The sequence below is a fragment of the Aythya marila genome, assembly GCF_965140915.1.
Source record: "Aythya marila genome assembly, chromosome: 1".
NCBI classification, from domain to species: domain Eukaryota; kingdom Metazoa; phylum Chordata; class Aves; order Anseriformes; family Anatidae; genus Aythya; species Aythya marila.
In genome coordinates, this window is record NC_139042.1 from 96,521,052 (window position 1) to 96,663,835 (window position 142,784).

At 41.9% G+C, this 142,784-nt stretch overlaps 5 protein-coding genes across 8 annotated transcripts; 1 reads left to right on the forward strand and 4 right to left on the reverse strand.

Moving 5' to 3' along the window:
- Positions 1-1,346: 1,346 nt before the first annotated feature.
- On the forward strand, positions 1,347-12,976 carry TMEM50B (transmembrane protein 50B). 3 transcript variants are annotated; one of them, XM_082777010.1, is made up of 7 exons: positions 1,347-1,401; positions 5,390-5,565; positions 6,214-6,326; positions 7,299-7,366; positions 8,515-8,607; positions 9,266-9,323; positions 11,406-12,976. In XM_082777010.1, exons 2-7 carry the CDS (start codon positions 5,467-5,469, stop codon positions 11,449-11,451), a joined length of 477 nt encoding a protein of 158 aa, XP_082633136.1. In that variant the 5' UTR covers positions 1,347-1,401; positions 5,390-5,466; the 3' UTR covers positions 11,452-12,976. The 3 variants fall into 3 exon arrangements, with proteins under 3 accessions (XP_082633136.1, XP_082633135.1, XP_082633137.1); XM_082777009.1 differs by lacking the exon at positions 1,347-1,401 and adding an exon at positions 1,481-1,866; XM_082777011.1 differs by lacking the exon at positions 1,347-1,401 and adding an exon at positions 2,128-2,147.
- A 1,711-nt stretch (positions 12,977-14,687) lies between these two features.
- IFNGR2 (interferon gamma receptor 2) lies at positions 14,688-26,072 on the reverse strand. The gene is made up of 7 exons (XM_082776885.1): positions 25,856-26,072; positions 22,507-22,633; positions 21,883-22,058; positions 19,939-20,084; positions 18,414-18,567; positions 17,469-17,623; positions 14,688-15,326 (listed from the first exon to the last, which is right to left on the reverse strand). Exons 1-7 carry the CDS (start codon positions 25,938-25,940, stop codon positions 15,153-15,155), a joined length of 1,017 nt encoding a protein of 338 aa, XP_082633011.1. The 5' UTR covers positions 25,941-26,072; the 3' UTR covers positions 14,688-15,152.
- Positions 26,073-41,187: 15,115 nt separating this feature from the next.
- On the reverse strand, positions 41,188-63,632 carry IFNAR1 (interferon alpha and beta receptor subunit 1). Of its 2 annotated transcripts, none has more exons than XM_082760998.1 (11): positions 63,497-63,632; positions 55,562-55,682; positions 53,898-54,088; positions 53,153-53,307; positions 52,093-52,234; positions 51,019-51,133; positions 49,996-50,198; positions 48,664-48,818; positions 47,722-47,875; positions 45,405-45,559; positions 41,188-42,757 (listed from the first exon to the last, which is right to left on the reverse strand). In XM_082760998.1, exons 1-11 carry the CDS (start codon positions 63,579-63,581, stop codon positions 42,533-42,535), a joined length of 1,701 nt encoding a protein of 566 aa, XP_082617124.1. In that variant the 5' UTR covers positions 63,582-63,632; the 3' UTR covers positions 41,188-42,532. The 2 variants fall into 2 exon arrangements, with proteins under 2 accessions (XP_082617124.1, XP_082617125.1); XM_082760999.1 differs by lacking the exon at positions 63,497-63,632 and adding an exon at positions 55,859-57,486.
- An 11,109-nt stretch (positions 63,633-74,741) lies between these two features.
- Positions 74,742-85,219, reverse strand: IL10RB (interleukin 10 receptor subunit beta). The gene is made up of 7 exons (XM_082768395.1): positions 84,642-85,219; positions 83,403-83,526; positions 81,969-82,138; positions 79,945-80,111; positions 78,451-78,601; positions 77,710-77,867; positions 74,742-75,475 (listed from the first exon to the last, which is right to left on the reverse strand). The coding sequence occupies exons 1-7, from the start codon at positions 84,688-84,690 to the stop codon at positions 75,263-75,265; spliced, it is 1,032 nt and encodes a 343-aa protein (XP_082624521.1). The 5' UTR covers positions 84,691-85,219; the 3' UTR covers positions 74,742-75,262.
- Positions 85,220-85,380: 161 nt separating this feature from the next.
- IFNAR2 (interferon alpha and beta receptor subunit 2) lies at positions 85,381-99,285 on the reverse strand. Its single transcript, XM_082768381.1, has 10 exons — positions 99,015-99,285; positions 98,694-98,844; positions 96,928-97,023; positions 93,768-93,815; positions 93,304-93,433; positions 92,967-93,127; positions 90,913-91,085; positions 89,494-89,656; positions 88,940-89,058; positions 85,381-87,209 (listed from the first exon to the last, which is right to left on the reverse strand). Exons 3-10 carry the CDS (start codon positions 96,968-96,970, stop codon positions 86,526-86,528), a joined length of 1,521 nt encoding a protein of 506 aa, XP_082624507.1. The 5' UTR covers positions 96,971-97,023; positions 98,694-98,844; positions 99,015-99,285; the 3' UTR covers positions 85,381-86,525.
- Between the last annotated feature and the right edge of the window lie 43,499 nt (positions 99,286-142,784).

Consider the following 142,784-nt stretch of genomic DNA (forward strand, 5'->3'; position numbering starts at 1 on the left):
ACCTGCACAGTTGTGCTGTGCCTGTTGGTCGGGTGTGAAGGCGTCCCATGGGTGCTGGCATGCCACGGAGGGGAAATTTCCAGCTCGGAGGCTCAGAAGTTAAAGCTAGATAGTGATCACAACCACCACCCTTTGGCAGATGTCTCGGCACCAACGGAGTCTGGATTCATGGGTTTGTGTTTGGGTGGGTGACGCTGCGTGTGCTCCTTCTGGTCGTCATGCTCTGCCTCTTCTAGGTGAGGTCCTCGTGTGCAGACAGAACATTATTTGGTGGTAGAATGGATCAGTTGAAGTATAATTACTAATAAATACACTTGCACATAATTTATTGGTAAATGCTATTGAAGTGTTTTAGAAAGTAGGATTAATCTCGGCTTCCTTTAAGGTATCTTTTCATAGGTATTCAGGTGGCAAAAGCAAAAAGTGCAGGCATCTGTTGTGTTAAAAGATCAGATTTTGATTCTCGTTATGTTCTACGGGAATGAGAACTGAATTGCTGTTTAAACTAATCTAGCGACAGATTAAGAAGAGTTAATTGCAAATCGAATTCATTGCATGAGTGTAAATGGAAACCCCGTTCCAATAAATCCAGCTCTGATGGAATCCGGTTTGGCTCACGATGGAGATGAGTATCAGCAGTTTAAATATTTAAGTTGCCATAATGGATGAGTCAGCGTGCTGGGTGATTTTTATGCTCCTTTTACAGCTCCTCGCTTTTAAATGGAGTGGATGCGACCCGACTCTCAGCACTTTCAGTCAGCCTCGTGCTGCTGTCGGGAAAAATTGCCAGGCACAAAATCTTCTTCATCACTGCTTAGTGATTAAAAAACATAGATTAAAACACTCCTCTAATTTTAATTTTTATTGGTCCCGGACGAGGGAAGGGGGGTATTTTTGCAGGGGGCCGTTTTTTCCCCGTTGCTCTGAGGTGACCGAGATGTTACGAGCCGCGGGGGGGGGTGCTTCTGGAACAAGTGCCGCCTGCAGACCAGAAAACCCCACGACGGCGGCCTTCAAAACTCATTTTTCTGCCTGACGCCGGATTGTTAACTTGAATTTGAGGTCTTAGTGCTGACTTCACGAGGAAATAAAGTGAATAAACTGCCGATTTCGGACACAAACGCGCGCTCCTCCCGGGCGGCAGCGCGCTGCTCCCCCTGAAGCACGGCGCTGAGGCGAGGGGGGAGGGGCCGCCCCCCCCCCGTCGCTCAGCCCCGCCCCCTCCGCTCTCCCGCGTGGGCCGCGGCACCGCCCAATGGCCGCCTCCCCTTCCTCAGCCCGCCCCCGGCGGCTCGCGGCGCCGGCTTCCCATTGGCTGGCGGCCGCGTCGCTCAGCGCCTTCCCCTCGCGCTCCCGCCCCGCCTCCGGCAGCGGGCGGAAGAGCCCGGCGCGGCGCGGCGGGTACGTGCGGCCGTTGGGCGGGGGGGGGGGCGGCCGTGAGGGGCCGGGGGCGGCCGGAGCCCTCCTTAGGGGGCCGCGGGCTCGCAGCGCGCCCCGCCGGCCCTCTGAGGGGCTGGGCGGCCGGTACCGGCCGTACCGGGGCGCCCTGAGGGGAAACTGAAAGCGAAACTGCGCGGGGCTGCCCGGGGGGTGCCCGTGGGAGGCCGGGGGGCGGCCGCAGGGTGCTCGGCCTGCCCCGGCCCTGCCCCGGGGCTGCGCTGTCCCCTCAGGGAGCGCGAGGCCCCGCGCTGTGGCACCGGGGGGCTCCTGGGCCCTGCTGTGCCGTGAGGCAGCCTCCTCGGGGCTCGCTTTCTGTGTTTCTTTCTGCGCTCCCCTGCCGCTGTGCTAACGTTTTGTCCAACGCCGTTGGCTGAGCGTGTTTCAGAGAGCGGCTGGCTCAACTTTCCGGGCTCAACTTTGCGTGTGGTACGTTGTCGCTCTGCTTCGTTCGCCTAAATAACTCCTAACCCTAGTTCTGCAACCTGCCAAGTGTTTCTATGGGTTATAACCGCCCTTGTCACGTTTCACTCACCAGCTCGTTCTTGCCAGTGTTCTCCTTGTGTTTCTGTTTATTGGACCTGAGAAACGCTTCTTGAGAGCCTGTCTGCCCGCAAGAGGAAAAGGGGAGGAGACAGATCATAGGAAGGGCACCAAAGGACAGCTAATGCAAGGGGCTCGCTTGTTTTCTTGCTGTGAAGTACGTGGAGGTAAAAGTTTAAACCCAGAGAGTGAGTTTTGTACCTTTACTCAGGTAAAAAAAAGTCCAGCCCCTGTCTTTGAGAACTTGAAACCATCCTTCTGAAAATTCATCAGGGTTCTGTCCATGCAGAAGGATATATTTGGGTTAAACCCTGTGTCTGTGCCACATTCACCTGTCATCTTCAGCCTTGCTGCTGTGATTTTGGTGGAGACTCAGCTTCGCAGTGCCGTGGGCCTTTTGTGGCTGAGGTGCAGCTTATAGTTTCCTTCCTTCCTTCCTTCCTTCCCTGCTGCTGGTGTTGAGAAGCGTACACCGCAGACTGAGCTGTGTAGCAGCTCGCTGTTTGCTCAGCCACTTGTGAGCGGGTGACCAACCTGTTGCACTCAGGCTGGCTCCGCACTCTCAGTCCCTTCCAGCACGTCTGCAGTGCTCTTTGCTTCCCCCTTGCCTCCGCCATGGGGAAGTTGTTGGCTGGACCTTGGGCCGGTTGAGTTGCCCCAGCACCCTGCTTCCTGACGTCTGTTGTTCCGAGAAGCCCGCAGCCCTTACTCATCGTTCCCTCTGTCGGGTGCACGGTCGGTCAGGGATGGCCACGTCCTCTTGCAGAGTGCCCACGCTGCTGCACGAGACTGGCATTCAGTAACTCAGGAAGAGGTGGCGTTATCACCAGCCGTGTATCTGCAAAGTCTGTACGCAGAGAATAGAATCGTAGGGAGCTATCAGAGAGAAATGCTTAATTATAGTTACTGTTAAGTGGGGCTCTCTTGAATTGCTAACATGAAAGACTCCACTGCAGGATTGTGGACAGCATCAGTTAATGTTTAGATCATACTATAAAAAGGTCAGTGGCGTTACCTCTTCTGCTCCCCATTGCTGCTGGCTGTACTCCTGCAGAAAGCTTTCTCTGTGAAATCGCGGCTTGTTTCTAGCACTAGACACATGTAGAAATCATTCTGGAGTTTGTCTGTATCCTGTTGCAGGTTCTCCATGCCGTGTATCTCCATGCTTGCCATTCCAGTGAAACAGGAAAATTGTGTAGTCGCTTACACATCTTTGCTGTGGAAAGGCTGCCAGCAGATAGTGGTTATCTCATCTAGTCACGCTATCTCCGGTGCTTCCCTTCTGAGCACAGAGAGAAGATTAAAGCAAAGTGCAGGTTTGGGAGCTGGTGTCAAGCACCAAAAATACAACATTGATAAAATAAGATGCTTTGGCAGAAGGCTGTCCTTAGAAAGTATTAAAAAATAAATAATAATAATAATAAAAACCCCTTTGTACTAGTCTCCCTAGCTCCACTAATTTTGTCGCTAATGCAGTTCTGAAAAGTCCATTTAATACCCAAGACAATTAGGTGTTGAGGAAGGTGTTGTCTCAGGCTTTTGAAGTGAGCAAAACACCTCTGTTTTGTCACCCAGTGTTTAAAAACCCTTAACATCGTTGCGCAAACCTGCCTTTATGATTATCTGTTTATGATTATCTGAAGTTTATCATCGCTGACTTTGTAAAGCTGAAGGGGTCTTAGGATAGATGCTAGCTGTATTTTCCGTGTGCAGGAGGATGGTTTCATGGTTTTAGCTGACAAAACAAACTCGCTAACCCCTTTAAGTCACAGAAGGCAATGATTGGTTTTGTTTCGTGTCAGCCTTTTCATCTGGAACATTTTGGTAGCGGTAAAAAGATTTTTTTCCTGCAGCTCTGTGAGAACGATCCAGGAAAAAACTGGGGGAAAATATGGCTTTGCTCTCTCCGAAAGTGACAGAAAGTGTAATGACAAGCAAGACAACACCGTTGTTAGTGCTTGTATCTGTTCAGTGGAGGAAAGAACAGTGTGGCGCATTTGTCTAGGTGTTCGCTCCTGCTTGTGGGCAGCCAGACCGCAGGGTGAGATCCGTGCAGCCCGCAGCGATGGGAGCTGTGAGCTGTACCCCACTGTGGGTGACCGACTGTGGGAGGAAGAGAGGATTACTGCGGGATGAGCTGGGGATTACTGCACAGCGAGGTAACGCTTCCCGGGACTGGCGAGGAACAAACGGAGTGAGTAGGGAACCCTTCGGAGAGGAGAAAAGAATTTAGGGCTGTGGCAACAGCTGTAAATCTGTGTTAGGACAGCACGGCAATTCTGTGTGACAGCTGCAGAAAGAACAGGAATTTGAGAATTGCTAGGGGAAAGGGTGATCTAGGAGAATAACTGTAGGGTTGGGCCCAGGTATTTGACAGGTGTAAGGTAACTTTGAGACTGGTTGATTATAATGCTTCAAGGTAGCATCATAACTGTGGATGGATTTCTAGAAGTAGGCTCAGGGGGACAGACAAGTTTTATGTTTATTCATAGGAGGTGCCCTTTGTTTGTAGGATGGGCAAACTTAAGCATGGCTGTGAGCCACTGCTGAGCAGAAAATAGTAAATATTGCAGCTTCTGACACTCAGACTACATCTGTTAACTGTCTCAGCATGAGAACAGCGGTAGGGTAGCGCAGAACCTGTTACAGCTGCTGTCTCACCACATCGTTTGAGGACTTCATCGTTTCAGTGGTTGCCTTATAACACTGCTCAACTTTGCTTTCTGTGTGTAAGTCTGACCGTGTTTATAATTCTCGTCTGCAAAGCACGATGTTCTTTGCTCTTAGTATTTAGTGGATTCACTGAGCTGATTTCTTTTCCCCTGTGGTAGAAAGGCACTGTATTATCTTTCTCGTTTGGAGACTGGGAGTATGTATCTTATCCAGCATTCCTTAGGCAGGCTCAAAGACCAAGTTTTGTTCTGCATATGAAGTCCTCTTGTGTGCGTCTTACTCTGTTCTAACTTCCAACGCAGGAGAGGGTTACGGTTTAAGGGTGAAACTTAGATTGAAATATTTGCTTTTTTTGCACCTGCTTTTTTACTTGCTTTTGTTTTTGTGTTTCTATACATTTAAATAAACAGCATATTCCACTGAATTTCTCCTCTGTTTCAGACAGGGTGCTTTGTGTGTGCAATGCTTACGTGTCTGGCTTGTGCAATGCTTAAGTGTTTGGCTTGTGTGCAGATTTTATTTTGTAATTCTGTTTGTGGGGTAGGTTGCTTCATTAAATGTAGCTCAATAAAGCACCCATAGAACATATGCAATATTTAATTCCTTCCAAAAACAAAACAAACAAACAAACAAAACAAAACAAAAACAAACCTATTTTGAAGATGCTTCTGACAGTTTATCAAACATCTCAAGATTTTGCTATTTAGCCTTAACTACATTGTTGGCTGTGTTTCAGGTACTTAGGACGCGGCTGTTGATGGAAGAATTCATGTAGAAGTCCAAGCTAAGCAAGGCAATCTAATCTTTGAGGACATGGCAGGGTTCTTAGATAATTTCCGGTGGCCAGAATGTGAGTGTATCGACTGGAGTGAAAGAAGAAACGCCGTTGCTTCAATAGTTGCAGGTGTATTGGTAAGTTATGAGCGTATGGGTACTTGCCCCTCCTTGACGGATCATAAATGGGTTAAGAAATTTGGAAATATGGCACACAGTTGCATGTTGTTTGTTTGTTTGTTTGTTTGTTTCAAATTTTGTGAAGTTTCACTTTTAACTGCACCCTAATGCGATATATTTCTTGGATGGTTTTTGATTAAGTGTAATTGTTAGCCAGCTTTTTTATGGATCACGTAAATTTGCATTTGTCTGACAACAATAGACCAGTTCTGCTACCTCTCCTTCAAAAAAAGATTGAAGTTCCTAGCATTTTTTTGGCATAACTAGATATGTTTGAATACTTAAAGGATATAAAGTATGGATAAGGTATGTTTAGAATCTCGATTCTTGTTCTTAAGGAAGTACAGGGAATTTAGCCGTACACTGAGATGTAATTTGAATAGAAAACATGACAGATTTTCAAATGCTTCTGTGAGAATATCCTTGATAAGGTATATGCAGAACTTGCTTGTCAGATTTAGAGTCTGATGTGAAGCTAGTAACTTTCTAGAGCTGTGTATATGTGGTAAAGGAAAACTAAACCAGTAGTATGCCTGTACGTTTGACATGTTTTGTGTGTCAGTCTCTACCCTTCTGGCCTCATAATACTGGTTATTTTATTTTAAGTTTTTCACAGGTTGGTGGATAATGATAGATGCTGCAGTAGTGTACCCTAAGCCAGAACAAATGAACCACGCGTTCCATACCTGTGGGGTGTTTTCAACACTAGCTTTTTTCATGTAAGTGTTTATAAAGGAAGTTCTTTATTTATAAAATAAATATGAGCTGTTAAACGCAGTTTTTACTAGCCCATGTGCATATGGTAACACCGGGAATCTCTTGGTTATGAATTACTTATGAGTAATCTTGTACCTTTTTGCATGGCAGTGTTACAGCCTTTTTTTTTTTTTTTTTTTTTTAATCTGTGGCCTTTGTGTCTGTTTGTTCATTGTTCCTCCTGTTTCCCCCCCCACCTGTTTAAGGTGAATTACTTTTCTTATGTGCTCTGGCTGAATGTAAGAAATCCGACCTCCCTTTATGCAAGTGGGTTCCGAGGTCAAAGTTCAGGTATTTCTGCCCAATTGCATCGCTGAATGTAAAACATTTGCATTTTTCCCTGCGTTTAATCAATTTCTACAGCTGTCTTTGTGGCCCAAAACATCTTCAAATGGGCAAGGGCAGTGGTATTATTGTTATGAAGATGTAAATGTGGCAAGCTTGAGGGAGAAGTAGTATTTTTTACAGAATCATTCAATAGTGGAGAGAATATAAGATGGTTTTGGATGTTCAAGGCCTTCTTAACACTTGATATTTGGAAATTTTGTTTATTTTTTTTCACAGCAATGTAACTTGTTTTAAGAAAATATATTGTCCTTATGGGACATGTCTCACTTGAATATTTGTGGTATTTGTTGCCAAGTAGAGCAATTTAAAAGCAACTTGTATCACAAGCAAGAGACTGCTGTGTTACTGGCTATTATTATTCCTGAGATTTAGGGTAAAGGTTCTGCAAGAATGTGATTTTCTTGAAATCCAGTTGGAGTCCTTCCCTTAGGAGAGGTGTAGTAATGTGTGGCTGCACAGAATGCCAGTAATTTTCCAGGAATTTGTTGCATCTTAAAAAAACAAAACCCTCCAAAGCACTAGCTTTTTACTTAAGATTTTAATTGATTTTGTAGTAATCTGAAATGTATACGCTTTGTTGTTCCTAGGATAAATGCTGTATCAAATGCTCAGGTGAGAGGAGACAGCTACAGTGACGGATGCTTAGGAAGAACAGGTAAATTAACTCTGAAGTCTTGCTGAATTGAAAGAATGATTATTGAGGGCTTTGTTGTTTTTAAGTGGTGGTTAAATAAATAATCAGAAGCTAAGGAGAGGAGAAAACTTCTGTGAAATTAATTTTTGTATAAAATTAACCCTTGAAGGTAAGTACTATCTTTGTTAAGGAGGTGAGCTTGGGAAAATTTGACTTCTGTATAGCTTGAGCACCTAAACTTCTCTGCGTGTCCTGTGCAGCTGTTCCCAGAAATAAATTTCTGCCTTGTGGCAAGCTATGGGGCTTGAGTTCAGTATGAACTTCTTATTTTAGAATGCATTGCAGACATTATTTTCTTTGTGTGTCACCCATTGTGTGGTTTCTCTGGACCTGCTGTCCTCTCTCTACGTTCATCCATAATTCCCTTACGGTGTGAAATCCAGCATCTGCGTTCGTGTGATTTGCAGAATGCAATCTGGTAGAATTTACTGATTTTGAGCTAGTGTTTGATGCTTTTCTGCATTTCATTCTTCAGTCTGTTTGAGTGAATCTTTGCATATAAATATTTTTCCTTTCCCGTGAGCGAGCAGGTTGGTTATTTTCAATGGCTTCCCCCTCCGTTTTGAGCAGGTAATGTGTCAGTGCAGGACCCCCATATTTCAATTCATATCCTGCCCTGACCTTTGCTTGAGGAGGAAGGCATGTCAGACAAAGGGACCTCTTGGGTCATTGAGTAAACCGGCAGATTTCAGCCCTCTGGAAATATTTTACTGAAGTAAGCACAGGAAGGGTTTGGTTTATTGATTTTTTTAAGTATTTTGTAATACTAAATTTGTAAATATTGTGTGTTTTTTATAGTTTTTGTATTGGAATGCCATCCTTACCTCAGAAAATCTATAGCTTTGGCAAAGTACCTTGTAATTAGCCCACTCACAAGTTACGTTAAACATTGTTACAGGTGTTCCCTACAGATGAGGAGAAATTTCTGGTAATTGTGTCTTCTGTACCAGAGGGCAAATTTTGGATTCTGTTGTCACTGATACTGGGTTTAACCCTTTCCATTTGGATCTTCAGCAGGACTGTGTCACACAATACAGTAGCAGCTTGGATCAGCTGTTGCAATGGATGGTACTCTGCGTGGTTCTCAGAGGTTTTACTGTTTCCTGCAGGTGCTCGTGTCTGGCTCTTCATTGGCTTTATGCTGATGTTTGGTTCGCTTATTGCTTCAATGTGGATTCTTTTTGGAGCATATGTTACACAGAGTAAGTTTCCTTCTTGGTTAGCTTTTTAGCAAAGAGATGGGCTTGGCTGCTTTTCTGGGATGATCATCAGATCTGACGCTTCAGTTTGGTAGCTATCTTGTGATGTAGTAGTTTGTTTAAGAGCTCTTTTTGACTTGTCTTTTTTTTTTTGCTGTATAATAAGAATGTGAAAATCTTTTGGACCCTTCACAGTCCCTTACTGTATGGATATGAGAGATGCTTGAGGGAGTTGAAGTGAGGAACTACCACTATGAACCATTTTAAACAATCCAGGTATAGAACGCTTGTGTATATAAAATATACACACTGGTAACTAATTGCGATTGTAATTCAAGAATTACTACCAAGTTGTATATAGGGGAAAAACAAACAAACAAACAAAACAAAAAAAAAACAACCACAGGCCCTTCATTGAAATCTAAAATCATTTTTAAAAATTACAGGTTGTCTTCTGGGGTTGAAGTTTATTTTACTTATGTAGAAAGTACTTTTGCTGTCAGCTGAAAGGCAGAAAATCCAGAGGAATGAAAGTGTGGTCTGTTCTTGCTAGAACAATGCCATCTAGTTTTGTAGCCAGAGAATAATACTGTGAATAGTGTTTTAGGTACTTCTTTCGGTACAAAAGAAGTTAATATTTCCTTTGTTACTTACTTTGCAGACACTAATGTTTACCCTGGACTAGCAGTGTTTTTCCAAAACGCATTGATATTTTTCAGGTAAGTTATCTGGGTGAGTTTCCCTCCTTTCAAAGGGGCATTGCACTCGCCTGCTTCCATATACACGGTTACCACAGGAAAATTAATTGTAACTGAGGCTGGCACCAGACTTGACCATCCACAATGTGGTGCGTGCTGCTCACTGTGCCGGGCTTCAGTATTTCAGTTCATTACCCAGCCTGACCTTTCCTTGAGGAAGATGGCATGTAAGAAACCTCTTGGGTCTCTTAGTAAGCTGAGACTGTAAAGAGAACTGAGGTGGCGTTAGTCGTTCTATAAACTGACCAAACTATTTCTTAAAACCTTTATTTTTAAACTCTGCTACCTGTCTCTACCACTTCCTCCAGTGCTTAGAAACACTGCCCTGTTTACTCCTCAGAGATGAAGAGAGTACTATTCAGAGAGGGTCTTCAATCCTCTTGTGCTCGTTAGTTCAGCTCTTTGTGATCTTACTGAATTTACAGCTCTAGAATGTGGATGACCAAGGATACAGATAGTATTCTGGGTGAGATGCTGTCAGTGTCTTTGGATAATGGCAATAATACTTTCATCTCTACTACAAATACCTTGGCATGTATCCTGACAGCAATAGGTGAGACATCCTATTGCCTTTTTCCTTACTGTTTCATAACAATGATTCGATGGTCTGATAACTGATACACTTAAATTTGTTTCTACTAGACGAACTTTCAGTTATGATGAGTGATGAAATTTTCTTCTATGACCATAATGGTGCGTTCTGTAATATTAAATCCGTTCATTTTATTTCTCTTAATGTCATTAAGTGCCTTATATGACACTTTGAAACTGTGTGCATCTATACCAGCTCTGTTTATATGTATAATGCACTCTCTAATATATGAATTTGATTAATTCAAGACAATAAAAGCATTAGTATAATTCTGAAGTTCAGTCACTGAAAAAGTTCCCAGAACGTCCTCTTTTGGAAGTTCTCACTCACTTAAATTACGATGCTAACAATTTTCCTTCTAGTACTGTATCAAATGCTTTGCAGTGATCTGAATCAGGTGGCTCTGCTGTGCTGCCTTGTTGGGCAAATCAGTTCTGTTCTCACAGAAAAGAGCAGTGCCTAAATCTCTTCCGCAATCTTGCACATAACTAAAGTGAGATGGATACCAGTGGGGATAGATTTTTGAGAACAGTTTCAATCCATTTGATACTGTCAATCTGATTTCAGTAGTTTGATAACTTACTTCTGAGGCTGTTTTTTGTTTCTGAAAGTGTCTTTCCCTAGTTTCTATTGTACTCCGTATCTCCATATACTATAGATTTCTTCTCTTTCATCTTTTAAAATTTGTTTCCTAGGTATAAATTGTGAGACAAACTACATTTAAAAAAAAAAAAAAATTTTTTAATCCCACTACTTATTTTAAGCAGTAACACTTGAGATTTTCATCTGCTGCTGTAGATTCCTTTCCTTGGACCAGATCAGGGTCAATCCGTGATGCTCTTCTCAATGTCCGTGCCCAAAGCTTTTGTTTTGATTGAAACACCCTCTTCTGTTACTGCTGGCTGATAATAGCTTTATTCCTTGAACTGTGTCTCCTTCAGGACTTTGCTTCAGCCCCGATTGTTATTCTGCTAGTTTTTTACTTATTTTAGTATGCTGTATTAATAGTTCTCTTCACTAGTTAATTGCCAAGGTGTCTAGCTTATTTTTTACTTCTTACTGTTGCCCTCTTTGTTGTTAGTATTTTTCATCTCCCCCATTATGATTCAGTATGGCAGTGCCCTGCTACCTAAGGGAAAAAGAAGTATAAGGAACAATAAGGAAATGCTGTTTGTTTTTGTTTAGACTTCTTTTGGTTCAGAACAATATGCAGTTGCATCCAGCCTTTTAAAAGGAATTGTACTGCAGGACTGGCTATTTTTAGTTGAGCAGTTGCTTCAGCTAGATCTCATGGTTTTAGTAATGCATAGTGAGTGAAATAGAAATAGAAGAAATAGATACAGACATGAAGAAATATTGCAGTGTAAACGGTGTAAGAGTGTATGCTTACTATTAAGATGACCTTTCCCACCGTATGTATAACCTGTTTTTTTTTTTTTTTTCCTCTTTAGTACACTGATCTACAAGTTTGGAAGAACAGAAGAGTTATGGGGATGAGAGCTCACGTCTAGCATTGTCTATTCCGTAGTTGCTATGTTGTACTCAGTATGTAGATACATCTACGTTTATTTGTTCTCGTTTTGCTTTCTAAATTGGACGAACTGAGACAAATTATGGTTTCTGTAATAAGCTCCCTCTTTTCATAGGACAGATTTGTGAATATGTACATATGACTGTATATATCTTAAAAAGGGATAGTCAGGCTTTCTTTCTGAAACCTTCAGGCTCATTTCTTCAAATACATGTTTCCATCAACTCTTAAGACTTGATCTTCCAAACCCTCACGTGTGAGAGACTTCGGTCAACCTACAAGTGAATAAGCAGGACAAAGCCTGTACCCTGTGAAAGGGGTTGTTATTTTTATGCGTACTTCAGCTATAGCTCATTTTTCAAGAGTAGACAGCAAGGGCTGCTGCTGAACCTGAAAGGGAGTAGTCAGCTCATGGAAGTGACCCAGCTAAGCCTGAATTTCGTGAGGGTAAATTCTCTTGTATGCTGAGATAAGGGTTGGTTTTTATATTTTTCTGAACAGTTATATAAAATTCTTAAGTAGCTATTTTTTTGTAAAAGGTTATGAATTTTTAAACGCGGCCCTATTTTAAGTAGGTTCTGCATGGCAAACCAGCTGTTCTTGACTGATTGCTGTAGCACAAATGAAATTTGGTAGCAGCATAGAATTATTTTCGTGCTGCTCAGTGTAATAGATAACAATTAGCATTTACTGTATTTACTGGAATTTAAAAACCCTGAAACTGATGCCAATCACACTTAAGGGATATAAATAATAAATGTGAGTCACACTAACATCTTTTAAAATTATGCTAGCATAGATTTTCTTCAGGGGATAGCTTTTTGCTGGTAAATGAACCGTTATCCTGCTGCCTATTACCTTAGGTGACAATAAAGGTGAGCGTTTCAAATGGGAATATACTGTATGTATTTATTGCTGACAATCTTTATGTCGAAATAATTGCCAGTGTTAGGGCTGCCACTTGCCCCAGTTAAAATATATCCCCTAAATCTCATGGGCACTTTATGGGAATGCATCCATTATTGCAATCCAGTTTCTTCTAGCTGGTGCACACAGACAGGGAGAACAGTGATGTTTTATAGCTTCGGACTGATCTGATATATTCATCTTGCTGTTGGTGACTTCCTTGTAAGTTCTCTGTGTTTTTAAAGCATTCGAATCTACATTGTGTCTAAGAGCTTTTATAACTTTCCATGTATCAAGATTGCTGACCAAATGGCATTAAACTTCAGAATGTAATTTATGTGCATGGTTACTGTATACTGTTAGTCATCTAATTGCTCCCTTGTGGGAATCTTTCCAGTGGACAGAATATGAAGCAAATAACTGCAGCTGAAATTGTGCTACTGGCTAGACTAACTTCTATCCTGATTTCATCATCCGGCAGTGAGTTACGAGATATTCACTGGTGTTCATCGTAGCTTTGTACAGAAGTTGTCTGTTTGGTTGTAATTCCAGAAAACTGCAATAAACTTTATCTTATGTTCTCCAGATAGCGAATTTCACAAGATAATTGTACAGAAGCAGGCCGTCACTGGCTCTAGTAGTGCTAACCTTTAAGCAAGTCTGACGCTTGCTTACACTTCATGATTAAAACCAAGGTTTTTGTTTTCAGTTCTGTCAGTTTTTTTGTTCAGTAGCCCAGGATATATATTTTTTTTTCCCCCCTAAGTGAGAAACAACTGCAGCCTGCCACAGTAACTTGCACAGGGCAACTTGAGGTAAGTGCTTAACTCCACAAGAACGTTTCCTTGTGCCTTAATGCAAGTTCCTAGTTAAGAAGGTTTTCTTAAGCATGCCAACAAGTGAAGAGCTTCTTTCTGAGGGTACCTCCATTTTCTACTAGCAGCTTGCTTTACTGCAACTAGTTCCTGAGTGTCTATCCCTTCTGATTTTAGGGAATTGGAATGGTCATGCTCTCTCTAGCTGCTGAGAGGTGAAAAGAGACAGCAGGGAAGAACTTTCTTCCCCTATCCTGAGCTATTGTGTAAGAATCATGCAGGCATTCATCAGACTAACTCCAGGTCCATGTTTACACTGCAGGTAGTTCAGCTGAGTCCACAACGAGCAGTGATTACTCAGTTTAGGTTTTCTGCCTTGACCAGGTGCAGTTGTGAAGCTACCCTTTGAGTTACCCCTAATAAAAGTCGTCCCCCCCCACACACACACTTTGGCCTATTCCTGTAAGAAATATTAAATAACCATCTCTAACAAAAGTTTAGTACGTAGTTTGTGTAGTAAAGTGTATTCAGCAAGTTGTGTTTTGTATTCACATAAGATGCCTTAATTGCCTTCTTATTTATGCCCTGCATTATGCATAGCGGTTGTTCCTCTGGGTCTTTATTTGCTCTCACCAGACTTGCAGCCAAGCCTCAGATAATCCCCTTGTTCTGGCCTGGTGTCTAATTACAAGGCATTAGGGTAGTTCTTCCAGGAAACAGACTGAGGAACCTTCTGCAAACTGTTGTTGGTTTTCGACACTCGTCTCTGTGTGTTCCCAGAAGGGGTGGGACAGCAGCCACCCAGATGCCTACAGCTGTGGCAGTGACTGGCTCTGTGAACAGCTCCTGTTAAATGTTAAGTATCCTCCAGAAGTCACTTGTAACCAACCAAGCAAATTTATTTTATTTCATTTTTCTAAAAACAAGTTGTATTAAGAAGTTGGATGTCTTTGGATGTCTTTTGTGGGATAAAAACAATCTTTTTTTTTAAGTATAGAAGTAGGTAATTTTGTCTCTGACCCTTATTAGACATCTCCTAAACCCCTGCAGGATTGTTATGTATGGCTTAAGTTGTGGTCCTGCTTCTGCTTTGAGGGCCTCAAAACAGAACCCTCAGTCACCCTGTGATACACAGGACTAGCCTGCTCATCAACAAAGTAATTTTTAGTGTCTAATCATTATTGATGCTTTTTTTTTAATAGATGCTGAGAAATGCATATTTTAAAGCTTGTTTCCCTGTGAAGGGTGTGATCGGCTCACAGCAGGAACTGATTAATACTTCCCAGAAACATTAAGGCACAGATCCAAGGGCGAGGAGTGAACTATCATCCCTTGTCTTTCTCGTAGCAGTTCTTTGCCCAGGTTGGTGATAAAGATGGTAAAGTAAGTCAAGGTTCCTTTTAGCCTGCCCTTTCTGCCTGGAGGGAAGCAGCAGTCACAGCAGACTTCCTGTATTTAGAATGACTCAGGAAAGCATGGGGGGGTGGATACAATATACTTTAAGTGGCAACACAGACTTCACAAATAAGAACAAGACAAAAACCCCAGTAGAAGTAATTCATGGTGCAATTACTCTCTCCCTAACACATTCCAGGTTAGGGTAGGGCCTATCCTAAAGTGCCATTACTTCTCAGTACTTTGCTTCAAGGGGGGGAGAAATGATGATACAGCCATAACCGTCTGTCTGAAAGCAATTTAGTGTTCACTTCCCTTCAGCTTCCACCTTTTCAGTCTCTTTGGCAGACAGAACGTTGTAGAACAGCAGGAAATGTTTTAAAAAAGGCTCAGGTTCCTTATTATTCTCAGGAAGCAAAAGTCTCGCTCAGGCTTTGCCTATGGCCACGTAGTCAGGGCTCCTTGTCTGTCCTGCACGGAGCTGCACAGCGCCCCTCGCGAGCAGGAGCCTCTGCAGCGACTGGGAACAGGCGTTCTCGCTGCGGTACCACTTAAGTTACTTCACTTTCACCGGAGCTGCTGTGTGAATGAGTGTCATCAGCCAAAGTGTCACCATACGCTTTGCTTCCTTCTTCAAAATACAAGACAGATAAAGAATCGGGCAGAGCTTCCTCGGTGTAGTTCTCCAATGCTTCTAAATGAGGCATGCTAGGGTCCCTCAAATACTGAAAAAAAAAAAAGAAACAACAGTTTAGGGATTTATCCACATTACAGGTAGCTGGAAGTTACAGAGACGGAGCAAGTGCTACCAGCTACAGGCAAGTTGTTGCAGACCAGAATTCAAAGGCAGCTGCTAACTGCGTGTTTTATTCTGGATTTCCTTTAGGCTATGTTGAATAAGAAGGAAGTCAAAACTGCATCATTTCCCAACAAAATAAGGCAAACAGCCATGTAAGCAAGTTAAAGTAGCCCCTTACCTCATCAATTTTGATAAACTTATCTGTGGCTAATATTCTTGTCAGTTTAAGCAAATTCCTACTAGTTAAGAACAAAGCACAAAAGAATAGATTTTTTAATTACACTGCTGGGGTCAACTGCAGGAACCTACCAACTAATGGCTCGTCTGAAGCACTGACAGGGCAAATGAGAGAAGATCCTGCTTTGTTCAGCGTGAAACAAGGCAGATCTGTACCTTTTATCATTACCAGAAAACTCTAGTGTCATTTCTCTCTTGCAGTTAATTTTGGAGGGAAGGGGGCAGAGGGGATGTCAAAGCAAAAAGTAAATCATCAGCTTTACAGTGAATTTATGTAATTTTTAATCATGGAAAGGTTAGGAAAAAAAATGGAGTCCAGTGAAAATATTTTGTTCCTCGTTACCCCCATAGACTCTCCCTATTACTAAATCGCTCTTGTGTTTTGAGAGGAAGTAGAGCCACCTACCACCTCACATACTGAGACAGCAGCCTGCTATTGGTTAAAAAATAACCTTCTCATTCTCAAAAGACTGATGTAGCGTATGGTATTACACAAAAGCTTGTTTCATACTGTAGGAGTTGCCATAATCTGGCTGAGACAGGACCACAGCTCAAATCACTGGACAAAATTAACCCTGGTTTCAATTTAGGGCACTGCTTTCTCTGTAATCATGGCAAGGATAATAAGCATCAGGATTATTTTTTCAGATGTATTAAAAATAAATTTCTTATATGGGAACCTCCTATACATATATTTTAACAAATTCAAGACATAAAGGAACCTTGATTTTGCCTTCCTATGTAAAGTAGTTTCTGTGGTAGAACTGCTCCCTGCAAGTCTGATGCTGAAAGCTTGGATACTTCCGTAAAATAAACGTGATTTTTCTGAAAGCCTGTAAAAGTGCATATGAAACTGCCCAAAAATAATTAGTATTCTGTACTAAAGGGAAGTGTTTTAAGAGGAGAAGCCCCAGGCTGGTTGATTCCTTTTAGAAATACACATTTAGGAAATTGCTTGCTTGTCATGCAAAAAGCTTTGCTTTGCATGGTGTGCAATATAGCTGTCTTCACAGAGCCCCCATCAAATGCAGGGAGGGAGAAAATGATTTGCTCTGCAGAAGTCCAGATTCATTTACCCATTTTTCTATAAAAATCTGTAAAAACAACTCTGCAATCAAAGAACAAACATTGTACAATGGACTGCTGTGGCACAGAGATACACACAAGCAAATACAAACACAGAAGAGCAAGAACTTTAAGCACAGTTCTTGATTTAAAAGAGTATTTCATATTTTAAAAAAAGGGGAAGATGATCAGGACTGAAACAACTTTGTTTAGTACCGAAATGCGTGAGCTGTAATGAGAAAGAAGTCCTGGGATATTTTTTTAGCTGAGTACTGCATAAAACTACAGAAAAAAAAAAAAGAAAAGCCAAGAACACTTCCTCAGGCAGCCTTTAGTCTTCAAGTCAGTCCTTGCTATTGAATTGATCAGTGTCCACTCCTGTATTTAATTTCTAATCAGAGACCTAGGTCTTACGTACGTTCTACAGCACACAAAAGCTTTCTGACTAAAGTGAGCAACTGATTCAGGTGAGGTGAATTAGGTCAGCAAAGAAAAGGGTGGACAAGGTGTAGACAAGGAAGAGAGCCTTAGTCCAGTTTTTTAACAGGATTACACCAGTACTTGTATCTTAGTACAGAAAAGAAAATAATGCAGATGAGTAGAAGAGGAACAAAGTGAGAGATCACACTAGATACTTAAATCAGCAATTGCTTATATCTGTTTCTGCTCTGCAACGACTAGCTTCGTTCATGCTTGCTCCAAGACCATCCCTGTCTTTTGCAGGAGGGGTTGGGAGGGGGAAGAGAAATAAAATGTCTACACGTACCTCTTCAATGTGTGATGGGATTTTTAAAGGTGGCTGACACAAATACTTGATTGTTTTGTGGTGTCTCGATAGAAAAAACAAACCGATTATCATGAGAATTAAAACAAGGCCAACCAACGTAAATGTTATTACAATATACACAGCTCTGGTCGTCTCTGAAAAAGAAAACAAGGTTGGTTCTTACTTGTACAACATCACACCTAAAGCAACACACAGCAAGCTGAAATTTAGCATCCCCGGCAATCAAGCTATGATTTCCCAGGTTAAGGTCACAGCCCCGCTATGGATACACTCCAAACACCTTATTAGCTTCTTCTGTGGTTCCAGAAATCACCAGCTTCCTCCCCTCACCCACGCAGCCCAAGGGACCAGAAACCCCATGAGCAGGTTTCACCTACACGTGTACCTGTGCTTTTAAAGCACGCTGAGGTTCTGCGAAGTCTGGATGTTGGACATCACACAGAAGGATACATGAGAGGGACAAATGCTGTTACCTTGCAGATGCCTCCTCTTTCCCTTGCCCGATTTTATATTTTGTACCCAAAAAATGTCGAAGAAAGATGGTCAAAGAGGAGGGGGATGTTCCTGTCCTGCAGGAGGCAGTGGCTGAGGGTGAGGATCTGCATGAGTAACACCATCTCCTTCATCAACAGTGTCCTCTAATGACCAAGTAGTTGTGTTTTCTTTTTACGTATATTTTATGTGGCCATAACAGCTTTTGTAAAAGAAAAGGACAAGGGGAAGAGTATAACAAAGACCCTCAACTAGGGACTGAAAAATTCCTCATTGATTTGCCATTAATAACAACTGTGAACTACCATCAGTGGTGCCCTCTTAACATACCTGCCAAATACGGGTACGTGACTGACCAACTTACACCAGCTAAGGCTCACGTCCTACACCCATCCCCATCAAATAAGAAAAGTAACGAAAGCAGCCTTGTACCATTCATTGGAGTTCTGTAACACTCCGGGATTCTCTGCAGTCCAGGGATCTGCTCATGTAAATACTTCACCAGTTCTATTTCAATCGTAAAACAATAAAGTGTCATTTGCTTCAGATTTTCGATTTTGAACAGTGCATTGCTCACCCACATCTCCTGTTTAAAAGATAAAAGAAAAATAGAGGTGTTACTATAAAAATTGGCCTTCAATGCAATTCTCCTCCCCATATTTAAGTTTATCATTCAAAAAACATTTTTTTTTTCATAATTCATCTTTCCTTCACATTTCAAGAGAATGAGGGAAATATATTTCAACTTTCCTACTTCACCATGTTTGAAATTTTATTATTTTTTAAATGAAATGAAGCCTGACCATGTAAAACCATCTACACGGGCATGAACAGCAAAGGCACGGAAACTGATGTGAAGTCTCGCTTTATCCACAAAATGCTGCTGGATGCTTTCACGCAGCTTCTGTGACACCTCCGGCAGTGAATATAACATAAGGAAGGGGGAAGGAAAAGCAAGCCATGAGAAACGTCTCCAGCACTGGAGGAAGCTGGCAGAAGTGCACTTCAGTGCAGAGCTTCAGCCACGTCAGCTCCTTCTAGTGCCATGAAAAACAGCTGATGGACAGCACAAAACCTCCAAGGCCAATCTTTTGTGGATTTTTAACCTACGAGGGGCTGGAAGAAGGACCTCAGTGAAGCCTAAATTATCATACGAGAGTTACATCTTATCTGAACATCAAACACAAAAGTATTTTATACATGTCAGAAAAAATACATGCTTGTGCAAGGGAGGAAGGAAGTGGAGGCGTTTCAGATTTGGCAAGGCCTTTGATGCACAAGGCTTGAAAAATGTTTTCTGCTTCTGCTTTTCAAGCATTAGACTTGAGAATGTCTTTTTTAAATTCTTCTTCCTTTATTTTTATTTAAAAGAAAAAAAAGGCAGCAGCACAGGCACGCAATGAAATATATCATACCCTCTTCAGTCTCAGTCTGAACAGGGACAGCTCATCCCACCTGTGTCCACCATGTTTCTCATAAATCTGTCTTTCTCTGCCCTAGGAGGAAAGGCAGCACCAGGCCAAGGCAGCCTGATACCGAAGCCACCAGCACAAGCAAGCCCAGCACAGGAAAGGAGCAAGTATTCGCTAGCTTTTTCCAAAATGCCTAAGTAAACTTTGGAATCTAAATGCCATTTTTAAGCCACCTTCGACACTTTGTGGACCTCTTATTTGAACAGCAATGCAGTTTAACCTGATTTCATACAGAGGAAACAAACAAAAAAAAAAAACACACAGATGTTTCCTGAAAGTTTTGTTAACACATTCAGTGCTATGCTAAATGACCAGAATAACTCATTTTCAAGCCACCAAGTGGCGGCCTTTGCTATTAGAGGAAAAAAAACCAAACAAACCACATTTGGTTTCTTCCTCCATTTCTGCCATTTTGCCAAGAGATGCTGACTTACCTCGTAGTCACAGAGGCATTAAGAACAAAATAAATTAGACGGAATTCTTACTTCTTTAGTAGCAGTCGTTGCGTTCTCCCAGTAGGACACTTTATACTGGACAGTACCTTCTTCAGATTCAAAAGGGGGTGAGACACTAATGAGCAGTGAGTCAGAGCTTACGATCACGCTGTTCACTTTAGGGGGCCCTATGGTAGCTGAAAACAAGCAGAGAGAGAGCAGTGAACCTCTGGGATGCTGAACAGCTCATCATAGCATGTCCAGCTTGACCTAGAGCCTCTTATACTCAGCAAATACAGCAGGTATCAGCAGCTTTCTCCTCAAGAAAGGGAACGTTTTCTCATCTACTTAATGCATTTAAGAAATCTTGTATTGCAAACGCAACGTAGAAAATACTTGAAAGCATAAGTGAAATTAGATAATACATTTTTTAGGTAACTTTCCCTGGAAATTAAGTAAATCTTCACTAGTATGGATCTGAATCTACCTTTAGTTAATGATGATACAGCTTTTTATTTGTTTTTCTTCAAATAGCCAGTTAAACCACATATTCCATGTTCTTTAAAAACACATTGTTTGGAGGGGTTAACAGGTTGGAAGTTGAGGTACTCTGGGTCTAAATCATGAAAATACTTTACAAAGCATTGTCATTCCTAAGACAAGAGGCTTGTGCAATCACAGACTACGTATGGTCACTAGTCATTTATCCTTTGTTTCTCCTTCATTAGTTAAGTTTATCAGCATTTGTAAAGCACTCTAGGATCTCAAAATAAAACACTAGTGCATATATTAAAATAATTGGCTGCTTGCAGACTAGAGGGGGGAAACTACTAATAAAAATGAATCCTTGCATGGAATTATTGCTTGTTTCACTTCGAAAAAACCATCAGAACCTGCTCTGTTCACTGTTACTTTGGAGAAGATTGGCCTCCATGATCTTTATATTGGTACAGACATTTCAGTTTCTTTCTACTTCCTGTTTCTGTAGAACTGCAAACGCCTCGGTGCGTGTTCTCACTAATTCCCTTTGCTGCTGTCTCAAGCGGGACCGATCCAAACGGTACAGGCACAGAACGGCCCCCAGTCTGGGTGTCTGGCAACTGATCCCACGGCTGGTCACACACCAACGATCAGATAACATCCCTCCTACCCCCCAAGGACCAGACACACAAGCATCTCCCCAGACTAAGCCACCCCTTTGTCCTGTATTCCCATCAGCCTTCCTAACTCCCCAGAGATACCACTCTCCCCCTACGCAAACAATCAGCTGTACTCTTCAGTCAGGACTCAGGCAGCTCCCCACCCCCGTGCTCTTCATTACCAGGGAAAGCATCAGGCTCTTCCCAATATGGAGCACCATTACTCATCACAGCCTACAGGAAAATGCAACCTAAAAGACTGTTCTGCACCTTCGTTAATATTTCGGAGGCTTTTTTAAACTCAACATTTATCTTCTCTGAATCCTGAAAGCAATCACAGCAAGGCAAGGCCTTTGTTCTTACAAAGAACAATGATATGCTTGTTCACACATTTGATAGGCTTTCAAGTGTGCCCTTGACCCTCCTGAACTGTAGCCATGGCAGCTGAGGCTTGTTAGAAAAGAGATCTGTTCAACAGAAACAGGTAGTTTGCACTGAGGCTGCCACAAATCCAGGGCGTGCATGTGTGCACGTGCCAGTGCTGAGTGAGAAAGTAAGAAGATGGAAAACTCTCTAACATAATGCAGGTCATAACTCTTGTAAAGCTTGGCCATGCAAGGAAACTCATCAGGTTTCTCTCTCAATACCTGCTGAAGGAATGCACTGCTAACACCACTGCAGAGGAACTGATGTGCATCAAATTCCTTGTCATGCACTGAGATTCTCTGAAGTCATTGCTAACTGAACACCTACAGTTCTCTCACTTAGCTCCTGTATATCACAGAGTGATAACATCCCAGAACAGATGACACAAGTCTCCTTTGAGAGACCTACTGAAATCATAAATGCCACTTACTGTCTCTCTCCGCCACAAAGGGATCCGCTTCCACCCAGTCAGAAGTCATTTGCCCCAGCTCAGACCTCACACGCAAAACAAACGTCCAGAGACGCTCATTCCGTGACAGGGGGAAACTGCACTCAGTCCGGGCGATGCGGGTGCAGTTCATCTCATCCCACTGGTTAAAGGCCCCCCTGCAACACAAACCAGAGGATGAATACAGAACGGTGCAACTAGCGGAGCTCTGAAATACACTCCCACACACCTGGAAGACTTTAGTAACAAAAGGATATGTAACGAAACTACTGCTTTCACAAGCGTTTATCCTACAGCCCTTTCAGCACCTGCACTTCTTCAGTATCAGAAGAACTACAATTAGTGAGGGAGAATGACATGGGAAACCACGCAGCTTTGCTGGGTGCTCTTCAGGTATCCAATCTTTACTCAATTTAGTGGAAATGTCAGAGGCTAAAAGATTCTCAGGCTTCAGAAGATGCTTTCAGATACACGTAAAACACCTGTAATAAACAACTCATTCGTTCATTCCTACGCTTATTCATTTTTAGCAGCTTTTTAAAAACTAAGGGTGTTGCTGGATTAGAGCAAAATCAGTTTGGTTGGTGTTTGGAACGATTTACTTACGTTTTAAAATGGACTGTATATAACACCACGCCTCTCTCTACTTTAACAGGAGACCACCTCAGCGTGTTATGGAAGTTATAGGAATAAACCTTCACATCCTTGGGTGCTGGTAAACGTGGAGAAGAGTCTAAAACATGAAAAGAAATAAAGATAATTACTAAAACATTCAAGTACACTTAACTAACTTTTCGTCTCCAAGTTCCATCACTGCATGTTACATTTTAGCTGCTTTGCAGGCAAAACCACTTCTTCTCATTCCATTTCTAAGTGCAGTGGTACATTTAAGTCCCTGGTATCCACGAAGCACTGAATTGCAACTGATTTGTTCCATACAGAATATAGCACAGGAAGCCTCAAGTCCAATACAAAAGAAATAACCCTACCCAACTCCCCCCGGAAACTATAATTTCAGGTCCACAGTCACTTGTCATCGCTATTTCAGTTCTCCCTCAACCCTACTGTGTTACCAACTCAGACCACATTTTTCTGGATCATCTGCCTCTTGCTAGCTTGGTTGAAAACGTCAAGGTTGCTTCAATGAAGCTTTCCAGCAAACTTTTCCAGTGGAAGAAGAAAATGTTTCTTCCCCAACTTAAATATTCATGATTACAGGTTAGGGTTATAGGGTTAGGGTTGCACCCATTCTATTTGGGAGCCTGAAGTGCTGCCAGTTTTGAAACAGGTGTCACACCACAGATAAGGACAGAAACCTCTGTTAGAGGTGCACCTTCCACTAGCAGGAACACATCCAGCCAAATTTGGTTGCGCTGTACGCTCCGGGGACTGATGTAAGACCTCAAGTGCTTTCAGGCAGCTTGTCAGGAAGTGAATGACACAGAAGTTGAAAGCAAATGGCGGTCCTCCAGCACAGGGAGTGGGCACCCCAATGCCACCCCAAGCAGGGAGGAGGAAGCAGCTGTCTGCTTGGCACTGCCAAAGGCCAGGCATGGAGCCGGGGCTGTAAAAAAGGCACATGGAGAGAGGCAATAGCTGGCCTATCTGCAAAGCCAAGCCACTGAAAGGCAAGGGGAGCGGTGATAAGGAGCTGGGAGAGCCCAAAGATGTCAAGATTACCCAGCACGTAGGCCAAGTTGAGGAAGAGATGAAAACACGGTTAGCAAGCGTCTTTTACAACCAGAAAAACCTCACTCCGTGAGTTTTTTTTCCAGAACTGCTGTGGCTCAGGTGGGAAGGGGCACGTGGGGTCTGCAGCCACCAGCCCAGGCAGCCCCGAAACCCCTCAGGAGGGAGATGAGCACCTTCATGGCCTGCCTTTCCTCGAGGGAAGAAGGCTCTCCTTCCACGCCTGGCTAATATCAGTCCACATAACGATCACCTACTCCACAAGGCACATTGAGCCTACAGGTCCAAAGCTCAAAGATGGCCATGACGTGGCACGATAGCCCAACGTGGTAAGGCTTCCTTTCATTGCTGTTGCTCTCCAGACAATATTCTCCTAAGATATAGTTCGTTTATTTATACACAAATATCTGAAGATCAAGCACTCATGGGAAATTCTGGCCCATCCTTCCGCAGGAATATTGGAATAGCTTTGAATTTTTATTTCCACATCTGATTTTGTCACTGCTGCTGACAGTGCTACCTTTGAGAAGAGGCCTAACACCAGCATCTTAACATCCTTCACACACAGGACAGAAACCATACAAATCTTCATAAAGTTGTGCATTAAGCCCCAAGTCCCAAATATGAAAAAAATGGTTACACTCTCCAAGTTTTAATTGGGTATTTTCCTAGTTTCTTAGCCGCATCTTTCGTGTAGCGCTCTTAAGTAAACACACATTACATGACATTGCAGAGGCACCGTTCAGCTTTGTAAGCTTGAGATTCTTTAAGGTTACAGTTAGAAATGCTACCTAAGCTATTAATCTTGTGTATTTTAACAGCTACTTGGAAACTTTCATTCAAGAAAAGTTTTCACTTTCTAGCCACAGAGATTCTGTCGCTGCTGGTCTGGCATGTGGCAAGGTATCTCACACCATCAGTAATCTGCACTGTCAGACATCCGATACAAGCTAATTTTACAAAATTCAAGAAGGTTGCCAGATCAAAATACAAGTATTAGAATTTTTCTCTCCCTCTAAAAAAAAAAAATAAAATAGAGTAATGAAGGATGAGGGCAGATGGTTCATTTTCTCTGCTATCAGGACTGCACCCTCATTACCTTACCTTAGATTAGCACTCAGAAATGTAAATTCCTGAACTCTTTAAGGATCATTAGTTTGTACTACCAAGGCAACAGAGCACACACTTCAGCAGAAAGCACCTACGTATGCAAGCGTCCTGGAAACACGCCCCAAACACAAGCCACCTCATCCAGGGATGGGCAGAAGCGCCCTGTCCTCCTTCCTCCCTGCCCCACAGAGCAGCTGCTTTCAAAGCACCTGCCAAACAAGCCTCAGCCTCTTTCCTCCTGATACCCACACTTCTCGACGCTTCAAGCCACAAGTCAAAACTTTCACATAGCCGAGCGTGAAGCCACAGGTTACGGCGAGTGAAACCAGGCCAGCCTGGCCTAGCTGCTGGTTTCACAGCCTCTGTGCCTGCTCCCGAGTGACTTCTGGACCCTGCATCAGCCTCGGGATGCACCATTTTGGCAAAGAAGGAAGTAGCTTTTTTTTTTTTTTTTCTTTTTCTGCTGGACTTCAGCTGTCGTAGCTTACTGAACTGGCTCCTCACGCTGCCAGAAAGGCAGCAAAGCCTGTAAAAAAATGACTAACAGGAGTGTATGGCCAAACGGGGATGGCCGGCAGCAGCTGGCCATTGCTTCTGGCGGGATTTCAAGGCACAGCTCCCCCTTCTCCACAGGGAGAAAGACGCCCCAGCAGGACGGGGAGGAGGCCCTGAGCTGGCCAAACACCACAGCAGCTCCCTGGGAAGCCATCAGCAAACAGGGGAGAGCAGCAGCGGGCGCGGAGGGGGCAGGGTAGCGGAGCAATGACCCCGCAGCACACACACAGCTCGGCCAGGGCTGACACAGCTGCTCCTGCCTGCTTGCGGGGATCCGTCCCAAAGGCAGAAGCGTGCTGGCTCCTCAGCTATATCGCTCAGGCTCTGCTTGGAGAGGGGAAGCCTCCCACGTTGGCTGAGCCCAAAACCACCCCTGAGACTTAGGGTCCCAGATAGGACTCGTGGGGTCCCAGATGGGGCTCGTAGGGTCCCAGATGGGGCTCGTGGGGTCCCGTGGCAGCCAGCACAGCGGTGCAGCACGGCGAGCAGCCCACCAAACGCCGCAGCGCTTGCACCAACCCTCCCCCGAGCCCACCCCGCGGCACCGCGGCGCCCCCCCGGAGCCCCCTCCCGGCCCGCCCCGGCGCCCTGCCCCACGCACCTTCACCCGCAGCCCGGGCCGGGCCGAGGAGGAGGAGGATGAGGAGAAGGAGGAAGAAGGAGAGGAGCAGCGCCCGCCACGGCATGGCCCGGCCCCGGGCTAGCGTCGCGCCGGCCCCGCTCGCCCCTCGGCGGCAGCGCGGCCCCGGAGGAGCGGGGCCGGCCGCGGAGAACCCGGGGGGAACCGGGGCTGAGCCGGGCCGCAGCCACCGCCCCGGCCCCGCTCCTCCTCCTCCTCCTCCTCCTCCTCCGCCCCCGGCGAGGCGGGTCCCGGCCGCGGCCACGCCTGGGGCGGCCCCGGGCTGGGTGCCTGCAGCCTGGGCTCCCTGCTGGCCTCCCTGCTTCCTCCCTGCCTTCCTTACATCCTCCCTCTCTCCCTTCTGTCCTCCCTCCCTCCCATCTTCCCTCCCTCCCTCCCTCCCTCCCTCCCATCCATCCATCCATCCATCCATCCATCCATCCATCCATCCATCCATCCATCCATCCATCCATCCATCCATCCATCCTCCCTCCCTCCCTCCCTCCCTTCCTTCCTTCCCTTCCTTCTTTCCTCCTTCCTTCCTTCTTCCCTCCCTCCCTCCCTCCCCTCTCTCCTCTCTCCCTCCCTCCCTTCATCCCTTCTTTCCTTCCTTCCCTCCTTCCTCCCTTTCCTCTCTCCCTCCTTCTCTCCTTCACCCAGCGCCCTCATGCCCGCCGCGGCGGCTCGCAGCCCCGACCACATGCGGTACGGGCGCCCTCAGAGCCCCGCGTGCCTGCCTACGGCGTGCGGTCGACGTGAGAAAATCTCGCACGAAGCGGTTAAAGTTCCTCGGCTTTCTCCGTCTCTTTCTGGCATAAACACTGACGCGTGGTTAAGTCTAACCGCAGGCCTTTAGCCGATGTTATTGATTACGGTGTCGCGACTCAAAAACCAGGAGGCAGCGGTCCCCCCAGACGGCTGCTATTCTACCAGAACCATGGTTATTTGTAAATCATTCACCAGGTAGGTAGGGATCCAGTGTCTTCAAGACCCTCAGCACTGCACTTCAGCTTAAAAGCACAAGAAAGTGGCGGAGCACTCCTTGCATCCCCTGAACAAAGCCAATATCCTCTCTTTTACACGTTTCAAAGAGGAAAAAATGTTTTGTTAGTGCCAGATTGAGAACTGTGACCAGCAGTTTGCCAACAGAGGAAACCACACAGAGTTAGGATGCTTGCAACTTCCTTCGTTCTCAGAAGGTATTGATAAAAGTGGCGTTTGGCTGCCTAAAGGCAGCGAGGTTGACACCACAGGCATCCTATTTCCAGCAAAAGGTAAATGGGCGAGAGCAGCAAGGCAGTAGATAAGGCTGAGCAGCTTTGGTTTCCAAGTAAGCTTGGATGAATCACTTCGTTCTTCGCATGTCAGTTCTTCCTCAGTCGAAAAAGATTCCTGCCTTTCCCTTTCTCATGCATGGCCTGCTCACAGTGCAAGTTTTCGAGGCAAAGGTCCTGCTGTTTCATGGTACAGTTGTAAAAGGGGCCAGAATCTCAGCTGAAGGCTTTTAACACCGACAGGAATGCTAATGGCTAGACACAAGTATAAACAGAGGAGGAGGAGAAGATGGGGGGACAAAAAAAAAAAAAAAAAAAAAAAAGATAAAAAGCCAAAAGCACTTTTCTGAACATGCCTGACCTGCTTTTGAACCCTTCTGGGAAGAGTGACTCACCTCTCAGTTGAGCGCTGCTGTTCTTCTGAAACCATCCGCTCCACAAGCTTCGCTTTTGGGATTTCCCCAGTGAGCAGCCCGTGCAAAGAAGCAGATCCTTTATTAATAATGTCTGAAGCCAGTGAAGGAATTTTGGTCACACAGCATTAGTGTGACTCACAGTGCGTTTCTGGGCGTGTGGAGCCAAGTGGGTAATTGGCCGCTTGTGGCTCCGAAACCTAAAGGGCAAAGTGGCTGGGCAGAGCATGTCCAGAAGGCACAGTAATTTTGGTGGCATGTCTAGGTCATGCATTAAAGAAATTTTGTTTCAGAGAGGAAGGTCGCATATATTGAAAAGCACTTCAAAATGTGAATTGTGAAGTGGGGTTTCCCTCCACCCTTGCACTGAAGACCTGTATTTACTGTAACTGTTGGAGGAATCCCATAACCAAGCGTGTGTTTTCCCTTTGCCAAACCAGACAGGCAACTTTACAAGCTTTGGACTTTGTTCCAGCTGATCTTTCTGCTACCTTGAACTTCCTTTTAAGTCAAAGCCCAAGGAAATTACTCTCTTACAGTCTAAATGGTTGTTAGGAGGGGCATCAAGATGACTGGTCAAGCTTCATGGAAGAAAGGTTAACAAAACGTGTGGTTTTCACCATCAGTGGTAGCTTAAGTAGAGCTGAACAGAGAGAGGAGCGAATTGAGAAGAAACATTGATTTAATGAAGATGGAGGAAAGAGAGAATTTGAATCAATGCAATGTCTGATTTTTTCAATGAGCTCCAGAAGAAAGAGAAAAAGAAAAAAAAAAGAGAGAGAGAGAAAATAAACACGAGAAATCTGTAGAACTTACAAGAGTTCAGAGATAATTACGTATGTTGCTTTCTTTTCTTTGATTTTAGAGAGCAAAAAACAAAGTTAGTACCATATCAGAAAGCAAGGTATAAATTCATTTTTCTTGCTCACTTCCTTTCCTCAACAAAGGTATCAACATGAGAAAGCGACAGTAGAAGGAAGTACACTCCAGAAGAGAAATAGCTCCGAAATATGCCTGCCAGTTACAAGCTCTTAAAAAAAAAAAAGTCACTGAGAAGTCTTATATGTAGAAAACAAAACAAAACACAATAATTATGGCACATAATGGCAATAAATTGACATAATAATTACTTATGAGAAGTACTTTGGGGTATATTTTACCAATGCAAACAATTTTCTACCTTAAAATCTCAGTCTTGCTGGTTGTTATGCATGGATGTTTGGGTCCACCCTTGTGAAGCTGAAACCAACGCACCAATGAAGATAGCTAAGCAATATCAAGGCAATTACTTTCCTGCAGCTAAATTACCAGCACAGAATCTTGAAAAAAATTGAATCCACAAATGATAAGAAATTTTGCAAAAAGTAACACGTTTCACCTTTACATTTGAAATACAGAGAGGAAATGCAGTGATTCTAAGATCCAGGGACACCTCATGCATCAGATAGTGAGTAGTAGTAGGTGGGCAGTTTTGAGACCACAGAAATATAAGAGGAAAATCAGCCACCTTCTCTGTATCCCTCCATTCACCCTCTTCTAAGCACATAATGCAAACAACCAGGGCTGACTCAGTCAGGAAACCAGGCAGAAAAAGAAAATTTTTTAAATCCCTTCTTGGAAGGGAAATGTAATTAAGTTGTTTGACTTTGTCCTGACATAAATATATATATAAATCTTGTAGGAAAACCGTGCTGGATGGTGGTCAGTTTGGATGTAAAGCTTCAGAGTCTCAGCCTGCAAAATCTACTTACTTGTGGGAGAAAGCTGGAATGATCTGGCCTCTCATCTGCAATCTGGGTCCTAAGGGTATTTAAGCATTTAAATGTGCATTTACAGTTCAGAAAAGAAAAGTATTTGTTCTTTTAGAAGTTCAGCTCCCAGTGGGAGTAACAAAAATATTGTGGTCCCCAGCATCTGACAGACTCAGCCTTCTGCAGCTCCCTTCTGTTCACAAGGGTTTGGTGACGGGAAGCATCACTGCACAACAAACAGCTAAAGGCATCTGGCTCTAGCACCTCATGCTCTTATTCCCAACCTGCAAAGGCACAGGTGTTGCCATCTAATACGGCCAACTTCAAAAGTTAAAAACAAATCATAAATTAAAAAAATCTCTTAATATCTTGATATTGGGGGTAACGATTGTATTGCGTTTTTGTTGGGTGTGATGGGATATTCAGACATCCCATTCTGTCTTTGGTTGTCTGAGAGAGCAAATGAGCATCGTATCTATTCACAAATGCATGGAAAGAGGTGATTTGGGGTGGTGCTGTGGAGCTGATAAGCATCTATTTATTCTCTCTCTCTTGTCCCTTGATGCAGCCGCCTAAGCCTTGGCCCCTCGTAAGTAGGGTCGAGATAAGGACCATGATGAGGTACGCACACGAGCACAGCTTTCCAAAGCCAGCAACTTAAGTAGCCTGAGTTCCCACCAACTCTTTTCTGAGCTTGATATTCTTCACCATCTCTCAGAAATCAGCCATTCTCAGTATGGTAGTTACATGCTAGTTTGGGAATTCCTTAGCTCAATACTGCCATTGAGAAAGGCTCTGCCTCTGACTGGAGGGAATTCCCACAGCAGCACGCAATCAGAAATGCCTGAAACGAGGCTTAAAGATCATTAAAGATCGTTAACGTGTTCAGTACACTTCTCTAAGCTCTTTTGAGATAATTTAAAATCAAAAATAGATCTAAGGCAGGCATATCACACCAGGAAGCCAGTTCTTGAGTCCCTTGGTTGTATTTTAGCCAGTTCTTGAGTTTTCATTGGAAAGTTGACTCTGTCATACTTTGTGTTTTGATTTTTATAGCACACGAAAGTGTTGGTTTTAATTAACATTCACTATCAGGCAAAAAGTAGGAAATATTTTTGTCTGTTTAGTACTTAATAAGATGTATTACAGTGCAAGTTTGGCCCTGCTAAACTCTCTGCAGGTTGTCTTCTCCCTCTCAGGGGCATAGCAGCAAGTTGGATGTACACGAGGCTCAGATTATACTGTTTGTGCTGGTGCAAAGGAAGAAGAAGAGATCAGGAAGAAAGGCAGAAACACCTCCTGCCCTTGATCTGGTTTGCATTTTCTGAATTAGACCATTATTTAGGATATCTACTGGTGAACTGAGCAACTAGAATAGACTTTCCTACAGCACAATGTATTTGAGCCCGTTCTGGCATGTGTACATGTATTTCAGGATGCTGTGGTGCTTAAATTAAAAAAAAAAAAAAAAGTTTTAGTGATTCATTTACAGTAACTCTCTGATGAAATAAAGCCTCCTAGAAACAGAGAGGAAGTATAATGAGTGATGGCATGCTTGCTTCAAGCAGCTTTCATAACCAGCAAAAACAGAGATGTGATTGTATAGACCAATAACGCGCGCTATGGATAAGCTCGTCTACCTGAGCGTTATTTCCAAGACACAGCATGTGTCTTGAAAATAACTGAATATCTGAAAAGCGAGCATTAATTTAAGATGCTTGGATGTGTTGTGGATGTTAAATAGTTGCAATAACAAAAAGGTCACGGTGGCAGGAGGACAAAAGACAACTTCCTCAAATACTGACATTTAGCTACAGCATTGCTTGGAAGATACTGGTTTTGGTGTGGGAATTTCCAAGGGTCAGGGGTGGGAGGTTAAAACAGATGAATGCTCTAGGTCATTCTTATCTGAGAAGGGGACTTGAGGAACATTAGCTGATGAAATATTAAGTATTATTTCAGGTACTGGAAGGCTTGCAGCAGCGGGAAATGACTTTAAAAGCACCTCTAGTAAACACGAGCATTCCACAATAGTGGTGTGTAAATAGCTCCCCTTTCTTCTTTGAGCTGACACCTAAGATAAGCATCCACTTTGTGGTAAGTGCAGGCAGCACCCATGTTAAAGTGACTGGGAGAGGATCCCTGGCTTCCCACCAGAAGAAAAGCCAGGCCAGCTGCCGGGCTGTTGCACTGTAAAGAGGCACCTATTTTGAATGAATGTTGCCAACACCTCTTGGGTTCTTGATGAACAAAATCCTAATTAGACTTTGGGGCTCTGTCTTGGCTCCCTCAAAACTTTTGTTTTAAGCAGCTTTCCACTGAGACATCCTGCTTCAGGCACAGAGTAGGAGGGTTGAGTACACCTCGTCTTGATGCTATGACACAGCACGCCTGAAGCGAGAGGGGGATCAAAAGGAGAGCTTTCACGTTTTTAGCCATTCAGAAGAAAACATATGGATTCACTCAGTCTGGATGATTATGTTCTGGCACCACCTTAAGATTCAGTTGAAATTTGATCTCAAGTAATTAGTTGTAAGGAAAAATAAAAAAAATAATAAAAATTATTTAAAAAAAAAGGAAGAAAAGGAATGTCTCCTGGCCGTCTCCCACCCAAATAACAGAATTAACCGTTACCAGGAAGGAAGATATCATAAATATATGAAGGTGGAAACAAGCTGCTCAAAACATTTCCTCCTGCAGGATAATTAAAGCCCTAAGTCTGCTGACCGCCATGGCATTGTTTTGCTTTCCTTATAGGATTTCAGTCATCTTTGGCCTTGTATTATGCAACAGGAAGCTGTCTGCTTTTGTCAGTTTATTTTTTATTTTTTCCTGCCAGTTTGCTGAGCCATGAGGGCTCTGACAAAAGTAGCTCTGGCACAAGAGAAAGGGTGAAACTGCATTCCTGAGAACTGTGACAGCCAGCAGGAAGGTAGGCTTAGGGTGCTGCAAAAATGCAACCCATGCTTAAATCCTGTTGAGAAAGTGAGTCATTCACAGGACGAGTCTAGGTAGGCCTAGCAAACAAAACAAAACAAAACAAAACAAAACAGAATAAAACAAAACACTCATAGTCGAATAGAGCTAAACAGAGTAGACAACGAAAAGTAAAAGAAGCTGCCAAAGGACTTTATGATTACTTCTTACAGAAAAATGAGAGCTTGTCCAGATTTCAAAATGCAACACAAAGTTCAGGGAAAAGAAACAAGGATTGGAGATAGGGATAACTGAACCTCTGTCTGTGGGCATCAACTGTTTTGCTTTGTAGGTTTCTCTGAAAAATGAGAATTGAATGATTGTGTTTATCTGAGCCTTCCTGCATCCAAGTTATGAGGTCCAAGCTAAGATGCAAGCAAAGAATTTGGTTTAGCAACTTGGCAGAAGATCTGGAAGCAAAGACAGAGACCCAGTTTTTCACTTGGAGCCCCTTATGAGATCTCGGTACCAAAATGATGTGGGCCTTACGGGGGCTGGCAGACATGTGGGAAGACAAAAGTCATCTGAAGTGCAGAGAGTTCAAGCCTCAGTCTCTCAGGGCGTATTCCCAAAGAGATGAGTCAGCTCTACAGCTGGCACACTGAGGAGTGGTAGTGGAGTGCAACAAAGTCCAGGACTTTCAGGATAACCTTGAGTTTGCCATATTCTGAGGCACGAAATACTTGTGAGCCGGTCATCCCATTCAGCTGTTCCTCCTTTGCCTGCACTGAGCACTTTCTGTGATCCCAGTTTTACCAATGACTCTGTGCATTCGTGGAAAAACAACGAGAGAGAATTGAATCTGAGTTAGGAACAGTTCAGGACCACTATAAAGCAAAGGTTCGTCTGATACAACACTTAAATGTGATGTCAAAATATGCAGCTTGCAGGCTGAGAGATGTGAATCAATCCCTTTACTGAAAGGGACATTACGGATGCTGGAACAACAATTTCAAAATATGTGGATAAAAGCATTTTGGTCCCTGAAATCTAAAATAAGCCTCTGTTTCAGGAAATAGCCAGGGAATAGTGACCATGATACCTCTTTCTCTGAAGGTGAATGGTCATGGAATTGGTCACTATCAGGCCGAGCAATAGTACTTGTGAAAATCTCCTCCACTGGGACATTGAATAAGGTCCCTGAAAAAGAAATAGGCAAGATATGTTTAGAAATACTAACACCTTAAGTTAGTTTTAGACAGCATAACTACCTACCTGTTTGTCTAATGTTTTAGTCTGCCAACTGTGATCAGAGGTTTACTGCAATAGCCTTTGGGGATGGTAACCTGGGGACTCTAGAGAGGAACAGGCGACAAAAGCCAGGAAAACTATATTGATTTGTGTTCTTTAGGCTACTCCCAAAAGTTCTCTGGAGTTGAGGGCTGCAATGCAAATATAGCTGATTTTTTTTTTGATTCATTAACAAAAGCTCTGCTTAAATCTCAGAAACCTTGGTCTGAGAAAGTTTTTGCAAATAAGAAGACACATAGTATGGGCAGAAAATGGTTCTCCTCATAGAGGTGTAGTCAAGATCTTAGAAGTTTTCTGGGAAAACCTTGGTTGAATGAAACACTTCTTTCCAAGTGCAATATGTTTTTGTTGTTATTGTTGTTGTTATTTTCTACAAACTGTAAACCCTCAGCACTTAAAAACAAAAATTTGTTGCCAAGAACACCTCTGAAGGACGGCTGGTATGGCAATTGACCCAGAAGGCAAGTTGAAGGCACTGGGGGAACCCAAATTTCTGCCAAAGATGCATCCAGACCTCTTGCACCTGATTTAGATTTTGTATAGCTTTTCTGCTATGTAAAGAGATCGCTCCTCTGCTTAGGGGAAGGGCACTGGATTATGCATAGGCGATAGCATTCTTTTATGGCCTTTGACACACAGATACATGGAGTGTTGCCAGAGCCTTTGATGACGTGTGAGGAGGCAGGAAATCACTGCGTAGATCAGCACAGCCCAGATCCCTGAGGACTGTCTCCTTTAATCACTGTAGGCAGAAGGATAACGGAGTAAAGGTGAGAGGACTATCAGAGATCTCAGGCTGCTTCTAGGATATGTGAATATTTTTATTTTATTTTTTTCTGACGAAAAATATTCTGTGGTGCTCTTTTCTAGGGAGAGCACCACAAACCCTTAGTCTTGCCTGTTAGTTTCTACCACTTGCACTCAGCCTTCAGCTGAAGAGCGAGGCTGGCAATACCAACATGTGCTCTGTGTTTTGTGTCAAAGCACTAAGGGTAATGGTGGTGGCTCTGCAGGAGAGGAGACCCTTCTGCTACCAGAAACATGCCTACAGGCAGCCGAGGTTTGAGATCAGTATAGCGCAGAAGAATCAGTCTGAAGACAAAGCGGGGGACAAGGGAAAACTGGTCTTACCAGAGAAGTGAATAAGTTTTTAGGAGGTCAACAAGGGCCTTACAAAAAGCAGAAAAAGTCCCAACAATGCAGTTTGCTAGGAAGGCAGGAGTAGAAGTTTGCTATGACTCAGCCAAGAAATTCAGAAGAACTGAGAGGGAGGGGCTGCTGCTCCTCTCATAAACACAGAGGGCAACCAGGGTAAAAAATAACCCAGCCAGGCTGGCTGCTTAATATGCAGGCTGCTCAGTGCGAATCTACATCTAGATGTGTGTACCTAGGTGTGCTTGAAGGAGAATTTAGATTGCATCCCCTTTACGGCATTACTACATTAATGCTAGTACAAGTTTAAAAAAATAAAAACCTGAAGTGTCCCAGTTCTGCAGACTGAGCTACAGGGACAAAATCTAGCAGTTTTCTGGGGTGTCATTCACAGGAGCAGGGCCTGTAAACTCAGAGGGGAAATTAACTCCAGAAAGATTTGCTAGAGGAAAACATGCTCAGGGTGAAGGCAGCTAGACTGATAGACATTTGCATATTCACATACCCCACACACACTTACTGAGTGAGAGGCTGATGATGTAAGAAAAATCTTTTTGAGCCTCACATTGAAATTTTTTTATTATTATTATTTTTAATTGAGGTAGCATCAGTCCCATAAGGGAAAGATATAAAACTGCGGACATCATCTGTGTTTTTCAGCTTTCCAGCTATGAACTTTCTTGTGTTTTACTTCAATGTGATGCTTTTTCCTCCTCCTTTCCTTTACAAAGCCTAGAAAGGTGCACAAGAACACAGAGCTGGGACCAGGCCTATTGACAGTGTGAATGGCTTGAGGGTACCACCTCCAATCCCACAAGGGTAGTTCACTGATCTTTTTTTTTCTGACAAGTTTTTGCATACATTTTATGTACAGTGTAAAAGATGCTTTGGCTTAAAAGTGCCAACAGACACCTTTCTTGGGATAGCAAGCAAGATTTTGGGCTAGGTCAAGGCTAGACCTTCTCCAAAACTGTGTATGTGACATACTATGTATATGATGTAGTATGTCTATGACATACTATGTATATGACAACCCCACTCAAACATTTACATGCTTGGGAGCTTAGTATATGTTTGTAATATACAAAATAAATTAATCACTGTCTCTGTGTAGAGGTATGTGGAAGGAGAGTGTCTGCTCCTTTAAGGTTATCTGGTCAAGGAGCTTTTTCGATGCAACGGGATAATGATAAAAGGAGGAATACATAAACAAGATACAGGTACAACAAAAGCAGCACTGGGAACCCAATCCTCTCATCCTACTGACTGATAAGGGCATATGAGTTTATTCCACCAAGGTTAGCTGATCTGCAGACCATGGGAAGACTAAGGGAAGGAGGAGGGAAACCAGAAGCAAAACACACAGACCCACACCTGATCACCGCAGTCTATCTTATCATCTTATCAGATCTTTTCTTAACTCTCTCTGTGCATATTCTCACCCTCTGTCTCTCTTTCACAGAGACATCTCTTGACACACAGCTGCACTGTTTAACAGGGACTGGCCCCTGGGCTCAGGCTGAATGCCAGAATCCAACGTTACAGGATTTGGCTTTTCATAGACTTCCACAGAACTGGATCGAGAAGTCTGGTTATTGACATGACTGCAATCCCCACTTTCCCTGGGGCCCAGCTAAACAAAATGAAACCAGCTTTATGAGGTGTGACCGCACGCAATAAAAAAACAGCCCCAACTATGGGTGCTTTCTAAACAAAGATGTAGAAGAGAAAAATCTAATGAGATGATGGATTTAAGAAAAAAAAAACAAAAACAAAACAAAACAAAACAAAACACTTAGCCACTTGTGTGGCTAAGGTTACCCTTTTATTTAATAGTGTACTTTTTCCACAAGCTCTTGGTGTTCATTTTACCTTTACTCAGTAGAAAAATGAGATCTGCTTTCTTTCAAATATTTAACTTGACAGGTTTAGGTGGTTTATATTTCAGAAATGGGTTCATTTGGACCTAATATTTTAAACCAATGTTTCAGTTCATTATTACATAGCTTCATGATTAGAAGCTTTAAGCACTCAAAACCTCTCCGTCCTCTTCTGCATGACAACACACAATGTAGGATCACAGCCTAAGGAAATCTCTACAGATATAACTTGATTTAGGAGGGTACAGATACAATTTTACAGCCATGAGAAAACACACAGTTGCCAAGGTACAATAATATCCCTAAGCAAATGACTAATAACGTCCATTGACCTTCCTGTCCCATGCTCTACAACTCAATAATTCACATTGCTGCAGGTAAAGCAACTGTAGAGCGGCATGCTTGGCTCCTGTAACTATGCCAAGGTTTGCTTAGCTTTTGATCATTAACTATATAACCAGCAAACGTATTTTAGAAACAGAGAACTCTGCCATTTCCTTGATTGAGGAGAAGGGTAAAAAAGACAAATTGACAAAGCTGCCAGTGAACCACATACAAAACCTAATACAGTATTACTGAGGATACAGAAATTTAATTTCCTTTGTCATACACCTTGTGGCACACTGTAAATCATTACACAAACACACCTGACAGCTTCTTTTGGAAATGAACCCTCGCTAATTTTGTGTGCGTGTGTTACTACAACATGTTACAGTGCTGAAAGTGACAGTGCTGGAGCAAAAGGGCTGAGCCATGTTTATAAGTATCAGCTAATATGCATATTTACCAGTCTAACCTGATTAAAATAGAAACAGGAATCCTGTGCTAGATTGAATGCATTTTGGACATTTGTTCCAAGAAAATTAACACCAAAATCCTCAGTGGATAGCCTCAAAGAAACAATGCTGAAGGAACTGCGGTGCCAGTGTACAAACTGGGAACACCAGTCTGCACAGCCACATAAAGCCCAAATAATTGACAAACAGCCACGTTTGTCATTATACATGAAATAATAATTTTAAATAATTTTAAATTTTATTAAAAATTAATTTTAAATATCAATATTTTAAAGTGCTTTAAATCAACACAGCTTTGCATCACTACACAGTCAGTTCTGTGTATATTTGAACTATGGCAAGGATATGAGGATAAGGTTCTTATTGCAGGAAAAGACTGGCTCGATGGTGTGGGACATTTTAATTTCAAGTTGTAATCAATCTGCTTTTAAAGCCCTATTTAATGAGTTGGGCGGAGGAGGGAATGTTTTTAACAAAACTGTCTGAATATTTCCCCTGCCTGTGTCCCATCTCAGACCTCAGGTGACAGTTTGCTGTTGTAAAACCAGCAGAGGGAGCTCAAAACATTAGGTACCAACATTGCTTAGAGCAAGGGAAGCCAGGAAAAAAAAAAAAAAAAAGTCTTGATTTCTTGCAGTTGGATAACAAAACCTGCCAAGTTTAGTAATTAAACAACGCTCGATGAAGGAAAGGGAATACATTTACAGGAACCTAAGCAAAGCTGCACGGACACCATTTTCTTTTTGAATATGTTTTCCACTTGCTGATTTGCAAGGTGCCAATTACATTTAATACTAATTACCAGATTACTTTCAGGACACCTGAAACTACACACACACGAAAAAGAAAATTAAATACAGAGCTTTTTTTTTTTTTTTTTTTCCTACTTTGTTGTCTCTGTACATGGCTAAGCAGAAATTTATTTGATTCTTAGCCATTCCCAGTCACAAGACCTAATGCATTGCTTATATGGTGGTAGCTTTCACTAGCATGATTTGACAATTACTAGCAGATGCTTTGATGGTCTTTGGGACCATCAATTCAACATCACAAAAAATAAGATGTCACAGTTTATGTTTCTACATTACAAAGAGTTTCCTAGTGTTAGTTGCCTCCTGTGCAAAGAAAACATGACAAAAGTTGCTGCTTGGTGGTATCAAGATCTTTTAGATCCTTTTGTGAAATCAAGACCCTTGGACAATATGAGTTTTTCTAGGTATTAAGTTGTTACAGAATACTTCCCAAGAAACTAAATAAAATCATCTGCCCTGACTGACATCTTTTTTTTTTTTTTTTAAATTAATTTTTTTTTTTTAATTTTAAATTTTTTTAAAAAAATTTAAATTTTTTAAAAAAAAAAATTAAAATGATTTTTTTTAAAAAAATCATCTTTCTTTGGATAGTTTCAAGGTGATACTTACCTTCTTCATCATTTTTGTTGCAGGATTCATCACAACAATTCCATTACCTTTCTTCTGTAGTCTACAGCATCTACATACATCTTCTGCCATGAAGATATTTAAATTACCAATTCTAAAATCCTTGTGGACTCAGAAACCTCTGTATAGGACTTTCCATGGACACTCCAAGCTGCTTGCCTCTGATGTGTATTCACAGTATCAGGCTGTCAGACGGGGTGAACAAGAAATACCAAAGTACTTTAACTTTGCAAGTGATGTACTGGACAAATGGACTGAAATTGAAAAGGTAGACAATCTTTTAAAAAAAAAAAACAATCTTTAAAACAATTTTAAGACAATCTTTAAAAAAAAAAAAAAAAGTGCAACAACAGTTTTAAGGGATCTGGCCCAACCCTCCTGACTCAAGTAGGACCGCAAGAAGCAGGTTACCCAGGACCACGTCCAGATGTGTTTTGAAGATCTCCAAGCAGGAAGACCCCACCAGCCCTCCAGGCAACCCGTGCCCCATCACCCGCACAGTAGAGAAGTGCTTCCTGATAACAGCCTCCTGTGCTTCAGTTTGTGCACCAGCCAAGTGCTAGTGGCATTACATAGGCAATTATCATTCAGTAATGATTCACAACGACAATCCAATATCCCCCCAAAATACCACTGAACTGACTGTACTGGCTATTTTTTTTCCTTACAACATCAACTTTATGATTCTGAAATTGGATCAAAAGAAAATCCTAATAACAAAAACCATTCCAAAAGCAGAAATCATGGGAAAGTCACTGCGACTGTGACTAAGTATGCAAAAAATCATTACCAGATGCTCGCTTCCTTTCCTTCCTTTCAAGTAAAAATCCCATGACAGGAAACTTCTGCTTCCCAAGCCTAAAAGCAGATTATATTCCACATATCCCACACACTATCAACCTTGGTTAAGTGCTTCTGGTCTGAAAACCACTATTTGCTTAACTTGCTTATGAGTTTTATGCTCAATACCGACAAATCCTACTCACAACATCCAGTTGAAGTAATCAGTTTTTAATATTTTATTTCTACTGAACAAATTCAGTGGGAATGGTCAAATAATTCCTCCTCAATTTCTTCCAAACCAAGTAATAAGTATTTGTTCTCTCTTTAGAGATATTTTGAACTAGGAGTAAGGAAAAGCACTTTGAGAAACTTATAAAGACTTCAGAAATTGAGAAAAAGATATTTAAACAAAGTTCCTTTATGCATTTCTAACAAACCAATCTTAGAAGGTAGACTGCAAAAGTTTTGTCAACTTATTTTTCTAGATACACTTCAAACATCTGAATGAGATTGCACCTTAAAAAGGAACTTATTTTTCCTGCATAAGCATTAGATACTGTACAAACAAAACGAGCATTTCCAGATTAAAGTTTTGTATTTACTGCATCTAGCAACAACATGAGGTTTTCTGTAACTCATCTTAGAAATAAACTTTTTTTTTTTTAAAAAAAGTATGTATGTATACATGCATACATTCATGCTCAGTTCATTTGGTTCTACAATCTGAAAAAAAGGTGGATTGCTTGCAAATGAGGTTTTCTGCCTATTCAGTAGCATTCACTGTAGGATTTCTTGCCACTAGTTGAAGCCTGACAGTGACAGCCTTCACGTTAAACAGCTGTTATCCAGAGTGCTGAAACTTGGAGGCAAACAATGCCTAGTGGCACTGAAAGCAGTTCACAACTATCAAAACAATGCTCTGCAGTTGGTTACTGAAATACATGTATCAGATAAAGCATTTTCCTTAGAGGAGCAGGGAGGAAAAGAAACAACCAAAAAATACTTCAGAAAAAAATGTTTAGAATAGCCTTACTTTTGAAAAATCCCCTAAAGGAAGGTATTTCCTCAAGCTCTAGTGGAGACATATATCACAATTAAGAAAAACAATCTGAAATTGGGGTTGTCCAGGGTGTGCGTGCGTGCGCAAATGTGGGAAGCCCAGCTACAATATAAAGCAGTAAGAGGAACAGCTGCATAAACAAGTTGCCTTCTCACAGTGGAACAGCAAACTTATTTCAAAGCAAAACTACCTTGAGTAGACTGCACAAATAGACAACTTCATACTGTCTTTCATCTAATATTTCACAACAATCCACGGACTGGAACTTTTTACCAAGCCCCTGATGACTGGGATGCTCACATGCTGTCAATTTAAACCCCGATTCAGAAAATGAATTAGCATTCCTTTCTGACTGGCCTAGTGCACGCAACATTCCCACCTAAGCTCTAATCAAGTTTACATATGATATTCTTCACATAGTACTTTTTAGGAAGGACAATAACTGGAGAGTCATGGGAATTTCTATGTGATGTAGCTGAAATCTCAATATTTTGAAAATATATGGAGCCAAGAAAAGCTTAAGAAAGTGTTTAAAGAAGTAAATGTGCAAAATTTATTATGTTCTTCCATGAACACAGTAACAAAGTTTATAAAATTAGGTCACATTTGAAAATAAACATTTGAACATCAACAATTACATGTTAGACAACAAGCAACATAAAAACAACTTACTCTAAATCAATTTCTTCGTAAGAAATTAACTATTTTAAAAATCAGTTCAAAAGAAAAGTGGCACACCAAAGTGAAACAACATTGCAGCATCTTTGTATTTTGTACAAGGAAATGTTTGTTGATACAATGAGACTGAATTGAAAAAAAAACTTTGAATGACAAGCATCCTCACTGTGCTGTTAGAAGACATGTCCTAAATTCAGCTTGGATAATTCTAATTACAGAAATAAGTTCCTTTGTTAAAGGAGATTCCCATTGGCAAATACAATTCAAATAGAAGTGTTTTACGCTTCTGGTTGTCTAACCATGAGAGAGAAGAAAAAAGAATATTCTTCTTAATGTGTCTTATCATTAAAGCATTTTTCAAAGTATTATTTAAAGTATTCATTAGTTTCTTCCTGCAGCATATATCTGGCTTGGACGCTTGTCATCCTAAATGCAGAACAATACAGTTTGACTATACATCTATTTACAAAGAGCTTCCACTGTGAAATTTCTCTTTCCAGTGGAGTAAGCCTCTTTCCTAACTCTTCTCCTCCCCAAACTTGCCCAGGTTACCAAGTGATGTAGGAGAAGAGCACCCTGATGCAGGGACACAGCTTAATGAACACAAAGGCAGGCATCGGAAGTATCTGATAGCCGTGGCCACGAAAGTTTACATGGATGCTCAGAGGAGCTGCCTCACTGAAACTGGTTTCTCTGCATCCTTTGCTCTGGACCTGCTGAACCAAAAACCACTGCCCCCAAAGGGCTGGAAGAGAACATCACACTTCTTACAATTGTATCTGGCATCAGTTTTCTTCTGCCTGTGTAAACACTAGGACTCAATACTGAAATTTAAGTATTCTTTCAAAGTACACACTGGCACTCAAAGCCTGCTTGTGGAACACAGCAGGCTTTCACTGAGGTTATTAGGTTCAAGAATATGAAGTGGACAGATTTGTTCCTCTTTATTCAGGTGGTATTCCTTTTATCACAGGATGAATATTCAGTCAAAATGGTGTAAGATAACAGAAGTCAAATGTGTTTTAACTTCAGTCAGCTTGCAGCAGAGAATGTGACTTTCCACTAACCCAGTGGAAATTTGGAAGCTTCAGCACAAATATCCCAAAGCCATACTGTCTTCATTAGTCCAAGACTTTCATAATAAAAAAAAGTTTAAGTGTTTATTACACTACTAGTCCTGCATTTCAATTTTACTTCCTTAAAAGTTATATTATTTCCTTTTCTAGCATTCCTTCTGACCCTTTGCTCCCTGAGGTATCATCATCATTAGAGTAATTCCCTGAATCTCGACTGCTCTGTTTAGAGTGTTTGTAGTCTTTGAAATCATTTTGATTTACTTCTTCTATGATGCTTTCAATGACATAACAACTTTCTATTGGCTCTTCCGCAGTGGGCAGATACGGGCTGCCAAAGAGCTGTCCTCCAAATCCCTGCAAAAAGAGAAGAGAGATGAATATTCATGCCTAACACCTAAATAATGACTCCATTTAACACCATAGTTGTACAAATCTAGTTTATCACATGCAATAGCATCATAAGATTTTCTACCTATTATACGCTGTTTCCCTAAGTTCACAAATGAAAAATGACAATGAAGTTTAGTTGCATTTACATAATCAAATACTAAAGAATGATTACAGTAAAAGAGTTGAGGTTAAGATGCTGTTCGCAGCTGTCAATCACCTATATAATTGCAATATTTCTTTGACTCTAGCCTTATGAGGAAATAAAGGAAAACCCTAATTCAGAACATTTTCAGAGATCATGTCATAGCATGTGGATGACAGATGTGTGTTCGCAAAGCCTACGAGTGATTATTAGTTATTAAGCAAAGTTTGAATGAAGAAAGAGAAAGCAAGCTGCAACAGCATGATACCAACCCCTTATACAGCTCTCAACAGCATGTTGCTGTCCTTCCTACGTGCCTTAACTCTAAAAAGCAGTTGTTTAAATCAAACCCATTAGAAAAGTTCTCAGTCAAATATACATCATATCAACCATGTTACCAGCATTCTACCAAACAGAAGAGCTAAAATGTTGCCTCACAAACTAATGAAATTCAGATTTGCCCTTGGAAATTATGAGACTGGTTTACAATTTTAACTTTTACTCAGAAAGCTCTGTACACTACATATCCTAAGAGCATCAGTGAGAAGGAGAAACACATTAGGAAGGCTACACACTGCTCAGGTCTACATTTTGGGAGACACTGAAGAAAGCACGGTGATGAGCAGCTCTTGCTGCATTTCAGAACATACCCGCATTGACACGATGCTCTGTTCATTCCAGAAGGGGATCACTGAATACTATGCCAAGCAAAGCCAGAAGTTGCACAACATCTGCCTTTGAGACTTGAATCATCTAGATTGCTAGGTCAGGGCATGGTAGAAGTGTTTGCAAAGATTGGACTTTCGTTTTCATGTCCTGAATTTTAAAGAGCAGGCAATAATGACTGTTCTTTGACCACATGGATTCTCAGACCATAAAAGTACGTGGAGGACATGTCAGAAAAGCAACGTGGCTTTCACAGAATACAAGAGGCTGGAAGGGCACTCCCAACTCTTTCCAGCTTCTTGAGACGGAGATGGTTTCTGTTTGTTTTAGTGACGTTTCATGCAATTCTCTTCCACAAACATGACCCATATAACCATTCTCATATCCACAAAGGCTGTCCACATAGGAGATCTGCAGATCCCCCTGCCTGAAGATACTTTTGTTTTGAACCTGGCTCCTACTAAATAACTTATTTACTGAGAGGGTTGTGAGGCATTGGAATGGGCTGCCCAGGGAAGTGGTGGAGTCACCATCCCTGGAGGTCTTTAAAAGATGTTGAACTTAGCGATATGGTTTAGTGGAGGACTTGTTAGTATTAGGTCAGAGGTTGGACTCGATGATCTTGAGGTCTCTTCCAACCTAGACAATTCTGTGATTCTGCGATAAATCTATTTGATGTCCTCTTTCTAATAATGAAAGAGCCAGAAAATTATTTATCAATCCCTATTCATAGAATCTTAGAACTGTTTGGGCTGGAAGGGACCTTTAAAAATCATCTAGTCCACCCTTCCTTTCATGGGCAGGGACACCTCCCACTGGATCAGGTTGTCCAAAGCCCCATCCAGCCTGGCCTTGAACACTTCGAGGGATGGGGCATCCACAGTTTCTCTGGGCAACCTGTGCCAGTGCTTCACTGCCCTCATCATAAAAATTTCTTCCCAGTGTAAATCTATCCCCTTTCAGTTTAAAACCACTGCCCCTTGTCCTGTCACTACAAACCTTGGTAAAAAGTTTTTCTCAACTCTCTCAGCCTCTCTTCACACTAGAGGTGCTCCAGCCTTCCCATCACTTTCAGGGCCCTCCTCTGGACCCACTCTCACAGGTCCACATCCTTGTGGTACTGAAGCTCCAGACCTGGGTGCAGCACTCCAGGTGGGGTCCCATGAGAGCAAAGCAGAGAGGATGAATCCCCTCCATCCACTGACTGGCCACACTTCTTTTTAAGCAGCCCAGGATTTTAAGCCTGGCTTTCTGGGCTGCAAGTGCAAATTGCCAGCTCATACCCAGTTTTTCCACCCAGCTGTATCCCCATGTCCTTAGCCCTGCTTTGCAGGGCTGCAGTCAATCAATTCCCCTCTTCAGGCTACTCATGCTTGCCTTCCAAGGAAGCCTTCAGAGAAACTACTGAGGTCTAATGCAACGATGGAGAAAGACAATCCAGAAGCAATAAAAATCAAGTGCTATGCAGCAAGAAAATAATAGCAAGCTCTTAATTGAAAGGAAGCAAGTAAGACACAGTACTCATTTTATGCCATGAACCAACAGGGAGAAGGCAAAAAAGGCTAGAGCCAGATAACATGGTGGGAAAACTATTCTGGTCTCAAATTGCAGGGCAAAAGTACATACACATACAGGATAAATACATGCACTGGAATAAAAAAAGTTAGCAACTCTTTTGTGCAAATAAACAATTAAAATGTTCACTAATTGAAACTTTTGAACTGAAACTTTTTCTATAACATTTTACACTTCTTTCTAAAAGTATGTCTGCTTAATTAATGAGAAAAATCAATCTTGTCTCACCTCTATGTTCAGAGGAGGCGTGCATGATGGAAAGAACACATACTTGATTTTATTATAGGCTTGATACAGGAAAAAAATGATCAGTACAGCCACAACCAAGACAGCAATCAGGGCAGTTACAAACGTTGCTAAAATGATCAGAGGTAACATTTTATCTAAAAAAGTGGATGTGAAAAAAAAGCAAAAACAAACATTCAGTCTAGGTATTCATAAACCACACAGATTAAAACAGATGACCCCCCTCCCCCAAATCTGCTGCAGTATTTATCATAAAATAGCACATTCCTTCACTGCTATACCCAGGCACGATGGTCATTAGGAAAACAATGTAATTCTATATCTCACATAATTTTATTAGAAGCACAACCTAAGAGATTTCAAACACAAGAACATGCACATTTGCATATAGGATCAGAACCAAGATCCGATTATTCCCTCCCTCTTTGACAACAGGACAGAAAGGCTGTGCAGACAGTTACCCTGAAGGACCTGATATATGTAAATCTATTACCACCCTATTGCCTGTGTGCAGGTTCTAGCCTCAAAGAATATAATATGTGACTGACAGAGATACGGGGGTAAGAATTCCCATAGCTCATGGAAAGAGAATGGGCAATTAAAACTGTGAAGTTGGCCCTCCTTTCCTTAGCCAGGAAATGACTAGACTGGCCAGACTTGTAGGGTCTTCAGGAGCACAAAAGCACTCCAATTGTTTCTTGGACAGGAAAGGAACTCCAACGCTAAGATTCAGATGACTACAGTCCAGCCAGTAGGGAGAAAAAGGATCCTCTACCAAGCAACTCATCTACATGTATTCCTCTTCGATGCTTACCTAGGAAGAAATCAATCCCAAGGACGTTCCAACTATTTTCTACACCAGTAGTCTAGACAGTAGCTCAGCACAAGTTTTTATGCTGTCAGTATAGAAAGGTGAGATGAATTGCACCTCAGTGCTCAAACACAGTCCTGTATTGCTGCGTCAGCCCAGGAACTATGGAAAGCCTTCTAACAGGCTAGGCTCAGTTCTAAGATTTAAGGTTAGGACCTCTGGGGATGAAGTATACAAAGGCAGAATCCATCTTTTGATAGCAGAATATTCTCGTCAAAGGAACCCTTTATCTGAATTGGTATAAGCTAGTCAGTGTGTAAATTAAAGAGTTTTGCAAGCTTCCTTCTCACTGTCTCTGTTCTAGTTGGCAACACACACTCTGGCTCAAACAAGCTGAAGGGAGCTTGAACACACTAAAATAGGAGATACCAGTAGGTGCTTTACAAATAAGCAAGAAGAGACAATCAGTTCTTTTCAATCTCTATTCCCTGTTAGTAAAAATGATCAAAGGAAAAAAGAATTCCACGCTGCAATATAAGAACATTGTGAAATACAGAGCATGATCTGTGAGACTGTCTCTCTCAGTAGAGAGTCTCGAATGTACTGCTTAGTGCTAAATAGAATACTAATAAAAGAAGGGGGAAGAGTAATACCTAACCAGCAAAATAGTCAAAGAATTTGCCTTGTGAAGCTTAAAAAATAAGATTTAATTCTTCTTAGGCTTGATAAAGACAAAAACCCAAGGACTACAAATACTAATAAAACACAGGAGCTTATGATGTGAGAAAGTAATAACACAATTATTAAACGTTCTTAGCTTTAAGTCAGTTTGGATATTTATTAATTTTTCTAGTGTTAAAGGCTCTTAATGGAAAATAACTGGCCAAATTAAATTCAACAGATTATCATACCCTAGTGTTTGGAGTGAGTGTAATCCATCTTCAAACCCTTTTTCATTTTGCACAAATGCTTTTATCTATGACAACTCAGTGTCTTCATCTATAATTTGTCCCCTCACACTTCAGCACAGGATTCTTTTTTATTCAATTAATTCATAGAATAATTAAGACAATTTCAAGAATAAAGTATTCTTGAAAAATGTAGTATTCAGTGATCTCCCTTCTAAACATATATAGGAAGTGACTGAAATTAAAGCTTGCCTATTAACAAGTCATTGTACTGGATGAAGTTTAATTTGCAGTCATTATAGTTATTAATGTGAGAATTTCTAAACTGAGGTATGTTGTGGAATACAAAATGCAATTTTGTTCAGGTCAGACCAGAAGCCACATTAGCATAGCTAATTGGAGAGAACACAGAGCAGCAGAGTGACAAACTGCTGATATGATCTCTGGTCAAATGGGTGCTAACTTGGTAAGGCCATTAAGTCACATTGCAAGTATTTCCTACTTAATGAGATCTGCAAAGGCTTACGAACTGTTAACAATTTTGATTCCACGGGCATAACAAGTCCCAAGCAATTCCTACCTCCAGGTGTTTTGATGCATTCCTCATTGCTGAAGGGACTGCTTTTGTTGTAAGCTTCTGAAAATGCTTTTACTTTTACACAGTACTGTGTTGAAGGTGTAAGATCAGAGATTGTCGCTATTGTCTGTTTTATCTCTTTCACTTTTATTTCCTCCTGAAAAAGAAAATTTGGAGGAGTAAGACACACAAACATTACAGGTGCCACTCAAATAGAACAGAGTTCTGGTTTCTGCTGAAGAAGTTGGACACCCTTTTGCATTTGGATTGAATAAAATAGAAGAAACTAAAAAACTCTAAAGCAAGAATAGTCAGCAAACATTTATTGACAAAAGCAAACTATTTTTACCAGACTGAAATTTTACAGCTTAGAAGTGATATGTTGTGTGCAAAATTTAAATTCTTCCAGCTGCAGTTTTTCCTGTCTTGTTCTGCAAGTCTACAGATACACGTTTACTGGTTATGGTAGCAATGTTTTGCTATAAGAAACATTTAAAGAATATAGAAAGATGTATTAAAACTGGAGCTAAAAGCATGCAAGACTTCATTGTTTTCTGATACGTATGGCAATAATACTGCAAATACAGTGGGAAAGGAATTTAAGGGACAGAAAGCTACATTAAGACAACACACAAGTCACATTGAAAGACACCTCTATTAAAAAAATGAGTCATCTGGCAGCTTTATAAAACTCTGTGTAATTCTACAGAATCATTGCACGTGCGGCTATGTGAATGAAGAAAATTATGAAAATCTCCTCAATTTGTAATGAAAATAGTCTTAGCTAATTTTTTATAGACTCTTTCAGAAAAATAAACTGTTTGTATGATTGATACACTGTACATGTACCTTTTCTGAAAATAAGCTTCTTGAGGAGAACTTAAACGTAGTATTTATATCATAACAAATTTCATATGCTGTTTTAAGTACTTAATGAGTTCATACCTCATTATCTGATGAATTCTTCCAATACACAATCTGGTAAGATAAGTAATAACGCTCCCTCATGACTTTGTTTTCATCTCCTCCTGGAGGAGAAATCTGGACATGCAGCAAAACATCACTGATGTCCACTCTTATACTAGGAGGGCCAATTTCATCTAAAGACACACAAAAAAAAAAGTCAAAACCAAGACATATACAAATAAACATACTGACTGAAATATTGCAATTTAAACCTGTGACTTTTTAAAAACCATGTATTTAAAAAACTGACTTGACTAACAACTATATTTAGAAGCAGGTCCTGTGAAATATTTCAGTTATTTTTTCTTTGAAAGTTCATATTTTGTTTTTGCAAGCTTCAGTGACATGAAATAAGCAGGCAATAGGATTCACTCCATGCCAATCAAAGCGAAACTACGGAATGCTTCTTAATTTGATCAGGATGTGGGCCCTCTTTTTCACTTATAGCCTCTTCCACTTACTTTGAGTTAAAATTGAGATGCTTTTAAGTGTTTGGTTTCATTTGTATAATTGTTACTTATTTAATTACAAAAAGCTTTGAGAAGGGTAACCTGACCTATGGAATAGCTACTGATTCTATCTTTAATATGGAGGGAAATGGAATATTACACTCGGCATGTCAAACATTTCTTCACCTCAATAATTGATAACTTTTTGTGAAGTCAAATATTTTAGTAAGCTCACATTTCTAGCAAAACATAAAATATGCAAAACAGATTACAAACACTAATTTCACATTGGAAAGCATTACATATTTTGACTTGGATGTCATAATGATTTAAGACACTGCTTTTTCATTAAGTTCTTCAGAGTTGAACCTCAGTTTTTGTGTAATCCTGTCCTCCTGAATTTTGTGCTGAAGCAGTAATAGAGAGCAAGGAGGAGATGAGGGCAGATGCACAAGGAAACAGAGGTGCTGCTTTCCAACCTTATCTGTCTTTGAGACCAATTCTCGGTATCTCAGAAAAATAACACCAATGGCAGAAGTCAGATAAGGAATATTTGCAGTATAATCTCACAAAATTATTAATGCAATAGACGAGATTATAAAATGCCATATAATGCTTTGAGTTTCAATTTTGTAAGACAAATGATATGATTTTAAATATAGGGATATAAAACAACTGTGCTGAGTAGAGAAGACCAAGGAAAAACTCCAGTGTAACTTGAAGAGGCCAGGGCTCCCAGCAGAGTTTCTGTAGGGGAACTATGTATTCAGTTTCATTAATCCAGGAAGTGTCTTTGTGCAAATACTAGCGTTAAGTTCAAGTTGGTTAGGAAATGAAAATATTTAAGAAAACATCTCCTTACTTGTACTTAGAGGATCTATTTTTACTTCTTTAGACAAGCACGATTTATTATATTCACTCATGGCCTGCACGCGGAGATAATAAAATGCAGAAATAATGGTGATGATAGGCGTGAAATTGCATTTTGTGTTTGTGATGTTTTCACATCTGGGTACACTGAGCCACTTCCCAGAGTGATCATCATGAAGTTGCTTTGCAAAACCACTGCAAGAGATATTATAATGTTTTTATACAGGGTCCACAAATTCCAAAGCAGCACATTCACATTTAGAATACTACATACAAAAAATTAAGAGGCCTATTCTTGCAAAAGTAAACCATCTATTTTCCATTAATTACTGAAACAATGAAGCCAATTGGATCAGGAAATTCAAACCAGTGTCTGAATCAATCCTAACTAGAAAAGAAAATTGCATTTGATTTTAAAGTTTTAAAAATTCAAACTAAGATTTTTCAAACAGCTCTATTAAGTTGATTATTTTTTATGTCATGCTAAGGGAATTCCAGAAAAATGCTACTTGTTATGAGGTATCTCTCATCATTTAGATGCTGGTCACAATAATTGTGCTACAACTAGACATGAAGATATAGATTTATAGACATGCCGATTTTCTTTTTAATGTTGGAATCAGACCAGAAATAATCAACTATGTTGACAATTGAAACCTTGAAAAACAGCATTTTGCTGTTTCTAGTTATCTAATTTCTTCAAATTTAAAGACACAAAGAAACGCAAACTTCATATTTTATAATTCTACTTAGCTTGTATATAGTCCATTCCATGAAGTATTTAACACCCTTAAAACAAGCCTAGTATTCTGACATTATACAATATGATGTTATTTGCAATCCTTTCAAAGCCATGCTAAGACCAGATGATTTATCCACTGTTATACTGCATATCTTAAGCCATGTTTGTGAAGTATTTCAATTTAGCTTCCAGTAAGTGTTTGCAAAATACAATAGATAACATTTAGAACTACATAATTAGTTTATACAGAGATACAGAAACTGTTTAACTCACAGGAGATACTGTACGGTATAGTTCACATGTTGTTTATATGGATTATTCCAATGCAGATGAAATTGCATGTTCAAAGCAGAAACTTTCAGATTTGCTGGACAAAATAAGTAATTTACTGCATAAAATGGAAAAAAAAAAAAAAAGGAAGGAAATCCAGAGTTACTAAAAAGCCTTACAGCAATTTCTCACTGAGTGTTCAGTTCAGCAATTCACACTGGCCAGTTATCACATAAATGATGGCACACATACAGTAAGTAAGAAAAAAAAATCAAAATTGCCTGTTTTCATTATAAAGATGGCAAATTAATACACTGTATATATCACGGAATTTAAGTCTTTAATATTACAAGCACCAGTTAAAAAGCAGTGTCGGTAAAATTAAGTACAGATGCATTGAGATTAGTGTAAACAAAATGGTCCAGCAATGACTTGCCTAGAAAATTGTGTAAAATACATACAAGCAAGCATGAAGTAGTTTTGATGTACCATCCAATCTAGCATTTGACTTTCTCAATTCCCACACTATATTTTCCCCTAAAATAAATATTTAAAAATACTTAGACACTTGAACAACGTGAAAAAGAATTTAAATTCAGACAGGTAAAACAAGACATTAATTGTAAGCAAAACTGCCACCTAGCCATTCTTCAGAATCTGCAAGAATAAAGTCACCAAGGCTTGCATGAAAGAGGTTTTCTTAAGCTTGGCTCAAGTTTGTGTATGTTCATTTACTGCCAAATATACAAGAGTCTTTTGTTCTGCCTACACACACTTCCTTCTGATTTAAATCGAAAAATATCCGGTTTTCCAATATAGAGAAAGTAGTTTTTGCAGTACAAATTAATGGACAGAATTTGCCTCAGTGAAAGCCTTTTTGTACTGTTAAAACTATAGTAGTGATAGGTGACGTTATATTGATTTAAAACAGAAAAACTAAGTAATTGTCAAGATTGCTTTTATACCAAAAGAAGTAGGAACCTGGCATCTCTGTGCATTTTTGTTGTGTTAAAACAATATACTTTCCAAAAGTTTAAATAAATAATCAATTTAAAATTAAATAGTTTCACGTTATACCTTTACGGGTAGTTTTTACACAATGAATGGGACTGAATAAGCCTTCTTGATAGTAAAGAATTGCTTGGACTTTTAAACAATAGGTTGTCTCAGGTGCAAGACCACTGATGGTATCCACAGGAAAAATATTTTGACTTCTGACCTGTCAGAAAGAATTGTGGACAGCATGAGCAGCATCTTCCAGATTAGCTGATTTTTAAAGTATCTTTTCCTCCAGGTTTCAGCCCATTTATATAATATTATTTATATTATATAAATATACCCTAAAAACAAAACAAAACAACAACAAAAAAAAACTAAAGTAGGGAACAAAGGATAATATATGGGCTGATTTGTGCTAAAGGGAAGTTTCAAACTTAGCCATGAGACTGAGATACTCCTTTACATATGAAATTGGGTGTCCAGTTGTAGGGTTGCAGCACTGCTGTACATAAAGCAGAACTTACCACACATTCAGGTGCATACTCTGAAGACAAAATAGTGCATTTGTATTTCTCAATTAATTGAGAATTTACAATTCTAGAATTTACAAATTCTAAAAATTCTGTAAGAATTCTAAAAAAAAACCCTGTAAATTCTAGAATTTAGAATTCTAAGACCTCATAAGAATCCTTAAACTCTCCTGACATACAATATGAAAACAAAGAACTTCATGACACAGAACTGCACTATGATAGTCAAGCTCCACATATCTACACCCCATTGTAAATGCTTCTTCCCACTACCCTGAACTCTTTCCCTTCCCTGTTGTTCTTAGCTGATGGTAGCTGCTGCTCCAACTTATCTGAGATGGTTTCACTTGGTTCCTCATGCATTAGGCTCCAGCATTTAACAGAAATACAAAGCTTGTATCACAAAATATCCAACAGTCCTCTACTTGAAAACAAAACAAAACACAAACCAACCAAAAAAAACACCCTCAACTTCCCAACTGCATAGCAACAATTATACTGAGTTACAGAATTAAACAGTTACATAGTTAAACAGTTCAATTTTAGATCATTAAGCAATTAAAGTACATTTTTGGCAGTTGAGATCAAAAATCAAAATGTAACCATACCTCTGCATCAGATGAATTTTCCCAGATAACCAGATTATATTTAAAACTCGACAGATTCCACATTTTTCGGTCCTGATTTGATTCTAGAGGAGAAACTTGAATTTTAATGACACCATTTATGGACTGCAAATGTATTTCTGGGGGACCAATCTGAGCTGAAAATATGAAAGAAAAAGAAGTCAGCAAGAATGTTTAAAGAAATACTACCCAAAAAGTAACTTACGTTAATAAACCCACAGTAATGGCATATAGTATCTTATTTTAGCTTGGACAGGTACACCCTTTGCTGGGTAAAAAAAAACAACAGGTGGATGACTGAGCCCAGAGAGCATTGGTGAATAGAGTTTAATGACAGATCCTGCACTTTGGCCAATCCAACTCAACTAATACAACAGAGGGAAGGCAACTATCATCCTATACCATAATGAAAAATCAGGGGGTCGGTAGAAGACTTCCAGAGAAGTCTACTATATGGAGATTTTTTTTTTTTTTTTTTTAAAAGAAGTCTAGAGAAGTAGCCATAGAGAACTCTGTCACAAGAACAGCATCACTTTCAATACCTTTTCCTTTCCAGAAAGGAAAGAATAATAGCATTCTATCACCTGCAAATACCTTGTATTACTTTTAGATTGAGAAAGTGACTAGTTCATGTTATGAGCAATGGAAACCACATGCATTTTTCCCCAGTAATGTGAAAAAGGACATGTAACTAAAAAAAATGTTGCAGTAAATATGGAGCTCATACCTATAAGAAATGGAATCATTTCAAAAACACTAGACCATGGTGATTTGTCTTCCTTTCGCTCAGCCCTTACGCGCACAAGATGCTCATCATTGTATTCAGTTATCGCTGAAGAAAAGTCACATTCTGTGTCAGTGACGTTTTGACAACCAGGCAACTCCTTCCATTCCGTTTCACTTGTCTTAGGATCAAGCCTGCAAGGTGAGTTAAAAATATCACACACACAAGAACAACTTACAATACAATCTAAGTCATCAGTTCCTCCTAAGTCATCCTTTTCTTCTTAATGCTAGTAAGAGTCAGGTTGCTTAGCATTTAACACCAATTACACTGGTGTTAGGGATCTCTATTTCATCAGCCTTGAGTTTATATTACCATTTATTAATTAAATTAGTTTATCCTTATTACTCAAGAGTATCAGAATTTGTAGACTGGTAGTTAACATTTGCTTTATTCACTGTGTAAACACAGCATCTAAGAACAGTATCAAAGAATTGTCAAAATCCAAAATTATACCCTTAATACATTACCCTAGTTTGGTAAGGATTTTATAAAACTGTTGGAAGAAATTTAAAAGTCTTAATGGCAATAAATGCTTAAGAAAACATAAAAGAACCAAAGAAAATAATTCTAATGTAAGCAAGGGGTGTAGATTAGGGGAAAAAGAAAAAGCAGAAAAATGGAGTTTGACAATAAATGTTGGACAAAAAAGCTTTCCAGAAGCTTTATTTCTTGCAAGTTAACAGACAGCAATACCTGTTTTAGCAAACAGGAATTGCATACAAGTATTACAAACAATCTCACCAAAAAACAAAACAAAAAAAAAAGCGCAGACTTGAAGTAGTAATTGTTTGTCCTCAACACTTACCTTACAGATTTATTTTAAAACTTAAGTGGTCTGAATTTTCAACGTATCTGTTTGTCATTTACATATTGAAAGACAGCTTTTTTAAATCCACAAAATTTTACATTAATAAATCCAAAAATAAAAGAACTTCTTAAGCTATTTTATCTTAGAAGTGTTTTTAAATATTTGCCTGTCAGGATAGTACCACAAAATACCAAACATATATGTCTATGCTTATATAAGCATGCATAAGTATTGGTATATGAAAAAAAAAAAAAAAAAAAAAGAAAACCAAGCTAACATTTAAGAACAAAGATTGATTTATCTAGTCATTAAAATTTGCAGATGAGAAATCTAGATTCATAAATACATTGACAGATTATTCAATATCTACACTGAAAATTCTCTTGAGATCTGTGCACGTGTGTGTGGGTGTCTTTTGACACAATCTAGCTCAAATAAAAACAAAACAAAAACAAGAGTCACAAAATCTAAAAACTACACTTCCAAGTGTACCAGTTTATCTTCTCAGTACCTCAGTGATTCTTGGAGAATTATTACTAAATGTGGTCTGCATTTATAAAGCATCACCACCAGTGAACAATCTAATTTTACGTATAAGATAGAAACATGAAGGACAATACTAGGATTCTGCTTCAGTTCAAGACTTAGTCTTCCTGCTTCTACTTTCTGAATTTCAAAGTCTCTAGAAGTTTTAGACAGCAGCATTTAGAAGCATAGTCATAAATCAATAAATTATTTTCTCTTCTACACAAATAAGCGTCAGATACTTCTGGCTCTGAATAAAGCTACTACTTACCACTGATATTCGGCTGAAAATGTGACATTGGTATCATTCCCCGTGTAGTTCCACCTTAGAGTGAAGTTTGTATTTACAACATAGACCTGAATATCCTGAGGACTCTTCAAATCGGTTTGGCCTATAAGAAAGTAACAGACATATATAAGGACTGGGATAAATATTTTTTTACGTAAACTGAGAACCCACTTTTGTTAAAAAAAAAAAAAAAAAAAAAAAAAAAGTAGAGAGTTATGAAATATCAATAAACATTTCACTGAGTTTAAAAAACAAACCAAAATGAAAACAAAAACCTACCACAACACGCTATGCAAATGACATTCAACATACAGCCTAGGAGCTGCGCATCAAGCAGCTTCTTCGCTCATCTGACCATACAAGCTCTCTCCTCCTTGTTTAAGGTCCTCCTCCCACTTCCCGTTTAAAAGCACGTACAGATGTAGCATTCAGCGCCTGTAGTTCACGGCCACAGGCTGATTATACGCAGTCGGAAGGCCTTTAACCAGCATTTTGTTGGCTGGATTCGACGTCTGGATCTCAGCTGCAAACTGCTAGGGATTAACCCGCTGCTGTCATCTCACGTCTGTGGGACAGGTAGAGCTTTCCAGCCTCGTTTTATGTCATGTATTACTGTCACAAATTCAGTGTACAGCCTTGAACGTAAATCCCGTTCAGGATCTTGTACCTCACTCAGGGTAATCGTGTCTTTGGCATGATTAAAGACCTAAGGAGGCACATAAAAGACCTAAGGAGGGCAGGGTTCAAGTCTCAGGATGCAGATACGAATTACCAAAACATCAAGGGAAAGAGGAGACCTGACTTCTGAAAGGCAGACTGCCAACAAGAGGGAAGGACACATGCTGGAACCACCTGCAGGATAGCTCTCTCCTTCTGTATTTTTCCACCTTTCAAAAAAAAAAAGTGATTAATAAAGCCCTGTTTCATTACTGCCTTATAGTTACCATTAACTCTGAGATATGCAGAGTGTCCTAGGTGCTCCCCTTAGGGCACAATTCAGCTATCGGACCAGTAATAATGCTGCAGGGGAAGGAATTATTCTGGTATTTAGGCAAACTGAACATTATCTGGCTACTTTCAAGGTATGTTTTCCTTTGACATCAGTCCATGGCACGACTTCAAAACAGTGAGGCTACAATGTTATAACAGGGACAACGTTTGGTCTGAAAGTTTTCTAGTAACACTATCCTAAACCAGACTCTGGCTTACAGAGCAGATGCAAGCAGGGTGGAAAAAAAAAAGTCATTCATACACTCAGTCTCTGTGTAAATAATTATTGATAAATTATCTTAATAGACGGTATGGGAGAAAAACATCTTTTGAGAGCATCATTTAACTGCCAAGGTCTGAACAGCTTCCAGTAGCAGGCACTAAGCCAGTTTCTGTAGTTCTCCAGCAAAACGCACAAAAAAAAACCCAACAAAAAACAACAAAAAAAGAGCCTGCCGTGGCAGGGCTAAACAGAAGGCTTTACAGCAGGAGACGCCTGAGGTAGATTCTTTACAGGGAGCCCTGAGCACACTGTAGAAGGCAGTGTTGGGTAACATCGTATTAGTTGAGACTCACCGTGCACCTCCAAGAGCTCCAGCACCAGTAAAAAAAAGTGATGATGCATTACGATAATTAGTTTCATTTTCAAATCCTTATCTTACATGTTGTACGCGGCTTTACAGTAAGAGTTATTAAAGCTTTTCCATTGGGGTCGGAGAGGAAAAAGGAAGTCTGGTAGCAGGATTGTTTGGAGATTCTTGTTCTGAACAGTTACCCTATTGCCCCAAGTTTTTGAAAGCTGGTGTCAGACTTCAACGTTTTAAGCTAGGCAAGCTTTTTCTACAGCTAGCAAATACCACAGCCAATAATCATATCCTGTCTCTGGATACAAACAACACTGCAGAAGTGCAGCTCTGGGCTCTTGGGCTCTGACATTTGCTGTCGCTTTTCCAAATGAATCTGTAAAACTTCACGGCACTTGGTATGAACTCAAGCACTCAAATTAAAATTGGGAAACGTCATGAAATACAGATTTCAGCTAATTATTTAAACCGATGTTTCAGAAGGTTTTTTTTTTTTTGTCCCCTCCCACCCACTGAACCTCCCCCAGAAGGCTTCAGTCAGATGGCACTTATGAAGGCGTTGTAGGACTTTTCCATCCCAGGCATACCCCAGAAAAGGAGCCAACAGCATGACTCTGAAAACCACACGAAACCTTATAGCCATCAATACACTACTTCACTATTCTTGTAAAGCCATCGGTAAGAAAACTGTGTGCTTCTTTCTCCCCCCGTACCTTTGATTTTAACTACTAATTGCGGGGGGCACAGTGGAAGGCAGAAGGGAAGAGTTGTTGGAAACCGCTACTTACAGTTCAACGGGGTCGTGCCTGCACCCACACACTTGGCCTTCATAGAAACCTAAGTAGTATTTTTTTTTATTTTTTATTTTTTAACTCTATCTAAACATGGGACATAAGAGCATCACACACGTTCAACAGTTTTGCAGAAGCTTAAAATCTCCCCCTATACTAAAAAGTATCAAAATCATCTCTTTCAACAGCAGCAAAATGGATAAGGAAGCTCACCGAGAAGAGGAGGTTAGTTTACTTATGAATATAATTCCCCCCCCCCCCCCCCCCCCCCGGTTTTATTGCAAGATAAAGTTCAAATACTTTTCCAACCACAACACAGTGGTTTTGCAGTGAAGGCTGCTATCAGGAAAGCATAAAGCTTTTTGGGAAATGAACCGATAGCTACCACAAAAGGTGCCAAGCTACCAGCAAAACTTCCCTTGTTTGGTGTGGGAATTGAGGCTTTCTGAGGCCTATCTGGACAAGGAAATTACTCCGAATTCTGCTGCAACCCTTTTTGATGGTTGGACAGTGAATTCAGAAGGTCTTTATCCCACAGCAATTTTAGTAACAGGCCCAGAAGGTTGTCACGAGTCTCAGATGTGACTGCCTCTTTTCTCGGAGAACTTCCTCTTGCCGGTTTGAACACCGTGGACTCCAGCCTGATGTTCACCCTTTCGCAATCCTCCTTACAAACTGCTGGAACCAGGCATCCAGAGCTGTCTTCCCTGGCACACGACAGCCTTTAGAGACCGTTAATAAACAGAAACATGCCATTCAGAGACCTGTAAAATGACCTAAAAATCCATTACAGAGTTAGAAGTAACTTGTACCAGTTCCCCACAGAAAATCGTACGGCTTTAATTTTTCAGAAAGCCGTTCAGTGGTGTTGAACATAACACTGTACAAGCGTGAGCATTTGCGGCCAGTGCTCAGCAGTTTTCAAGAAGGGGAAAAGATGGTGAAGAGGACAACCCCAGGTACAGAATAGCTCTATCCTGGGAGGGGTAAGACACTCTTCGGCCTTCAAAGCAGCAAACTTTGCCGTCCCTGCAATGCAAAGCTGGAAAGCACCAGCACCAGCAACTCCACTTTACTCAGGAGAATGAAAGTGCCGCTTCACTGAACGCTGGGGCTGCGGAATTCCCTCCCACAGTGCTGTCAGCACCGAGCTCTCGCCTGGTTCGTGAGCTGAGTCAGACAGAAAGTCTCGGCACTACCGACTGCCGGAAGGTTGGGCCATCAGCTGGCACCACGTGTTTGCTTTTGTTGTTTCCTGCTCCGCTTCTAGCTGCTGCAAACACCAGACTAGATGGCCTTTTGGCTTCATCTGATGTGAAATATAGATGAAAAAAAAACTAAAACACCACAACGCCTGTTGTAGATCTACCCTGAGCAGGATTAGGTACTTTCCTCCTTGCCCTGGCAGGAAAGACAGATTGTTGCTTTATAAAGACCCAATCCTCACAGACAATCTTCATAACTCAAACAACCCTCACGAGGATATCAAATTTGATAATTTAAATAATTATTTATTGAATTGTTCTGCTTTCATTTGTTCACTCCATCTTTTGCTGGAGATAAAAGGAAGGATACAATCAGAGATCTAACTTTAGATTTATACTCTAAGAAACCTCTTTGGTTGACTTTAATAAAAGGTAATGATAATCGAGTCACATTTTAACAGTTCCTAATCATTCCTTCATCCGATACAAGCACAGGAACTGAGCTGGAAGAAACCTTTCAACGTCACCTACAGCTCACGCTGGAGAAAGCTGGTGGCTGTTTTGTGTACATCAGAGGTTTATGTAGTGAAGCTTTGTGGCTGCCACCAATGCATGGCCTCTTTTTACAGGCCTCCGATCTCCTGAAATGTTTCCCTATCCCTGTCATTAGAGATTACAGAAAGCTTTCTGTGAATTGGAAGTAAAAAAAAAAACTCCCAAATCAGATTTCTTAGTAGTTTCTGTTGGAGATCTTGATCTTTACAGACCAGACCAAGTTTCTGTATGACAAAGATGCTTGCTTAGCTGTCATTTATAGTCCTGCAAAACCAGGAGTGTAACAGCAATCTCCTCTACACACATCTAGCTCATGTCTATGGATACTAAAGCACACTATTCTTTTATAATCTTATAGTGCATCTCTTTATTCTCTCTAAGCATCAGACTCTTACGTATTTGAAGCTAGATTAAACACGAATGACAAAGAGAAACCTAAATGACAGCTACGGTTCTTTTCATTTTACTTTTTCGGTCAAATTTCCTAGCTTTCCGAATGACTTTCATTCTTCTCTTCTGCATTCTCTCCAAATGGCTGTGCTCCCCTGGAACACTGTAATTCAGAAAGTCACAACACTCTGGCAGAAATTTATAAACGGAGCCCGGCTTACAAGAAACATGACCTAACCTTCCCATTCTAATTGACACGACTCTGCCCCAACACTTCTTGGGTTTTCTCCAGCACGGCAACTAAACTTCTAGACAAAAGCTCAAGGCACTGTAACACCATAGATCTTTATTTAATTTTTTTTTTTTTTGGGGGGAGGGGCTGTAGAACTGATATAACTGATATTTAGACCATCATTTGTCACTTTCTGCTTGGCTAAGAACAAAGCCCCTGCACAAGTCCTTTCTCGGTGCCAGCAGGCCTTTTTCCGGGACCTTTCTCCAGCTTGTTGGGACACCGCTCAGTTCCACTCCGGCTGCTTCAAGCAATCGCAAGCTCCTCCCACTCAGCTAAAGGCAGTTTTGATAAGCTTATGCTGTTCTACCACAGACTGTTAGCAAGCATCCATGTAACGTGACGTTGACAGCAAACTGTAACGCGTCTTAGCAAGGTGGAAAATCATACTGTAGTAGTTTAAGCATACTGGAGAAAATAATGTATGTTACGAGATCAGTACACGGTATAGATTCAAAAGCAATACTGAGCCAAAATTGTATGCAATCAGAACTCTTCTATCCACACACCTTTCATTCTAAAATAGCAGAAATTCAGGTTGATTTAACGTTTGCTCTCGATAACACGGACATGGCTCGTTGTTCCACGCCCATCCCTTCACAAAGTAACCCCTACTTCCAGTGTTTTGTGTTTGCTTACCTAAACCAATCACCTACCCCCCAATAAACAATAATCCTAGAATGCAGGAGTAAGCTTGGTAATATTGCCTTCCCAGAGAGGTTTCATGGTTTTGCAAGAAACCAGATATGCAAAGCAACATTTATTCCAGCATTACTGATTCAGCTGACTGATTCAATCACAAAGACAAGAAGCACGCACCGCTGCCCAAGCTTCCAGTTCCTCATCAACCAAACCACTTTAAATCCCCATCTCAGGGACAATAAATCAAAAAAGCAGCATCAAAAAAATACCCTTTAAAAATCTACTAATTGTTTTTCAATGTATTTTAATTTTCTGGTGTTTTCCGTGAATAATCCACACAAATACAGTAAATACTGCCTTCTAGCTCATGGCTGATACAGATGAAGAGAGAGAATTTGTCGAAGATAGCAAGGCTCACAATCCACTGCTGTGATCTACAGATACTCCCATGGAGAGATTTACAATGTCAACAAATTTAGTTGCTTTTTCCTCAAGCAGCAAAAACCTATCTTATAAACTTACTGTGAACCTTTAAAACTGTTTCAAAACTAGAAGTTGTCAGATCAAAAGTTATTTAAAATAATACACCATTTCACTCAAAGGGAAGTGGTTTTTTTTTTGGTCTCCTATTTGAATTACAAAGAGAAGTATAGCATGAAAGTATACATATGACTACATCTCCTAAACAGTCCTTCATAACTGTTTTAATGCTGTATTCTAGCAGGCTTCACAACAGAGGAGATAAGAGATGAATTATTTTTCCTCTGAAAAAAACAAACAAACAAAAAAAAACAACCAACCAAACAAAAAACCCCCTGTTTAAGATGTAAAAATCATATCAAGCCTGTACTTAAACTGAAGTTTTTGAATAACTTCCCCAAGCCCAACAGTCTGACACAGATAACCTTGACGTACAGTTGTTTAAGGCAAGATCTCAATGATAATCCTTCCACTGCTTAGTAAACACGTTTTAAAGTTGTGGAGAAAAATATTCAATTACCTTTCTTATACACACTTAAATTTAATTGAAATATGCAGGCAAAATATTTTTAAGTTTTGATTCCAAATGGCACTTGATAGAAGACATTAAAAAAAGTAATAATCCTTTTCCATGTAGAATACCCTTATCTGTAAAGAATTTAACTTGAACGCATATTACAACTGTACCAGCTTACACAGGTATGCATGAAGTTACAATAAGCCAGAAGGATTTCCAAGATTTCTGTAACCCATGTGTTTTAGATTTCTAGCATAATTTAAATAGTAGGAGTCACAGAAAAGCTCAGGTTTATCATGATAGAAACAGAGACTAGACAAGAGCGTCTAAGACTAACGTAGATAGTGAGCAACTAATCAGAATCAAACTTTGCATAACAAATCGAAAGGAAGACTCAAGTTCATCTCTAAAATCAAGATTTGTGGCTAGCTTATTTTACTAGTATACATTTAAAATTAATTCACGTTACTTCACATAAAGCATAACAACGCTGGTATTGAGGACAACGTTGCAAGACGTTAGATTGACACGAAAACAAGATATGAAAGGGAAAAAAAGCGTATAGCACAACTGCCTATCATCCTTCCCCTGCCGTACTTTAATAAACTAAAATAAACTTGAGTGCCTGACCACCCTCTCAGTGAAGAACCTTTTCCTAATATCCAACCCGAACCTCCCCTGACGAAAAGCCATTCAGCAAGAGAACAAAAAAAAATAGTCCATTAGGCAGAAATGATGGAAAATTTAGCTCAGCCTTTCAGCATGGTAAGAAAAGGAGGCCTCTAATGTGTGAGGATGAAAAAACATGTAAAGCCACAACCAAACACATGGCAAAGACGACTCAGCTGTGCAGACCCAGGGTTGTCCCCAGAGCTTTTAGAAGGGGGACCGCTGGTTTTGACAGGGCAGAAGGGGACAGGTCACTAACAGAGCAGCTACTTCTGCGCCTCCAAGCGGTGTATGGCACGTAAATTATTTCCTGTGAGGCTTGTAGGCTAACGCAAGCAGCCGCAGGTATCACGGCGCTTCCAGTTCGGGGTCGGAATTTGGGGGCGATGCCCACAGAACAGAGCTACAGACCCAACGAGCGAAAAAAAAAACAAAGAGCAGAGCTCCCAGGGCTGCTTCTCTGCCCGGGCCCTACCACGAACACACAGCGTGGACCCCAAAATCCACCCTGTGCTCCTCCGGGTGTGCCAGACGCGAGGCACACAGCCCCACAGGGGGCACAGCGCTCGGGCGTCGCCCTCCAACACCCCCCCACTTCAACCCACCGCACTTCACAACGCCCAGCACCGGGGCAGGAAGGCAAAATACCTGCCGTGCCCGACACCCCTCTCTCAAAACAGCTGCCCAAACACCCATCACCACCGCGTCCCCCCCCCAACCCGGCTGCCACCGAGCCCGGCGGCGGCGGAGCCCCCCCCTCATGGCGGCCGCCGCCGCCCTCATGGCGGCGGCCGGGGCTGACCTGCGCAGCGGCGGGGGGCAGCGGCCAGCAGGCAGCACCACAGCGGCAGCAGCAGAGCCCGGGCCCGGCAGCCCGCTGCCTCCATCCCTCTCCGTTACCGGAAGGCTCCCGGGGCCGCGCATGCGGGCATAACGGGGCGGAGAGGGGCGGGGAGGAGGCTGGCGGCCGCGGGTGGCTCGCAGCCGGCGTTTGGGGGCTGGTGGTAGGGCTCCGATTCGTATCTGGGTACTGCAGCTGCTGTGTCAGCCTGATAAGGGTCCTGACCCTAATCTTTCACCGCGCTCTGCCCGTGTGGTGCGGAGGGTGTTATCCCAGCCCGGCCCCACAGGGTCGGTAGAGCCCTTCAGGCAGCTCGCAAGGGGGCTTTGAGCTCTCTTTAATCAGCAATAATGGGGTTTTGGGGTGGGAGGTGTCCCTGCCCGTGGCAGGGGGCTGGAACTGGTCTTTAAGGTCTTTTCCAACCCAAACGACTCTGTGGTAAGATTCAAGGCAGGGCACTTGGCTGGGAAGGGAGAAGCCTGACCCTGAGTGTGAGGATGTGATAGTGTCGAGTGCACGCACTGCAGACCCGAGAGGAGCTTAGACCCAGTTTAGACCCAGCTCGCTGCTTTTGCAGACAAGAAGGTCACACTCCATCATTACAGAGATTCTCTTTTTCTGTTTCATGTTTTTTTATGAGACTGCCCTGCTGCAGTGACTGGGGAGGTAGAAGCGAGGGTTTTCCTTTTAACTTCCTGTACACTCAAAGCAACAAAATACCTAAGCAGTCACAGCAGTGCATTTGGAGATAAGGATTTGAAACTTCAGTAAGCTAAGGTCTGTGTCCTCTCCATCCTAAGCTCTTTAAACATTGCATTATTTGTTGCTTATGGAGATGACGATGCTTCAAGCCATTCTTCTGCATAAAAATGTTCCTGGTTACTGTTGATGCCTTTTCTAATATGAGATGCTGCATATACTCTGAGGATGCCCACTAAGCCTAAGGTCTCCAGCGACACAGATAAAGCTAGGCATAAATGTAGCTTTGTTTCTTTTGGCCCATAGCTTTTAAGAAATGCTTGAGGATTGTTGCAGGGCAAGATATAAAAATCAACAAAATTTACCTTGTTTTGGGATATAAGTATAGGGAGCCTTCTCAAATCCATGAGGCAGTTGAATCGCCTGTACCATCTGAGATGGCAAAAATTGATCCAGACAGATTATTTCTGTGGTTTGCATCATCTTCTTTTATGTGATAACCTTCCCACGTTTTGCTTTTCCAGGCCGGTCATCAACAGGTAACCACAATGCCAGTTTTGCTTGTTCATCTGCTGCAACTGCTGTTATTTACCTGACATTAAGAATCTTTTTTATTATTATTATTATTATTATTTTTTTAAATTACTATAAAAGTCCTTTTAAAAGAGATTTGAGCCATAAGAATCAGATTCTTAGGGACCAGAGAACACTATTGTGCACCCTTCTGATCAGTCACTGAAGACATACGCCAGTCACACAACCCCAAAAGATGTGAGTGCTGGTGTAGTGTTACATTGAAGACAGTCATTAAACGTGCTTCAGGGAACTGCCTATATCTCAGTCATATTCTACTTCCAAGTGTTCCCAAAAAGGTGAATGAAGGTGAGATCCTATGAAATCAACATTGTCAGAAATACCAAAATTAAGTTCATAATAAAAATCCAGTACCTATTTTATCTAACTGTGCTTATGAAATCCAGATGCTATTGATTCTTGTTGATGAATGAATGTAAAACCAATTTGTAAAAAAATAACCAACTCAGTGATGTAAAAGGTGCACACCTATCTTATCAAAAAGACTGATGATTAAGAAGAGGCTAATACCATTACAGTGAGGTTATATAAGAGGCTGTGAACAACCATGTCCTTTGAAACACACAGTGTATAATGTTACCTAGAGTGCTACAAGTGCCTGTGCCTAGCACAATTTCTTTAAGGAAAAAATAACTGATGGAGTGTTTAAACCATCAGTGTAAAGTTAGTTTCAGGCTTCTATTATTAATTTATTTCCATCAATAGCTATGCAATGCAACAAATACATAACGCAGAAGTGTATTTATTATGTAGCAGAACTGAGCAAATAACAGATTTTTTAGGCTGTGAGTACCACTCAGTGGGGGCCATCACAATCATGATATGATGTAGTCAATAGGCCATCGGTGAGGAGAAGCAGTATTGTGATGAAAGCACCAAAGTAGGACACGATCTGTCAGATATCTTCAGCTTCACCACAACTTCCTGTGTAGGTTTGTGTAAACAGGTGTTCTTTAAGACAAAGGCTATTATTTATCCTTTTTTTATGAAGCTGTAAAAAAAGTATACTAGTACTGCTGAAGTACCTTTGAAGTCTTAACAAGAGGATTTCAAAGCAATGTTGAACATAGCTGTAGTACTGCCAGTACTTTTTCATAAACGGAATGAAAGGGTGATGATTTTTTATTAGCTTGTAAATACAGAAATGACTTTTTCAGGACACAAGCTTCCCAGTGGCAGCCAATTTTATCATAGAATGTAATTTTCTGTTAGTCCATTGTTAGTAATTCTCTGGTAATTTTCTAATACTGATATCTTCTGGCCACAGTCCTAACAACAACTAGGGCTCTCTGGATTAGGGAGCTAAATGTCATGTTGTTATGTCCACAGTGCTCGTGGCTGACACCCACCAGGCCTTCTTCACGTTGCACATCACTGATGCTATGCTCCTCCAGCTGCGGAAGGCACCTCCTGTCTTTCAGGGTCAGACTGAGCCTATACCCCAGCTCTTCCCTACCATGAGATGAGTTTTACTGCGCAGAAACAGCAGACTTCTCCCCAAGGGTTGCGCCTCCTTTTCTGGGAAGTACATGAGTTCAGTGTTTCCTGAAGTGTCTGTCACTTTTTCTGACGCACACGCTCTTATAGGAGGAGTCATGCAGACACCTATGTTCTTTTGTGCCTGCCGCCTGCTGCTGCACAGATATGAGCAACACCTGCAGGTGGCTGCTGGCAGAGTGCTTCACACAGCCTCTAACAGCTTCCTGAGCACCCAAATGCCCTTGAAACCAAGGTAGGGAGCAGGCTGTGGGTGCTGGTGGCAGTGCTTTCCACAGGATGAGAGGAAGATGTTGGTCAAGTGAAATTTTTGGTTTCTGAGAGTGTGTGACTGCCAGCTCTTGGCTAGTGCAATCACAAAGTGTGAAAAGCTAAGAGATACGCCTAGTACATTTTTTTCTTCGCTCTTAGTGGGAGGAAAACCGTGCCCTTTAAAATTATGAGTTGGCTGCAGGAATTACCCAACATGCATTCTTGCAAGATGTGGAGTATGCTGATACAAAAATGCTGAGGCTGGTTTAAAACATCTATAAGGCAGAGCTGATAATTATAAAGCCTGCTCAGTGATGAAAGCCTTACAGACACAAAACCAAAAACAATCAATCAAACAAACAAAAAACCCAAACATTTCCTTCTGCACTTCAAGAGAGAGCAGCTACTGAGAGAAGTAACATGTTATACTCTAGCCTGTGGAAGATAAATGCATGGATATAACATGATTTTTAGGAAGATGTATTGCTTGCAGGTCATTTCTGACCTTGAGCCAGATTTATCCTATGATGATTTGTTATCTCATGTGCAGTTTATAGGAAAATATTTTTTATGGCAAATTACTTATCTAAGTCACATTTCACAATAACCATTGTGCAGTCTAGACCATGAAATGAACTACAACTAGCTTCCTAGTTTCTTACTGCCAGAAATGTTGAATAAGCTGATATAAAAGCGACAAAATTTACAGTTTATGTTCTGCTAAGTTTGAATGCAACTTCCTCACTGGTATTATAGAAGAAAGAAACAGACATTGGTGTTGATAAAATCTGTTATAAGAGAAGCTCTATCACCAGCAGACAGGCAACCAAACAGAAGGGAAGACAATGTGCACTCCTGTGGTCACCAAAGTCAATCCTAAAACACACGTGTCACGGAGGAAGCTAAGCCAGGCAGGCTCCACCGAATTTATTTCAGTTGGCTGACAGACAAAGGAGAAATCATTTGCTTGTTTCTTCTCATGTCAGCTCTGGAACAGGATAAAAGAAGCAAATACAGTATTTCATCTTGCTTTAAAAGTATAGAAAGATAGGTTCAGGAAGGAAGGACCTTAGGAAGTCCAGCTCTTTATTGTACAGCCTGAAGGCAGCACCAGTTGTAACTATCTCCTTCCTAATGGGCATTTGTTTTTAGAGTGAGATTTTCTGCCACTTTGGCAGTATCCCCCATTCTTTTTCTATTCTCATCGTTAGAAAACTTTTCCTGATGTCTGTCTTGTTGCAGGCTTGTAACTGCTTTCATGTCAGTCATGGACATAGCAAAGAAACGGTTTATTCCTGTTTTCAAAAGTCCTCCATACATTTGAAAACTATCATTATGTCACCACCAGACTTCTTTTTGACAGGCCGCATAATACCAGTTCTTTTCATCCACCTTCACGGAGCATGGTTTTTGGTCCTCCTGACTTTTCCCAGTACTGGATATAGCTCTTATTAATGCTACATAGTGGGAAGGATTGATTTACATGTTTTGAGGACTGTACTGTGGTTTGTGCAGTCTGTGTGGTATTTGCCTCATTCACAACAGTGAAAAGTTGACTCATTTATAGCCTGACCCATTACAAACCCTGCATTTCTCTCCTTTCACCTAAGCTAATTTTCCTTGTCTGTGGTAAGATGTGGAAAATCTTACTGAAGTCAGAATATGTCCTACTGATTCTGCCTTGTGCAGAAGCTCACCGAGGCACACTGAAACTAATTAAATATTTTTTAAAAAACTTTTTGTTAATACATTCGTATTCTGCAGCTGATTAATAGCTTCTCTACATAGTTTGGAAGCTGAAAATATTACAGGTGAAGTATATAGTCAACAAGACGGCCTGCTTCCTTCCCAGCATGGTGTTTACACATTTGGGCCCTATTTCTACATTTTTTTGGACAAAGTGTGGTTGGATTGCTGTGGTCACATGAAACCCTTGATCGCTTGATAAAAGTAGACTCTTTTCCCCCTTCCAAATAGAGTGGCATGGGTTATAGCAAGTCTATTGTTTAGATTTTTTCCACAAGTATTTTGTCAAGAAATGCAAGTTTTATCTATGTGACGCAAATTCTTCCATCACGTGTTACAAGCAATTTGCTTTTGAGAGTACGCTGTCATTTAGACCAGAGTATTTCACATCAGGAAAAGCTACATAACAGCAGCTGAAGTTTTCTAAAATATTTCCATATCCCTTCTCATTCTAATTCACACTTCAGTCTGACCAACTGGTGCAAAGACACAGCAACTGGACGTTTTCTGATTCTGTTTTCTTCATCTTTGCAGGTTTGTACCCTAGTGGGGATTTTTCCCTGACTTTTGCAGGTACTGTCCAGGACGCGGTTATAGTTTGAGATGAGAACTGATCGGCTACCTTAAGCCTTCCAGATAGAGCCTGTCCTCTACCTTGTAATCCCAACTTCTTTTCCTCCTGCAGCTACTTAATTGGTAAGGTATTCCTCCATGTGGTCCAGGTGGCCAGTCAAAAGCTTCAGCCCCAAGCAGAGGAAGAGATGAGTCCTCTAGGGTAAGGGTTCAGGGGGATATTTCCTGCATTAGCATTTTATTCTCACACTCACGAAGTTCTAGAAAAACACTGAAGTTCAGCTCTTTCCCTTCTCTTCTGACCCTCCTCACACATTAAGATCTACAAGGACAAAGAAGTTTTGGAGTCAGATATGATACTGCATATCACAAATGCCTTTAGCCACAAGACAGCTGAATAATTTCAGCACACAAGATAACTCAGGTGAATAAAACACAGGTATCTGGTCAGAGCAGTGCAATAGGATTTGGACAGAGGGGTCATCATTTGCACCAACCAGGCACCAGAATGTGGAAAGACTGCTGTCAAGCTGTCTTTTTACAGCCTTGGAAAACCTATCAAGTGTCTTCACAATGCCTAACTATGATATATCTACAGTTTTCATCTTTATAGATAACACTTTGTAATGATCAGCAAGTTGTTCTTGATTAGGGTGAGTTTCAGAGCCTCGTTATATCACCAGTCACATCAGCATGTCTGAAAATCTAACCCACACATGGTTCTGGTTGTGATTTATGCGTGATTTACATAGTCTTTGTAGCTACGTTACTCACACAGATCTGTAAAGGAAGGCCCTGCTCTGAGAACCCTGCAGCCTATTTTTAAAAAGTGAAATGTAAACGCTAGGAGCTGCAAGGGAGTAGGAATGAGACAACAAGAGTGTCATGATGTCGAAGGCAACAGGAAAATGAAAGAGCAAATGGAACGAGCAATTCCCAGTATATTGTATGCAGACAAAACTGTGGATTATTTGCAGTACTTTCTGTGAAATAAAAATAGCTATTTTCACCTTTCTTTCCCATGGTGGTACAACAGCAAGGGAAGGAGCCTTGATTTGTACAGATAGTCCATGCTCCTTACTTGATAGCAAGATTACTAGAAAGTTCATTTTGCCTACTAACATTGGTTATTTCCTGACCCACCTCAAAAAATATGATTAATTTGATACCACAGATTCTTATACAGTGTTTTTTATTAAGAGAGTGAAGATCAGCTTTTAAAATGATTGTTTCCCTGAGGAGGTACCAGGTGCCTTGTACCACCTGGGATAGCTGTGGGGCCACCCGGTCCCCAGTACCTGTTGGATTCATCCCCGTTCAGTAACACCCTGTCTTCTCCAGACGCTCACATACACTGTCATTATTCTGTTTCAGGCAGCAGCCTTCTTGCAAATGGGTCATTTGGGTCGAAACAGAGGGGATTATTTTTCTAGTGCAGTCTGCCGCTCCACCCTGTGGCCCTAAAGTTTCTTCAGTTCTTATAATTGGCCTAGCAGTATACTGGGGAGGCCCTGGTGGGCAGAGGTGGTCATCTTCATCTAAGCCATCATTACTTGAATCACCCCAAATATTATCACCCCATTCCTCATGTGATACAATTAGCTTTTGGATTTAAACTATATCAGGGGATCTGGGGGCTTGCATTAACATCATCTCAACGTTTTCCCATAACTTTTGTTCCTTCAAGTGAGCTTCTCAAAATTGTCTTTGCAGTTCTATTTTTATTGATAGTAACAGGACAGTAGATTCATGTTCCTTTATTTCATTCTTCAAATCTTGCATTTTACTGGTTGTTTCTCCTTTTTCTTGACACGTGGCTTCCAGGCATGTCCCCAGCATTTTACAGATTACACCTTTATCTTTCCCATCCTTACTCGAACCTCTAAAAGTGTTTAGCTGCTTTTCTACAGCTTCCCAGGAACACCACTTCTTATGGGCCCTTTCCCCTGGGAAGGTGGGATTGGGACGAATACTGAGCTTTTGTAAATCCTTGGTGATACTGCTTGCCGTCCTGCTGGCTATGCCAATTAGATTTTACACAACTTTACTGTAGCACCAAGTACAGATTTATTATATACCTTTATAGCAAAGAACAAGGATAGATTATATGATTTTAACAGCACTTTAATACATCTAAGTATTAGTTAATTAACACAATGCTCTAAAGAAATTTGCTACAGTAGCTTAGTTAAAGATTTGTGAATGGCTAGGTTCACCCAAGACTTACTGCAGGGTCCTGAGTGGTTTCTAACTCCAGTTGAGGGCCCCCAAAATACCCCCTAGACCGAATTACTCACCCCACTCCTCAGCATTTGTCGGCGTGGGAGGTTGTTCCCCAAAAGGCTGAGCCCCAAGGGGCACTTCCCCTCAGAGGCGTCCCAGCTCAGGGGGAGATCAAGGGTTGCTGTGGTCCCTGGAGAGCTCCAGGAGGTCTTGCTTGGGATCAGTATTTGTAGGATTGTGAGGCCTTTTGGTCAGTAATTTTCCAGGATTTAGGTCTTTTGCCAATTAGTTTGGGAATCAGGTTGTACAATCCCCTCCTCCTTAGCTGCGATGTGAGGCATTCTGTAGATAACAGAGGAATGATGTCGTGATGGCTTTCCCTTCCATATTTATTAGAAAAAAGTGATTCATATTTATTAAATAAAGTGACTGCCAAGCTCAGATTCCTCACCAGGTTGTTTCCTGGAATGAGCTCTGCCTGGTGCTTCATTGTTAATGAGCCGTCTGATTCAAGGAGCAATCCCATTGAGGCTCACAAGCCTGAGCAAGACTTAAGCCACGTCCAGGAGCAGAGCATACCCACCACACCGTACACGAGCAGAGTGTGTCTGCCACATGAAGCCCTGTTTTGTTTTTTTTTTGTCTGAAGGAGGAGGGCTCTCACCTACAAATGCATTCCTGTCAGGGCTCATTTTCAAACAGGAAGACTCCTGGAGCAAACCAAGCTACAGGTCGGCCTGAAGAAAATATATCTGGGTCGCTTTTAGGAGCTCTTAAGAAAGCTCTGAATTACTCTAGAGTGGCACTGCTGCATCTGGCCTTAGCCATGCCCTGCCTTGGTGCCAGTCCCTACTACCTTACGCAGAAAGAAGGAGCACAAGATGTCTGAGAGGTATTCGGATGGGCTAACCCTGCCTAGGAGGAGAAAGTAGCCTAGGTTTCATCTGTAGTCAGCAAGGAAGGAGAAACTCTTCCAGAGAAGGGTCTCAACTGGTTGCCTGTCAAAGAAGGTATTGACGTAGGGGAGCCTGGGGGATTGGCCTCGAGGCAAGAGTTAGTTTCCAAATACATCACCCCTGGTCACTTAGCCCTTTTGTCTACCTGCGACTGATTTACTGGGCCTTAGCTCATTAAATAAATAAATAAAAAGCATTGGAAAAAAAAAACAAAACTGAAATCCCCCAGAAAAGCTGCTTAGCAAAGTGTGAGTAAAAGCTGGAGAAATTAATGGCTTGGCTTGGCTTTAGTCAGGTTAGTAAGAAATGAGGCGAACAAATATGTCAGAGGTGAGAAGTCAGAAGTGAAAAATGAGCCGGGCTTTCCCTTTCCATAGCGCTGTGAGTTCTCCACATCCTTGTTGCACTGCTCTGTGTTTGTTCTTTGTACTGTGTGGCTGAAATTTCACACAAAGTTCCTTTTATGCGTACTGGAAGAACTTATTTTGTCCACGGCAGGTTCCTTGCACTGTTGTGGATGATGCCTGCTGGAGGTGAGCACTCATGAACACCTGCACCGCAGGTGAACATTTCAGAAATACAGATTGTCAGTCTTTTTGGTCATAAACCCTGTTCAAGCCCTGTGTCAGAAGAGCCAAACTTAGCAAGGAAACTAGGAGTCATCCAAGAAATACAGTGCCTGGTTCAGCAAGCTAAATCTATCTTCTATCTTTCATTAAATGTAGTTTCCCTTGTTCTTCTCTCAATGCACTGAACATCCTTGTTGAGATTTTTCAGGTATTGTACACTTTAGCTACAGGCCTTCCCCTTCTCTTGCTGGCTCTATTATTACACACAACATCTGCCTGCTTGCTTAGGGGACTTCTGTCTCTCCCATCACTGCAGTATCTGCATACCTTGATATTCGTGGAAGAGATGAGGCAATGATAGAACAAGGACAGTGCAACTGGGTGACTGAAGCGGAGGCGAGAAGCCAGGAATGAAACATTAATCACAGTCCTCCAAAAGGTCAACTCATTAACACTCCTTCAAGTTTCCTTTATAAACAGCCACACAAACTGTGCTTTACAACAGTGCACAGACAGGACTGTTGGATGCTTCTATGAGTCAAGGGAGAGCAGACAAGCAAGCAGACGTGACTGTCAGCTGGTGCCCTGATTATGAGGTTAGCTCTGGAGGAAATTAGACTTCAGACACAAGACAATCTAATCAGAATTTCACAGGATGTCTCTCCACCCATTCAGGATAGTCTTTACAAAACATACTCTGCATCAGCACCTTCATTTCTGCTCTTCGTGGCATACAAGCTCCTTGTATGACCACATGCTCCTTATTAAAAAGTTACACAAGGCTATCAAGACAAAGCCTGCCTTTCTTCACATTTGAACAGGCTGAAAGAGGAACAGCCTTTCCCTCTCCTCTCTTGTGACACCACAACAACTGGTATCAGCAAAGACACGAGGGGAAACACTTCCTCTTTTTAGATGGGGAAAGCCAAACCCTCAAGAGTTCAGGCTATGTTCCTATGCAGATTCTTCCTGCTTTAATCTAAGAAGACCGTATCTCTGAATAACCAAGGTTTTTATTTTTAGGTTGGGTTTTACCAGCGGGTCTGTGATTAGGTGGCACAGCACATGGGACAGCCCTATCTGTACCCTCATCAAAACCTTTGAACCCATTGATTGACTTCAGCCACTGCTGAGAGACAGTAACTTTGTGTTCTTCCATGAAAATTAGCAGTCAGATAGTCAAAAGAGGCTCCCCTAAAAACCAGGAAAAGGTAGCAAAATTTCAAATCTCTTCTGACATCAGCTGGCCAGCGAACTAGCACATGCATCAGTCATAGGAGCTGTGCTATGTGATAGCTTAGCAACTTACTGAAGAAGTTGCTACCATGAAAAGAGGGATAAGGAACACACAGCTACATTTTTGTGGTGGAGAGGGCTAGCACTCACAGAATAGCTTTGGTGTGAGGTGAACAAGAACATCAGTGAACCAAGATGTTTTAAAAAACACAGCGAAAATGATTTCCCATATCCCAAATGGTTCATTAAAATAAAGTATGATGAAAATTAAGGAGTGCAGAAAAAGCTAGTGCAGATTATGTATAGCTGGCTGGTACAAGGAATCAATATCTGTTCTCCTCCTGTTTTCTTCCTGCAACAGTTCCTAAGATGTCAATATTTATGCATTAAATAACAGACTTCAAAGCTATAGCCCAAAATGTTGTGATTTCCATATCATATTACACTTTACACACAATTTCATTTGTAACAAGTCACTTTTTCTGCCAATTTAATTTTTCACTGTCATTTTCATGTAATAATATATACAGTAAATTGCATCACTCAAAGCGTCACACTTCATGCCCTGCTGTTGGTGTGGACATAACCTTGACACAAAGCAGCAGATCAATAAAGGTGAGAGTGCATTATGTAATGTGTAACATCCACCTGGGTTTACTTTTAACTCCCACTTCAGCTGCAAAGTTTTCCACAGACTTCAGTGGACTCTGGATTAGGCAGGCAAAGTTTAGTAAGAAGCTGCAGGGCAGAAGCTCAGGGGACTGAATGATACCTGAAGAGAGGGCTACCTGGCAGCGTACTGGTATGTTCCCATTATCCTTAGCAATGACATAAATAACATTTGCAACTCAAAACACTGAATATTCCTGTTTGTTTTATTATGTTGGTACACAACTTACCGTGCTTGACTTTATAATCTTGCATGAAGTTAAAAAAAAAACAATAGAAAGATTACACCACTAAGGATATATTAAGAAATATACGCAACTTCTCATTAAAAAAATAAGTCCAATCAACTCTTTCTTTGGAAAATATAATCTTCTTTTACAAACCTTTTACAGTATGCCATTTTGATTAGCTTTCACAATAAATAGTCCATCAGTTACATTAGCTAGTATCATGTATCTGATACATGCTTTTAAATTAATGTCATAATGTAGTCCTAGGTATTGCTACAACTGAACAGTGAGCCACTAAAAACAGTGGCAAAAATACATATAATTTAACTCCTCATCTATAGTGAAGTTTCTTGCACCTTAAAAATTAATGATTGTATTCAGAGCTTCACGTATGAATTTCAGGTGTCTTAAGAACGCAGCAATAAGATAAACTTCAACAGCCTTTGCTTTTCTTTCAACCTGACTGAAGTATGAGGAGTGTATTTAGTTCCTTTCTGAAGCTGGTAATATATTTGAATCAGAAACTTCTTGTTCCGAGTCCTGATGGTGCTCTGTTGTTTTGCTGGCCTCATCCACAGTCTCATCACTTGGAGTTTTAGATTCCTCTGAAACGACGGTTAGCTTGTCATAAAAATGATGCTCTTCTTGGGGAAGCGGAGAAAAAAACTGCGAACCGCTAGGAGGCTTGCTCAAAAACTGTGAAGGAAAGAGGAAATGAGAAGTAAGCTGTGCCAGCCATCCCCATCCCATTTACTTAGAAATCTTTTACATTGCTTTCCCACATGATCAAGCTTTCTCAGTCCTCAGAAGTCACAGTGGTGACAACATAGTAACCTCTTTGCTCATTTCAGTGTCCTGTGCAAGACTTGGGAACAAGTCAAAAATGTCTTTATTTGGAAGAACATACTGTGGGATCAGCAATTTCTTTGGAACATAACCTTTCTTAAAAAAATCTACTTAGGTTTTTGTTTGGAAAGAAAAACTAAAGACAGCGAACTCACTGTAGGTGAAGTAGTTCACAGAGAGATTTGCAGAATAGCTCCAAGAGATGTGAATCATCCCTACCAGATCAGAGAGCTGCTAGCTGAGACATCGAAGAGAGATGCTTTAAATGTCAACATAAAACATGACTGTTTAAACAAGTAAAGGACATGGAGGGAGATTTGCAGAGCTACACAGTTCTGTGAGAAAGATGACTTAATTTTGGTACTGAAATATCACAGCTTCCTCCCACTCCATGTTCTATTGATAAGATGGAATCAGCCTCCAGAATCACAGTCCTAACAGGATGTCACAACTGTATTTTGAATGCCAACACAAGGATAGCACACCTACTCGACACAGTAATAACATGTCAACCACTGATTTTGGCAGCTCATGGGGCAGTTCAATTTATTGGTAGCAGCTAGATGAGTAAAACTTCATTTTGTTTCTGTGACCTGAACCTTGTCACCTACGCTTTTAATGCATTTTACATATAATAAACTGCTTTAGCAGGAGTCCTGTTCACTATAATTAAACAAACAAAAAAACCTACGCTAATATGGTTACTAGAAGACTTTTTTTCTGGCAAGCTCTGATTTGAAACGTTGTGTCAGTAACCTACAATCTCAAGTGTTTGTGCAGTTAAGCCACTGCCTTTGATAAGTGTCATTATACTTAAGTATGACTGACCTTTATTAACCAGTATCAGCCACTTACACAAAATGAAGATTGCTCACAGGTTTCGCACAAGAAAAGGAGAAAATGAAGTTTGACCTTATCCTGCAGAGATCAGAGGAAGTCTGCCTTCACAGCAGCAGAGCCCCAGGTTCAGCAAGTTACTATGTGCTGAATGTGTGCTTAACTTGATGTGCAAGATGATTGCTAAGGCAGCTGCAAAGCCTTAGTGTGCTAATAATCCCTGAACAAGTCAAAATGGAAGACTGAAGAGAAACTGTAGGAAATTTAGAAGAGTGTGAGTTAGCAACTTTAGCGTATGTAACATTCTGTATAGCCTTGTTTCTTGGAAGAGATTGTGACACAGCATTTAAGTTGCTAAAGGGGTAACAAGGTCAGTGGTATTCCCCCAAAGTAATGGTTAATGTTCATTGGTCTTATTGATCGATTACTTCTTGAATTTTCAGATTTCAGTAAACTCTTTGCTCAAGTTGAGTTTTAGTACATACATGAAGGAACTTTGTTTCAAAACAGATGTACAATTTTAAGTGCAAAATGAGACAGTGGAGACCGATCACAGTTGCTCACTATCTAAGAAGAGGAAATGGAAATAGAGGTTAACACCTGTTATTCTCTCACTTGAAAATGCAAGAAAACATCCTGTTTCTAAGCCATATAAAGCTTCACACTGAGAATTATGCAATTGCTTTAGGAATAAAAGTCTGTGCCAAGTGTTTAAATTGGTCAGCTTTTAAGTATTTTGGACCATTCTGTATTTTACAGTTTATTATACTGTTCGGTATACTTCAAAAGGCAGTCTGATTGCAACACTCTACCTCTGTTTACGCAGTGACAGAACTTGATGAAAAAACTGGTAAAATTCATGCAAAATTTAAAACCTTACAATGTGAGAAATTAAACATTAGACAAACTAATTTCTACCACCTTGCTCACATTAAGAAGTACCTTTGTCAGTTATTTCCCCACCAAATTTCAGGACTTCATCATTTACACCTATTCGAATGATTCTCAGAAGTTCTACCATACACAACTATACAAAAGCAGGTAACAGAAGGGGTTCTTCTAACCCACCTACCAATAACCACCTTTCCTCTTTATAGTCTAAAAGCCCCTCAGATGGCTAACAATCAGGTGCAGATGAAAGAATGCAAAATAAAAGACATTTGAAACGTTTGGCCACAGAGAAGCTTTGAAAAGCAGACAGTTCTACCAAAGATGCTGATTTTAATTGTATAAGGTAGAATACAAACCTCTTTCAAGTGTTGTGGAAAAACATATGAAGGGCAGAAGACATGTTTGGTGAATCGATATAGATACAAGAAGCAAAAGAAACAGACAGGAACAAGTATTATAAAAGCCAGCATTGATCCTAAAAGAAGAGTCACAATTATCCACACAGGAGTTACACCTGCAAAGACAGAAGAAAAAATATTAGAACTGTGATTAATTTCTGTACATACTCTTTACAAATTATCACTTTTGGGGAAAGTGAATAAAAATTATTTTAAAAATTGTCTTCATTATTGATTAATGACTGCTGCGTATTACAGAGAAAAAGTCTCGTGGCCTAGCCTCACAACAGACACTGGCAATATGTAATATGAAGTCCAATTCCTTTCTCAGCTACAAGCATGTGGAACAAAAGCTTTCATACAATAGTGAGTAAAACTCACATTAAAGGAAATTCAGAAACACTGAGTGATCAGTGAAGAGCCTGGGCTCCTTTTAGCTCTTATCTTCAGAGTACGAGCAACACAGAGACCTCCACAGAGGAATGATTGTGACCAGTGCCCAACTGGTTGTAGTTTTCACTTAGTTTCTAACCCCTCAGTTCCAAAGGTGCACATGTATTAACCAACAAACAGTACTAAAATAAGAAATACCAATTTTTGGAAGGTTTACACATTACACTGATTTTCATTTTGGACACCTTTTGACATTGCCTAACTCAGTACCACGTTTATAACAATTCTTATGCTCCAGATTATTACCGTTGTGGGTGGTCTGCTCACAAAGCTCTTGACTCAATTCCCCCGTTTTGTTCCACTCAGGAATAACTGCTTGCACTTGAATACAGTATACTGTCCATGGCTCCAACTGAGATAATATTTCTGAGTTATGCTTAGTATCTATGTGAATTACCTAATAAAAGAGAAGAATACAAAAAAAAAAAAAAAAAAAGGAAAGCTTAGTGAATAGGCTAAGTAATTAAAATGAATTTTAGTATGATAAACCCTAACAGCTTATAGCTGCAGTGTGAATCAAGCTTTTCAAGGCAGACCAAAATGCCCTACCAATACCAAATAACTGCTAATTCTACACTGATTTCACCTGTGGTTAGAGTGTGAGACCACTCATACCACTGACTTCGGGTGTTTCTAGCTGCATCAGTAAAGTTATAGGTTAGAGATGTCACTAATGAGATGCTTGCAGAGAGAAACAAGCGCCTCACCAAAGGAGGCATCCTCTTTAGAGAAACAACCTATGAAGCTACATAGCCTACCCTTTTGCCTCTTTGATCATGATGGGAAATTTCCCAGACTCATTCTGAAGCATTACAAGCACAGTTTCTAACTGAAGTTCTCACTTTCCGTGGTACATTTCTTAAGTTTGCATCCCATATGCAGCAATACCTTTGTTTCTTGTAACTTTGGAATTGAAAAGCAGTAGGGGATTGGGGAATTGAAGGTCCCTTGTTTTCCGGAATTGAATGGCAAGAAATTTTGCAGGGTAACAAATACAAACCAGAACTGTATGTAGTGGAGCCCTGTTAGATACAAATAGTACTGATGTACACAGCTCTAATTGTTCTGTGACTAATAGCTTCCAGTAAAGCAACTCCTCCTTTTCTGTAATACAGCTTATGACCTTAAATAATTAATACATTATTTCATGATCTTTCACCATGCATTCTGTACGGAGAGGTCTTTCGAGCTGAGTAACACATCTGTCTGTGGAAAAGGCTGTCTGTCAGACAAAGAAGGCAAATTACAACTCACAGAAAGTGATGAGGTAAAAGGTGAAGGGCAGCAACCACAGTAACAGCAGGCTGCTGCCACAGTGGTATTCAAAGCTCAGAGTTCCACAAAGAGCACCAATTCTCGAATGACATGAGACTTGAATCTAAATCAGCTTATCTCCATATTCACATGACTGATGCATCTAAGCTTACCTGTGGTTATTAGGTGTGAAGTACACAGCTTTGGTGGGGATCACCGCATCACTAACTGAGGGAATAAACTCTCATAATGAAGCACTTCTTTCTACTTACGGAAAGAGCAAATTATATCCACGCTACTGTTCAGCTACACAACTACCTGCTGTTTTGCTCCAAATCCAAGTAGTAACGACTAGGCTTTATTACACTGTAAATAGTAGGGATACATTTTTATTTCAACACTGTTAGTTTTTGAAACTTCATCACTTCACCAAGAAAACAATGTCTCAATTTCAGAGAGTCACAACACCCAGGAATCAGAAGTTACCTCTGTATTTCTGCCCTTCTTCCAGTACAGCAATCTGTAGTGCCACGAGCCATAATATTGCCTTAAGGACCACCTGTCATGTTCGCGTTCAGCAACAGGGCCTGTGAAATCCACGTGCAGAGACCCCGACTCAGACTTCACTTTTACATCAGGTGGCCCAATGATTGCTACATAGGACAATGGTGGAAGAGATGAAAGAGCAGAATTCAGTTTCTTGTTGTTTCCAAGTTGAGTTTTCATACAACCTATGACAACTCATGCTTTAATTCATTTAATATATTAGAATAAAGTAATTTCCTGCCATGGGTCAGGCAAAAATAAAGCATTTCTTTATTGAACTGGTCTTCAGAGGGATTTGTTTTTGCAAGTTATGTATCCCATATACCCAATTAACACAGTTCTCTTTCGCCAGCTGTGGGTACCCCTGGGGGAGGAAGGACTGTTTCTATAAGTTATGTCTCACTTCTCCTCCTGAGTCAAGCTGCTGCAACATCTGTCTAGGAAAGGAAGAACTCAATATACGGATCATTTTGCATTCCTTGACAAATGTGTGTTTAATTAAAACAATGTATTTTTCTGAAACATAAATTAATGTAGTGCTCAAGAATATGTTTTTGAACTTGTGAAATATGATGTGAGGAGGTTCTTGGTTACTCTTGTTTTCTTAGGCTATCCCTACAATGCAGCGTGGAATTTTTTAAAGCAAAAAAACAACACTGCAACACCAGAAATTATAACACTACAAGGAATATCAGACATTTTTATCATGATCCCTTGCTCAGATCAGCTATGACAACATGAAAACCTCCGTGCCTTCCTCGGAGGTTTGGCCAATTGGCCAGTACTCCCAGATCTTTCTTTCCAAGTAGTTTTATAACCACACTTTTCCAGTTCAAAAATAAACTGTCTTTCAAAAGCCAAGCTTGTTCTGAAGCCTATGCTCTCTTTCAAATGAATGTCAGATTACAACTGTTAATGATTTACACGTTTGATCTCTGGTCTGTAAACCCATCTGTATTTTTTATTGTATTTTACTTTCTTTGGATGTAATTTACACTTGTAACGTTTGATATATCTACTTTTTTCTGTGCTATGTTCCAGAGCTTCTGTTCTAGGCAGATTAAATTATATCAATATTACACTTCCAGGGAGAGAACCAATAAAAGCATTTTGAAAAACAAGGCTGTAAATGGCAATGTTACAGTCTGAAATCCAAGGAAGAAAATGGTGAAATTCAAACAAACGAAGGCTGAGCAAGTGAGAAAGGATCTTAAGCAGTGCTTCTCAAAGACAAAGTGTTACAAAAGCTTCCGGCATGGTTTTGTAATAACAGCTGTGAGGAGAAAAAAGCCTTGGGTAAAATCAGTCTACAAGAATTTGATTTTGCTCATGAACACAGTAAAAACATAAAAAATAAAGAATACTCATTGGTAAAAACCACTCCCTCATTCCCATGCTCAGATGAAAGCAGCATGTAACAGCTCTGCATTCTAATATGAGGCAATATTTAAACAACTGTTCACAAAAGGCTGTAAAGCTTCACTAAGAATGGCAATATTATGCAATGAAGATTAGTTCTTGACTGACAACTAAACTTCTGCTGGGAGTTTTATCCCTTAATAATTTTTATTATTAAGAAACCTTTTTGCCTGGCACAGCAACGATGATGAAAGTAATTGAACTTTTTTTGATATGCAGGAAGTCTGAATCTTTGAAGAAAATCTCTTCCTGGCTAAAAAATGTAAACAATCCCTTATACTAAGCGAAAAAAATACCATTTTTTAAGAGCCTCTTTACTGAGGTTTCAGGTACCAGTACTAACATTTAGGTGTAATAGTGAATCTGCTGTGCTTTCTGACAGCAACTGCTGCCTTCACAAAATAACAGTGTTGCAATGAAGATTTTATAGTTCAGCTTAAGTACATTTAAAATGATCTTTATGCTACAGATTTTCTTCTGTTGCAAATTGTGTAGGTGCATCAATAGCAGACAATATTTTCACGGAAGATTAGAAAAAGGCTTACTGTCATCCATTGGCCTAAATGTGATGACTGCCCAGTTTGAATGTTTATCTTCTGACTCCGCTCTGACCCGTAACTCGTAGTCTCCATAAAAAGACAGAGAAGAGACGTCGCACTCTGTGACACTCAAATTTGTCCTCAAATTTTTAAATTTGTCTTTAGGCAAATTGACGCTATGTGGAAAAGGAAAAACAAACAAACACACACATAAATAATGTGTACATTATAAAATTGACAAATTATCTTTCCTCTCAATGAACTAGAAAAGTGACATGCCTTAGTGGCGTTTCTTAAAATGCAGTTATGACTCGTGAACAAGTTACAAATGTGTACAGATAGATTAAGCATTTTCTGTGTATCGATAAATTAGTGATAAATTTGGAGATTAAGATTATGACTCAGTAAACAGATACCCTTTTCTTGACAGTGGTTAAAAAACTTGATTCAACAGACAGTAGATATTAAACAAGACTGCAAATATTAGACAATATCACTGTGCATGGCTTTGCTTTGTTCAGATCCTTTGGACATGCACTCAAGGAAAAGCTAGGGAAAACAGAGCCCAAGAGCTGAACCATTTAATAAAAGATGACATTATTTGTTTTGCTTCACAAGTCCAGCTGGGAACGTAGCGGTCAACAGGTAACTGCTACCAGAACTCAAAAATCTTTTGACCAAGATGGCCTGGGCCCTGACTTGGGGGATTTCTTCTCTGCCTGCACTGCTTGAGGGTGCCATCTACCCAACTTTATCTCCCATCCTGCCTTTGCAATAGAATTCAGCCATTAGCAGGAGAAATTTGGCCCAAGACAAGGCTTTCTTGTCAAGCACTGCGGTATGCCGCAGACACACCTGTGGCAGGAAAGACCATCTCGGAAGGACACAGTGGAAAAAACAGTTCAAAACTAAGTCACCAAACCTGACAAAAGGAGACCTCAGAAAACATGTCCTGAGCTTAGAGGCATTCGGCTGAAGAGCCATGGCCTGCAGATTGTCAGGCATTTCTATGAAGGACACAAACAAGCAGCCTGCACCAGTGGCAAAGCACAAAATGCTGCTGGGAGGTGAAAGACCAGATAAGGTCCTGATTCAACAGCCATAGTCCTGCTTAACATGTGATGGCTACATGGCAGAGAAAAACAAAACCAGCCAACATTAAAATATGTTTCCAGTTCAAAAAAAGTATGTAGAAAACTTTTGGGTGTGAAATGTATAGCTAAGTAAAAGGCAGAGGTATTTTCTTAGAAGATGTGCCTCTCACAAGCTAAAGGAAAAGGACAGCTACCTATCTTGTTATAAGAGAGGGAAGAAATCAATCACCTGCAGCTGGAAAATATGAATTTATGAATTTCTGTGACAGCTACAGATAGGTACTTAAAAGAAATGCAAAAAAAAAAAAAAGTTTAAAAAAAAAAAAGACAACTCCACCAGACTTACCTCTTAGACTGGACAGTATAACTTAAACGGCCTTTCTGAAACCTAGGTGGATCCCACATTAAAATGCTCTGAAGATTAACTGAATTAATCCTTGCGTTTTGGGGTTTGGGCACTGTTCCAGAAACTGTTAGGGCAATCAACAACAAACAAAAATCTTAGTATGCGTTCCTCCAGTGACTTCTCAGTCATCCAAAACATAAACACCGCCTTCTTTTCCTTCAGGCCTCGGCCTTTTTTTTTTTTTTTTTTTTAATTTATTTTTAAATAGACTTTAATACAGGCTAGACACATCCCAACAATCATGCAACAAAAGCTTACACAACAAAACCAAATTAGCTAGCCCCAACGACTTCCAGTAAGTACTGCCTCATGACACCACAGCTTATTATGAATGAGTTGCTCGTTGCTGACTAAGACTTCGTGCCGATTGGGCTATGTGCACGAGCTTTCACTGAGACTGGCAAGGCACAGTTTTTCTAAGTAGTGCTCTGGTAGTACTATGGCAAAACACTGATGTGTGGATTGCATATATATGCATTTTTTTTTCCTGAAGAGGACCACAGTCTTTCTATGTAGGACTGGGCATAAGATTAAAAGAATTAAAAAAATCTTCGCTATATCATTGCTACATGGATTAGTATTGACATTTAAAACGCTTTACTCGTTCTGTTTAATGACCACCCTCTTAAAAAGGAGAGAGAAGCGCGAAGTGCCCTTGAAGACGAGAGGTCTATTAAATATATAACACCAATAAACGTGTCGGTAACCAGCACTCGTTATAAGCGATGGAAACAAGGTGATTTTGCTTTAGTGAAACTGAATAAAGGAAGTCCTAAAACAGCACAGCTAGCCAGTCCACTACCTCGATTAAGCCCTTTTAACACTACTGCTGACACCGAAGCCAAAGCAGAAGGGACTTCGCCCCGCTTCTGCAACACACCTGACCAAGGCAAACACGCCCCAGCGGGCCAGACCATTGCTCAGAGCACACAGGAGCAAGCCCTGACGCGGCACACCGTGTGAAAACACACAAATCCCCCAAATAACCCGGTAACGCGGGGTCGTGCGGGGCGCAGAGCCCGAGCCTCCTGCCTCCTCTCCCACCCGCGGATCCCCGGCGGCGCTTTGCGGGACCCCCCCCCCCCCCATTAAAGGTCCGGGGCGGGGAGGAGCCCAAATCCCCAGCCGAAACCGCGGCTCCGTCCCCACCCCGCGACAACCGGAGCCCCCCGGACTCACCGTAGAGCAGGAGGCAGGCGCTGAGGGCGCCCCGCAGGGCGCCGGCCATTTCGGCTGCCACCCTCCCTCCGTCCCTCCGTCAGGCGCTGAGGCGCCGCCGCGCCATGGCAGCGGGGGCGGCCCCGGCTCTCTTCCTGAGGGCGGGCCGGGCACCGCTCGTCACGCCTTCCCCTCAGGAGAGCAGGCAGCCCTTCACGGCGCTGAAAAGCCCTTTTTTATTGTAAAATCAATGAGTTTCGGCGACTCCTCGGCTCTAGGGAGCGTAGTGGGGACGCAGCGGGGCAGCTGAGGAAAGGGGAGGCAGGTGGGGCGGTGCGGTGGGGAAATAAATATTGGTTAACAGGCGTCAGAGGAAGCAGGGCGGCAAACCTCGCTACCAGCAACAGGAATGTTACCTGAGGAAAGGTTCATCTTTTGAGTTCAGGGCCAGGCCTGCAGAGATGCCCGTGCCACTTCCACCATAACATTCAGCATCCCAATCGGAACAGTTCTCCCAGCTGAAAATGCCAGTTCTTTGTGAAGGCTTAGCACGTTTGTTTCTGGCCCCTTGATCTCCTCCTATTACTAACTAAACAGGGATACAACACAGTTTGCTGCTTTTCCTCAGGTAGACACGGGTCCTCTGCCTTCACTTACCTATGAGCAGTTCCACTGGCTCCTACCATTGTGGAGAGGTTTATACCAATTGTGCCTTAGGAAACAGCAGTGTATTACAGGGTCTCTGTGAGTAGAAGTTTCATCCAACTAATTCTATACATCTACAAATACTTTAATTAAGATCCAGCTTGCCACATATTTGCACCTTCTAGTTCTTAAAAGTAGCACAGCAGAGTGTACTACAACATTTTAGAAGTTACTCTCAGCTATCCTGACCAAAGGAATGCCTGCCAGCCATATCAGCCAGGAACTGCTATGCTAGTAGACAGAAAAGTAGTATATATGTGGACCAAAACAAGGCAAAAAGAGCTGTTTGGCTACAAGATACCTAAAACCCTTCCCCCAGTAAACAGGCTAACTCATGTAGCTTTTCAAAGGCTAAAAAAACAACCAACCCCCTCCCCCCAAAAAAAAACAAAACACAAACAACAAACCAAACCAAAAAAAAACACAGTAAAAATTCTTAGGTTTATGAAAAGTTTTCTTTTTATGAAGGATAAAATAACTTTACTGTCCAGTAACCTTTAAACATCATAAAAAATATTTTAAAAAATAGTATTCAATTATAAGAGACAGACACGTTTAATGCCTTGAATCACAGTAACAAGAACTCTCTTGCAAGCTACTGAGTATTCTTACCTTGTCTCCCTGCACCTCCATGATTTAATTTATCGACCTTCTCTGCACAACTTTGAAATCAGTTTACTGACTGGAACGTAGCACTACCTTGATGCCTGCAATCCACCCAGCAGAACAGGCTTCAGAGTAACCCATCAACAAAGCTAAGGAATAGTAGCAGAGTCCTTGAGAAAAACAAAAAAAAAAAAAAAAAAAAAAAAACCAAAAACAAAAAAAAACACACAAGACAACCAAACGGGGTTTGATTAAGAGATCGGCCATTCACATCTCCCTGTACTATAAACTAACTCCTCACTTGAGTTTATAGAAGATATTTACCATGTAACAGCTAAAAGGTATAATTTACCAGCAAATTGCAAAACAAACTACTCCCTTTTTCTGCTACATCCAAATTGTTTTTGATACCACCTGAACCACACGGTGATATCACAGAAATATTTGTTAAAATGAGTCCTGTATATTTTCAGTACTTCAGCATATACTTTCAGAATGTTAAAACAAAGAGATCAGATCTGTATGTTCAGTCCAGAAAGAAAAAAGTTGGACAGTATCTATTTGTATGTTATAAAACAATAGTGGTCCTCAGATTCATCTTCTTAGGTATTCAGTTTTTGGGTCTGTATCTGAATCTGATGAGTCACTTTCATTGGAAGAACTAGATGAATCTTTCCATTCCTGAGAGTTGTTAAGACAGTGTGGTTTCTGCACACTTTCTGTATCATCAGGGAGCTGTGATTCAAAAGCATGTCTATGTTGCCAATCAACTGTATCACCCTGGGAAGACAGAAGAGCTGTAGAATTGTCCATGGTGTCTTCAGAGATTCCCAGAAGCACACTTTTCAAGTTTATGGTAAAGCAATCATTGTTCCTTGACCTAGAAGAATAGGTACAGTTCTCCTCAGGGAAAGGCTGAAGTAACTTGCAGCCTGGGTCTTGATCTTTTTCAATGTCCATCTCATTCTCTTCAGAAACTTCTGGGTCATCATCCAGATGTTCACTTGCCTGGCTGCTACCATCATCACATGTGCTACTTGTAGAGCACCGCACAAATACACCTGTCGTGTCTGAGGAATGAGGTGTTCTTACGATATTACGCCTTGTGTAGTCATGATTACTTAGGTCATCACTGCCACTGTCATCGCTGTCACTGTCATCACTGACACTAGATCCCACTGCCTTTTTTTTAATCTCTTTATATATGATCTCTACAGATTCTGTTTTTTCAGTTTCAAATGTACAAGGTGAATAGCCTATCGTCCCCCCGATGAATACCTAAAAGAACAAAAAGAATTAGGAAAAAAAAAATCAAAACAAAAGACCAGCCAAATCTGCACACATAGAAATGTTTTTTTTCTTTTTGTTGTTATTGTTTACATCCAATTCCCTTATTTGGGTAGATTATGACAGCCCGGTCACAAGAGGTAATCTCTAAGAATCTATGCCAACTACAGATTCTGACAGAGAACTCTAACACAAATATCCTTTTTTTTTTCCCCAGTGAGTTTTCCACTCTCAAACATTCCTCAACAGACACCAATTCCTGTTTATAACAGAATACAGTAATAATTATTACTGAGACTGCAGAAGTTAGACAGACATGAACCTACCCAAAGAAGTGGTCCCAAAATCTGCAACTAACAAGTAGGATACTTTTCAGGCAGTGAGGTATCTGCAGATGACTGTACCCTAATCTATGATGCTAGATACATATGAACTTGAAAGCTGGTGACCCACAAGGTATATCTGATTTTAGTCAAGAGCATGTCTCCTGTGATTGAGAAGCTACCACTGACGTCACAACTCAGACTCAGTTTTCTTGAGAAACAACATGCTTCAAGACTGCTTTTCCGGAACACCACCACGCAACAAGACTGCTTCCTCAAAGCATATTTTCAACAGCTGCTCAGATTTGGCTGTCTGACCAGGCTGCTAAACTTCTACTTTTAGCATTTCTCTTATGTTCTCCTTGCCTCCTTTTGTGGGCAATAACCATGAAGAGCAGCTTTAGAAGAAGTGTTTTAGAGCAGTAACCTTGACTCTTCTACAGAGAGAAGGCTTAAATAACTGGTCCATCTTTTGGGGAAAATGAGACCAAACCCCCCAACTCTAGACCATTTTAATGTACCATTGCAGGCACAATGTGCCCAAATAAACTGGGACTTAAGTTCCTTTTTGTCTTTTTAGCTTGGTTTCCTAAGGAAATGTGATAAGGAGAAAACCTTGAAGGCAAATTTAAGGATTTTTTTTTTTCCAGTTGTAGAATCTCGCAAATGCCCTTGAACACATCCAGCATCCAGGGAGCTGGCTAAGCAATCCTGAAATCTTCAGGGAGTTATCTACTTACTGGAGTAATAAAAGATTGAATCAATTATAGGGCAAATTGGATTTGTTCCTAGTGAGTAGGATGCTGTAGAGTGAAGTAACACAGGCAAAATGCACCAGAAACTGCTTTACAAAGGAGCAGTGGATACCAAGTTTTCAAAGCGTATTTCTTGGTGAATAACATTTTTCATCCTTGTGCATTTTACCTAAAAACTGGAGTAGGTTTTTCGTTCTGGAGTTATTGCCCTGGCTCAGATATAGAGGAAGAAGTGTCTGCTGCAGGAAGGATTTACATGTATTAGGTAATTTTCAAAGGGCAAGGGGTAAATTGTCCTATGCTGGGTGCTTCACTGTAGAACCTGGTCTGCTTCTGTGAAGCATGAAGAGTTCATTTAAGGTTACTGTGTGTGCATCTCTCCCCTTCAATGCTGCCTGTCCCCTCCAACTTGCCTCTAGAGTAGAAACAAATGGTTTTCAAAGAGACTGAATATTTGTTCTACAGAATGGATAAGATTTATTAGCTTTGTTTTTAATTGTCAAGATTATCTTTGACACAATCAAGCTGCAAATAGAAACATTCTGAGCACTTAAATAACTGGTACCTAATGTACATAAATAGAAATCTCATATTGTAAGCTTCCTGCTTCCAACCAGGAAGGTTAAGTATAAAAATTACATACCAAGGTATGAGGAAGTGATTTTTTCTGAAGAATATAGCCTCCCCAATGCATACACTTCAGGACAATACCTAACACCAGTGAAAAACATATAGCACCTGCAAATGAAGCACTGTAATAACCTGCAAGTGAAAAGACAAACAAGCAATCATGAATGAAGTTTTCAATCATCACATTTCATCTTTCAAATTCAGAACAGCTACTTTGAATATCAGAATAATTTTGGATAGAAGGGACCTCTACAGGTTATCTGTTTCAAGGTCAAAATGAGACCAAATCTCAAGTTAGATTCAGGAATTAAAAAAGAAGTTACACCATCTTTGATATCTATTTATGTAGTTGGTGCAGATTTGCGTGGTTCACAGGATCAACAGTAAATTTGTAGCCCCAAAGTGGATGCATTTTTATATTTCCCTTATGAATCCCCATAATGTTTGTCACTTGGAAGGAACTTGCTCTCTTCGTACTTTGAGAATTAACCTGCAAATCTTCCTACATAAAAATAAAACACTGGCACAATCAAGACAGACAACCTGTTCCTGCACTATAACAGTTACCTTGTTGAGCTACAGAGCCTGTAGTCGCACATTTCCAGGCTGATGGGACGGAAAGTTTGTTCAGAGATGCGGAGACCGTAACGGACACACAGTAGTTTGTATTTGGATACAGTTCTCCAATGACAGTACTAAAAGTTTCTTTAGTGGTTGTCTCACTTGGCGTCTACCATGAAAGACAATGTTTTAGAAAGTTAACTATTTGCCTAAAAAGAGAATCCAAGCCACCAATAAAACCTGGCTATTTCAGAGAGATACCGCTGTAGGACATGAAACTGGATACACTGTTACAGTAACTCAGCATTTTATCTAGACAACCACTTCATCTCTAGTTCTAGCTGATACTGATGCCTAATCATTGCCTAAAAACTTCCAATGCATGGAGTATACACTTAGGCAACTCATTCCAGTGCTTTGCCAGCCTCACTATTAATGTCTTTCTTGATGCTTCACCTGAGGAATGCACAACTGCCAATTTCACTTCCCTCTTTTTGGTCACAGCCACAGTGGATGTGCTGTTTCCTCTGTTTCTCCAGTAAATGTTTTCACACAGAGACTGTGGCCTGTAACTGTACTTTGCTTGTTTACACTAAGCCATCCCCTATTATTCCAGCATTTCCTCATGAGTCACGGCTCAGGTTTGCTCCCACAGTCCTCACTCTTCCTTTCTGGATCCTGCCACTCTTCCTCTGCAGCCTGGCCCATGTCTTTTCTGAACTGGAGCAAGGTAGGTGTGCTTTCCAAGTATTGGGAAGGTGAGAAATATGCCCTTTTTTTCCCCCTCTTCCTCCCCCTCAGACAAAATGAGTCATAGTTAGCTTGTAATAATCCAGAATGCTCTCATCCTTTCTGGCAAAACTGCTGCCTGTGTAGCTGTTAACATCCTGCTTATTATGCAGGCAGTTATTCCTAAGTGATATACCCTGCATTGGTCCTTACTGAATGAGCTCCTATTATTTTATTTCTCTGTTTTTGTGAAGCTCATTTTAAGTTCTAATCATGCCTATCTACCTCTCTATTGCAGTATACAATAAAACGAAGAAAAAACAGTTTCTGAAACTACCTGTTCTGGATCTAACTAGATATACTTTTTCAGTTTGTCAGAGAACTATTAAACTGTTTGCTGAACATATTTCCAGATCAGCCCTGCAGAGGAAACTACAACTGCTGGTAGTTTCTGCTGAAGTCTTTCTCCCTTGGCTTCACAGAAAGCCAGTGCCCCACGCTTTATTTCAAGTAAGGATACGGGACAACTAACACTCCTCTTCTACGCCTGCTTATCTGCAGTAAAAGGAAGTCATGGCTCTATTTTCTTCTAAGTATCTTCTATTCATACATTCTGCAAGTCTGCTGACCACTAGAGCCATTTTATGCTTGCTATTTGTGCATTAGACAAGAAATACAGAAATAAAAGTTCTTTACCGTATGCTCTCTGTCAGGTGTTTTCAGTGTTATATAATAATCAATCTCTTGATATATATCAATTAAAGACACTGGCTTCTCATTATTCCTTAAGTGAGGGGTTGGCAGCTTTACGGTGACATTTATGCAGTTTAGACAAGAACTGATATTAACTTCTGGTGGTCCCAGGAATGCTATTAAAAAAAAAAAAAAGGAAAAAAAACATACACTATGTACAGCTGACTAATCAAATTCCGGAGTGTGTCACTGATACAGACCCACAAGGCCTTGCAACATTTAAGTTTTGTGGGAAAAGATAGCTTGGCAACATGGCTAGACTATGAAAACAACAAGCAGCAATTAGTAGGGGAGGGAAGAAGACGTGACAGAGAAAGAAAGGTCACTTCAGCTCCACAGAGAAATGCACTTTTTTTTTTTTTTTTTTAATCTATTTGAGAGGAAAGCTGAGGTTAATGTTTAGGAAAAGCTGACTACTTTCTTGCTCAACATTTTTTAGTCACTGGAAGGAAGGAATCCCTGTAGAAATTTGGTGGTGTGTGGTCCTGCACATACTTATACCAGGTGCAAGGAAGGCCACAGGTCCGACTCTTGGAAGCTGAACGCTCTACTGACAACAGCTGAAACAATTACATTCTGTAAGACTGCCTTTGAGTTCAAAGTAACCTCTTAAATTTCATTCCTCAGAACACATTTGAAGAGATCTGCACACTGCCCTCCAAAACTACACATCCAGCAAGGCTAGATTTGATTCAGTATGGAAGTTCCTCTAAGATCTTCTTTCCTCCAACATAGGAAAGAAGTAAGTTTGTTCTCATACCACTTCTCAACACTATCTCTGTAAGACTCAATTTGTGTACAACACAATATGGGAAAAAAAAAGAAAAAAGATAGTTTGGATTTCAGTTTTGTTTTGCCCAGAAACATGTACATTTTGGTCAACGTGGAGACTACATTGCTAGCAAAATTCAGAAAAAGCAATACATTTTTGCCAATTGTTTCTGTTCCTGAAAGAATGGAATGGGGTAGGGAAAAAAAGTTTAATACTTAAACAAACAAAAGCTTTTACCCACCCCCACATGGGAGAACACATTTCAGACCAGTTACAAACTTACTCCTTTCCCATCATTTGGTTTGAGTTAGAAATAAGTATTAAATTTGGTTCTAGTTAAATGTGGTTGTTCTCTTGGCTCTTTCTTATATTAAGCCTCTGGGCCTTTGCTTAAATCCAACTGCCAAAAGAAGTGAGATTCCATGGAGCTATTAGACTGTAAACATCAACTGTATCCAGTAGGGAAACATCTCAGAATATTGTTTCTTTCCTGCCCAAGTATTGTAAAAAGAGGCACTACAGTGTGAAGACGGAAGGCTTCATCCAAGTCCTGAGCCATGAAAACCATGGCTTCACTTGAATGCTTATAGTATGAACCAGAGAGCTACTAGCAAAACATCCAGTTTCAGTTTCCAAGTTGCCAGTGACAGGCAGTCAATCAGCGCACTTGGTAATTCGCTCTAGCTTCAGCTCCCAGTCAGAGCAGGCTGTTAGGTTTTTTGTTGTTGTTCTGTTTCTCCCCCCAAGACTCAAGAAGCCTGCCATTGTATTAAGTAGTGGTCAATGCATCTTCTGATCCTCTTTATGAACCTAACTGCTGAAACACTAAGGACCTCTGTCTCTGAGGGATGTTCTCAAATCCTTCAGTTATTTTTAGTTAAAAAAAAAAAAAAAACAAACATGTATCATCAGTAACTTCAGTCTCAGCATCACTTTAATTATTGAGCTCTCAAAAACAGAAGTTGCTCAGTCTCTGTTAGTTCCAAATGAAATGCTAAGCACAGGTAAGGGCGATGCTGCCTCTGGCATTAGATGTCACTGCTAAGCATTTTCTTTCAGAAGCAAGGAAAAGACTAGGTTGATGAAACAACAGGTAAATCGCTCTTCCCCTACACCTAAAACTGCCAGCCAGGTTAGTTTGTAATGCTGTACTGCAAAGCTAGCAGAGCTTCATTTATGCATAACTAGGAATAAAAACTAAAATGAACAAATGCAGTGAACTTACTGTCAATATGTGGCTCAAAATGAAGTTCAGAAGAATTGAATTCTTTTGTTCCTACGAAGCTCTGAACCAATACACGATACATAGATGTATTTTGAAAATCCTCTGTTAGGTTACAGGAGAGGTGTTCAATATATGAACAGTTTTGTGCAATCATCCAGTTACTGTAAATCAAAATATATAGTAATTACAAGTCTAAAATAATCTATTTGGATTCTCCAGTATAAGAAAACATCTTTGGGGAGTGGAAAAACAGGCAACGAAGAAAACCTCATGCCGAGTATTTTGAACTCCTAAACATTAAAAGAAAAATTTGTGTCTTATATGAAGTGAGACTTGCCTGTCATGATAGTACAGTACACGATAGTGGGCTGTCACATTTGGGTCAGTTCCTGCCTGCCAGGACAAAACGTGCTCGAAGTTGAAAGATTCCATTGTTAGGTTGAAAGGTGGCCCTTCTGGAAACCTTTCTAGAAAAGGAAGGGGGAAAAAAAAAAAAAACACCACAACAACAACCCATTAATATCATCAATATGAATGGCAAACCAATTTGAGATTGCAACAACTCTAATCAATAATCCTGATTAGAGAAAAACAAAATTAGCCCCCAGATAAAGCAACCATAGAACAGAATAGAGTTCAGCACAACAGAAGACACAACGCAAAGGACTGCCCTCCCATATTTTATTTCTAAGAAGTTCTTTCTTCAAGAAGCATAAAATTGTAAAATGATGCTGGTAAGAACATGTAAGTCTCCTGAACTGTATTAGGAAAAGCATTTGAAAGACAATAGAAACTTCTTACCAGGCATGCTGCTGCAACAAGCTGCACACAGAATACAGATGATGTACGCTGGAAAATGAAACCACATAATAGTGAATTTGCACGTCTGCAATATCTGATTATTAGTTTCCTATTGGCAATATTAATTCACAACAGTCAGAGACAATTCTAAGTGTTCCCTCAGCTGAAGTGTTCATGCGGTCCCTTGACTCAACTTTGTATGCTACTGGGTTCTCTCTTTCACATCTTCCTTTTCAATTTCCTCCTTTTCCCAGAGTACAGGATTCTCCAATCAGTATCATTACCTCAAGGCTCCTAGGAGCTAATTCTTTGATAACTACCCTGTGGTTCAGGCTCACATTGATCCGTGCCAAAAGAGCTTCAAGATTCAGTTCAAATAAACCTACTTAAGATGTTCTTATTCCACACTTAGAGGATCCTGACTGTATTGTAGGTAGCTTACTCTCTAGTAAATACCACTGTACATTAGGACAAGAATCTTACAACTTAACTGGAATAAAATAGCTACCACTGCTTGAAAAACATTACTGAATCATCTTCAGTAATGAAGGCCATATGTCCTTCTTTGCTAAATGTGGGGAATCCTCAGTGCTGCAGTACTGGCATACAATGCACTGTTTTCAGTCATTTAACTCCTTTGATTTCCTTTCTAGTTCAGTTGCCCCTCCTTCAGTTTTGGTTTAACCCTGGCAGGCAGCTCAGTAGCATCCAGCCGCTCGCTCACTCTCTCCAGGTGAGATGGGGGAGAGAATCAGAAAGGTAAAAGTGTGAGAACTCATGGATTGAGATAACATCAGTTTGCTAGGTAAAGCAAAAGCTGCACAAAAAAAACAAAGTGAAAGAGGGAATTCATTCCCTACTTCCCATGGGCACGCAGACATTCAGACACCTCCAGGAAAGAGGTGCTCATCGCGCCTAATGGCTTCTTGGGAATACAAAGGCCATCACCCCAGATGTGCCCCCCTTTTTCCTTCTTCCCCCCAGTTTTATTGCTGAGCCTGATGCCTGTGGTGTGGGACATCCCTTTGGGCAGCCTGGGCCAGCTGTCCTGGCTGTGTGCCCCCCCAGCTCCTGGTGCACCCCCAGCCTGGTTGCTGGCACGGCAGCATGAGAAGCAAATAAATCCTTGTCTCTGTGTAAGAGCTGCTCTGCAGCAACTAAAACATCACCACTACTGTCATCAAAAATCCAAACCGAAGCGTCACACAAATCTCTTTGAAGAAAATTAACTCTATCCCAGCCAAAACCATGGCACCTTCCCAAACTTAGGTTTGTGTCCTGTTTCTGTAACGTTACCCTGTGGGTGTTTCTAGCTCTTTCTACACCATTCTGTTCTCTGCCTGGAAAAGAAGAGACAAAAAAAAAACAACAGATACTGCAACACTTTTACTTTTCTCACAAGACATGGTTAAAACTGCACTCGACCTGTCAGTTGGGCCTACTGTCTGAGCAATCTCTTGAACCTTCTGGCAAACCCCGACATCCTAGAGACCACCACATCTTCTCATATAACCTCTGTGCGGGACTGTCCTCTCATGCAGATTCTAGTTATATCCAGAGGCCAACCCAGTCTTGCATCGTTTGTATCTTTTCAGCGTGGCACTCGGAGACATTCTTGAAATGATTGTTCTGACTCTTCTAACTCTTTTTCAAGATACTTTAGCTCTCTTCTGCTTTCCTGTTTTAATTTCCTGTTTTCATTTTAAAGTCATTTCGGGGCCTATCCTCTTAGGACAAGATGCTCACTCTCATACGCCGTGTCCAAGAAAGTCATCAGTTAAATTTCAAACAACCATGTTTTTTTTCCCACGCTTTAAAGGAACTCCCTGGAAATATCTGCAAAATTACTTCAGCATTTTTCCCTTGAATTCTTCAACATGATCTCGTTTGTTTTGACACCTAAGCTCCTATCCAACAACATGACAATGCCCAAAACACCACCAGCCCGCTACTTCTGTTGAACTGTTAATTACTACTGCCTTAACATCTTATCTTGCAAGTATTAAAATATGCTCTCTATATCCATTCTGAAACTAGATGCAAAGAGATTAAGCAACTCACTGAAGTTGCACATGCAGCAAATATATATATTCTCAGAAGAGAGAAGACTTCTCTCTCTAGCTTCATTTTACCATACAGACCACAAACACCTCTTATATGACTTATTTTGCACATGATCTTCTACATTACTCACTACTGAATAATAAATACCCCCTTAGAGAAGTGCCATTAAAACTAGAACTGCTTTCTTGCAATACAGCAACAGATCACCTACATATACAAAATAACCAAGGGGTATGAATAACAAAGCAATACCTTAATGGTTATTATTCTTCACCTGAACACAAGCCCAGATTTGTAATCACACAGTCTTTAGCACATTGATGATACTGCTGCTACATCAGTGTCAGTGTACAGGCTCTAGTAATGACACTTCCATACAGCAAGCTCTTTGGATTAGTAGATGCAATCTTTTGAGATCCTTTCTTACCCTAGCCACCTCATGTGTGTCAGGTGTCTTGCTGAAGGAATTCTCTGTATTTTTAAATACCTTTCCCCTCTCAAATCTAGTTCATCTAGAGTTCAAATTGCTTTAGTAACTTTGTTTCAACACGCACAAACTCTGCTGGCATAAGAGATACAAACATAAAAAAAAAAGTTACACAAAATAACTGCAGTTATTTTAAGGCTTAAGGCTGCAGAAACAAAGGTAAAAAAGTAAAATGAAGAGGGAATCTTCATCATCATCTTGTCCTTTTCACAGAATTAAACAATTCTATCGGAACAGTTTCCCACTACAATTAGAGTCCAGCCAACAAACTATGTTTGCAGTGTTTACTAACCCAGAAACTGAAGAGTCCTGAAAAAAGTTAGGACAAGAAATGACAAAGTATCCAACTAAGTTCACCGGATTTTTAGAGCATACTGTTTCAAAGTTGTTTTTTTTTTTTTTTTTTTTTTTTTTTAAAATGGAGAAATCTGGTTTATTTTTGGAATAGAGTATATAGAATAAAATACCCTACAATATTGATTCTGTGAGTTATTCTAGGGAGAGCTCTACAATAACTTAATGGTATCTTAATTCAGTGACTTGGAAGGACTGCTAGTGAAAAATCACCAGAACTACCTCTCCTACAGTGTAAAAGCACAAGCAACTTACCAAATGGGTAAAAATGCAGTGGTCCACCCATCAGTGTTTCCATAGTGATTCAGAAATACAGCTTACTGATTGCAAAATAAACATTTTGCTTCCATACTGCAAATACATTAAAAACAATCACATTCAGCAAATCATATTGGTGAATGACTTGTATTTAAAATTAGATATATGTATAAATAATTATTTTAACCTCTTCAGTGCATTGGGGGAGAGGCATGCACACAGTTGCTACTATCATCCTAGGGGATGATGCTCAAAACAGACAATTTTATGACAATAGTACTTCCCTCCCCAGTCCCTTGTGGTAAGTGCTCTTACCATTTTAAATAAATACCTAAAGCACTGTATGACTATTAGTATTGATTTTGCATGAAGACAGCATTAGAAAATTCTAAGCCATTGATTCCAATTTATAAAATACAGTTAAGATAAAGATCACTTGCCTTTATTTGAAACATTACAAGAACTCATCACTGTCAAAAAAATGCTTCCAGAAAGAAGGTAGATAGAGAGGTTAGAACAAAAACCACAATGATTAAATTCGACCACAATGATTAAATTCGAAGGAAGTTATTAAGGTTTGTTAGAGTTTTTAATACATTAGGCAATATTTTAATAGGCCTTTTCTAGGTGTTGTTATTTTACTCTACTACCCTCACCATATTCACATTTGCAGGACTTGGTTTTTGATTTAAAGGCAAAGTACTAAGGTACAACTGTGAATCTACAGATAGCTGAGAATGGGTATAAGTCTTTGGAAAGAACCTTCTTCTCCAACTTTAACACAATAAATTGTTTTTGAATTTAAACTGATTTTTTAAACCGATTTTCTCCGCAAAACAAACAGCTTAAAATTAAAAACTGTACTGAATCATAATATGGCCAAACTCAACACAGTATTTTAAATGTATCTGATTTATCTGAGATGTAACTCCTTCTCTGCTCAAAGCTTCAGCATGACTGGAGGAAGTCACTGAATTAAGTGTTAAGAACCCATATCTGTGCAACTGATAATCATAATTGCAAAGTAATGAACTCTTCAAGAGATGAAGAGAACGTTCTTTCTCACTTCATTTTTTTAATTCATTAAAGCATGAAGAATATTTCAGATATAAAATGTTTGTTTTCCCCTTTTCAATCCAAATTAAGAATGAAGCAGAAGAAGCTATGACTTACTAGTTACGCAATCTTTAAGTAAAGTTCATCACTTATAAGAGCAAGCTAGAAGGTGATTGAGTCACCAATAATCTATCAAGCCCATTTAGCTTTGACACTAGTGAATGGCACAGAAAAAAATAATGATTTGACATTCAGATCAAGTTTACAAATTACACAAGTAAAAAAAAAAAAAAATCAACTTTCTACTTTCAACAAGAAAACCAGATTCGTCCAGAAGTCAATGCAGAAGACAACGGTACTATCACAGTCACTTGAAAGAACACTTACACCTGCAAGATCTGGTTTTTGATATTTCTTATGTATTCTGCGGTTCGGCAGCTTAGAATATGTAAGATAGATGTGACCAAACATGTTTCTTTTTGAGTTTGCACAGTCATCTAAACCTACACGTCCCCTACAAGTTTATCAATGACGGCGGACATTTAAGGGGAAACCCATTCCTGTCAGGACTCTAGCTAGCTTTTCTCACTCTTCTGCCTCAGAGCCTCACCAGCCCTTGGAGGGAAGCCATGGAAATGCCCTGCGAGCCCAGCCCCACTCACCTCACCTCACCTCACCTCACCTCACTCAGCAAACAGCCTACCCACCTGGTCACTCAGCTGGGTACCCCCTGCGTGCTGCCCGCAGCCTCCAGCGCTTCCACAAGCCCGCTTGGCGCGGCCACCTCACCTGCAGCAGCAGCAGCAGCAGCAGCTTGTCCTTAGCTTGCGGTCAGGCCGGGTGGTTTTGAGGTGGACGCTTCCAATTTGGGAAAGAATAAAATAAATAAATAAATAAATTGGGAAGTCTCCAATAAATTGGAAACCCCCTCACTCACCCCCTCCTACCCCCGCGTTACCCTCCCCGCGTCTCCCCACACGGCTGCCCTGCCCTGCCCTGCCCTGCCCTGCCGGGGGGGGCGACGTTACCTGGGGGCGCCCCCCGGCCGCGGGCGCCATCCCCGCGGGGCTCCCCGCAGCCCCCGGGCCGGCTCGGCGAGGGCGCAGCGCGAAATGGCGGCGGCCCCGGCGCTGGGCGAGCGCCTGGAAACGCCCCCTCAGGGCTGGCCCGCCCCTTCCCGGCCGGATTAACGGGCCGGGGGTGCCGCCGTTATGGCGGTTGGGACGGCTGAGGGGGGTCCTGCCCGCCTCGGGGCCAGGGGTCCCGTCCCGCTCCGCCACCCGTGGCCAGTTCCCCTGGGCGGCCTCAGGCACCGCTTGCCGGGCACTCGAGGGCTCGGCTCGTTTCGGTTTCTATTCATGAATGTTTCATCCGGCTCTTCGATTTTTTTTTTTTTTTTTTTTGTTCCTTCTCTTTGATTATTACCAGTTTTTGAAATCATGAAGTAAACCTGCACGGAGAGCCGCAACGGCTCCCGCTGGTTCCCTTTTTCACTCATGACCTCAGTGCGCTGCTGCTGCTGCTGAGCGCTTCATAGATATCTATCTGCCTCAGCAGATGCGGCCTCCTCCGCACCAGTGTGTTCTCATAGCTAAAACTGAAGTGAGGTGGCGTTAAATATAGCCCTCATCAAGCTATTTACTAAAAAAAAAATCTTGGTACTTACCTGAGAGGGGTGAGAAAGCATTGCCAGTTAGCAGCCACGTCCCTCCACGCCTACAGCGTTGCCAGCTAAACCTCCCAGGCCGCTCGCTGAGCTCTGGGTATTTGCTGGTGGAGACATGCGATTTGGGGTGTTGTTTGGTGGCTGGTGTGGGGTCATGCTGCACTTTAAGCTACACTAGGCAAAGCAAACCTGAGGTTTACCGTAACCACCCTTCAGGCTTCTACAAGGCTTCCACAGTTTCTGGCTAGATACCTACACTGCTTTAACGCACAGACAGCTTAAAAGTAGTCAAGATAGTTCTTCCCTGTTTTACTGCATGAAGCAATAACACTGAGATCTAAGATTCTGAATAAAATCTCAAAAAAGGCTGAACTCGCTGTATGTCTGTGCATGCGTTTGTCTCATGGGGCAAGTGGTATGTGTGGCACCATTACTTCTTTTGTGATTTCTATTTCTGAAGGGTTCTTGGCGATGCCCAAGTATTCAAAGTACAAAAATTCTAGTTCTAAACTAACTTTTTAAAGGACAGGATGTTTACCTGGAAGCAGAATCTGGAAAGAAAAGTGGACAGAATCTGAATCTTAATAATATCATTATGTGGTTCGCTCAGCTCCTGCTTCTCCAAACATAAAGTTCTTCTAAACTCTTTATTTTTATTCTGTTCTAATTTCACTTATTTCTACCATACATTTTTTTCTTTAAACAACAACAAACCTCCATGATTTGCCTGTGACCTTTTTTCTTTAATGTTTTTTTTTTTTTTTTTTTTTTTTTTTTTTTTTCAGCATTGTATTTAGTGAACTCTCTTTCTAATTCTCTACCATTTTTGCAGAAGTTCTCTGAAACTGTTCTTTCCTGCACATGAGATGAATTTACTCTCTTGGTTTCTCAGCCCTTTGTGGTGAAGACTCTGATATTTATCTGCACTTTTTTGCCTCTTTACACCTCCCTTTCCCTTTTTTCCTATCATTCATTGTCCTTTCCGCTTTTTAACTATAAGCATAAAGACTTTAAGATATAAATATAGTTCAAAGAGAGTTCTTCACCTTTCTCACTAGCCTTCCTCATTATCCCCAGTGATAATGCTTGGTCATCAAGTGAATCTTCTGTCTGGCCTAGGCACAGGAAAGATGAAGCAATCCTCAAGACACTGCCTCCAGTGAAGAGAAAGTTGTGATGAGAAAAATACTTAAGTGAGCAATAGTAGAAGGGGAAAGAGTTTGGTGGCTTTGCCTCATGCAGCACTCAGCTACTTTGTTTTGGACACTTCAGATGCAGGGACTCATTCATCTGCACACATAGCTATGCTATAATGAGAAAGCCAGCAAAAAAAGATACCATGTTATGGGAGATTTTGTTTTCCAACATTTGTAGGGGTAAAGAGAGAAGAATTTTCCCTGGAGGAGTAGTGTTGACCCTGGTGCACTCAGCAATTTTGCCTTCTTTACAGTATCAGCAGGTGTTGAGGGGAAAAATGGAATGTAAGATTGTTCCAGTTTAGGGCAATAGAAGCCCTAAAGGCAAGACCCCATGTAGCAGAATAGCTGGAATCTAGCTCAAGTGGTAAAACATGGGGAGAGGTGATACTGCTGAGCCTCTGCTGAGGACACCAGCCTGAAAAAGCCCTTGGAAAGCATTTCCAAGGAAACTTTTTGAAAATGGCGTATAGCAGATCCAGTGCAACAGGTTCACTGTTTGCTAGTGGCTCCGTGGCACTCCCAGCATGTCTAGTTAGGGCTGATTATACAGGCAGGGGTTCATTCAGTATAAAAATGCTGGGAATTAATGAAAACTAGTATAAAGTGATGTGAACCTGCTTTTGATTTGCTTTATTTACTGTCAACATTAGTACTGGTGGACCTGGTTTAGTGGTTTTGCTAGGGAGAACACTGCTACACAGCTTCCAGGATGCCTTTATATAACTTTCCGTGGTTATTTACACCTGACACATCTATTTATATTAAATTGTATTTCTGTTTTTGCTAATATCATTTTGTTATGAGCCCAAGTGTGCAGATTGTTCTGAAACCTTGGTGGATCCAAAACTAGGAGAGACCACCCCGTTTAAAAATAATAGTAATCGTGTACAGCCCAATGAAAATTTATCTATGTTTGTGTTTTGCCATCTAGGATAAGAAATAAACAAAAATCATGCAAGACTTGAGAAGTAATTTTTAAGTCTTTCCTGGCTAACAAAATCGGAATGTGATCTTTTTTGGCCTGAAGGTGATGCTGTTTCTCCAGGAAAAGTGTTGGAAAAGACTGAGTATTTCAGAAGTCTTAGAAAGTACTTCCACTAAAATTAGGTATGCAGCTGTTTATGCTCATAGTTTTCATGTTCATATAATTCTACAGATCTGCTTCATGAACGCTTTGGAAGACTGAGATTTCCCTTAGCAGAAGTAAAAGGTACTTTATTAGACCTTCCAGCATACGATGGACAAACACACTTATAATAAGACCTTGTCGTTGTTTTTGTTGTTGTTCATACCCATCTGTAAGCAGTCTTCTCGAGTTGATCACATGCTTTGACATGCGTCACGTGCTTTTCATATGTGTTGGTGGGAGGGAGGTGTGATTTCTGTGTACATCTCTGGAAAAGATACTTATGCTTATTTGTTTTGAAAGATTTTTCTGTGCAAGAAGAGAGGCAGTAGGTTTCCGGTATTACTTCAGAACCTTGAAAATGACTCATTTCAGTCAGCTCTTACCACTTCTGTGTTTTGACTCAGATTGTCATATACAGACAAATTTCTGAATTTTGGCCCTCTCATAGGGCCAGATAAGGGGCAAATGTGCCGCTTTGTAGGCTTGGCACACTGGTCAGATCTTTCTCCTTTTTACTGGAGTATCTTTTATTTCTGCAAAGATTGCTTCAGACCCAATTCCAGTCTTGAATGTCTCCAGCACGCCCTACATTTCTGGTGGGGTGAGCCACGAGAACCTTACAGGCACAAAGACTGCAGGAATATAACAGAGCTCCACACACGCTGCTGCCGTATAGAATAAATAAAATCTGCAGGCGTGTCAAGATGTGTGAAACAACGATATATTAATCTTGTGGCATTTCACCTACACAGGGAAAAGTTCTGTTTCATGCCTGCAAAAAATGGATTGCCCATTAGGTCTTCTTGCCTAAGCCTGTGGTGTATATGTAGCTTTACACCTGTGGTGTATAGGTCCTTGCTGTACAGGTTCTGCTTTCTCTGCCTCATGTGCCTTGCACTGCATCCTGCCTGCTTTGTGTTGTGAGTCTTTTAGGTAATGAGCTCTCTTTAGGTAAAGGTAGCTTTTATTGGACATGCAGATATAAAAAGTGACTACTGCTGATTTGTGATCCTTAGCTGGGATTTCTAGATGTGTCTGTAGCAGAAATGACGAATACTCTCTCTCAACATTATTTATTTCAGAGAACCTGAAAACTTTTCTCTTGAAACTGCTGCCTTAAATAACCTTGATCATTGTCTCAGGGGGAATGGCAGATGCCAGATTTAATTTTTGCATACCACGATCAGCAAAATTTAATTTGATCTCTACATCATTGATGTAGAGAATCACAAGTGGGAACATTATGTTGTACTTCCCTCCTTAGACAAGGGAAACGTGGAAGAGCAATGGTGACTCCCTGCTGTCTAGTAAATACTTTTCACCTCAGAATCTGCCCTGTGCTCTTTGTCTGGATCAAAAGGAGGAAACAAAGATTGAAATCTGTTTCTCCACTTTACAGGGAGTTCTGTGTGCTCTCTAAAATATGGCTTGTATTTGAAAACAGAGAATAGGATAACTTTCATTTCTGGTTGGCTAATCAGTATTGTAAACTTCCACCTAGGCTGTGTTAGCAACAGTATGGGTACATTTCAGTGTAACTTTAAATGACAGTTAAGAAGAGAAAAGACAGTGCTAGGTAACACTTTTCTGTGCCCCCATGCTCTATCTACAGGCTTCTGCTGTGTTAAATGAAGCATTAAATGAGACCCTGCACAGTGGCATTGCAGAAAGGAAGGGAAGCAGTGGGGAGAGGAACAGGGGCACTCACCATCCTCCTGTGTCTGCTCACTTGTGTGCACAGTTCCTGGCAGCACCGAGGTGCCAGCCCATCCTAAATCAGCCAGGGAGCAGTGCCTGCGGTGCTGGGTCCTGGCTGCAGCTGTGGCAGCCGGCGCGATGCTCTTATGAAAAATGGAGTGCTTTGAAATACATCTCATACCTGCTGGGAGACGTCGGCTGAAGGCGTAGGCAGGGATTAAAAAGAAAGTCAGAAACAAATACAGTATGGTTCATTCAGGATTAATTCTAGGATAGTTACAGGGGGTGCTAGAGGAGTAGGACCATGCATATACTGCCCAGATGGGGGGAAGGAAACGGTGCTTGCCCTGGCACGATGGCAGTCCGCTGTTATACTTCTAGACAGGACACTTAGCATGGTTGGGAAGATGTGGACACATCTCAGTGTTAATTGTACATTTCAGGAGTACTGCGCCTCCCTGCCTAAAAATCATGATCTCTGAAGTGCAAGCCTTGGAAAAAAGTCAGTTGCCACTTTTTCCTCTGTGTGATGACAGGTGAATTTTTCACATCTCACTGCATATTTTTGCAAGTTACTTTAAGCATGTAGTACAGAATAAATCCTGATCTACTTTTACTAATAACACTGCTAGTAGTAATCATGTGAAGGTATTTTATTGTACATTTTAAATATAAACAACATGTGGAAAATTACATTTTAAAACATGTGAATTGGAAGATAAATTGCTGAGAATTCATTCGTCTGGCTAATATTACCACCAAATTGTCACCTTTATTAAAATGACTGTGGTAGGTTTTGATAGCCAGGTGTATCACATCACTGAGGCAGGACAGGATTCGGTTTTGCACTCACAGTGAGTTTGGTACCTGGCCCATAGTTTCACTGCCCGTAGTGCAATAACTAAAGCTATGTGGGTATGAGTGGTTAAACCAAGTTCTGCGTGAATTCATGCCACCTCTGTGAAGTCAATTAACCCAGTAGGGTCTGCAGTGGGGTGGTGCAGAATTTGGTCTCCGGTGATTTACATTCATTAAAAACTTGAAGTGTGTTACAGCACAAATAACACTGAACTAGAAGACCATCAAGTGCTTTCTGAGGATTTGAAAAACTTCAAGAAACAATTTTTTTTCCCCAAAAATACTCATTCATTGATTAGTGCCTGGTAGGGGTAGCGAGCTGCAGAAACTGCACAACCCTGCAGCATATGATAACATATTATTCCCAGTGTGGGACCATTAGTTTCACAGTTCTCTCAGATAAAAATAAACATAGAATCATGTAATGAGTGCTGCTGAAAGCAGAGCGTGTATCAGCTGGGATTTCACAGTCTGCAGGTTTTAAATTCAGCGGTGTCCCCAAGGGTTAATCAGTATTGATGGCAATTATTCTTGGTCCACACATCAAATGAAATGAACATTATCTTTTTCCCTTTTTGCTTTGTCTCCTGGCTAAGTAACATAGATGTAACATAGAATTATCGAAATAATAAAAAGATCATGTTAGAGCTGCAGCAGGCCGGCAGAGTAGCTGCATTTATTTTGTCCCAGTAGCAGTCGCCGTTGCCTTAGTCCTCAGGGAGAAGGGCGATGTGTAGGAGCTCTGCTTGGTGCAGAAGAACGAAGAATCGCTACCACCTCCATTTGAGAAACACATTAAGACTGTGTCTCAGTAAACTTTAGCCTCCAGAGAGCAGGGGATCCCCGGGAAAGTTTTTGGTAGGCACCAAATCTAGCAGGCAATGCATGCACAACACGGAATGCTTGCTAAATAGGGGTGACGAAACAGATGTTACTGCAGACACGCAGGCATTACACACAGCCTTGGCCTTTCTTGCACAGATTGGTGCAGTGAAAGAAGTGAGATTGTTAAATCCCTACACAAATTGATGTGGGTAAAGGGCCTGAAAGTGATAGAGAAAGAATGTTAAACCTTCCGTTGTCCAGATGTGGGATTTTCAGCACGCATAAACAGTCAGGATCTGGACATTTTCTTTGCAAATGACTGGCCTACCTGTTAACCTGGTGCAAAGATTTCCCCTCTCCCCACAGGTTTTAACCCACATCTTTTAAGTTTTGAAGCGGGTGAGTGTTCACTTTTGCCCCACAGAAGGGGTTGAGTATATGGGAAAAGGGAACATGAGTCAGTTTGCTGGACACCAGTAATCCTAAAACCCCATGTGTCTGAGCTTAAATCTTGTTCTGGGATGTGTTTGAATGTGTTGGCACCCTCAAAAAGCTGCAGGCTCCCTTCTGTCATGTTCCTAAACTTCAGGGCTGCTGGGAAGAGCTGGAGAAGCGTGCGTTTCCCCTCTGGCTCTGCCTGCTTCAGAGGCTTTTGAAGGAAGTCGGTGGTCTGATGTTCTTTACTGCAGCTCAGCAGACCATTTGTTCAAAACAACTGAAGACTTTGCCAACACTTTTAAGATCTATAACCTCCCGTACTTGTGGAAAGCAGCAAAAATAGCATCTTGGCAAGAGATGGTATGAATCCCTTCCCCTTGCTTTTTTTTTATTATTATTGTTTTTTTATTCTTCCTAGTGTGACCTCTCCCTTCAGGAGCAGTTTGCGAATACACAGATCTGTCTGTCTGTTTGGCACTGCAATAGCATAGAGAGATGCCCAGGAATGTTGATTTTTTCTTTATTTTTTGGCAAATTATAGGCTAAATAATATTGTTTAGTCTGTCTAGTATTTTTTTTCTCTGGCAGAAATAATGTGTAGTTTTACCAAAAAATAACAATAGGAAACACTTACTGTAAAGCTCCAGCCTATTCTTTTTGTAATTTGGAACACCTTATAATAAAGGTACTGGATTTGTGCTAAGGATGTGTTGTTAATTGTCATTAGACCTCTGCTTTTGATTAATGCTGCTAATTAGTTTTTGTCCTTGACTTTTTCCAATTAAGGCGTAGATGCCTTGGTGCTAAACACCTGGGCATATTATCTAATTAGATGAAAGAAACCTGTACTCTCTTTGTAGGTAATTATTTTAACTTTCAGTAGTAGTTTTGGGCTAAACAGAGGTGGTTCTCTCATTGAATGATGGTGTAGGAAACTTCAGGATAGCAGAAAAATGTTGCAGAGTGAGCAACGTGCTGGGCGTGAGCCATTTCCTGCTGCTAAGTTTCTTGCTGTGTGCATGTGAGAAACAAGCACCCTTCTAATTCTGGCAGGCCCTAGGGCTCTGAAAGGAGGAAACAGCAAAATAAAAAGCAAGGCAAGGAAATATAGGATCCTGTAACCCTATTTCTGTTTGTCTTTTTTTTAGGGGCAAAAAACTTGCATTGCTCTCAGAGGGAGTAGCTGGCTGAATGCATTGAAGTGCCTGCTACAGTCTGGCTGACGTAGGTATTTGAAAACTCTCCTCGTTCTTCTGACTGACAGCTGGAAGAAGCAGCCCCTTGTGCAATGGGCTCCAAGGAGACCTCAGGGAAAGGAAAAGGATCAGCTTTTGGGAACTTCAGGATCCTCTGCCACACTGAGGGAGCCACTCAAGCTCCCCCTGACCTCCTTCCTGAGGGAGTTGCTGGAGCCCACCTGAGTGTGAAAGTAACATCTTCATGGGACATCCAGCAAGCATGAGTGCTCTTTTACATGGATCCAGTGGTGGTCAACACAAATCCCTCTATGGGTCTGGGCTCCCCCACTCTACAGTCAGCAGCTTGCCAAGAGGATAGAAGTGAGAGCTGGCTGCGGAGTAACCAGGGTGCTCCTGAGCAGCTTGCACAGACACCTACTCAGGAAAGCACCTTCTGTGTGTAGACAGGCTGCAGAGTTAACCGGCAGTTCCCCAGCTATAAGGCAGTTCACAGAGAACAAAATCCCCTAGAAAAATCTTCATTCTAAAAAGAAAAACAAACAAGTATCCTGCTGGGCTTTGGGGGATCTACGGCTCGGGAGAAGCAGATGTGTATCAAGTCTCTGCTGAACTGCAGGTACACAGGAAGCCAGCAGGAGCTAATGGTGTGTTTAGCCCTTTAGCAAGAGTACCTTTAATTGTGGTCTTTCTTCATGCAATCCATTGAGCTACTGGGAACATCCATGAAGTAGCAGCATACAGGGAGCTGTAGCAGAGTGCTACGCAATTAAATGTTGATTTGTATACAGCATGTATTCAAAAGTGATAGTTTTAGAACCAGTTGGAGTTACGAAGCATTCATATTAAGTTACACACAATTTATTTATTTGAGTGCAGGTGAGGAATTACAGAAACATATTTTCCTAGCTGGTTTGGCAATATAAATTTGAATGGCAAAAGCAGCAATTCCTTCAAAGCACTTTGAATTCCTTGCGTGGAAGCCCCCATAAAAGTGCAAAGTATTATCATGTTAATAACGCATTGTAGTGGAATGTCATGATTCTGCATATAAAATCAGAAAAGTATCATTTTCCTTGTTTGCATAAACAACTCACTTTGCACTTCTAAATAATGGATGGAAATCCAGAAAGGATTAAAATAAATAAAGGAGCAGATCATTTTCAAAGGCTAATGTTTTACAGTTCCTGGAATTTCAAAAGAACGAACTAACCACGTTTGTTAAACTTTATTTTAGAGAAACCTTAGCATCTATTTGCTTTGAAAATATTTTTTTACCATAATCTACATTTACACTTGCAAACATGGTGCCAGATCCCACAAAGCAGCCCGTTCTGATAATCCTTTGTAAAGCTGTCCAAATCATCCATGTGTTACACTCGATGAAAAGTTGTAAAGGGGTTCCCAGAAGTTTCAGGGACAACTAGTGTGTTTTTTTGGTATTTCTTGAAATTTGTATAGTAAAGATCAGCCCGGTGTCATGTCCTTGGGCTTGGAGACCTTCTGTCTATTCCTTTTAAGTGCTGATCTGTACTTACATGTGCTTCGATTTTCTTCTCTATGACATGAAAATAATCACACTGACTTTGAAAAATCAGTTTTCTTTCTTTAACTCTGCTTGATCCCAGTTATGAATTCCTAAATAAATAAATAAATTCCTAAAATGAATACATTTTACATGTATTCTACCTTGTGAGGTCTGCTCTAAAGTGTGAAACTGAATAGAAATCAGTTAACATCACTAGAACGTCTTTGGGATAAAAGCATTTCTCAATGTTTACTCATGAATTACCCCATAAAGTCTCAGAAAATATATACTGTAATTTAGTTTTTTGTTTAAACCATTTATTTTTTAATCTTCTCCACATCCATAACATGAGTAAGTGGTTCACAAAAGTAAAGTCTCCTGTGTTGCTCAAAACAAAGAAACTTTATTTTGTAGTATTTATTTATTTTTTGATCATTGAAAATATTAGCATATATTGTGAAAACATAGTTTCAGAATAATGCATGCCACACATTTTTTTCAGAGAATGGATCTGATATAGTCTTCCTACTTGTAATACTTCAGAGAATCCAAGAGAAAAAGCTTTGTTGTTGTTGTTGTGAAAATGTTAATTTCAATGGCTGCATTTTATTTCCATGCCTCTTTTTTTTTTCTTTCTTTCTTTTTTTTTTTTTTTTTTTTCTGGTATGAAATTGTTTTTTCTTTATTGGATGAAAATATGCCTTAATTAAAAAGATAAGGGAAGGAATAGTTTTCATCTTATTATTTCTTGTTGTGTTATAACTACTTGAACACTGCTTTCCCAAACCAAAGTCCATGATTTCTTCAAAATGGTCACTGATTTGAACTTGGAGGTTTGGTTACAGTTGATAAATTTTGCATTTTCCATTGATAAATATAATAGTTCTGTGTCAGCTTTAATCCACTGAATTTATCTGAGGCGTTTGATGCAATTGATCTCAAATGCTCAATGACAAATCTCACATATCTGGGATTTAAGAATAGGACAACCAGCAGCTCTCTTACCCAAAGTGCTATGCCTTCCTCACACCAAGTTGTATGATGTGAATTAGAAGTACTCATGTCATCATCTCAAGTGAAAGAACAGCTTATTAAGGGACTTACTTCAATTTTGGAGTTATGCTGTCAGGTGGAAATGAAATAATGTTTTCCTTATTTGTGCTACAAATGATTTGATTGAAACAATACATATATATATTTTTTTTTTCTCTCAAAGATAACCGCACTTCATTTTTTCAGGCTACTTGTTCACTAAGTACATTTCTCTGGAAAATAGACAGGTGATGTTGAATCTTGTTCCTAGCCAGCTCTGAGGTGGAATGGAAGCTTTTCATTGTGAAAAGGTCACTTAGGAGAAAACTCCACTGTGTTTAGTCCAAAACAGATTTCAACGAGTCCTGCCCAGAAGCATGGAAGAGCTTAGCAATCACAAAATGAAGTGGCAGCTTCTTCTTTCTCAAACAGACAGGAACACAGAGGGATGCGCAGGAGATGAGGCCCTGATGAGCACCGAGGCACTTCCAAGCAGGTGGTGACATAACCATGTGGGGAGCACCTGTCCTGGCTGTTTCTGGAGGGAAAGGTATCTTTAGACTCATGAAAAGAAGGAGGAAGAGGAGCAGTTGTGCCATGCAAATGATGCAAATTGAATATGCCTGTTGGGTCAGTTGGGATATGGCAAGTGGCACTACTATAACGCATATGGGCCTCTTTATACAGTGTCAGTAAACATGTCCCGTGAGCCTCACAGCCTGTCTTCATGCACTGACCCCAGGCACACGTGAATGTTCCTACAAGCTTTTGCAAGCACCCTCAGTGCAGAGAAACAGGGAAAACCCAAAGCTTTGGTTGCTCGTGTGTCCTTGAAGCAGGGCTACACCGGTAAATCAGAGAGAACTGATGATCGCACAGGTGGGAAAATTGTTGTTGATGTCTCAGGGTGACACAACAAGTGTGATGTGATCTGCCCCAGACTTGGTGTTCAACCTAGGGGTTGGAAGAGCAGCAGAACAAGCTGCTGTCTTCCAGTTAGTTCACCAGGTTAGTGCTGACAGCCTAAGCTGGCATTAGGGACTGTGAGAAAGTCTGTGAACACACAGAGGAGGGAAAATCCTGGGGCTCTTTGTCTAAGATGTATAAAATGTGTACCCTGATAATTCATTCAAACCTAGAGATGACTGGCTAGTTGCATGGACTTAGGGAAAAAGTTGAAAACAGGCAAGGATCTACAAAACCAGAGAGAGATTTACTGAACCATTTTATTTTAAACTTGCTGTCTGACAGAAGAAGTTTAACAACACTTTTGATTCCAGTATTTTTCATGTTCTGATAAGCAGTGACTCAGCTTGATCTGCCCTCCTGCCCTGTAAAGCCATTTGTGATTTTGTGGACCTTAAAATTGTGTAGTGACAATACTGAAGAGAGAAGGTAACTTCAGTTAGCCCAGTTCTTCCTGAAGTTTGGAGTGAGTAGTTGAAGCAATGCTGCTTCAGTGCTGACTACGGGCAGCTCCTGGAGTTTGCAGGGCCTGTGAGATTTGCACAGTGCTTAGAAGATGCCTGCTATATGTGTCTAGGATGTGCAGTTTTCTAACGTGCTGTTTCCTGTGCTTCTGAAAAATCCTTTCCAAACTTTGTACATTTGCTGCTATGCAAGGACTCTCTCGATGGAGTTTTCCACCAGTTAGAGTGCATATCTTGTGAATCTGTTGCACAAGCAATGCACAAGCAGTCCTGGAGGATTCCCTTTGCTACCAGGCACAGGACTGTCTCTGTCCATGATCTTTTTGTTGTTTGCAATGCATTATTCCAGTTGGATTATACCTCCTCCACTACTTCTGCTCGGGATTGCTTCAGCTGCAGATAGACTTTCACCTTTGTCCTATTGACTAAAGCCGACCAACCACCCGATCAATGACTGACAATGACATAAAAAGTATATTCTGTTAAGTTGTTTGGGCTACCAGCCATGGAAATGTTAGCACGCTGCACCTTCATTACCATACACAAGGGAATTAAATGTATATTTCCAAGGAGGAGTAAGCAGAAGTTTGTGCACAAATCCCCAGGAACAATGCAGCGGGATTTGTGCAGCCCTCTGAAACCATCCCCCTTAGTGTATGTGAGAGCATTAACTCGTCATGGATGAATGTGTTATTGACTCTGAGTAAACAGCTCTTTCTAAAGACTCTACAAAGTGTTATTGGCCAATAATACACAGCAAATAGACAAAGAATTACACTGTGACGGTTAGAACAAAAGAGAGAAGGAGAGGGATACAGATAATGAATCATTAATGATCGGGAGTTGTGTGTTGCTTTATGAGAGTTGCCTGAGGGAGGTAAGCGGGAGGGCTCGAACTCCACCATGTGGCGTGGACATCAGGCTGGCTGCAGGGAAGGCTAAAATGTGGTTTCTTTTCCATGGAAGTGGGGCTCCATTCTGATATGGCCAGACCCAGGGTGATCCATCCACGGCTTCCAACCATGGTCCTATACTATGAACTGATTTGAAACGCAAGGGCAATAACAAAGATCTGAGGAGAAGAAAGGGTCTCAGAAATAATATATATTCTCATTTCATCAATCTTTCAAAAAATATTTTGGCTGATCACAAACTACCATAATGTGTTTGGCCTCCAAGTACTGGGCTAGGCTTGCTTAGATCAATATCTTCACACTGCCCTGCTATCTGATCATACGTAGTGTAAAAGAGAGTTCTACTCAGCTGTAACAGAGAAGAATAGAGAATATCCTTCATCTTTAAAATTATATTGAAAAAAAAAAATAGAAGCTGATTATTTTTTTACCTAGTATACCAAAAAGTTCCTGATTTGCTTCAACAGAAATTCCCAGGCATTCAAAGACTGCTGATACCTTCTCAAATGTGAAGATCAGCTCATAACCAATGATGTGACTTCCTTAGCAAAACAAGAGTTCAGCGAACTGACTAGCCATTTATGACTTTGCAAGTTACTATAACTGAGCCATCCATGGGAAACAGAAATTCTGTAATTACAGGTGTTTGCGCATTTCTCAGATTAATTCAACCATGACAGCAACTAGTATGCCTACTCTCAGTTTTGCTTTGGCCGTGCGGATGCAAGCTTTTCGTACTGCTAAGCAGAGCCCATAGGAAAAGAGGTGCTCTGACAATTATTGTGCTGCGAACAAAGGGTTCCCGCTGCTTCTGAAGGTGCCATGTCAAACGCAACCAGACGTGGTGGGGAGAAATTGTTTCCACCGAGACAGGCATATGGCACTGGAAGGGCAGCAACACATGGTAGGGTGGAGATGGAGAATTGGACTTGCTATCTAAATTGTGTGTAAGTTAACTCGCAGATAGCCCTGTGCTGCACAGCCAGCGAGAGCTTCAATGGCTGAACATCCAGGATAACCCAAATCCCATCTGCAATGTATTTAGGATAATTTTTAAAAAAGTGAGAGGATGGAACACAGGGAAAAGTGGGGTCCTCAGTCTCTGTATTTCTTCAGGTTACATAGCTAGACAGATGTTTATACATCAAAAAAAAAAAAAAAGATCAAATTGTCATATATGTGAACCAATGCTGGTCTTTGAGCTACAGTTGTTCCTGGGCAGTAGATCCTACAGGTGGATTCAGCAAAGCCCCGTGTAACTCCCAACAGGTCCCGTGCACAGGTTTTATTATTTACAATTTCAACCTGTATACAGCTCTAAGAATTTAGATCTAACTGGTTTGAGCCATATGTGTCATCATTTAAAGGGTAAAAATACAGCATTTTTGTTTTCTGGGAATTCAGAGGTGTGAGGGATATTTTTTTTTCAGGCTCTCCTCAAAACAATTTAGCTTTTGGTTTGAGGAAAAGAATAAGGAAAAGATTAAGAAAGTGAGTGCATGGGTTTGAAAGGTAACAGGTGTTGAAACGGAGGCACTATCTCGGCCATGTCTGACAACCAGAAACATTTACTGTTATGGAAGGGGCACACGGGGACTCGCTAACGGTTCTTTAGCCTGGTGGGAAGAGCTGCTGAGGAGGAACCATGTATGGGCTGCAAAATGAAGAGGAAATTGTTAATAGGTCCAGCGAGGGAGCGTCAAGAACACAATCCCTTTGCATCCGTTCCCTTTGCCCCTCCCCACCTGCCTTTGAGCGCTTCCGAATTAACTTCATAGCTCCTAACTTCTGATAAAACCACGAAAATAGATGGCACGAGGCCCCACGGGCGACCTCCTCCAAGCAGCTGAGGAGAGGCCACCGCAGCAGCAGGCGTGTGAGGCCGAGGCAGCAGCGTGCCGCTTCCCCTCCGTGCCCTGAGTGGGAATGTCCTTGGCCTTCGGGGTCGCCACCTCTCCTGCGGTGTCAGCAGCGTGATGTGGAGGAGCAGCAGGGAGAGCAGAGGACGAGTGACATCCCCCCGAGCTGCCGTGCTGAGTCCAGGGCTTTTCCTGGCTCCGCGCTTGGCGAGGCCTCTGCAGCATGCCTCGGCCAGCGGCGGTTGAATTGTGGCGTTGGTTAATTAAGGCTGGCTGCCTAGGAAGACCCATCTGTTCCCAGGTAAATTGTGCTGCTATTTTTCCCTTTGGCAGGCGGACAAAAACCTCCCGTCAGTTCGTCCAAAGGATGGACGGGCGGTCTCATGTGCCGGTCCGCATTCCTCCTCTTGCTTTCCCAGAGCCACAGCGGCCAACACGGAGTCACGCTGAGCGTGCCATGTGTTGGTATAAAAGGCGGGGTAACACCCTCCCCGCGGCGGCATGCTGAACGCCTGCAAAACATCCGCTCCTCTTGCTCCGCTTCTGGCAGCTCTGTGTCCTCTGCTTGCTCTGATGTCTCCTCCGGCGGCAGCTATGCGGACACCTCCTCGCTATAACTCTCTCTCCCATCTGCCGTAGGTGTCTGGTAATCCTTCGTTTAGTGCTGCACTGGAGGGGAAATGTAATGGTCTGTGAGTGTTACAGTGAGCATTGCACATCACAGGTATTCACACACAGCTCGTTGTTGCCACAAGAACGATGTGTTTGGCTTATCAGCCTCCACCCCGGTGTGCAAAGAGCCACCCTTTCCAACATTTCAGAGCCCAGGCACTGAGGAACGATAGAGGCAGGTGAACAACTTGCCCCAAATCTGCGGCGTCTTCCCAAGGCCTAGAGAAAAGGCCGGGCTCCCAGCCACCTGTACTGTTGCTTCGCTCACAGGATGGGGACATTGGAGGAGATCTTAATCACCACGGGCATCTGAGCCTTTGTCAGCTACCCTTCCGGAGAGCTGCCAGGAGTCCACAATGAGCCCACCATTTCCCTCACAGCCCCCTTCTCCCATCCCAGCTATGACTGCTGTGAGCAGCAGTCACTCGTCAAGAAGAGGGACTTTATGGGGGCACGGCATGGGGATTTGGTGATACTAAAGGACATCTTCGATGCAACAAGCCCTTACTTAAAATCTGACTTTATGATATGTACTCGGACATTTGGGCCTGTTCCAGCAGTAATTAAACCAAAATAATAAAAGGGAACTAAGAAGAGCAACCAAAGTCATACAGGAGTTGCTTGGGGGGGGGGGGGCGGGTGGGACTGGCTGCATTTCTGTCCTCCAGTGCAAGGTGGGAGTGCTGGGGGAGATGGTTGCACCATGGTTAGTTGTCTTGTACTAGGGGAACACAGCTTGACCCTTGCCCTTCCCTTTTTTCCTTTTTCTTTTTTTTTTTCCTTTTTTTTTTCTTTTTTTTTTTCCCTTCCCTTCCCTTCCCTTCCCTTCCCTTCCCTTCCCTTCCCTTCCCTTCCCTTCCCTTCCCTTCCCTTCCCTTCCCTTCCCTTCCCTTCCCTTCCCTTCCCTTCCCTTCCCTTCCCTTCCCTTCCCTTCCCTTCCCTTCCCTTCCCTTCCCTTCCCTTCCCTTCCCTTCTTTCTTCTTTCTTTCTTCTTTCTTTCTTCTTTCTTCCTCATTCTTCCTTCTTCCTTCTTTCTTTTTTTTTTCTTTTATCTCTTTTCTCTTTTCTTTTTTTTCTTTTTCTTTTTCTTTTTCTTTTTCCTTTTCTTTTTTCTTTTTCTTTTTCTTTTTTTTTTTCTTTTTTTCTTTTTTCTTTTTTTCTTTTTTCTTTTTTCTTTTTTCTTTTTTCTTTTTTTTTCTTTTTCTTTTTCAAGTAATTTTTATTCTGACTAACAGGTAGGATAACATGTGAGGCAATACTCCAGGAACACATTTGGAAGAACTTTGCTAGTGCTCCTAAGTACAGAACACAGTAAACAGAGGAAAAAGTAGCACACATATTGTATGAAGGGAAAAATATAATGTAATGTGCTTATACAGCTAACAGAACAAAATATCTCTGTTCTGAAAATTTAAGCAGTGCTGAGAAGAGACCAGCCCTATAAGGGTAATGCTTCCCAAAACTTCTGGGACTGTGCTCTGACTGGGACAGGTCTTGTTGCATCTGCAGTTAGAAACTCATCATCTCATGGTAAGTCAGACGAGCTCTGTCTCTGGGCAGAGCTCTTCCCACAAAGCTGAAATACAGCTGTATTTCTGCTGTTGTGGTGAGCAGACTGTGTGTGGTGAGATGAGATCTGGCTGGTCTGTGCTTCATCTTTGTGGTTAAACTAAGTCCCAGTGCAAGGGGTTGCATGGGTTCTAATGCTTCTGACTTCCCTTGGCTGCTCACCCTGTGATTTCAGCTGCGTCAGCTTTTAAAACACAGCTAATGAGTTGTAAACCATTTGTTTCTACAAAACATCCAGCAGCCTTCTAGAAAGCCTGTAGAAACGTACCGATATCCAGTGGTTTTATTAGCATGTATCCTCTACTTCCTCACTGGAGGAGAGCTCATTGCTTTTCCCTGTCTTGTGCAGCACCTTGTGCGGGGAGGTGCTGCTCAGCTCCTGACAATGGGGAGCCCTTTTGGCAGGTGCAGGAATGGGATAAATCTGACCTGAGCCCTGGACAGGCTCCTTGCCTGAGTGGAGCACTAGGAAAGGTCTGAGCAGATCCGTTTGATGTCACTAATGAGAAGAGATGAACCACTGAGAACAGACCAACAAGCTAGTGCAGTTGTGTAACACAGAATTGCACGAACCCCAAACCTTGGTGTGCTGCCCTCCTGAGGTGCTGGGTTGTACAGGTTCTTCCTACAGATTGGGTGATGGCAGCTCTGTGGTCTTGCTAGGTGGCAGATGAGGTGGCTGATTCTCTGACAGGAGTGGTTAAATTGTGTGCTGCTAAGGCAGTCAACAAAATAACCAGCTGTCACGTTGTGCTCTTTGTGAGGGAAGTTTTGCTTTTGCGAGCTACATCCGTGGTGCCAGCATCTTCACCTTTCCCCTGCAGAGCCAGTCATGGGCTTAGGTTCTGCAGGATCCTGCTCTTTTCGCTGCTGCGGAAGATAAAATGCTTTAATTTAAACACCCCCCATCCGATACACAGCATGCTGAAGATTAATGAGCAAAACAAGTATAAAACTGAGACAGAGGGCTAATAAAGCAAAGCATTGCTAGTCTAGTTAGGGAAAGATTTGTATCTGAAATGCATTTGCTCAAAAAAGGAACAATTGGTTATTTTACTTTATTTTTTACAGAAGAAAGACTTAGGGGGAGCACAGCTTTAGGGCTAATGTAGATGACCGTTTTCTGTGACTTCTTTCCTCCTCCCTCTGAATATGTTGGAAATGAAAGACAACAATTCTGTTGGAGGTGTTCAGATCACACTGGCAACAATCAGCACATGTTTTGAATGAATAAAATAAGGACATTCTTGCCAAGTAGTTTCACAAATGTTCAAATATAGTCAAACAAAGACTTAATCTGGGCTCAAAGACACGTATCTCAGCAGATGTGTGTAAACTAAGTCAAATCCCCTGGGAACGGTACTTAGGAGTTATTCTTAGGCATTGGAAGGACAAGGATGGTCCATCTGTGAATTTATTACAGAAGATGAGAAGCATCATATGAAAGTCATTGCTGGACTGGAGGACAGCATGGTTGATTTTTCAGGCAGCTTAGAGGTCATTCCTAAAATCTATGTTTAATTAGAACAGAATCCCTAAAAATCAGAACTGAAAATAATGTGTGAAGACTTCAGTTTAATGAGGTGTGGCTGGTTAGTAGGAAGACAGGTAATTTTGCTACTCTATTCAGTGGGGCCAGGATTTTGCAGAGTGTTTGAAGGGATATAGAAGTTTTTACTGGTTCTTTTGACATTTTCTCTCTTGTCAGAATAAAACTCTTGAATTGCCAGGAGCATAAATGTTTAAGGAATTTGTAATTAAAATAGTATGAGAGGTTTCTGGTGCAAAGGTACTCATTGTGACGCGCTGGGTGGACGAGGGAAAGGCTGTGGATGTGGTCTACCTTGACTTCAGCAAGGCTTTTGACACCGTCTCCCACAGCATTCTCCTCAAGAAACTGGCTGCTCTTGGCTTGGACTGGCGCACGCTTCGTTGGGTTAGAAACTGGCTGGATAGCCGGGCCCAAAGACTCGTGGTAAATGGAGTCAAGTCCAGTTGGAGGCCAGTCACTAGTGGCGTCCCCCAGGGCTCGGTGCTGGGGCCGGTCCTCTTTAATATCTTCATCGATGATCTGGACGAGGGCATCGAGTGCACCCTCAGTAAGTTCGCAGATGACACCAAGTTAGGTGCGTGTGTCGATCTGCTTGAGGGTAGGAAAGCTCTGCAGGAGGATCTGGATAGGCTGCACCGATGGGCTGAGGTCAACTGCATGAAGTTCAACAAGGCCAAGTGCTGGGTCCTGCACCTGGGGCGCAATAACCCCAAGCAGAGCTACAGGCTGGGAGAGGAATGGTTGGAGAGCTGCCAGGCAGAGAAGGACCTGGGAGTGATGGTGGATAGTCAGCTGAATATGAGCCAGCAGTGTGCTCAGGTGGCCAAGAAGGCCAACGGCATCCTGGCTTGTATCAGGAACAGTGTGACCAGCAGGGCTAGGGAGGTGATCGTCCCCCTGTACTCAGCTCTGGTGAGGCCGCACCTCGAGTACTGTGTTCAGTTTTGGGCCCCTCGCTACAAGAAGGACATCGAGTTCCTCGAGAGAGTCCAGAGAAGGGCGACGAAGCTGGTGAGGGGCCTGGAGAACAAGTCCTACGAGGAGCGGCTGAGGGAGCTGGGCTTGTTCAGCCTGGAGAAGAGGAGGCTCAGGGGCGACCTTATCGCTCTCTATGGGTACCTCAAGGGAGGCTGTAGCGAGGTGGGGGTTGGCCTGTTCTCCCACGTGCCTGGTGACAGGACGAGGGGGAATGGGCTTAAGTTGAGCCAGGGGAGTTTTAGGTTAGATGTTAGGAAGAACTTCTTCACTGAAAGGGTTGTGAGGCACTGGAACAGGCTGCCCAGGGAAGTGGTGGAGTCACCATCCCTGGAAGTCTTCAAAAGACGTTTAGATGTAGAGCTTAGGGAAATGGTTTAGTGGGGACTGTTAGCGTTAGGTCAGAGGTTGGACTCGATGATCTTGAGGTCTCTTCCAACCTAGAAAATTCTGTGATTCTGTGATTCTGTGGCAGCTTGTTACAGTGATGCATGATCAAGAAAGCCAAACAGAAACAGTGAATTCTTAAAATGCATAATGCAGCCCTTTCACTTAAACCTCCAGAAGAACACCACTCCATGATGACTTCAAGCCTCTTTTCCCACAACTGAGCTTATCAAGATAGATGGGCTCTGCCATATGCAGAATTCAAAGCTGTAGGACTGGTCTCGGGGGGGAGCAGATACCAAAGTTCATGCTTTTCTGGTAGCTCCTATGTAAAATGATGGAGTGGATTGCAGCTGGATCAGCGTGACCCAGGTAAAGCATACTGTCCTTCACAGAGGAATGCCACAATCCATGAAGGTCTTACAGACCAAAATTCAACACCTTAATTTTAATCTGGGTGCTCAGCTGTTAGCAGGTACAAATCTGAAGGCATTGGGATCACTTCTGGAGAAATTTATCCTATACTGTAAACAAGCCTTTTCTTCAGTCTGCAAGCAAACAAGCTTCATTTTGGGAGAAGGAAGAAGCTATGAAATTCTTTACATATATCAGAGAAGTTCTGCACAGCATGTAAATGTGAAATGTAACATAACTGATTGCAAAGAGAAAGTGAAAACAGTTTTGTCCATATAATGCCACTAAGTTCCTTTGGAGGTTAAACCACTTCTAAGAACAATCTAGGTACAGATCTGGTCAAAGCAATGAAAACAAGAGATTCATCCTAAACAAGCCAGCCAGACAACCATTGCCACCCACAAATATTGGCAAGTGAATTGCATACAGATTGCTAACCAAAGGAAGACAGCAAGGCTGGAGTGAAACTCAGAGTGTGACTGGTTCGAATAAAAAATGCCAGAAAGAATGCAATCTGAGGTCAGAAGGCATTTGGTGTGTGAAAATCAGACCCACAGAAAGCTTTGTATGTTGCAAAAACATGTTGCAAACAGCTGCACAAACTGCAAAGAGGCACTCCTAGCTGTTGGCAAGGGGCTGGAAGCATCAGCAGAGCACACAGAACATGAGCAACAGCTCCGAATGTACAGGTGGATTGTCCACTGGAAGAGTGAATGAGAAAATACCAAGGGATGAATGAACTGCCAGTCTGAGCAAACAGGCTCATGGCTCATTTGAAATCAGACTTTGGTGCCTAGATGCTCATCGGTGTGAGTGTATGGAATTTGGCTTGTGCTGATGAGCTTGTTCTCACAAGAGTGCAGAAACTGACTGTGAACTGCCAAGACATCATGTTACCATACTCGGTCTGGTCCATTCCCTGGTTAGGCAGAAAAGAAGCAGTGAATCTAAATTTATGTATTTATCTGACACCTCCAAACTACCGAGATGATTTTTGAGACACGTTCATCTGTGTATTTGCTTCTAGGAAATATCTTCATAGATTATTTCATATTATTCAATTTCCATCCTTAAAATTTACACCGGGTTATTTCACATTTCTTCACTCCTTAATTGCTAAAGAGCAACGATTTCCAGAAATTCCAGCTTTTGCATGCACTCATTCAGCTTGAGGCTTTTTTGCTGTATGTGGAATTTGAATCTGAAAGCAAGAAGCTGTCGGATGTTGAAAACAGAGATGGTGAGAGGGAAGCGGTAAGTTACTATGCGCCCTCTGCAAACAGGCTGTCTTTGAGTTCGTTGGAAATATTCAGCATTTCCCACTGTCTTTCCTTGGATCTGGAGAAACTTAACAGCTTTGGAAGTGAAAGCTCCAAAAAAGCTCTGTTAGCTTCTGTACTGTGGCTACTCTTTCTGTCCTTGCTGTGGTTTCAGGCCATGATTTCTTCTTCCCCAACAAAAGAATCCTAGCAGAAAGAACTCCTTTCCCCAGCCTTTTTCTTCGCTGGAGTTTAAGGTTAAAGGGAAGAGAGGTTGAAGGTGATCTTCCATGTTTGTGATCAGTGGTTGAATTTATTAAGGTCTTTAATTTACCTGTTAACACATGTAACTTACTTTCTTCTTCACAGAATCTCTTTGCAATTTTGTCATGAGACACAGCTCACTGCTTTGGTACTTGCCATTCTCATCAAAGTGTCCACTGGCTAGAGACAAGTCTGTAGAGGGCAGGCAGCCTGTGCCATCCAAAAACTTGGAGACAAGTTCCCCCTCTAATCTCCCAAATGTAGTCTTAAATGATCAGGGCACCTAACCTTGGAGTTGCCCAAAAGTCTGCTTAGAAATGTCTAGCACTGCTCTGATCCTGATGATGCTGTCCCCAAATCTCTGTGCTCAACTTGACATGTTGAGCTGAGACTCATGAATCAGTCACTCCATGCCAAGCTTGCGTTGTAGCCACTGTCCAGCTGATTTCCTGAAAGCACACTGAGTATTTTCCTTGCAGATGCTGTTATGCTAATAGCAAGAAATTTAGTTTAGCTTCCCCTTGTGCCCAAGGGAATTTGAACCTGTGCCTTCCATCACTGTAATGAATGCTCTTAGGACTACACTGTAAGGCCGCCCAAGCTTCCAAGACTGGGGCTAGAAAAGCAAAAAGAAAAGTGAGTGTTAATATACTTTGTTAAAGAGAAGGTGGCAACTGTTTAAATGTGTATTCAGGCAGAAACAAATAACTGTTTCATTTTTGTGACAAATACTCAGAGCATGAACATCCTAAATATGGCTTTCTAAAAATAATAATCCGGTAACTTGGGGTCCCAGATTAAAAACATCTTCTGCACCTTCAAACAGACCAGCCTTAAGCATTATAGGGAGGAAAATAAATAATACAAACTATTTAAAGATGAAGTAAAGCAGGGAGCGCTATCCTAGTTTTTCCTGTCCCAAAGGCTGTAGCTACACCTAGAAAGCTATTCACTCCCCTGCCAATGGACCAGTGACTATGCTGTAATGGCAGAACAGCCTGTCCACAAAGAAGACTGCAGGACGTGGTAGCTCCTGGTGGCTCGAAAACTGACTTAGCCTTTAGAAGAGGTGTGCCCATGTCCCTTTTACTTGCAGAGGGAATTGTCTCAGGCTATCCCGGGTAGGGAAGGAGTGTTCTGGATAAGGGGCCATCACTGCCATCCTTTATCTGAGGGCATGCTCTAATTCAGGCAGCTCTAATGCTGGGAGGTATGTCAGGGCTGTGGACCCCAGCCTGGGTGGCTGTCTTCCCTCTGGACGGGCAGCGGGTGCCTCTCAACATGCTCATGTCTTAGGTCCGTCCTTAGTGTGTCCTACTGGCTGACTTCAGAGCAGCAAGCAGGATTCCTCGTCACAACTCTGTCCACAATGTGTTTAGAGCCTTGATTGCTGTTTGCATTCTTGTTGACAACCTACTTAATTGCTTCTGCAGTGCGGGAGCATTTACCTCAGATATCTGTTATGCTGAAGACTTGAGGGAAGCCCTGTCACCGTTTGTGCTTTCGTTGTTGTTGTTTTCAGGTAAAAACACTACAAATTACTACTTGCAAACTCTTATTGCTGAAGATTATTTTTTGATTTCTCTGTTCAAGGGATTCCTGTGTTGCCTGTGTTCCCATCTGCAGAGCAGCACTGGTGACTTATGTTTAATAAAAAGAGGTTTTAATTCAATACCCTTTGCAGCCCTTCCACAGCCTCTCTCCTTTCCCCTTGCTTTTCAGCCCAAGCTCTCCCGGTGGGGAGAGGCCGCTCGCTGACTGCATTTCACCCTCTCCCCGGGCTCCCCGAGGCACCGGGTGCCCCGTGGTGCCACGGCCGGCACATGTCGACGTCCGAAGCCCCTCGACGGAGCGAGTGCAGGGCCAGGCCTGGTGGCGGCCCGTCCAGCAGGATGCAAGGGGCCAGGCATAAACAGAGGCAGCTGGTGACACAGCATGGTGTGGCGGGCCCACGAAGCCTGGCAGATGCGGCTTCAGCTGTTACCGGGGGCCGAGCACCGGCCCCCGAGCCTGGGTCAGATGAAGGAGCCGCCGTGACGGTGACAGGGCGGTGTCAAGCTGCCACTCTCCGCCTGAAGCCTGCCATGGCGCAGCAGCAGCACAGCCCCAGCCCCCCGGTTCCGCAGGCCAGGGGACAAAAAGATCACGTTTATCAAGGACTGAGCTTTCGCACTGAGCTCGGCAGTTGCGGCAGAGTTCTGCTTTTGGACTTTAGGACTTTACACAAAGCTGCTTAAAAAAAAAAATAAAAAAATCCGCCGCTAAATTACTGCATGTAATGCGTGGCTTCTTGTTACTGATAGGAGTTTTGTGATACAACAGGAATCGGACTGACCTACTATTCCCAGCACCTCACCTTCTCCTCTTACACCCCTGTTTTATTCCTTTCTTGAAAAGTGGTGGGCTGCAAGACCATAAAACCATGTTACAGAGAGCTGTGAGAGCTCGGGAAAGCCTGCTGCAATTTTGGGCGGTGGCAGAGGTGCTCTGCGGCTCTGTGAAGCTCCTATCTCACTTGGCGGTAGCCTGCAGAAGCAAAACTGAGTTAAAATGCTCTGTGGCTGTCGGTGTCGTTACTGCAAAATTGAGATTTGTTATGAAATAATGTTTATCTATTATTTTGTGACATAGAGGATATATAGATATAGATAGATTACCCACGCAGATTTTTTTTAGTTGGTTATTGCTGTATATAAACACCACACTGAAAGACATTAAACTTGGAATTCTTGGAAAAGAATCAGTCTTTTTATTTCATCATTTTAAAACTTTCTCCTGTGGAAGTTAATCAAGAAGCTTAAAAAACAACCCTAGTAGTTTCTTTTTGACACTTCATGTGCACATAAGGTAGAGCACAGTGAGTATGCTCAGGCACAAATATACATTTATTTCTCCACTAAACAAAATAATTATAATGTTTCTAAAAATAAAATCTCTTTCTTTTCTTTTGTCAGGATAATCTTTAGCTGAGTAAACAGAACCACAAAAGGAAAATAAAGAGAAATCCCCGGCAAGGCATCAAGAAAAAGCATTGTGATAGGCCAGCTTTAGGTCTGCAACTTAAAAGGCAATGTCTTCAGCTGCCCTGCATTCAGGGCACTGCGGTTCTGTTTGCCAAGGGATCAGGGGTAGGCGTTTGTGGATCAGTATCAATTGAAGCCTGAAGCAGCATTGCTCCATTGCTGGTATGGGTGTCTATAGAAACTGATGTAAAAAGAAAAAGGGAAAAAGGAGAATAAAGTATGATGTTCAAAGACGATCTGGTAAGAGATGTTCTTGTTCAGTCCTGATCTTTGCTGAAAACGTGGGCTTGTGTGAGCTGGGGAAATACAAACTCTGACTGTACAACACGGTCTGTCACAGGGATTGCTTGCTTCTTAATCCTAGGCACACAAAATTAAGCCCTGAATTTGTGTGTATTTTGATGCCTAAATAAAAGCTGTCATTATGTAATGCTCCTTTTTACCTCAGCACATCTGGAAATCAGGTGAATGTTTTGTATCACTGGGACAGTTCATTGTTACCTAGCTGCTGTTTTAGACTACCACATATACTGGAATTGTGATTTAAGAGCATCTCCCTCCTATACAGATATACCTATACACAGATGTTCCTATATACCAGGCTGCCTAGGGCTTTGCTCAGGCAGGTCCTGAAAAACAAGGAAGGGCCCTCTACAACCTCACAGCTTGGTGGCTTAGCCCAGCAGAAGATGGCCAAAGGCAGGAGGAAGGAGTAGTAAGGAGTGTACGGAGAACACTGAAGTCTGCAGGCAGCACCTGGAGGAGGTCTGGAGTGGGGAGCAGTGGCTTAGGAAAAGGAGTCTGAAGGAGGGAATTGTCTGGCAGGGTGTGCTGACAAGGGAGGGCTACTCCTGAGGGAGCAATTGCCTCACTGTTGCTTCAACACCCATTCTGTGGGAGAATTCCCTTGTTTGCTGAGCTTCAGAGTCCCCTCTGGACCTGGAGTCAGAAAAAAGCCCTGAGACTATGCACAGGGTGGGGCTGGTGGGGAGAAATTGATCCCTGTGGGTGGAGGGGGCAGGGGGTGTTAGGCGATCCTGACTGCAGAGCATTCGGTACTGATCCCAAAACACAGTACAGCAACAGCATATCAGATAGCAGAGTTGAGTGTAGGTTAAATCGGATTTTTTCTATCATCAAAATATACTGTCTGGCTTGTACAAATGTAGTTCAGAAATAGCCTATTTTTTTACAATACCTGTGTGATTTGAAAATGAATAAATCTCATGACACTTTCACAGTATATCTGGAAATATTTTACCAGCCGGTACAGAAAAATTATTTTACAACTAATGACATAGATGTGCTGTGCACAGAAAAAACTTATGAATTTTGCCCTTTTTTATTCTCTTTGGCATTATTTACTGATGTCATTTACCTGCTTTTTAAGGACTTTTGTAAGATTATCTGCTCTTAAGGCCACTGCTCCTGAGACCAGGGAACTGTTCTGCAATGTGGGGACAGCCTAGAGGTCTGTGGACACCAAGGGTTTCCCACCAGCTACTCCTCCAAGATTGAAGACTGCATTTGCTCAAAACAAAATGCCTGGCAGCAGCAGTTTATGCAGAAATGCTGGAGATGTCAAAAACATAGCAGGTCAATTTGTCCACTCCCCATCGTAGCAGCGTCCCTCCGGGATGCCTTTCTTCTCCCGCTTTGTCCTGTCTAGTCCGAGCAAGCGACGGGACTTCTGCTGTGGGATTTACTCTGTAGATTAATGAGCTGCAAAACTTCACATATGTTTAAATGATTGTACTTGCTCCCCCCTGTTTATACCTCCGTTGTCAATAAGGTGGCAGGAAGGCCAGCGCGAATCCATTTATCAAGCCGTCTCGCCTGCGAGATGCGGCCGGGCTCAGCACCTGACATGATAATAAACACCGCAGCTTTAGCACCTGATGTTAGCGCAAGGTGCCTTTCCTCTCCAAACATCTGGTCCCCTGGTAAATTGTTCCACTCGCCGCGCCGCTGCTCCCCGGGTTATTGCCGAGCCCGGGCTGGTGCGTGCTGCTCCGGGTCTGTTCTCAAGTTGTCGCGGCGCGCCGGCCGTATGATGACAATTAGAGGCAGTTAGTGCGCAGATGAGGCTCGCGAGTGGCAGGTGGCGGGAACGGGGCTCAATTAACTAACATGCACAAAATCCTTTGCTAATGAGGCTGGGCCACCCCAGACGAGCAGGAAAGCATGTGTCGCTGACAGCAACAGAGGATTTGAAACTGAGAGGGAGAGAAACCGGTCAACAGGTATCATCGGCGGGCAGATAATCCTTTCTATCTCACTGCACGTGGATTAAGGCATAGGTTTAAGTCTGCATGCTGAAAGCCAGTGAGTGAGGCCACTACTTGATGTAAACGAAGAAAAAATTAATTTCTCCATCTTTAAATCTCCCAGTCTTTTCTTTTCCCCATGTCTTCCTCACTATCCTGCTCTTTCGTGAGAGCTGGGCAATGACTAAATCATTGTATAAAATTAAATCATATCAAATTGTACAAAATAATATCAATTGTATAAATTGTATAAAACAATATCAATTGTATAAAATTAAATCATAGCAAAGTAAATCATTTTAAAACAATCTAAAAGCTGTTTGGGACACACTACTTAAACCCCTGGCCATTTGGCACACCATATTACTCCTTGTCTTTCTGTGTTAAGCAGCACTTCAGAAGATATAATCACAGATAACCCCATACAGTAATTTTGTTTCTAGCAGGTCATAAGGCAACATTTTTCTGTGAACTAAAACTCCCTGTAGGAGCTGTTGATGTGAATGTGAAGCCACTTCTAATCCTAGCCTCCAAATACTGCCTCCTCCTGTTCGTCTTATAGTGGTTTGAAAAGGGATCAACAGCTGTGAATATTTTTGAGTGTGTCGTATACAATATCTAAAATTCTGCTAAACTCCTGTTTTCCACAGAAAACCCTGTTTCCCTGGTGGTGACTTGTTTTCAGAGTGTCTCAGTAATATGCATGTGCATGAAACTGAGAACGCACAGACATTACAGATTCAGTGTGCCAGAAGAAGTCCCAGCATAGTACAGCACATAATATGCAAGGTAGGTCCTTATGAATTGATGCTGGACGATTACTGTAAATTTATTTCAATGCCATTTTACATATATAAGGAAAACAACCACAACAGTTTCTTAGCTACTATGACAGAAATGAAACACATATTTATACCCCTCACCCAAGCCTGATCCTTAAAATCCTATTCCTAAATTAAGAAAATTGTTAAGAGAAGTGGCAGGGATAAGGCAACTGTCTATGGCTGGAGCCCATGCTTTGTGCTGGTTTGGGCACTGCAAAGCACTTGGATCAGTGTTGAGCCACCCCCCACACCTCTGCATGCTCTGCACCTCCAAGTAATGAGGTGAAGCACAATCCAGACTGTGGATGTCCCTGTAGTCCTTCCGAGGCTCTTGACAATATTGCAGTACATAGGGGGCTGTACCTGTTTCTCTAACTGCATGTTTTCAAATGACATAGCATCATTAGGCTTGAAGAAACAAGAACTCTCCTTACGCTGTCTCACTGAAGCAAGTTAAAAAGGAAAAATGCCCTCCTATGCTTGATGTCATAACAAGATATATAAATAAGTTTTTCCTCATGACTTTAGGGGATTCTGCTCTCTGGAATACCTTTGGCTCAAAAAGCCCTTAAACACTTTTGGTTGTGTGAAGGCTTCATAGGGACATTAACGTCAGTGTCCTGGATGGGCTTTAAAGTAAGCAGCTTGCCTTTGCAAACTGGGGAGGGGAGAGCAGACTGAAAAGGTTAATTTTTTTGCTTCCTACCCCAAAGCAGTGTTTGCTGTTTCTGTGGGTTTCAGACAGCTGCTGCCTTCTGCTGCACCGGACCCACTTCTGTATGGGGGGAGATGCTTGGTTGTGTCTGTACGTGAATGTGTGCCTAGTTGAAACAAAGTGCTGGACACCTGCAGATCCCACGAGCATTAAATGACATACAAGTATGCAGCTCTTGTAAATTATTACTTATTATGAGGAAATGAAAGAGAGTGAAATACTTTTAAAAACTTCTCATATTTTGAGGACAAAAAAGGTGTGTCATTTTAAATCTACCTGTAGGATCTGTTATGTAAAGATCATCAGAAACTTTTTTTTTTCCCCCCTGGAAAATGAAATGATAGAAAACAATTTTGAAATACAAACCTAGTTCAAGACTCCCTGAGTTACGGGTAATCCCGATACAAAGTAATGACTTTGCCCAATCTTCACGAAAAAAATGGTACTTCTCAATCGATGTGTCCTATCTTAGCTTTCATCTTTGAAGACCAAAGGGAGTGTTTTGTTTCAGTATAAGCTTAATAAAATAACTGTAGGAAAAGACTCAAAGACAGGCATTGTTGACCGCTGCTTTTCAGGAGCCTACAAAGCAGAGAGATGGACTCTGAAAGAGAAAACCTCCCCATGGAAAAGTTACGCGACATTTGTATGTAGTATGGCACTCATAAGGTGGAGTCCTCTCAAAGGAAGTGGGCAATAGAGAGCAGATGATTGCAGTGTAACACACTGTAACACGCCGTACCAGATACTGAAATGTTTACGTGTGTGCTTAATTTCATCCCAAGCATTTCAGGGTTTGCAAATCACCCCTGCAAGGGTTTAGCTGCACACTGTCCGTTTGTGCATACAGAAGAGTGCCTATGTCCCATAGATCACTTTGTAATTCTTAGGGCCCTTAATATCCTACAGTATAACCAAGGGGGATAAAACAAGAATAGTCGGAAGCCGTACCCCTGCCTCTGTTGGATAGGATCCGTTTCTTTTCTGACATCCTAAGCTTGAACTACGGAACCTTTTCTGGAGGTCAGCATCTTCTTTGCAACACAGATTCAATGTCCTTAGTGGGTGGCATATGTGCAATGGGCCATGAGAAATGTTCATAGTGTTGAGATTAAAATAACCTCCCAGGCTAGAAGAAATATAATTCTAATTTATAACCTAACTGTGGAAATTATTAACCCATTCCTCACTCTACTCTCTTAGATTTTATTTCTATTCTTCCTCCAATGCACTCTGTTAGAGTATTAAACAGAACAAGGCCACACACAATTTAAGAAGAAAATCAGGGGTTTGGTTAAAAATACTTTTTGAAGGGGAACTGAAATTATTATTTCTACTGTAGAGACATTTGCACCTGGATGCGTCACAGCATGCTTTAGAAAAGGAGAAGGAAGGGGAGAAGTGTGTTTAGTCAGTATGATGGGCTAACAAACAGTGGCAGAAATCAGTGTTAAAATCTACTGGATAATACTTCATGAGATTTTAAGGGTAACAGTCTTGTAGATTCTAAAGAATAGAGGTGGGTTTTAAGAAGCAGGTGCTCAGTGTGCATAAGTTATTATAGATACATTGTTTGTAGTGGATCTTTGCTGATTTACTTCAGTTCTGAATAAGAAGTCAGAATGCTTGAAAGCTATTTGGCATAAAGAGAAAAACAGTGGATGGGAGGGCTAATGTATTGTCATGAAGAATTAGAATAAAAAGCTGTGTGAGAGGGCAGTGTGAAGTAAACACAGCAAAAGGGAATCCAGAAGCATTTATGACAGATTACATCTAAGAGGAAGGCAATTCTGAGAGTGTGACATTATTTTTTTTTCCTTGTGAGAACTCAGATGCAGATTTTCCATTTTGTACTTTAATCTTACAGAAATACTTTCTAGGCAAGGCACCAAGAACTCAGCTTTTCCATCTTCAGGGCCATCTCCCAATATATGCATTGGGCACTGGCTTTCCACGTGGAAAAAGTCATCTGCATTCTGTGAGAGACAAAATGTTGTACACAAATACAGATCTAAGTAGTAAAAGATTAGGATTTAACCATCCCTTTCACATTGCTTTCTTTCCTTTGAAGAATTGAATGCCACCTTGGGAAAACTGATGGTAAAGCCTTTGCTTTTGGAGATCTTGATTGTAGGTGAGTAGTGGGCAAAGAGAGGTACATGTAAGATGCTTACACATAGCTCATACATACACTCTTAAAAAAAAAAAAAAAAAAAAAAAAAAAAAAAGCTTCTTCCATGCAACGGGAAAACCAATTCACAGAAAGTTTAGGTTCAACTGCACTTCTTGCCTGTGAAAGAGCTGTCAAATTGTCTTGGTTGGAAGCTGCACCGAGGTATTGTCCTTAATTGCTCTGATAATGCTCCGTTTTGACAGCTACAATACCTGGTTCAACATGGCTGCTAACAAAAAAGTCAACCATTAAGTATGTTTTCTTAAACAGTGACTGATCAGTTGTTATCTTTCAGCATCTCCAGCTAATTAGACATCACGAGTCAAAGTTAATTTGGTGGAAAACATTTCTCGACTTAATGACATTTATGGGCAATTAGGCACGTTGCAGAAAGGAATACACATTTACATTTCAGCCTATTTCCAGCGCTTAACAAGAACCCACCTCTTTCTCCACTGGAGATTTCTGGTTCTCTGAGGAATATGTTCGATGCAGACACCACAGGTCCTCTTGTTTTTCTGGAAACCAGCAACTGTTTGCACAAAACGAGCTACCACTCAATAATGAGGCATAGACAGAGGTAAAATTAGGCATAATAAAAGCTTTTACACTCTTTAGACTCCTGTCTCATCATGGCAAGAACTATGCCTAACTCTAGGGTAGTAAAAACTGAAAGATGGATATTGAGTTGATATATTACATTTCTTCCATCAAGTACTTCTGAGAGATGTTTGTACTCTTAAAGTCTTTACAGGTTTGACAGAGAATTTGAAAAGGTAATACATGAGTTTTCACCTGTCCCCATAGCTGGCCTTTTCTTGCCAAAATCCTTTTTTCTTTAGTCAAGCTTCCCTTTGCAGAGGCTAAATGATCCTTTGATCCTTTTTCCCCTATGTGCTTATGCTTTTTTTTTTTTTTTTTTTTTTTAAGTTTTTGGAGAGGAAGCCAGAATCCAATTTGGTCCTTTTAAATTGCTGTGGGCTGAGGGATCTGAGGAGGAAAATGAGTAGTCCTTGCTAATGACAGGTGGGTACAAGCACCCATGTGTGCCCCATTCCCTTTGGACACGGATGTGGCAGGATTTGGGAAGAGCTGCCTGGCTGGCACCTGCTGGCATTGGCAGAGGGATGGGTTTTTCCTCCCTCAACTCAGCAGAAAGTTCTCTGTTGAAACTGTTTCCTGCTTCTTATTTTGACAAACCTTGCAAAAATGTGGTGTGCATGAGTATTTCCAGTGTCACATAAAGCAGAAGTTGGTCAATGGCTCCAAAGGTCATGTGGGCTGACAAAGCCTTGTTACGATATCCCCTCTCCATAGGACGTTTAGGCTAAAAAGTACTGGAAATGAAAGGCAGGCTGAGCATGCAGCTATATCCTTCTGGTTTGCACCACCTGTACAAACCATCCCTGGAGGTCTTTAAAAGACGTTTAGATGCTGAACTTTGTGATATGGTTTAGTGGAGGACTGTTAGTGTTAGGTCAGAGGTTGGACTTGATGATCTTGAGGTCTCTTCCAACCTAGAAATTCTGTGATTCTGTGAAATTGGTTGTTCTGGGCTTAGCCCTGAGAGCTGAGGCCACAACCACAGCCTAAGACAGGATAGCCAAAGCCTAAAATACCTGTACTTGATTACAGGGAGCTGGAAGCATCCACAAAACTGGTGTGGGCAGATGTCAAAGCACATTATTCTACACCTTCTAAGAGCTCTTTGCAATGCCAGGCAAGTAACACCTGCAGGGAGTGAATTGAGGTGTTCTGGGGCTTGTGCAGCAGGATTAGGTCTGGGCCACTTTTTGCTTGTGGCAAAATCACGCTGCTTTTAGAGTGCACATTGACCAAACATGAATACTTAGGGTGTATGGCATCTATAGCCAAATAGTGCAGTTATCTGACTTGGTGTCATTACCTGGAAAATCAATTTATTTTTAAGTAGGTACCTGCGAGGGCAAGAAAATGGCAGACCCAGCGGGCGAGGGGCAGGTCGCAGCCGGGTGCTGGGGTGCTGTCGGTGGCCCTGAAAGCAGAGAATTAGGAGCAGAGGAGGGCATCTGCGGTCCAAGCTGCCCCGCTCTGTTTGCTCAGCTCACTCTACAATTCAACGCCTGTCAATAAGTCGCCTGGCATTTGTTAAGACATGAAAGTAGCGTGCTTCGCGCGGCCGGGCTTTATTTCCAGGAGCTCTGTATTACAACTGGAAATGCCACCGGCAATTAACGACGCAGCCCCTCCGCGTTATCCATCCCACCGGGGCGCGGCATTGATTTCTCCTCCCAATTAACGCCACAAGCTCCCCCTTCAGCCCGCCCGGGCCTGGGCCCCTGGCAGGGGGCAGCGAGGAGCCCCCGGGGCCGGGCTGGAGGGGACCAGCAAGCGGCGCTGCCGCTCGGGGGACCCGGGGAGCCGCCGGGGAGGCCGTCCCGGAGCCCCCCGGTTCCCCCCGAGGCTCTCCCGGAGGCTCCCCCAGGCGCCGGAGGCGCTGCCGGGCCCCGGTGCTGCCCGGGGAGGCGCTTTCAGTCCCTCCTAACTCCTCACACACCCTGCCTGAGCCGTGCTGCAGGCGCCCTCTTGGGTAGCCACGGCTGAAAATGCGTGTCCCCCGTTGTTTGGTTCCTTGTCAAGCACTGTCCCGCGATGGAGGGGGCTGAAGCCTTTCGGATCTCTCCCCTCACACAGTCCTTTTCGTGCTTCCACATCCCAGGAGCTCAGATATCCCCTTGGATAACAGAGGGGTTCCCGGGGCACTGCCCCACGCTGAGGACTGTTGTGCCCCTCTGTCCTCCTGCCGACACAGCTCTGCCTCCCCTCTTCCCTTCTGTCTCCCTCTTTTTCACCATTTGCTTTCTAGCCGACCCCCTGCACCCTGTTCCTCTCCACTCCTTGCTCTGTAGGCATTGCCTGCGATGCACAAGGTAAAAGCCCCGCCACAAAGGGAACCCTTATTAACCCAGAGCAGGGCTGGACTGGGCCCTGCAACCACTACATATGCTCTGAGCAACCTGTCTGCTGCTCCCACATGTCTCAGAGGCCTGTCTGATACCAGCATCACCGAGAGAGAGAAGCCACGGAGAAAATGGTTTTGTGCGTCCTCGTGCTATTTCAACCTCAAGGCATCACCCTATTGGGGGTCAAAGAGAATAAACACCCCACTTCAGAGATCGAACTTGTTGCTTAATGCTGTCTTCTCTGTACGCTATCACGAAAGAAGGGAAAAAGCCCTTTCCTGCCAGCGCCTTTCTAACAGGTCACAGCACAGATTAGAAAAATAGTTATTGCAGGTAAAGCATTGGATGGATATTCACAGTCTCACACAAAATTCTGGCTCTGATACAGCCTTTCCACCTGATCCTGGGTGAAGCATTGAATCCTGCGCTCTTTTTGCCTCTGTTTTCCATGTGTGAAACAGAAGCACGAGCACTGCTTTCACACAGCCAGTGTAAGCATAATTTCTATTGGGTTCGGGCAGTGCCCGTATCCACCTGGAACAGGGCTTGGATAACTCTGTGGGTGTATTCCTTATTTGCTGGCTTCTTGTGATTTTTGTTGTAGACAGGAGCCAGGATGATGGGCTTGTTTTCCAATCCTGGGTAGCTTTGAAAAGACCCACACACCAGGCACGAGAGCTGCTTCTTTGGTTTTGCAGCAGGAGGGCAAGGAAGGTTTTCCTGCAGAGCTCTGGCCATGGCAGCAGCGAGTGTCAGGAAAGCAAACTGGACAAAGGGAAGGTAGAAATTCGTTCTGGGGGTAGTTCTGATTTGTCACTGGCAGTGAAAAAGTTAAAACTCATAGGGTTATTCATGAATTCCGCTTTTTAAAAACATGTCCCATTAAAATGCAGATTTAGTCTTCCATTTGCAAAGAACATAGTTATTTCAAATTCTGTATGGGAATCCTTTTTGTATTTGTATCTTTTGGGTAGAAAGTCCAGCTGCCTCTTGTGAGATTGCACATATCTCTTCAGATGTCAACAAATCATTGAAAAGTGTCAGAAAGGGGGAAATGAAAGATAATTATTCAAACCATGGAGAGCTACTTTGAAAGTGAATAGAATCTGTCAGATAGTCTTTTGAGAACAGCAGTTGGCTGCTTGTATTGGATATATTAAATGGACATATCTAGAGGCAAGGAGTGCTGTTTTAGATTCGGATCAGTTTAAGTTGGATTATTTTTCTGGTGGAGGTGGCTGAAACCAGCAGAAATTATTGAGGGGAAATTAGTGGGGAAGGAGCTATATATGGATCTACTGTGACATATTAAAAGAAATAGTAAGCTCTGTAAATAAAATGCCCGTTCTTTCAGGGAAAGAAACAGAAGCTTTACATATTTGTCTATTACATTTTAAAACTACAATAGGATTAAAGACGGGGAGGATTTGACAAAAATGGAAGTAAATAAGCTGGTTGCTGTGTAAAAGGGCATATTTCTGAAAGAACCACATCACAAAGAGCTTGGGGAAGTCACCATTATATCCGACTATTAGAATATTACTGAGAATTTGCTTAGACTGACACTCCTTGCCCAGCCAGGGGAACAGCCTGGCGGTGCTGGCCCCCTGGTGCTGCCAAACTTGGCCCTACAAGTTACTTCTTGCAGTTAAGTTGGGGTGTCCCACATCTGAAGTCTGCCATCAGACCAGAAATTTGTCTTTTTTTGTTGAAAAGCAATATTTTACAAGGCACAGAATGCAGCCCAGTAAAAGGCTTTAAAAAAACACTGCTGTAAATGCATGCTCCTATATCTCCCAGCACACTTTTTAGGGGTTTTACCATAATTCTTCAGAAATGGCAAACATCTTACAAGTTTTCTGGAATATCAGTGAGCACAGTGGTGCAGGCAAATGAATGAGAGGCCACGTGCAGAAGCTCTGTGATTTAACTGCATCGATCCAACTACTGTACGTGGTTGCAACTGCTGTATGTAAAGGAGACATGGAGCAAATAAAAAAGAGCAGAAAGGTACTGAAGGTGAATGAAAAATATGTGCGGGTGGCAAGCTGCAACCAACACCTTTCAAGTTTGTTTCTTTCAAGGCTTTCCCTCCTGCTCCCCCCTCCCCCCCCCCCCTTTTTTTTTTCTTTTTCCTCAGAGCTGCCTGTGTTATACTGTTATACTTTTCCTGACCCTGTGTCAACTGGTTCTAGGTTGTATGTAAACAGCAGAAAAACCTATAGCAGCATTAATTTACCTTTTGTAGCACATAATCCTCTGGAGAGGAAGACAGACCGTGAAGCAGGAGCGTCTGCTCTGAGCTGGGAATGGCTGGTGCTCCTGGTTTTGTTTCCTTTCCAGCTGTTTGTCCTTCTCTCAGGCAGCACAGAAGGATTTTACCCCTGTCATGAAGGATCAGAGGGAGTGCTGGTTCTGGCACCTCATACAGGCAGCACTTATTTCTGCTGTCTGCTCGAAGATGGATGCTCCCTGGTTCAGCTTTCCTTTCTACCTTCTTGCAGCAGTCTAGCTTGCCGCTTTTGCCTCTTAAATCTGTTTATAATTGGCACACCTGGAAACCTTTCCTATGTACCTATGCTTTATCACAGAATAGTTTGGGTTGGAAGGGAACTTAAAGACCACACAGTTCCTGCCCTGGGCAGGGACACCTCCCACCAGACCAGGCTGCCCAAAGTCCCATCCAGCCTGGTCTTGAACACTTCCAGGGATGGGGCATTCACAGCTTCTCTGGGCAGCCCGTGCCAGTGCCTCACTGCCCTGACAGTAGAGAACTAAAAAACAAGCACAACGCATCCTGTTGCTTACTGGCTATTAAAAAATTCCTCCTGCCACAAGCCAACCCACCACGTTAGGTCACGAAGCCTGACAGATGTGAGCTAGGACATAACTGTGTCAGGATCTAAGTGCTCCAGATCATCTCATGGAAAATCTAGGTTTTCAACATAGCAATGTTTTCTGCAAGCTTTGAGCATAAGTCAAAAAAGGGAGATGTTATTTTAAAGTTTTCTTGAGACACCTTTATTTGAACTGAATTTCCTAGATTGTCCAACAACAGCAAATTTAACATTTTATTAGATTACATTCAGTGTAATCTAATCCTGACCAGCACATCTGTTTCCAAAAAGCACAGGTAAAAGGACATTTTTGCAACACCCATTCCACTCGCAGATAATGCCCTAGCAAAAAGCTGAGATCCTGGTCTCAGCTCCTCCTAAAGCCAGAAAGACCAATCACAGAATCACATGATGGGGACTGGGTCCATGCCACTGCAGATGCTAAGAGCAGCCCTTGGAGAACCTGAAAACTCCCTTGCACCTTGAGTGCAAGCAGACTGGTAATGTTGGTTCAAGTCCTTCTCTTTTAATACTTTCCTTTCTCTGACCCACACGTGTAACAGAGAATTTTTCTTCCAGCTTCCAATGCACAGCACCACATGCCCACAGACCTAGCACAGCTTTTGCAATAGGATTATTGTTTTTTTTTTTTTTGATCTGAGTTACAGCCACCTTCTTTCAATATCGTGACTTTATTATTTCTAGCAAAGGAACTTTGCGGGGGAGCAGGAACAGACCCCAGAGTCCTCAATATCATCTTTGTTTTCATCTTCTCCTTACCGACAGGAAATACAGAATCATTGGAGAGTTACTTCTAGAAAATTGGGAGCAACTTAGCTATGCTTTCACTTGAATTTCTGTTATGGTGATCAGAAGGACTTTCTCAGAGATCTGGGCAACTTCATCAACTTCTCAGAAATCCTTTTTAAGGAGGAAGGCAAGCTCAAGGTGACCTGACTAGGTTTTGGAGTGGATGAATCCTCATTGCACCCCTCTCTGGGCTGGGTGCCTCCCTCTTGTTTCCTTTCCAGAAGAGCCTGGGACAATGACACCCAACCCTGGAGAGCAGAGAACATCTTCACAAGGGAATCCTCTCCCCCAGCTTCCTCTCACCTGTCTGGGAAATGTGTTTGGGGCACCCAACCCTTGGACAACTGAAACCAGGTGTGATGAATCCCACTACTTTTACTCAAACACTAAACAGCTGGAGTTGCAGTTGGGGTAGGAGGTAGCTTCTTCCCACCTGCTCATTATGGTTACGAGAAAGGCAAATTTTATGGGAAAGACAAATTTTTACCCCCTTTCTCTGCTTCATTCGTTCATATGCAGATGGCATGCCAGCAGCTGGCTAAATCAGCACACAGCGCACATCTTCCCCCGTGCTGGAGAACGACTGCATGCTTTGCCCCCTTTCTGCAGCTGGAAGCTGGTGGCAATAAAGCTGGGGAAGGGGAAGGCATTTCACTTATTTATTTATTTTTCTTTTTCATTCTTATTTGTTTTCTTCCTTTTTCTTATTCCATTGCCTAAAACCAGAATTGAACTTCCCTGCAAAGTCACGGCTGGTTTTCCCTTTTGGTTATCTCAGTGTTAATCCACCATGGTAAAGGGGAGTTACTGCAGATTTAGGGTAACGTACAGGAGAGGAGAATCAGGGCTTGGATCAATCCAGTGTTGCTGTTCAGAGGGATTAAAACGAGAGAGAGGAAGAGAGAAAAGGAAGAGCTCAAATGAAAGAAGTTTGAGAGAAACAAAAAATTGTTGTCATTGGGGAGCTATACACTTTCTCCAGGGAGTTTTGCTACCAGATAATCTTTGAGACGGTGGAACAAGGTATTTAAATCTCTGCTTAAATACAGGAAAAGGAAGAAGAAAGTAAAGAGCCGCCAAAAGGAAAAGGTGCCTTTTTTCTGGCAGAACAATCTACCTCTTATGTAAAAAAAAAAAAAAAAAAAAAAAAAAAAAGTTGCTGTATCCTACTGGTAATTATGCCTTCAGCAAAGGGTCTTTTAAATTCAAATGTCTTTTTCAGCACTTGGCCTCGAATAATCTCTTCCTTTCAACCTGACGATGTTGGTGGGTTTTGTGCATGCAGATATATATATTTAAAATTAGCGTGCTTGGGATTTATGTGAATATTTATTAAATATTCACATATAGGATATGTGAATATCCTAATAGGATAAATATTCACAACAGGATTTTTCGGGGTGCTTGTACTGGCCCCCAGGAAGTTTGCAGGATTTTTTTCTGCCAGGTGTTGTGTGGCTGAGAGGCCCGGGTCTGGAAATCTACGTGGGTAACAGAAGTACCATGCCAAAAATGCGGCAACGTTTAATGATTTGTGTTGGGGAAGTTTAATCCTTTGGGTGCGAGGTTTATAATTCCACAGCGGATTAGCAGCCCTGGCCATTGAGCACTCTAGGTTGGGGACCGATTTTTTTTTTTTTATCTAACCTGGATTTGGGCCTGCAAACTGTATTTTCATATGAAAAGATAAAGTTCAGATATTCAGGTGTTCGAGCTAAGCGTGCTATAATATAAAGGCATTTTATGCCTAAGGAAAAAAAAATTGTGGGTCAAAAGGTTTTCTGGTGGGTTGAAAACAGAGGTTTAAATTGGTCCCAAATGTGATTACAAATATCCAAGATAAAAGTGGTCAAGATAGTTTGCTACTGATTTTTTTTTTATTTTTTTTGGTCACTGTGATTATAATTTTGATGCTATGAATTATCTGAGGAAAAAAGTAAAATAAAATAAAATAAACCCTGCTTAACCTGCAGAAGGAGAGTGCTTTTTCAGACAGGTGCTCTCACTGTTTTAAAGAAGAGCCATTTCACCCCTAGCACCATGCCCTCTTTCCTTTATGGAAATGCCAAATTTATCAAAGTTTTTACAGTGAAGTAATTCCCCAGCAAAGGTTCCTCTCTGTTTCTCTCCTCTCCTGCGATTCTTGCCTCTTAATGCCTTTAAACCTGCGGATCTGATCTTGCCCTGATGACGGGAATAAAGCTCAGCTCTTGTGCAGCGTGGAAGGGAGATGCATGCGTGCTAGCACGCCTCGCTACAATGATATCCTTTAGTCTGCCTGCCCATCAAAGCGCCTCCCAGGCAAGCAGACATTCAGCTTAATAAAATGGGAGTTAGGCTGGTGTTAATCATTCAGGTTACCACGAAGCATTCCCACAAAGTCTGTAAATATTCACACATGGGCCGCATTGTCTCTTTAAAAGGATTAGTCTCTTTAATTAGATCTATCATTCCCTTTTTCCGAGGTTTCTTTAAAAGATACAGTAGTACGAGCACTGTACCAGCAAAGATAAATTGCCTCCTTTGAGAGAGTGACATTTCCCCCATTGAGATGGGCCCTTTTCTGGGGTTGTTGTTTTGCCCCATGAAGCAGCCATTCAGGTAGCGCAGCGCTGAGAGCGCCTTGTTAGAGCTCAGAAACTATTTGTGAGGCCGCGACAGACTTGGACTTTCCAACTGGCACCGAGGAGAAAGAGCCGCTTGTTCCCCCGCTATCGGGGAAAAAAGGGCTGGTGCAGGTGGTGCTCCATCAGTAAGACGCTGTTGGAAGAAAAGCTTGCAGGTGCTGGTGCTGCGAATGGGCGCGCACTTCCTGGGCCCAGAGCGAGCTACAGAGGACTGCCAACCCCACACAGAACCGCACTGTTGCCTTACGAGTGAATAAAAAAAGATGTTTCAATGCTGTCGTTGGATCTGGGTGGTTTGCCACCGAGGACAAAAAGTCTCCTGTAAAATTTGATTTAAATAGTCCTATCTCACTTGCGCTCTGGGTGACCAGATTCAATTGTGCTGGTGTCCCCTGTGCAGTATGATATCATAGCTTCAGAGGAAGGCTTTATTTGGAGGTCACATTAGTTTGTCCTGTGGATGTAATCATTTTTTGTGCCATGGACAATGTTTTACTGTGGAGATATGGGCCAGATGGCTCAGCCACTTGCAGTCCAGCGTTAAACAGGCTCTTTATTGTCCGTGAATAAACAGAACCTATTGTCTGTCCCTCATGAAACTCTAGTGTCCATCACTGTTTAAAGATGAAGTATTAAATTTTCATGGCTTTAGGGAAGAATATGTAAAACAACAAGTAAAAGGGGTGTGGGCTTCCAAAACATATCCTCATTGTCCGTCTTTTTTTTTTTTCTCCCCTTTGCAAATGCCCAGGAGGTATTTCCATGCCTTGCCATTGTTCCACGTTGCTAAGCGCTCGGGTCCCGCTTGTCCTCTCCCCCCGGCACTGGGAGCATCTTCCACTGGGGTGCCCCCATAGCAGGGGCTGCGGAGCACCCCCAGGGGGTTTCTGCCCGCAGCCCCATACAGGGATGCTGTGGCTGGGTGGGGAGGTTGATCCCAAGCCCATCTCTGGTTATTTGCTGCTTTATATCCCCAAAGGTTCCCCCTTTGCTGTGACTCTTGTGAGCTGGTAACACACAGAGTGCTGGCCAGCAAGTGAGTAGGAAAAATTGATCTCCCTCAAGACCAAAGAGGTCAAATTCAGGTGTTCCCCAAGGTTTTTCCCCCAGGCCCTGCACAGCAATTCGGGTTTGCTTTTTTTTCCCCCACCCCCTAAAGAAAAAACGCATTTTCTGTTTAAACTCAACCCGTCCACAGCTTCCTATATCGCAATGTCAGAAGTGTTTCTTTCCTCTCTCTAATTGCAACCAAAGCCAACCTTGACTGGCAAGGAGAAAGTCCCTGACAGGTTTGGGTTCAGTCCAGACCTTCTCAGAGAGTCTGTCAGCCAACTGTTTGACAGTATGCAAATGTATGCAAATGGGGGGACACTGGATGAACACCTGCAGAAAGTGTCCATCCCCACTCCCGCTATGCTCTACCTCCTCTGCACGTGGGGCTTTGAAATGCTGCTTCGTCTCCCTCTGTCAGTTTATTATGCGTTTGTCAGCAGAACGTGGGGCTGGTGGAAACTGCACTCTTTGTCCTGACGGGCGGCAGAGCCCCATGTGGACCGGCGAGTGCCAGGAATGGCGCGATGGCTTCTGTCCAGCCCTTGTGAATCCTTCTTTCTGTCTTTAGGACCTTCGCTTCAGCATCCGAACCCTTTCGGGGTTGCCTGTGTCAAGGAAGGCCTTCTGTTTTCCTGGGAGTAAAGGCATCATATTGGTGGAGTCTCAGCAGAACAAAAAAAAGCTCTTTCTCGCCAGCAGCTGGAGCGTGGGGCTGCGAGGGGTTGTGCATGCACGGCATGAAAACCTGCCTCTGACTCACGCCGGTTAGGGAGGAAGGAAGGAGAGGCACCTTGAATAAAGCAGTGTCAGGTGCCGAAGGGACACGCCGGCTGCCGCAGCCACCAGGAATAGGTGTGGGGCTCCCCGTGGAGCAGCCCCTCAAGGTCTGCAGGGTCCCTGCATGGGGGCTCCACGTGCAGGGTGGACAATGGGTGTTTTTTTTTTTTTTTTTTTTTTTTTTTTTTCCCCTAAGCTGATGATTTTTAAATAGACAGAAGGACTGCAAATTTGGGAAAGTTTGGGACCCTCAGCATTGCCACATTCCTGTTACAGGCTGGGCTCACTCTAGTCATGAGCTGAGTCTTGGCTGCCTTGGGCAGAAGGGGTGGAGGCCTGAAGCCAGGCCCTGAATGTCGAAATCGCTATTTTTGGAGAATCTGCTGGGTGGATCAAAGATACATTTCTCAAGCCAACATCTAGTCAAATTGTACGTGGGAGGGTGAGAGCTACCCAGTCCTGTGGGGCAGCTTTAGTTTTCGAATGCTAAAAATCTGAATAGGTTGCTTTTCCTTGTGGGGCCTGAGGACTGGATGGACTTGCTGCTGAGCCTGGGCCACAACCCCAAACACCTCCAATAGATATAGGGGAGCTTCCAGACTGGCTTGCAGATGTATTACCCCAATCCATGGCCTCAATTAAAAATCCTAACCCCTATGCCAATGCCGGGCCTCTCCTGTGAATCTAACTTCACCAAATGAAGCCACATAACTGCAAAGTCATAACCCACAGGGGCTGCCTTGTGAAAACCTGTGGCTAGACAACATGGTGTACACCATGAGCCTAACTAACTTTACACAATAGTAATGGTTAAATTAGGATTCCTGGGGCTGCTTGTGGAGAGCTGGGCAGGTAGAGGTAAGATTTGCATGTTGCTCAGTCACTTGCATGAGGAAAAGCCAAGCCATATTGGACTTGATACCCGTGCAGTGAAATGTAGGTGAATAGTCCAGAACAAAAGGCAGCATAGAGCCACCACAACCAGGGCTGGTGCTCAGCTCCAAGGGTCTTTGGACTGCCAAAATACCCCTCAGATTTGTTATCCCAGTGTAAGCCTACACTGCATGGATGTTACTTAAACCTGGCCATAAAGCACTCAGTCACTTTTCCTAGGGCTTTTTCCTTGGCTGGGGGTAAGAGAAAGCAAGAAACAGGCTGTTCTGCATGGGTATAGATGGGCAGCAAGCAGGGTGCCCACCAGGGCTCCCCTGGCACCAGGTTTTTCATCTGCCTGCCTGGAACAGCATGCTCAGAGGGACCCACTCTACTTCTCACTGCACCGTATTGAAATTAGTCCACGCTTTCTCTGGAGGGAAGAAAATAAGTGCTCCTGCTTTCTGGCTCTTTTTTCTTCTTACACTTTGGAGCCCAAGGTAGCTGCATTTAGCAGCTTTAATGTCCTTTCATTGCTGCTGCTTGCAGGGTTGTGGTCACTCAGGCAGCAGTAACTTTGAAAAAATGACCCGTCTACACCCAAACAATAACAGAATCCCCCTTTTTATGTTGGCAACGCCCCCTGCTTTCTGTTCGCTTCAGGACTCCCCACGTAGACGCAACTGTTTGACCAGCCTTCTTCTGAACAACTTAATTAAGCAAAAGAAAAAGTGTCAGTTTCTGCCAACCCCGCAGAAACAGAACTGTGGGGGTAAAAAGGGTATGCGGCCTTAACCCGCATTCCTGAGCGGGCTAACGAAGGGAGACCCTCACGGCGCTGCCAGGCACATCCTGTCGTGGCACGCTGGCTATCGCACTGATATCAGAGTCCTGGTCACCCACATCCCATGGGTGCTGTGGTCCCCTCAAACTGAGGGGTGCTTGCCTGGGTGTTTGAGCAGGTTTTTTCCTCCTGGGGACAGATGTGGGTTTGGCAAACCAAACTGCTCAGC

What these genes read in the sequence shown, in the direction of transcription:
- TMEM50B (XM_082777010.1), top strand. Translation starts at nt 5,467, where the DNA reads ATGGCAGGGTTCTTAGATAATTTCCGGTGGCCAGAATGTGAGTGTATC. An exon ending in TCAACACTAGCTTTTTTCAT is followed by an intron (nt 6,327 to 7,298) that starts GTAAGTGTTTAT and finishes TGTTGTTCCTAG; the next exon opens with GATAAATGCTGTATCAAATG. An exon ending in CGGATGCTTAGGAAGAACAG is followed by an intron (nt 7,367 to 8,514) that starts GTAAATTAACTC and finishes TGTTTCCTGCAG; the next exon opens with GTGCTCGTGTCTGGCTCTTC.
- IFNGR2 (XM_082776885.1), bottom strand. Translation starts at nt 25,940, where the DNA reads ATGCCGTGGCGGGCGCTGCTCCTCTCCTTCTTCCTCCTTCTCCTCATC. An exon ending in TATACAGTCCATTTTAAAAC is followed by an intron (nt 22,059 to 22,506) that starts GTAAGTAAATCG and finishes TTTGTGTTGCAG; the next exon opens with GGGGGCCTTTAACCAGTGGG. An exon ending in TTACAGAACTCCAATGAATG is followed by an intron (nt 17,624 to 18,413) that starts GTACAAGGCTGC and finishes TTTCTTTTTCAG; the next exon opens with AGACGACCAGAGCTGTGTAT.
- IFNAR1 (XM_082760998.1), bottom strand. Translation starts at nt 63,581, where the DNA reads ATGGAGGCAGCGGGCTGCCGGGCCCGGGCTCTGCTGCTGCCGCTGTGG. An exon ending in AAAATTCATCTGATGCAGAG is followed by an intron (nt 52,235 to 53,152) that starts GTATGGTTACAT and finishes TCTTTCTGACAG; the next exon opens with GTCAGAAGTCAAAATATTTT. An exon ending in ATGCATCAAAACACCTGGAG is followed by an intron (nt 45,560 to 47,721) that starts GTAGGAATTGCT and finishes CCACTTTTTTAG; the next exon opens with ATAAAATGTTACCTCTGATC.
- IL10RB (XM_082768395.1), bottom strand. Translation starts at nt 84,690, where the DNA reads ATGGCCGGCGCCCTGCGGGGCGCCCTCAGCGCCTGCCTCCTGCTCTAC. An exon ending in CGCCTGCCTCCTGCTCTACG is followed by an intron (nt 83,527 to 84,641) that starts GTGAGTCCGGGG and finishes TTGCCCTAACAG; the next exon opens with TTTCTGGAACAGTGCCCAAA. An exon ending in TATACTGTCCAGTCTAAGAG is followed by an intron (nt 82,139 to 83,402) that starts GTAAGTCTGGTG and finishes TTTTCCACATAG; the next exon opens with CGTCAATTTGCCTAAAGACA.
- IFNAR2 (XM_082768381.1), bottom strand. Translation starts at nt 96,970, where the DNA reads ATGGAAACACTGATGGGTGGACCACTGCATTTTTACCCATTTG. An exon ending in ACTGCATTTTTACCCATTTG is followed by an intron (nt 93,816 to 96,927) that starts GTAAGTTGCTTG and finishes TTCATTTTCCAG; the next exon opens with CGTACATCATCTGTATTCTG. An exon ending in AGGCTCTGTAGCTCAACAAG is followed by an intron (nt 89,059 to 89,493) that starts GTAACTGTTATA and finishes TTTCACTTGCAG; the next exon opens with GTTATTACAGTGCTTCATTT.